The following is a 107,196-nucleotide window of genomic DNA, read 5'->3' on the forward strand; positions in this document are numbered from 1 at the left end:
CGCCTAGCAGTGGGCGTCGATCATCTGAAAAAAAGAAGATACATATCTTAGTGATCAGGAAACAGAAGATTTTCATTGTTAGCTTGAATTCAATTATCAAAATCTTAATTTAAGCAGTAAGATGTCCTGAACATATGTCTCTATCATAGATTTATATTTTTTAATCTATGTTCCATAGACAATTGCGTCCGAGCCTTTTTTTACGATCACATTTAACATTTCCTTTTTTCTTCTTGCTCTTGCGTGTCTCGGTGTTTACTTTTATTAGTGATAAGCTACTGAAGTCCTTCTTAATTTAATTTATAACCTTTTTTACCAAACTATAAATGTCTTTTGAGATTTTTTTAAAATCATTTAGAGATCTTGTTTTATTTTACAACGCCGCTGCAATATATAGTTTTTAACAATACAGTTAGTGTGACCGCCAGTGCCTATTACAGTACCTGCGTGGTAGTTAATAAGAGTTCCTAAGACTCCTGGATACTCCAGTACCTAAAGACGTTATCAAGGTCTTACCACCTTGTGTGTGGACTTTCTCCAGAACCCTAAAACCTACCCACTGGCTCTTCAACTTACCAACCCATCGAGTTTAGTTAAACGACTTGTGTTACGCTTGCAATGTAGTCTACTTTACAAAAACTTATAGCCATGTGTTCTGCGCGCTATGAGAACTGCTCAAAGGTCCTTCAATATGCCAATCCGCTGCTCTATTTCATTAACAATAATGAGAGAACCTAATCCTTTGAGACCGCGTTCCACCTGGTAGCAGAATGTCCCGCATTTGGAGGGCTCCGATATGAGACCGAATGCCGGCTAGGCAAAAAGATAGAGGAGGCAACACTTACCTCCATTATAATGGAAAAGGATGAAAGGGAGTGCGTCCTCAAATTCTTTAGAAAACTTTATAAATACGCAATAGACAGGAACAAAACATAGGTGGATAAAAGTTATTAAAATAGATTCATTGATATTAAAAAAAAACAATTGTAAAATAAATCCGTAATAAAATTTATGTACACGAGAAAATAATTAAACCAATTAAAACTGTTATACTGTAATAGAAATGGATAACTGAAGCGTTTGAGGATGTACGAAAGGAATGGAATGATTGAGAAAGGAAGATGGAATTGTAGAGTGATAGAAAGAAGAAAAAAGATATTGTGTGCTATGGAAGACGAGAACGAAAATAAAAATTCTAGTGAAAAAAATAATAAGACATACAAAACCCTGTTTCCAATTAAATAGGGGGTGGAAGGAGAGGTCCCCAATAGAGGGGGCCACATAAAAAAAACCTAATCCTTTGTTAAATCTTTATTAGTTAATGTTATTGGACCCAATTAATATTATTAAGTTTGCTGAATTTTTAACTTTAACTACAAGCAATATCGAAACTAGAAGACATTGTCATGATAATGTATCGATCGATTCTTGATTCAAGCACTGCCTTCTCCGTGGCTCATTGAGCGATTAAAAGCTTGTTAAAGAGACAGGAATAAGGTAATCTATTTAACGATAGTTTGTTTAAAATTATATATTCAGAATGCACCGGAAGTACGTTGCCGGAAGGAGGTTGTGACGTAATTACCAATTACCTATGATAATTACGGAGCATCCGCATGCAGTCTGCTGTGTGATTATGTAATTTATTTACGACGTCATGGTGCATTTACATTTAAGGAGACTGTACACGACAATACAGTGAAATAATACTTTTTACAAAAAATAACATAAATTCAACAAAGCGACCTTTCTTGCAAAAGGCAAAGATATATCTTGAAAATTTCGTTTTATTCATTGGTAGTATTCGAATAAATCTAAAAAGTTCTCAACTTCTTTACATTTGGCGGTGGCGGTTGTGTGATTCACATTTAATGGAATTAGGCGTTATTTAATGGAATCAGGCGTTACCTCGCATTGTTTGCCGCATACGCATTTATCAGCGGGCTGGCGGGCGGTGCACTTTGTTGCACGACTACCACTGCATGTGCGGAAGTGGCTAAATATTGGTCCTTTTCTTACTTAGGATGGACTTCCGCGAGGTAACGAATCTTACGTTCTAAGTTCTTGTGCTATACAGCGCTACAATGAAGGTCCTAGTACAGCTTCAGCAGCTTCTTTTTCTTTTCAGCGGACAGATTTTCAGTGCAAGAGATAGTTTTCCACGAAAGATCGCCGCAATACCTGCGTGCATCTTGCGACTTAACCTTAATTATGTCGTCCATCCATATAGCGTGGGGTGTAACCCCGCATAGTACACTTGCTACAAACGATTTCTAGACAAAACAGGACTATAAAAAATAGTAGATCTCTTATTAATCAACTTATTTTTTTAACCTATTTTATTTTTTACTTTACTCTGCTTTGCAAGGTTTAATAGCTATGGAGAAAAAGCAAAAAGAAACTACACAATAACACATATTTTAATAGTTTCACAACAAAAATGTATGCATATAAATATATGTATAAATCAGATATAACGTAAATGAAATCAAAATAATCAGGCGACATCACTGCCGAGAGATTCTTGTACTTTAAAAACTCGTTCATTTGCCACATTCGAAATTATCTAGTATATTACTCCCGTGCTATATAAACTGTATGTGAATAGATGGTGCAGGGCGAATTAGCCTAGAAACCAATTGAAAATTTAAAAAAAAACTTCGGTCAATAAAAAACTTTTTTCACATCTTTTTACATTCATTAATCCGTCGCGGAGATAAGTATTTCACTATGTGAGACTTGCTCCGTTTAAAACTTCTTTAATATTTCTCCATCAACGTTAGGTGTAGACCCAAGGACAGCTGATCGGGCATCGTCTTCTCACGGGAGAAAATTCTTCTCTCTCTCTACTAAGAAAGGTCGCATCGAAATCTAGCGTACCTTACTTCTCAGACTCTACATCAGTATTTCCCAACGTGGTACCCACGCCCACAGGTGGACTATTTGATTGTCAAGGGAAGCAATTCGTAAGTGGGGGGCGTAAGAATTTTATAAATGCTTATGTGGGGCATGTCAGATAAATGGTTGAAAAATACTGCTCTACATTAAGCTTGTATGTCACACGAACTTTAGATGAAACAGTGGTCTTAACACGAATAAACATCTATTATATTTATTTTAATTTAACCAAACCATTATATACAAAACTAATATTGCGACCAAATATACTTGATCCACAAAAGTGAATATATATCAAATATAGAGCATTCGGAAAACCTTTTAAAAATCGAACCAATCTAAAAGCGGAAGACTCCGAGAAGTGAAAAGTTCATTAAAAATTTAATAACCTCGAAGACGCCCGACGAGATCCGACAGCGCTTTCATTAAACGCACATCGGCTCAGCGCTCGCCTTTGATTGCTTTTGGTACTTGTGCAGCTAGTTATGATGCAGTTGTAATGTATTTAGACTTTATGTCTGTCTCAATAATACATACCGAAAATGCACATACACCTATCCCCCGATTTACACGGTAGATACGTTCCTGAGAAAAACATGTAAATCGAAAATCAAAAATTTTTGTCAAATATTTAATGGAATCAGACGTTACCTCGCGGAAGTCCATCCTAAGTAAGAAAAGGACCAATATTTAGCCACTTCCGCACATGCAGTAATAGTCGTGCAATGAAATGCACCGCCCGCCAGCCCGCTGATAAATGCGCATGCGGCAAACAATGCGAATCACACAACCGCCACCACCAAATTACTCAACACGTGTTTCACCCCTCCACGGGGCATCTTCAGGAGTTATGTTAAGTCAAAACCGTGTAAATCGAAAAATTCGCAAAAAACGCATAATTTTGCTATTTAACAGTTGTGATTTTTTTTCAATAATTTTAGGTGTACACATAAATAAAAATAGAATGCATTGACAAGTTAAAATATTTAATATATTACGGAAAAACTGTTCATTTTTAATTTAATATACATTAAACAGAAGAACAAAAAGTAAATTACTCTCATACTTTTTTTCGGAATCGAAGTTATTTGTGCCGATTCGATGTTTGAAGCAGAAATATTTACATTATGAGAGATGGTAATAAATTCGGTTATTAAAACAAAAAAATAACTTTTTTGGAAAACCGTGTAAAAGCGAAAACGTGTAAAACGAGTACCGTGTAAATCGGGGGATAGGTGTATATCCATCACGGTGTGTTACTGAACATTGCCACAATACTTTTTAGATTTATTCTCGCGCGTTCCAATTTGAATTCGGATGCCATCAGTGATGCCGTCGCTGTCATTGCTAAATTTATATATATATATATATATATATATATATATATATATATATATATATATCTGAAGTGATAGTAGACGAGGCACATTGCTCATATAACCGATGACTATCTTCCTCACCATCAAATAGGAGGTAAGGAGTAACTCATTTCCACCCGGTATATACAGGCGACCCCCGATGTGAGATTTGCGGATGGCAAGCCAAAATCATCCTTGCTGTTTCTTAATTTTATATTTATGTCCGGTGTTTATTTATCTAAATGAATGACATTTAATCCATATTTTCCGCAGTCACGTCGTTACTTGACAGAAGCTTAATTCATGCTTTTTTAAAGGTATATTATAGAAAGTTGTCATGGAAAAGATTGCACAATTTCTAATACAGTATGCATTTGTAATGACGAGAAATAGATCGTAATAAAAGACAATTTCGTTTTAAAAAAATCTGAAAATCAATACATAAAAATATTCTTGTCTATCTGTACAAGAAAAATGGCGACACACTTTTTTAAGCTGCATAAAATTAGTAACTCCTTTGTAGGCATATGTCTAAGATAGTCATGTTGGATGTAAAAAAATCTTATGACAGGAGGTGAAGGATTTTTAATAATAATACAGATAATAAATGTTGGAATTGAATATATACGCGATTAGCGTGAGGTAAGAGCACGTCGGCGAGGAACATGTGCCAAGAGTGATCAAAGATGTATACAGATGTCGCCGCGCCCACCGAATAAAAAGACAATCGCCTATATCGTTTTTAATAGATTATTAAATATTTACAATCTACGAGTTTCAATATACCTTGTCAATTTTTTTCGATAGTCGAAGTTATCTTTTTTATTTACTCTAAATAAACAATGTACATTACGAACAAGAATAAAAATATTATTAGATATAATTAAATACTTTATTCCTATTCTGCATGCTAAGAATAGATCCGATTGTGTTCTTATATACAGTAATACCCCGCTTTACGTGAGGGATACGTTCCAAAAAAATCGCGTTAACTGAAATTCGCGTATAACGAGCTTTATGATTAAACATAGTCAAAAATTATTACAAAAAAATACAAATCATTTTAATCAATCACTTTAATTCTAGGAACACTTTATGCAACACATACTCTTATTTTTTACGGAAAAATACATCTATTGTCTTTTGGGTAACGTTTTGTTTACATTCTTGTTAAATACGTTCATAACACCCAACACTGTTTTTAATTGTTTGACAGATGGTCAAGACACCATAGAGAAGTTGATGACTACATTATATTTATATGCACTCTTTCGCGTAATTCGAGGCATTTGAGCGCGAAATTTGCAATTCGCGTTATAGTGAAACCGCGTATAACGGGGTCGCGTAAAGCGGGGTATTACTGTATATATTTTCACTGCTTTATGTAAGTTTGCTCCATTTTTTTGCACCATTTCTTTAGGCTTATTTTATTCGTGTGGGTAGTGATATATACAAAGGATATTTACAAATTTACACGACTGAAGCGACCAAATCACTGATGGCTTCGAATTCAAATCGGCGTTCGAATCTGAATTCAGACACGCAAGAGTGATTTTTCACAAACCTGTTGTGGCCAGTTATATGGCGTGTGAACGCGACAAATTGTTCTATTAATAATATATTAAACGTGATCAAAAACAAAAGAAAATCCAAGGTTGAAGTATACTTCTCTCTGCGCTTTTGGAAACCTCACACCTCTAAAAGTTACCATTACAGGCTAGCACTATTTAATTATACATCTATCCCCCGATTTACACGGTAAATACGTTCCTGAGAAAAACGTGTAAATCGAAAAGCTTGAAGAAAATGGATAATTTTGCTATTTTTTGCAATATTTTTAGATGTACACAGAAATAAAAATAAAATGCATTGACAAGTTAAAATATTTAATATATTACGGAAACACTTTTTTTTACTTAATTACAATACATTAAACAGAACAACAAAAAATAAAAACAAAGGTGTTTTATTATCCTTTATCACTGTCAGATATTACTCTCATTCTTTCTTTCGGGTTCAAAGATTCGAATTCACTTTCATCACTCGAAGTTATTTGTGCCGATTCGATGTTTGAAGCAGAAATATTTACATTATGGTAATAAAATCGATTATTAATAATTGCTCCGAATTTTTGTAAGATATTTGTAAACTACTTCATTATGAGCCAAGTCAACACATAAGCACGGGATTCCCCGTGAAATGTGTACACGGCATACGTATAGATGTAAAAAAGCCGATTTAAAACGTTTAAAACCAAAAGTGGCGGTTTAAAACCCCAAATAAATCTTTTTAAACGGTTTAAAACTCGCCTACTAAAATATAAGAAAAGTGTTTTTACACATCATTATCGACAATACTTGGTCTTGTGTTAGTTACCTATGCAGTTTATACCTATGTAGGTAAGTATATTATATATAAAGTACTATAATTATAAAGAAACAATATTACATACAATAGATTAAAATATGTACCTAAATCATAAAGAAATTGTATGATCATCATGTTGTCGAGTGGACTGTGTAAGATTAGCCAGTTTTTTTATTACTTTCAATAAAAAGTCGGGTACCTAATAATCTAATTTTATAACAGCTCATTACGTTTTAGTTATTTAGTAATGTTTGGCATGTTTGGTACGAGTACCTTTATATTGAATCCAAATTTTAAATTTTTTTACAATACTGGCAACACTGACATGTCCGCACGCAACACGCTATGTATGTGTGTGTGTGGTGTGGAGTAGGCGAGCTGGCAACGTTGCATCTTGACGTCTCTCCGCGTGAAAAGTGCAAGTGTGTGAGTTTGGTTTTAAACCGAATGAAACTGATTGATAAATCTTTTCAAAATAACCAATATAGTTAACTAGGTAATAGTTTTTCAACTTAGCTAGGTAATGTTTACGCCTGGAATAGATAGTGTTTATATTTAAGAAAAACATAGTCGTCAACACTAAACGTTTAAAATCGAAAAAAATGGGTTTTTTTCGGTTTTAAACGGTTTTTTTCGTTTTAAACCGATTGGTTTAATTCGTTTTAAACCGGCCTTACATCTATAGGCATACGTGTTCAATCACAGTAGCATTTAGTAGAGTGCGATAAAAACAAAAAAAAAAACTTATTTGGAAAACCGTGTAAAAGCGAAAATGTGTAAAACAAGTACCGTGTAAATCGGGGGATAGGTGTATATTCAAAAGTTTCTTCAGCTATAATTATGAAATACACAAGTAGTTGCGGAGTGGTATTCACGAGTTTCTCGGAATACAATGTAATGTAATTCACACTTTGTGCATTAATTATATAAGAATACCATTGCTCACTAACAAGTCTCCAGAGAATGGGCAGCATCCTGAAAAGCGTGGCGATTATGTTATATCCCCCATATCTCTTTGGAGAAAGCCCATGACTTGCAATGAGCGTCGAGGCTGAAACACCGACATAAATGCTCACTATAAATGATCCAAAATGGAATTACCATAATAATTAAAACATTAAGTAAGAAAAGGACCAATATTTAGCCACTTCCGCACAGCAGTGGTAGTCGTGCAATGAAATGCACCGCCCGCCAGCCCGCTGATAAATGCGTATGCGGCAAACAATGCGAATCACACAACCGCCACCGCCAAATTACTAAACACGTGTTTCACCCCTCCACGAGACATCTTCAGGAGTTATGTTACACCGATTAGTGCCAAACACAGACTCTGTGTTTGCCGCATACGCATTTATCAGCGGGCTGGCGGGCGGTGCATTTCATTGCACGACTACCACTGCATGTGCGGAAGTGGCTTAATATTGATCCTTTTCTTACTTAGGGTGGACTTCCGCGAGGTAACGCCTGATTCCATTAAATATTAAAATATTATCAGTCGATAGACGTCCACTACGCTGGTAGACCTTCAAAAAACGCCACGATAACTGGTCTAGCGATATCCGTATTCAAGGCTATGCCGGTCCACCCAGGGCCCAATTATATGAATAAATTAATCGACAAAGTTCAAGTCACTTAAACAACATTAAAATATTGGCTGCGTAATTAACACTTGCAAATGTCACATTTGATGACGTTAATGAAAAACAATTTATCTCCAAACGACATTTTTTGCCGACAACAAATTCGAAGGTAATTTCGTTTTTTGTCAAATCACCAAAACGGCGATTATATTTTTTTTTCTTCATCCTGTCAACTTCGAAGTAATGCGTAATAAATAGCTCTTACATATTTATTGCGAAATAGTTTTGATTTTTTTGGTTACTTACAAATATTCGCATAATCTTAACAATTACTTTTTAACAAGGTGTTTGCAATGTCTCCTGTCGTCATCATGTCAGCCTATAGATGCCAACTGCAAGGCACAGCCGTGACTTCCCATGACCTTCACCATGTCTGCGGTCTATCTAATCAGACCCTCCAACGCCTTTTTGCCACACCGACCTTCGGTTGCATGATATATTCCGCCCACTGTCACATGAAACGAGCACTATTTCGTGCTACTTTGGTGTCTCAAACTCCGAGCAAAGCCATCTCCATAACTCTCTGGGTGACCTTAGACCTTCTTATAAGGATCAAACGACCGCATCTCCGATCCAGAGATCAGATTTGTTACCATCACTAAAAAGACACAATGGATTAAGGCCCTTGACTTCAGAAATTGTGTTATTTTGAACAAAATGTTCCGGAGCTTTTCAAATGCTGCCCATCTGAAAGATTCGCCGAGAGAACTCTTTCTGGAAACTTGGCTTATCTAGCTGGACGTTTTCTCCCAGGTAAATACAATCTAAAACTTCCTCGTCGCTTTTGATGATGCCGAGTCCGTTCTAATTCACGAGACATCTTACAGCGCAGAGAACAATTTTATAAAAATAACTTCTCTCTATGTAACTCCTCTCTGAATTTTATGTATACATATATGTATGTATTTGCTTTATAGTAATGTATTTGGCACTCTGTGTTTGGCACTAATCGGTGTAACATAACTCCTGAAGATGCCCCGTGGAGGGGTGCAACACGTGTTGAATAGTTTGGCGGTGGCGGTTGTGTGATTCGCATTGTTTGCCGCATACACATTTGTCAGCAGGCTGGCGGGCGGTGCACTTTGTTGCACGACTACCACTGCATGTGCGGAAGTGGCTAAATATTGGTCCTTTTCTTACTTAAGATGGACTTCCGCGAGGTAACGCCTGATTCCATTAAATATAGTAATGTATTTAAAACAATTACACTATTTTACGTGGTCAGGCCGACACATATATAAAACGTAGTGCGGTTGGAACAGGAAACACTCTGCGGTCAGATCGTGTTTCTGAAGCGGAGATCGTTCTAAACATTGATTACGTACAAACATAAATATAGTAACTATTTACCCATACATGCGTCTCTTCAACCAATCACAACGAGAAGTCACATCACAAAATATCCTCGCGTATGAAGATATAACCAAAACCGTGAAGTTCCACCACTTCTCCCACTACTCTTTCCGAGATGGTAGTAAAATAATAACCAGACAATAACAACCGCCCGGTCAAAGGTCGACTTAGTCTGTTGCTATTATCGCATATTTGACAGCTAAATCCAAGGTCCCCAATTGGGTCCACGACATAGAACCTGAGAGACCTTTAAATCCAAAAAAATAGCTTGGGGATCTCTTGAGCGTATTTACTACAGATGTTTAGACTTCCAACCTTCTAGCACGTGAAATTCAGTGAAATTGTCAACGGACAAACAGAGCTTGTGTATAAAAAAATGTCATACACATGTACAAAGAGTTTTTGACACTAATAAAGTTTGATAGACAAATAAAAGAAATATATAATATCGGAGATTCAAAAATATTTCTCATAATATTTTTAAACCATAGTGTATATTAATATGATACTTAATCGTCCTTTGCTTTACAGCACTTAAAATATCATTTGTATAATTTCAATTCGTTGTTGACTTTAAGCATATAACATTGTATTATAATTTTAATATAAAATAAAGTAAAATGTTTAGTGTAGTTAGCACTGAAATGTTTATAAATTATTTAAGAAATGAACCTACACATACGCAACCTCTATGGGAACTAATTAATGTTACGTATCTAAATTTTGGATATCCACTTTGTCTTGTATTTACGGTTTCTGTGGATTGGAAACAGCCAGAGCCGAGGATATAAGGCCATGACATTCAACTCCAAAAGGAGATTAAATTGAATTAAGGGAGCCCCCTTAGGAGTCTCGTCTCTACCTTTTAAATGGGTTTCTAACCGGGTTGGCACGATGCCGAGCTATACGGTCGCTTTGGCGACCACCCCATGGAGTCTCTGAAACCTTAATGACCTGTGGACCTCAATATGATCTGGTATAGTTATTTGCCTACATGCTACCTGTATTTTAAATATGCATTAACATTGTCTGTATTCGGAAATTATTGACTACGGCTTTTCTCGCATTTTTTCTTCTGAAAATTGCAAAACGTAAGCAAATTACGCTTGAACAGCGAAGTGCTATTTGTATGCTTCGAGAGGAAGGATACATTGAATGTCAAATTGCAGCAAGGCTTAGAATTTCTTGCAAATGTGTTCATTACACTCATGCAATAAAACAAGAAACGGGGACAAACGCAGACAGAAAAAGGAAAGGCAAGCCTAAGACCACAACTACTTAAGCGGATAACTTCATCAGAGTTCTGTCCAAACGGAATCGACGCTTAACAGCACCACAAATTACTGCAACAGTGCACGCGAGAAACGCCCAGCTCAATAACAACTGTTGAATGACGTCTTCTGTCTGTGGGTCTAAGAGGATGTGTTGCTGTTAAGAAGCCCAAATTAACAATTCGACACAAGAAAAATAGACTAGAATCGACAAGGACACATAAAAATTGGACTACAAATTAATGGGAAAATGTTCTATGGAGTGATGAATTGAAATTTGAGATTTTTGGATCCAATAGACGTGTTTGTACGCTGATCAAAAGAAAGAGCTTCCGAAGCATGTACAGTGCCAACAATGAAACTTTGTGGTGGTAGTGTGATGGTTTGGAGATGTTTCGGGAACAATAAACCCGGAAATCTTGTGAGAATAACTGGAAAACTAAACAAAGGTTATTTAAAAATTCTTCGGGATACTACAGTACCCTGTGGACTAAATCTTGTTAGTTCTGAGTTTACATTTCAGCAAGACAATGATCCTAAGCATTCATCCAAACTGTGACAAAAAAAAAAGATGAAAAGGTTTTAAAATTCATAAATAGGCTATCGCAGTCTGATCTGTCTCCAATAGAACTTGTCAGGAATGAACTAGATAGGAGTTATTAGAGAGTGAATGAAACAAGTTAGATGAGGACTATTTTATAAAGTTAATAGAATGCCTAAAATTTGTGCTGGAATAAAGCAAAAGGTGGTCACTTTGAAGAAGCTAAAATTTGATTGTTTTCTATTATTTGGTAATTTTCTCTTTGGTCTTAGTAACTTTTTCTTAAATTTTTAATTTTACATCAATATAAGTAAAGGAATATAGATAAATTTTATTTGATTTTACCTTCGCTGCTTCCAAACTTTTGGACGGTAGTGTATGTACCAGAGCTCCCTTTCGTTATGTATATTTTTCGTATTGACCACAAGCGCTTAGATGCAGCGTGATTAGGTCCCGTACTAGATGAGTCGCTGTCATAGAGGCGATTTTAGTGGGAGACCTATACCTTGCTGTAAGCGTTTATCGGATGACATATTTAAAAAATGATAATCCTTTCCTACATTTTTGGAAATACCTTTTAAACTGCTAGCAAATTATATAAAAGACTAAGTGCAAATTCGATACACTTATTTTGTACCTTTTTTTAAATTTAATCTGTAAACTTAATTTATGTAAAATAATCATACATTTTGTTTAACTTTAAGATACATATTTAAATGCAGCTTGCGATAAATTTAAAAATGAAAAATGATTATCTAGGAGCATAGCCAAGCCTCTTATAGAGGAAAGATTGTTTTTACTAAGTTTCTTCATGTTAGAGAAATGCATCTCAATTTACCAATTACACCAGTTATTTAAGGAAATAAAAGAATTAGTTTGTTTTTTTTTTGTTTTTATTGTAAGCTTAGTAGTAGAGTGAGGATCTTAGATTCTCGACGGGTACAACATCTGAAACAAGCAAGAAGATCACATTAATCAATTGAATTTTGATTGGTTTACGTATTGCATTCAATTAGTTGCAATCAGTATCATTTTGTCCACATACAATTCAGGTTTCAAATGTCTAAACATCATGTGAATATATACAAGTTAATATACATAAGTTAGTCTGCATAAAATTAGTAAGTTTAAGATAGACTAGAAAGCCTTTTGTATAAAGATCTAGCATCACATAATTTAAGACTGAAAAAAAACATTTAGAACTGTATGTATGACAGCCATGTAGTTATGGGATTTCTTGTAAATAAAACTAGATAAGAGATATTAAAACAGTATTGTGCAAGTCAATCTCCTGCATGAATTTAATTATCTATTGATACAAATTAATTCAAACACCTTTATAATTAGTTAAATGAACAAACTTTATAAAAAGAAATTGCTATACATGTAAAAATAAACCATTTTACTTCCTACTAAAGTTTCTAATTATTATAACAAGTTAATGTAACACAACATTAACATATGTGAAGTTTCAAATAACAACTTGAGACCTAGTTACATTGAGAACTACATACAATCTTTAAATAATCGTAATACACAATAGGAAGAGATAGAAGTGGACAGTTGGTAAGATGCACATGAGATATTTTAGATCAGAAAACTTCAATATTAATCTACCTCCCTTATCTTTCAACTAACATACTGCAAGTGAGGTTCTCACATATAAATGATCTTATTATAAAACATTGGATGCATGTAACTTCCTCCTAAGCAACCTTAAAGTTTGAAGGCATCACAATAACATAAATGAAAAGTGATCAACAATGTGAGTGAACCCCTAAGCTTCACTATTTTAAAGAGATCTACACCAACCTACATCATCACTATCATCTCAGCCACTGAACGTAGACCTCCCTCATAGAATTACTATAGAACCTGTTGAATGCAGCCTACATCCTGTGTCTTCCAACAACCGCAATAAGTTTATCTGTCCACCTTATAGCTGGATATCCTCAATCATTGTGAAACACAGTCACAAGACTAATAGAATCTAATGGTTAAAGCAGATGGTGGAAGTCATACATACCACGCGTATCCTGTGACCCATGGCGTGTGCAGGCAGGTTGGACTTGAAGCGCGCTCGCACGCCTCCAGAGTTGCCGTGTGGTCTTGTCACCTTGCCCCAGATGGCGCGCAACTTTGTCTTCTTACCGCGTGGTCCGCCTGCGATGGGGGTCCTCTTCTTAGCCCTGCGTAATTCAATAAAATCTATGTGTATAAAATAAACCCAAAGAGTTACTTTTTGAAGTGGCATCCAATCGCCTTCACAAGCCAGGCCCCACTATGATGTACCGTAGTACTATGTGACGTAGTCAAGACCTCAGGAATTCCCTGGATATAGGTAGCAAAAGACCAGTCATTATCACAATCTTTGGGGAAAGTATATACCTTTCAGGGGGCCTCTATTGGCTGACATGAATGAATGAATAATTTTAAAAAAATACTACACTTGTTTTAATAAAAATGCTGCAAATTATTATTGCTTGTCAGCCTGACCACTACAGTAAATTGGTTATGATATGTAATGGTAAACATTGTCTTTTTCAATTGGTAGCTGTGATATTGACTTTGTAATTAGGATCAATATGGAAATTTATTTTGTTCACTCATAAGCAAGGTTGATAAATATAACATATACATGAAACATTCTTTATATTGTTTTAAAAAGGGCAACTATTAAATTTCTATCCAGCTCTTCATAGCTGATGATCAGCATTTCGAACCAATGGCAACTCATTGACGGACACTTCTAGTGTCAAAATAATTAATAATACAAAAGTGCATGTAAACACCCTGATAAAAATAATTTGAATCTACATAAAATACCTTTATTGCTGTCAATTAGTAAAATATGTAATTGTGTGCATTTTGCAAATGACCAATTATTTTTTTATTTCTCCACTGTTGATGTTAATGATTACGATAAAAATTTTCTCTTTATCAAAAATAAAAACTAATAAAAATTTTGTCAAATTATTACCTGTATACATAGACACATTTTTTGCCAGCATAGAAGATGGCATCATCACGGTTACGTGCGCCCTCCACCTGAAATTAAGTGAATTTTTATTACGAAGTGTTTACACCACAATAAATTATCATAATCAAGATGGCAGATCAGTTAGAAGATTAACCACATTGTGTGTTCAGGTTTCAAATGTCTTAGGCATCATATAAAACAAAATGCATTTCATTCATTCAGAGTTGATTTATACAAAAGTTACACTACTTGTTGACGTAGAAAGATGTTTATAATGAATTTGAAGGCAAATGGCTCAAAGTATTGTAAATACATAAAATAGAGAAGTATATATTAAGTTTCGGACTATTTAATGAAAATTTAAAACTAAAGGTTAATACTAAACCTTAATGTAACTAAGTTTCAATTTTGATTCAATAAAGATTATGTATATATATATACCAAATGTTTATTGGCAAAATATCTTTCGCCATTCAATCCAGATGCAATAAACATATCTACACATACGTTGGCCCTAAGGTTTTGAGAACGTTAAACAAAACAACCATTATCGGATGGAACACATGCGGGTGACGAGCTTGCATTTCAGTCTACGTACCTTCAGAAGCGCTGTGTTTTCGTGTTGGTTGCGGAGTCCGCGTTTGTAACCAGTGAACACTGCTTTGGCATAGAGCCTGCCGTGACGGGGCTTGGGGTTAACTTTGCGAATCGCCTTCGGTGGCTCGGCGGGCGCCGCAGGTGCAGCCGCCTTTGCAGCCTTCTCCTTCGGAGCCTTAGTCTTAGGCGTTTTCGCCTTTGGCGCTGTCGACGGTGCGTCAGCCATTCCTATAAAATCCTTAAATTAACTAACAGAACTCCGAGAGGTTATGTTGACATCTGAAGACAAAGTTAATCTCTAAAAATCTCTATAAAAGTAACCAATCTCCCTTTATACAATATCAGGGTTTATTTAAATATAATCACTCTGCAGGTCTCTGACCTTATTTTAATCAATATAAAGATAAATAATTTAAAATATCCCAAATTCAAGGCACTAACCCGACACTTTTTTATTTGTTGAAGTGAAAGAAGGATGATGTTGCCAGTCGTAAACAACTATACAGCTGTAAAAAAACTTTATTAAACGAAATTAATTCAAAGCTATTTTACAAAGCTGGAAAAATTGATGAGATGATTAATGCTAATAATAAAATTTAAAATCCATTCTTTTTTAAAAAATTTAAACAATAAACCAAAAACTTATTATATGCTCATCATATTAAAATAAAAAACAAACACTTATTAAATGCCCGTTTTAACATCCATCAACTTTTAGCCACTTTTAATTAGTAATGATTATAAATAATAAAAACTATATAAAAATTGTTATACAACAAATCAACATATGATGCATTTGAACTATAAAACCAGATTAAATGTATTGTTCAGAAAGTTATGCAGAGTCGAGTACGCATTATACGATGAGCTCAACGACATTCCAACAATGTTTAATACATATAGTAATTCGATCAATCTTTTAAAAAATAACAGGACCTAGAAAGACTTTGTTTATGTATTATTCATAAATGAACAAATTATTATTATTGTGTCAATTGATCAAAATCGAATCGCAATTATAATTAAAAATAACTACAACAAACGTTACTTTTGAATGAAATTTTAAATGTTGAAAACAACTTTAAATACTATTCATATGATATATTAAAATATATGAGAATGCTTTATTTTATTAAGTTTGTTGCATCTTTAATTTACTTTAACTTTCAACTCGACTTCTTTAAGCGCTTTGATAGCTTGGTTAGCATCGTCATCATGTCTTCTTTTACCATAAAATCGTTTTATTGTAAAAATTGTTTTATTTAAATATTAATATTAATGTGGAATTTATATAGTTTTTGTTGTATCATGCAGAGACAATATATATTTAATTTCTTTAGATACATAATTTCATCTATTTATTTATTTACATGTATTTATGTGTAAGAACTATTTTTTTTTATTTTAGAAAAGTAGTTGTAACTCTACGTCTGTCATATATGGTTTCAAAACAAAGTAATTTCGGTCTGTAACATCATAGTTAATGTTCTGATTTGGACCAATCAGAACAGACCACGAAAATGGACGAAGAGGCGACAGACTGCGGTGCTGTCAAATAATTAGTTTGTATGGGGACTGAATCGCTTTAATTTGTGATAAAGAGTGCTGTAGTTAAATTAATAAATAATAATGGACTACTTGTCGAATATTAATTGGAACAAAATCACGCCATGCCTTGTACTATTAGTCCTGGACTTAGTGTTAGACTGTAAGTTTTGTTTCAATTTAACTGGATAAAATTATATTAAAATTTGAATTTATTTTGAACTGGTTTCGTGGTACAGTTTCAGAATGCGCCTCCCAAGCCGAGGTCAATAAACATCTGGAGCTGGGAAGAGATTTTTTAGCTAGGGGACAGCTCTCTGATGCTCTTACACATTACCATGCAGCTGTTGGTGAGTATTTATATTTACTTTAAATTCTAATTCTGATTAATATCTACGGAATGCAAAAGATCTGTTAACCCTGGAATGTTATCGATGTTATGAAGATATTGCCTTTCCATACTAGAATAATTTACAATTCATAAAACAGCACAGGTGTAAAAATAAAATAAAAAATCAATGTCACAGTCATAACAATTCGATGAATAATAAATATTCCAATTATTGCATCATTGTTTCAAAGTAGTATTTTACACATTATACTCTGATGACACATAGAAGCATTAAATATATAGAAGAATCTGTGTAAATGAAATTTGTCTGCCATTCATATGGTGACTGATATGGACCAGATATGATTAATGTAGATAAAAAATACTGAAATGAACTTTAATGTTGATCATTGCCAATAAATTTAATACCGACTGTATTAATTCTATCTAATTATAATATTATGACCGGATCATAAATAAAAATGTTTTTTCTGCAATAAATTTGCATATAACTATTAATTTACTTTCATTAAATTTTTTGTTATGATATCCTTATCTAATCAAAAGTTCAAATAAGCATGAAGCAACTCAACACTGGGAGATAATACATTGTATTGTTTCAATAGATGTTTGTGCTGTTAGCCCTAAGGCATTTACAGCTACATCAGTCAAAAGTTCACGGAGCAGAATTGTCGACTCTCAATATAAAGTTATATGATTGTTTCAGAGGGTGATCCAAAAAACTACCTCACATATTTCAAGCGTGGCACGGTCTATTATGCATTGGGTAAAGCCAAATTTGCACTTCAGGACTTTACTAAAGTGAGTATAATCGATAATCATTGTTTTATCCCTAAGACATCTACTCTTTGACATAGTCCTTCCCTGTATGCAGCATTTTCAGATAACCCTAACAAGATCATCTTTCAACCTTATGGGTAGTTGCTATGTGGTCTGTCTACTACTAATTCAATTCTAAATATCATTATTCAAGTAGGCATTTACATGCACTCTAGAATTGTTGATCATTTTAACAATATAAGTAGTAAGCTACAACCAACTCAGAATGCTGATCTGCTAATAAGAGCCAGCCAGAAACTCAACAGTTGTTCTTTTAAATGAAATTTGACTCTGTGTTTGGCACTAATCGGTGTAACATAACTCCTGAAGATGCCCCGTGGAGGGGTGAAACACGTGTTGAGTGATTTGGCAGTGGCGGTTGTGTGATTCACATTGTTTGCCGCATACGCATTTATCAGCGGGCTGGCAGGCGGTGCATTTTATTGCACAACTACCACTGCATGTGCAGAAGTGGCTAAATATTGGTCCTTTTCTTATTTAGGATGGACTTCCGCGAGGTAACGCCTGATTCCATTAAATAAATGAAATTTAACTAATTTTCATGTGTACATTGTAACATAAATGTAATAATCAATTAATAACTCTTGAATGCTATAATAAGGTTAATTTGATAATATACTTCTTAATTTTAGATTTAAAACTAAGAAATTGAAGGTCTAAGATATCTTGTAGAAATCTGTAATATGTGTGACCCATGTGATTTGTAAACTTTTTGAAGACATAATTCAAACATCATGCGTCTATTTCAATTTCTTGTATTTATCATGCATCTGCACATGTGTGGCACATTTCTAATTCAATCTCGTTGAGTAATCCCATGCATATCCCACGCCATGGCTTATAGAACAACTGTGGGCTTGTAAAAGTATCTATGACTTATTAATCAATTTAAATGGTTTATTTATAAAGTAACAATAAGCAACTGATGTATGCAATTATTATTTGTTATGTAAATTTATTATAATTTTTAAATAGACATTGTAATATCCCACACAACTTGACTATTTATGGTACATCCTGTATATTGTGAACCATTTTTACAAAAAATGTGAGCAGTTATAACTTTAGTAATGCTTGCAACATGTATGGTCAAGTCGGACTGACCATCTAATGCAGGTAAAAGGCTGGCCTTCCTTACATACCAATACTCAAATCTATCCCTTGAACAATAGAATTCCACATCTGTTAAGTTTCTTTAAACAAGGAGTTGCCAATAAATGTATCAAATTTTCCGCACATTATATCTAGATTAAAAATATTTGTATGTTGTAATAATATATATGTTAATTTCTTTTGTAGGTTTTAGATTTAAAGCCAGATTTTACTTCGGCGAGATTGCATAGAGCCAATGTATATTTGAAACTAGCTAAATACTATGATGCAAAGGAGGATTATCTACAAGTGGTGAGTGTTTAAAAATTTAATTTGTTCTATTAATAAAATCACAATTTATATATTTCATCACATCAGCCTATAGAAATTCACTGCAAGGAGTATGCCTCCCATAAATATAGCCATGATGCCTTTCCGCATCCAGTGGCTTCCTGCAACCTTAGTATTTTTAATTTAAAAATTATATAATAATAGAGTTGAAAATTTGAATTAGGTTACAAGTCAAAATTACCGATGGCTGCAGTGGCCCATGTATGAATGTTTTATATTAGGTACACTTCAAGTTTTTGATCCAATCATTACTGTGTAAAATATTTTAGGTCTGTTATTTGTTCTTAAACAATAATTTTTTAACAGCAGACAGCTTATTGCAGATTAAGAGACAATATATATATGTTACTAGATATATGTCCAGAATATGGCGTAAACTTATAATAGAATGAGTTCTAATTTAGCCTCTGGGGGACTTACTAACTAGAGTTCTGGGACAGAGTCCCAAAATGGACTTAAGTGGAATCACTTTCCATTACAAATAGAGTCCCGAAATGGGCTGATATGTGTGACACATGTAGTGTTCAATTTAGTTTTTAATGAAGAAGTTTCTGATTGATGAACTTTACTCGCTATGGTTAAATATTTTATTTTAGTCTGTGGGAAAAAGGAAATTTTGGTTTTTTTATATCCTCATAATTTTACTATATATCAAGCCTACAAATGTGTGAATAAAAAAAAAATATTGACAGACATACAGCGACCCTTACAATGAAGAGGCGTTGACACAGTATCATCACATGGATGAATACGCGGAGGAGTTGCGGTTAGCGGAAGCCTACTACCGAGGTTCGGACTACCGCGCGGCCGTTGATTTGGCCACCAGGCTCCTGGAAATCTCGCCATGGGCTGCACAACTACGGCAGCTGCGAGCGGAATGCTATATTGCATTGGTAACTATTTTTAATTACATTTTTATATTTATTGTCTATTAACATTCATGTCAACTGATGGTGCAACAGGTGTGGTGGTTTACAAAGGAGAAAAGAGATATGTATATTATTTGATTGTGAGTACTAACTGCCCGTGAGTTTAACCATGTAGAATTTAACAAAAAAAAAACAGCTTGTTTAGTTTTTCTTTATTTAAAGATTTGTCTAAAATAAAAGTAGTCTAAGTTACTCCTTATCACATCAGCTACCTGCCAGTATAAATCTCACCAAAATCGGTTCAACTATTTCAGAGGTTAGCCCATAACAGATAGAAAAATTAAAAAATCATGTAATCAGGGTTCTACAACTGCGCTACCGCTGTCGTAATTCCTTTAAATATTTGTATTGAATACTATATGTTAGCTATTTTTTTTTACTCTAGATGATGTAGTTCCATTTTATTTTCAAATTAGTTTAAATAACTTTAAAAATTGGTATATGTACACTAATATTAATAAAGTTTCAATTAATAATTATCATCATATGTTTTAGAATGATCTGTTCTCGGCGGTGTCGGATATCAGGTCCGTGAACCGGCTGCAGCAGGACTCCACCGATGGTTACTTCCGGCTGGCCTCGTTGCTGTATCAGCTCGGGCATGTCAGCGACTCTCTTAAGGTACGGTCACATATACAGAATAAACTCAATTACATTGGTACAGGCAAAACTCCTAGTTCACTGTTTTTTTTTTTTTGCTATTTCTTATATGCTTCTATAATAATGTACTATGCAGTTGTATTAATTACTTTTAAACCAATTTGGATTGACAAGCCGTGGTCTACTCGTACAGGCCGTTGAGCTTAGTCACTCCATTGAGAGTTATCCGAAGCAATCTATGAACTCGGCGGCCGCCCAGTCCGGTAAAATAGCAGCATGTAGCAGCCCAAATCAAGGCTCCTCCAGGAGCCATCCGGCTTCATTATTTTAAAAGATACCTAGTCTTGAATTCCCTCTGCGCCTTGTCACTTCGAACCCGCTGAATCTACAAATGGTATTTGGGCAGTAGTGATAGTCCAATCCAAAATAACACTGCCTCTTGACACGACTTAGGTAAGTTTAGCCAGACTAACCTACCTGGAAGCATTCTATTTTATTACCAGCATCATAAAAATAGAAAACTTTTTGCAACTACTTCATTTTAATTTTATTAGATAACTTCACAACAGAGTTAAGAACATATTGATCAATGAGATCGCTGTATATTTCAGTTTACCCTTCCCTTGGATTACTGATGGTAATATGATCTATGCTCTCATCAAATGGTCCATATCCAGCTATTTCTGACGACCTTAACCAGGTCATCTACCAACCTTTTAGGCATATGTCCTATGGTGCATTTGCTGGTCCATGGTCTATACTTAACCAACCTTAGGCCCCCGCTACCATCTGTAACTTAATGTTTTCCATTTTAGGAAATCCGCGAATGCCTAAAGTTGGATCCGGAGCACAAGAAATGTTTCCCGTTCTACAAGAAGGTGAAGAAAGTGGACAAGTTGCTTCTGGACTGCGAGCAGTACAGCGAGTCGCGAGAGTTTACGCGTTGCATCGACAGCGCCAACAAAGTGCTCAAGGTGGAGGACGAGGTGACGCTGGTGGTGTTCGAGGCCAAGCGCTGGCTTTGCAGCTGTTATTCCAAGGTTTTAATTTATTTACTTACCTACAGCTAGGTATAAGACTTCCCCCTATTGTCACAGCCGGTCTTGCACTACTTGCATCGAGCAATTCCTGTGACCTTGACTATACCGTCGGTCTGCCTAGTGGTGGGTTTACTCACACAAAATCTGCTGGCTTGTGGTAGCCACATTTTGCTCACTATTCTATTACCCCCGATACTCGATATGCATTGTTTTACATATTCTCTGAATTATATAGCGATTGGTTTCCAGGAGGAGATGTACACGGATGCAGTGGCGGCGTGCGGTGGAGCTCTATCTCTGCAGAAAGACGCGCGAGTGCTCTGTGACCGCGGAGACGCGCTGCTCGGCCTCGAGATGTACGATGATGGTTAGTACCAATTCCCACACTAACCATACTGTTTCTTCTCAACGTGTCATCATCATGTCTACACGCACACTGCAAGGCATGGACCTCAAGGCATCCTTAACTAAATCGTCGGTCCTCGTAGTGGACGAAGGACCTAGTTACCCTTCTTGTATGAAAGTGTATTGTATATCTGAAAACGGTTAAACTATTAAACTAATTAATAAACTAAAAGCCAAGGAGCTTGGCAAGTCGAAATGCTGACTGTGGATTATCAAGCAGCGTAGTACATACATAAGAGGGACTGATGATCTTGTTCAGGTCGTCGAAAGATTATGGATGCTGGCCACTTCCAACCAGTACAAGTGGAAATATGGGGCAGGTCTATGTCCAGTAGTGAATGTCCTATGGCTAAAATGATGATGAGAATCAAACAGAGCTAACGTTTAGTTAATCAGCTTAACCTTAGTTCATCGTTGGTTTATCAAGGATATATAACACTGCCAGTATAAAACTACATAATATTATGATTTCAGCAATCCACTCGTTCAAAGAAGCACTGGAGCTGGATGAGGGTATGCAGCGTGCGAAGGACGGTCTCAGCAGAGCTCAGAAGCTACAAAAGCAATCGGAACAGAGAGATTACTATAAAATATTAGGAGTTAAGAGGTAAGTTGCCTCTGAAAGCCCTAAGTACCGTTAAACGCTTGCAAGGGTACCTATAAGTGATCATTGTGAATCATCCAAATACATCACATTAACGGTGATATGATTTCTCTTAGGACGGCCAGTAAACAGGAGATTATAAAGGCGTACCGTAAGGCGGCGCAAAAATGGCACCCTGACAACTATCAAGGAGACGAGAAGAAAATAGCAGAGAAGAAGTTCATAGACGTAGCCGCCGCCAAGGAGGTAAGAATAGACAATACGCTCTGTACAACGACCGCCCGACTAATATAATACAGTAAAAATTATCACAGTCATAACGAGGTAAAGATGTGTTCATAATGACAAAAAATGAATCCCATTCAAATAACATCAAAAATATGTAGCTCACGTTATTGTGAGAACGTTATGTATTACTGGCCACTATCGTTAAAATACACCACAAAATCACGATCACAACTGGCATACATTTTTCTCATCATCGAAGTAGGCAATAGGAGCATGGGTAGTCTCTGCCACCCATGTATAGATAAAGCGATTAGGATGCATTTGCATGCATCTACAAATAAATATTTGAAAATCATACATGTTTATTTGAACTTGCTTTCTTGTTTGGCAAACACATACTTTTCATTAGATTAATTTATTATCACCTAGACTTATTTGAGCAAAATTTCCAATTTAACAAAACTGAGTGTACATATTTCACGATATATACAAATTTGCGCTTGCGCAGGTATTGACAGACGCGGAGAAGCGGGCGCAGTTCGACGCGGGCACCGACCCGCTGGACCCCGAATCGCAGCGACAGCCTTTCCACAGCCCCTTCCACCACTTCCAGCACGGCAGCCCCTTCCAGTTCAAGTTCCATTTCAACTAAGACCTCCGTTTCAAGTGGCTTAATCAAGCTGATGCAGCTTCTTTTGGTCCGGACCGATCAAGTAAATGTAACTATATATTAAAGTGCATTCGCGTTAAGAATAGTGACTCGTCGTTGTCTACTTTGGCCACGCCCACAAGTCAAGCGTATTAGAAAGCAGCGTTCACAAGACCAATTTATATAAAACAGGGATGTGCCAAATCAAAATTTTAAAATTAAATAATTGCAGTGTAAATGTAATGTTTCTTTTATAGTAGAAAATGACCAGTTTAGTCTAGACCATACCGGTTTGTCACAAATGCCAAATATATGTAGATCACTTTGATATGTGGGATCTTGTTCCTTCAGGCCAGACCGAATTTATTCCATTAGTAGATTACAATTTAGACAACAATAAATAAAACCAAAAAAAAAAAGGGAAATGTTAATTCATTAACCAAGTACATGGCAACACAAGACGAAAATATCATCTACATGTAAATAATGTTTTATTATAAAAAAAACTTCAACATGGGATGTAACTCAGCTTACTCATGGACTTCTTCTACGATTAGAAAGCCACGTTTACATTCACCAGTTTTATTAATTTATTAACCAAAGTGAATGTTTGTGTATTTTAAATCAAATGTAAATTATACCAAAATTATATCAATTTGATATAATTTACAATTAAAATGAACTTCCCCTATAACGGCATCGTTCATCTACGAGGGTTCCAAAATCATTCTGTTCTGCGAAGAGCCAAAAAACTCAAACGGGATAATAATATATTGTCTCAACGGACAATGATTGTCTGTTTACCTAGGTCACAAAGACGCGTCACTATTTTTTTCAACGCAAGTTCTCTATAGTCATTAATTTACTGAAGCAAAAATATCCTTGCTTATATTTAGTTCTCCGAATTCGTTGTTTTATTTCTGGAATATATGTTAAAAACTTCTTTCTGTCCGGAGAGCAGTTATAGGCACATCCGTCAAACCTCTACAATGTAAAATATGTAAAAAATAATGCATAGATATTAATCATATAGTACATAGATGTTCAAGTACTTTCTTAAAGAAATCTAGATTATAGTTCTTTGGCGTTAAGAATGACGTGGCTAGGCCAGCGGACAATGTTCTTAACGCGAGAGAACTGTATAGCCGTGTACTTAGTAAGTACCGGATAGTTTGCAGATTGTACAGTTGTTTATATAGATTATATATCGACCATTGTGCCTCTTTGCTTAAAGATAGAGCACAGATCATATGTCGGCAACAAAGTGTTTAATTGAAATGGTTTTTGTAAATATAAATTAAGAGTCTGCTTATGTTTTGTACTGTTAAGAGGAAAGATATGTCCATTTCTAAAAAATGCATTAATGAACAGATATATAGTTCTCATATTATGCTGAATTTCTTTTAGTTGTATGTTATGTCATTAATATATTTCAACAAATGTTAAAGACAGATAAAAACGTATATTGAATTCTGGCTGTTCATGCTAATAATAAAAATGATTGCTAGGGATGGAAAAGGCTTTCCTCTTCACATATCACTCTTGAAATGATGTAATATTGATAAAATTTCGCAATTATGAATTTTTGCGTAAAATCATTTTGAATCCACTATTCGCTTTACTAACGGATTGTTCTGTTCAAATTGTTTTTAAATGTGTTTATTTTCATATCTAATTGATTTCTATTTTTTTTTCTCTTATTTGAATCTTTCGTTTGGCTTTATTGTTTCGAAATGGGATTCCCCGTTTGATTCTACCTTTTTTTCTTTGGTAACGGATGTCGTCGATGGGATTTTTATGCTTTTTATAGTCTATTCGCATTAAACATAGTTGTCACTGAGTTTGGCCACGCCCCTTAAGTAATTAGAAAGCCGTGTTCACATTGACGACGTGAAGTTAGTTTATTAGAAAAACTCGAATTAAGGAAATGGCTAATCTAATATGTGTCATTATTTTATTAATGCTAATAGACTGCCAAAAATCTTCTCGACGTTATTCGTTGGTGTCACAGGCAACAATCGCTCTTAAGTTCATAAAGATAGAGCTGAAATTAATATCTTGGGTGCCATTCTTTATAGGATGAATTGTATCATCCTTATTTTCTTGGATTTAAGAGTGATATTTGCATGTGCGGTAGGCGGAGGACGCTAGAACCTGGTAGAGTCCTCTAGTCGCCTGCAACATTGGATTTGCAGTCAAACAGAAATTAACACAGAAAACTAAGCAGAATCGCCGAGAATGTTTCGGCAAATGAAATATTTATTTTAGATAAGTTGTTGTGATTCTTGTCTAACTTGTAAATATTAGGATTATAAGCTATTACAAAAGAGAATCTGTTTTATTTATTCCTATGATTAATGCATGTAATCACGTGGTAGTATAAAGCTGTTGATACACTGGTAACACTGGAAGGTTTTAAAATACGAAAAATAAAATTATGTATTAACATACCGACCGCTGTGATCAAAAAGTAAGTTAAAATTTTTAAACCAATTAGAACCGTCAGCCAATCACAAGGCGAGAAATGTTGTAGCGCGCTCTCTTTCGCACGACATGAATATAGAACGCGCTGGCGTGGGATTCCCCTGCCCCATGCGCCGTTGACGATGATTTAATGCAAATACGTCTCATGGCAATTTAGAAAATTCAGTATCCATACCAATAGCGAAACGTTTCGTGTATATTTTAAAGTTGGTATTCAATAAATAAAGGACTTTGGACACTGGTCAATGATAAAATAAAAGATTTATTTATAGGTAGAACATGTTTAATACGTTCTAATGAATGTAACTCGAACCAAAGAATTGCTTTTGACGTCGTTGATATTTTATAGCTAAAATATACATTACTAGATTTACCAATAAATTACTCTATTTTTAATAAAAAAAAGTACACCAATACCTCGCTTTGCGTCGTTTCGTTTAGCGTTTTTTTCGAAGTTGCGTCGTTGCTTAATTAGTACTAATTTTCACTGTGCGTCGTTAGATTTTCGAGGTTGCGTTGTTTTGGGTTCGAGTCTAATTTTTTTTTGAAATTTTCTTTTTTTCCAAAAGATGGCTACACTTTCGTTTCTAATTGCGCTATGCCATCAAAACTCGGAGACTCCCTTTCTAACTAAAAATCAACGCAATTTTAATAAAGTTTTATTTTCACTTTGTTTTGCCAATTTTGAAGTTCAGTTTCAATTACATAGTGTGTTGTTTTTTTTTAAAAAAAAAAGAATAATAAATTTATATAAATTTTAACGTGTTGTATCTGGTATTTTATAATATTGCAAAGTGAGGTATTGGTGTACATATAAATAAAATATTACATAATACCTATTTGGTCGATTACATTGTAATAAGATTCTAACTTTAGGAAACAAAAATTCTCCTTAAAAGATCTTTAGTGTATTCACTATTGTTTTACATAGAAACATAGTCGGTGAAAGAGAGAACGAGCATATAGCGAAATATTAACATATAGCGATAGCCTAAGAGCTTCTTCTTTACTTGTACACACCTTAAGAGATAGTACGATATATGTAGACTTGCTATTAGGTAAAGCGAGCAGCTTTTAATATATGAGCAGCTTAGCCTTGAAATGGACTGGTCAAAGGCCCTCATGCTGTCTGAGTCGGAGTCGAATAGGAAAAGATAGCCAGGAACGTGCCACCACTCTCGACCACAACTACTCTGCTAAAATAATAAGACTAAGTAAGATATGCGGCTTCATTTTCGACCTTATTGTCACAAAGCTGGTCAGCGAGCCCTGGAGGAGATATGCTCTTGATAAATGAGATCGAACCAGGAATAAAGAGATTCGTAGAGGAACAGGAGTAATCGATTCAGCCTAGCGAATTGGCATGTTGAAATCACAGAGCGCAGAACAGATGACCGTATCTCACAATAACGAGGACACATGACCTTGTTAATGTCGTCGAAGGCGATGAAGGCCGGATCCAAACGCTCTTAGAAGTCTCGAGGGCGGTTCGTGTCCAACACTGGATGTCGTCCTTGACTCGTATTAGAAAATTGCATGTAGATTTAGATAATTTAAATTTTAATCTTGAAAATCAGTCTTATCAACGTTGAATGATATCATAAAAAAATATAAAATTGCTAGTGTTTATAGACTACGCATTGTCCCATAATATCTTGGCTTTCCTCGTGCCTATGGAGTTGAGTTCGCGCGCCGCCCGCTGTATGTCGTTGGCGAGTTTTTCCTTATCCTCTTCCTTCTGGCAGACGTAGCGGAGACGTAGGGCGCAGTCCCGACCACGGTAGGAGTATGCCCCGGCAGCAGGATCGTGCGCTAGCGCCAGACAACGACCCTCCCCAATGATGCTGGTGCTGTTACTGCCGCTGGCTTCCACCGGGCGACCAGAGTGCGCCCAGATCCACAGCAGGCCCGGGTTCAAACCACCCGTCCAGAAGTCGTTGCCTAAAAACAGATATTTTTTATATTTTATCGCCCAATTACTAACTTGCTTGACTTTGAATAAAGCCTAAAGATCATGTCTCCGTTTCCACCGAATAAAATGACTATTACCCTTATAATTTCTATTAGTTTTTTTTATAAATAAATAAGGTAAAGTACTAACAAGGATATGTACGTATAAAACATAATTCTGGTTACCTCTGAGCTGCTTGTCAGCTAGGATGGCGGAGGTGAGCTGGCGAGCTCGGGCAGGGTCTTGCAGCTCGAGTAAAGCGCCTCGCAGTTTCCTGCAGGCCAGGTTGGCGCCCTTCCAGTCCAACGCCTGGGCGGACCAGTGGTAGCAGACGCCGCCGACACGGGTGAAGTTGGCCACGCATGGCTCTGCAACGAACATGCATGCATTTTGGACGGACTCTCCAATGAAAGACAATACTTGTGTTCACTCCGGTGTTTTTATTCGAATATAAAATCTCTTTTCAAAAATATTTATGTAATAGCAACCCCATTATGGATGTCAATGTACTAGTTCCACTAGATGGCGCATAATTAATAAGGCAAGCCATCAGTAGATGGCGCCTGTCGTTAGAAAATAAGCTACACACGGTTCTCACGTTTGTCCAAAAATACTGGGACTTTGTTGGATGTCGACACTGTTGGCCTCGTCTTGTTCGTCGGCCAAAAGACTGGTTTATTATATATATCTGCTTATGGAACTAATCACATCCAAAATCCGAAACTCCAGATCTAATGTGATGTAATAGGGTGTGTATCTATCGCGTATAGCATACAACTGTATCTATATATATTGTCAGATTAATCCTCTGGTTTATAAAAATAAAAATTACCCGGTACAGTATCGGTGCCGGCGACAAGGTAATGTACGTTCTCTTCCATCCTGCGCAGGCGCTTCTCCATGAGGTCTACGCGGTAGACCAGCTTCTCGATCGCTCCTAGGAGGTAGAGGTCTGTCTCGGAGACTTGCTTCCTGGGAGGATCGTCCACGCGATCGACTGCAGGTCGTTGCGGACGGTAGCCCGGCATGGGTGCTGGCTGGAACAACAGAACTCCGTAATTGACAAAAGCTGATAAGTGAGGAATTTGGTACAGCAGACCAATATTTAAATAATATTTTGGGAATATTTTCACTAAAGGTTCTCTAACCTGTATTATCACTTCAAGCATTTTATAAGGTAGAAGAATTCTTTACTAGTTATATCGTATGTTTAGTATCATGATAGGTTTGGTACTCACGTAGCTCGGCCTGAACGTGTCGTAATGACCTGGTCGGTTTACGATCTTGCTACCGGCAGGAGGGTCCCACTCATTGTAATTGTACGGCGCGATGGGGGTTCGTAACACGCTGGTAGACGCTGGAGAAGGTGGCCCCGGAGGCGAGGCACCACTGGGCCTCTGCGAACCAGGTGAGGGAGGCTTCGCGCCCGGGGCTACAGGGGGTGGTGTCGGGGATCCAGATGTCCCAGGCCGTGGTACGTGATTATCAGGAGGTCCCGGTGGTGGAGGCGGCGGAGGCATTAAAGGTCCGTCAATGCGATCGGTTACGTAATAGCCTTTTGTAGGCGGTAGCGCCATGATGCGACCTGGAAAAATTATTTTAATTTGTAAGATTCAACAACAAGCGACGAATTACTTCTCTTCTGTATTTCGACTGAAATGCCTCTACTAACTTTACCTCAGGAGAACAAGTAAAGGAACTCAACGGGTATTGGTATTGTTTTAAATAATATAAAATTAAATATTTAGTTAACATAGAAATAGCTTGACAGTGAACCTAAATTCCCAAGTTGTTCTATCTTCTATGAAATCAGTAGTAACTCATGGAATACAAAAGACCTTTGACAATTTTTATAAATCTAGGGCAATGGAACAGCTAAGAAGAAAATTGTACTTCGATTTCATATAAAAAAATTTCTCGAAAAAAAGGTTGGTTTTAGTTATTTCAAATGGACTGCTTACCGTGCCTATCGGAGTGCGGCTGCGGAGTAAGTGCCCACTGCTGGAGAAGCTCGCCCCACGGCCCCTCCTCCCACTCGTGCGCGCAAGTGTCGTCAGATGACGTCATGTTCTCACACCTTACCAGGCCGACTGTCAGGAGCGCCAACGTATACATCAGAACAGTCATCTGAAACCGCGTACATGTAATGCTATAGATCAGTGATTCCCAAAGTGGTCTATATCGACCCCTAGGGGTCTATGACAACCTGCAAGGGGTCTAGGTCAGCGAAACAAAATTTGGGAGTCCATGAAACGAAAATGGGGGTCCACGATAGTGCTATTTATTCCTTCGTCATTTATTATTAAAGCATCAAGTTCATCCTTCTCACTAAAAATATTGACTTATTGCTTATGTTATTTTATTTATAGTTTATTTTATGTTACGTATATTTTACATAACAGATACAAAATTTTATTTTGAGTAGTTTTATTTTAAATTCAATTTATAAATGTATAAATTAACATGTGTTTTTACTTTAAGTTTTTAACACTAAACTTCACTACAGTTAGAAATTTACAGGAAATCAATATCAAGTAAGTAGGGGGTCTACCCAACACGGAAAAACATGGCAAGGGGTCTACGACACAAAAAAGTTTGGGGAGCTCTGCTATACATTTTTGTAAAGCAATTACGAGTTGTATTTATATAGCGTTCACGTGAGAGCGCTCCGTATTGCTGCCCACTACGATTATAATAATTTTTAAAGCTAAATCATTCTCGCGAATCCGAATTAAAATTCGAAAGCCAGCCGCTGCTCTGTCACTATTAAATATAAAAAATTTATTAATAAATTAATAAATAAATACGTTACATTATTTTTTTTATGTTTTATAGTCGAGTATTTGACCTCTGTCTCGCCTGATGTTAAGCTATGACGAGGTCTACCACAGTACATGCTTGCCTAGAAGAAACCAATTCACTCTTGTCTTGAAGACTCCTAAGTTATAATTGTCTTGTACCTCTAAGTTATAATTTTCTAGAAACAATGACGTCAGCAGGTTAGTTAGGTAAAGTATTAATAAAACGCTTAGCGCGTGTTGAAGAAATTTCAACCGTGTACGGATGTCGTGAATGCGTGCGTCTTGTTGTCAGATAGAAGAAAGAAAAGGACCAATATTTAGCCACTTCCGCACATGCAGTGGTAGTCGTGCAACAAAGTGCACCGCCCGCCGGCCCGCTGATAAATGCGTATCACACAACTGCCACCGCCAAATTACTCAACACGTGTTTCACCCCTCCACGGAGCATCTTCAGGAGTTATGTTACACCGATTAGTGCCAAACACAGAGTCCTAACCGACTGACTGCACGGGCGGTGCACTTTGTTGCACGACTACCACTGCATGTGCGGAAGTGGCTAAATATTGGTCCTTTTCTTACTTAGGATGGACTTCCGCAAGGTAACGCCTGATTCCATTAAAGATAGAAGAAAGGAGATGGGGGAATTATTTGGTGTAATTCCGCTGAATACATTCCAAAATACAGATAATCTGGCAACTTTTAGCCGATGCCTTTGAAGTTCAGCGCTCGTCAAAGTATCATTACCAATCTGCCTTTTCGCTCGTTTCTTCTATTGAATAACTTCTGAAAGTACAATCTCTGTCAGGACAGCTTGTATAAAACTGATTAAATAAATAGTATTATCAAGAAATGTTGTGTCGTTGTCACGTACAAGAGTTGTGACGTCATAATATAATCCAACCAAAACAAAGAGACCCGCGCACAGTGAAGCTTGACATTGGGTCGCGCAACAAAAGCAAACGGTTATGTAATAATTACAATGCGAATTGCACAAGAGACCGATACCGTCCGGCTTAGTAATGTCCGGGACATTTGTGCGTTGGCTAATGCAACTACTCATGGGTTTATACAGAGCGCCTTAACTAGGCACAGATAAAGATAAAATATAAAGTATTTATTCAACATTGGAACTTTTTACACAACTCTTATTGATCGTCAACTATTTATTTTTTTAACCTATTTTATATTTGACTCTACTCTGCAAGGTGTTATAGTTGCGGAGAAAAAGCAGAAAGAAACTCCACAACGATCTTTTTAAAATTTTAAAAATAAATAAATGAAATCAAAATAATCAGGCGACATCATTACCAGGGATTCTATGCATTTAAATATTCGCTTATTGAATAATACGCTTTTTGCTTTAATTTACTTTTAATATGCGTTTTGAATTTTGTACATGGTAGTTCATTGTTATGTGGAATATTATTAAATCTTTGAAAAACTAGTTTTTCTCGGTGCCTTTTAAATACACTATGAAGGTCCGCAATTTTTATAGCATGTATATTATTTATTTTACTCGCCGATGGTTGTAGTTATAATTTAACCCTTAAATGCATCACTTTTATTTATACTTCTAAACATATATCTTAATCTTAAAATAAAACTAGATATATATCTTGCAGATTACAGTACTATGCAGGGAAAAATAGAAAAATATATATATACTAGCTGATCCCGCAAACGTTGTTTTGCAAAAAAAATTAAAGTTTTTAATTAACAAATGTAAAATAAGGGTTGATCGTAGAGGGGTGAAAATTTAGGTTTGTATGTATTTTTGTATGCTGTATCATAATAAAATAAAAACCAAAAAATTAAAAATAAAATTTAGGGGTGGACCACCCTTATCACAGGGGTATGGAAAATAGATAGTAGCCGATTCTCAGACATACTGAATACGCATGTAAAATTTGGTAAAAATCGGTCAAGCCGTTTCGGAGGAGTTCAAGTTCGAACACCGTGACACGAGAATTTTATATATTTGATAATACTTTTATAACATAATTATTAAAAAAAAACTTTATATTGCACATATACAACACTATGTATTTACTTTAAACTATTGTATGCAAAGTGGTATGTTGCAGTTTTTTATCATTATGCATTTAAGGGTTAAGTTCTTCTCTACACGACTACCACACTAAACACTACCACGAGTATAGTTCTTCATGCGTGTAAACGTTTCCAGTCACCGGCATGTAACCTGGAGGTATTTTTTTCAATAAGTTTGCGGTTCTCTTAGCTCCGCGAACTCGGTACCGATGGAACTGTTAGATCATAAAGCAGAGACAGCCCAGCGGTGGAGGACTGAGACTTGCGAACGTAGGTCGCGGGTTCGGTGCCCGGGATAGAACCTTGTTATTAAACGGTTTTTATTTAGTTCGACCCGTACGGAATTTCTTTATTTGGGTCAAAATTAGAAATTGAAATTTAAGCACCTTCACGTTGTCAGATTGATCTGAAATTTGGTACACACATTTAATTTAGATGACAATACAATATAATAAAATCAATAACATTATAAATCTAAGATGACCGCCGATACAAAATGGCGGATTACATATTTTTCCTTAACCCCCTCAATATGGGTATCAAATGAAAGGGCTACACTAGTAAAACACGATGAATATGTCAAAATTTAAAATTCAAGATGGACGCCGTTCCAATATGGCGGGCTAGGTACATATTTTTCCACAACCACCACAATATAGGTATCAAAAAACCGTTTAACTTAAAAGTTTTTTTAAAGTATTTATTTAGTTTACACTTTGTGCACTGTTTACATAGGATAGGCACAGCTCAGAAACAAGTTTTGAGATGCTGTTAAATAGCAACTTCTGGTATATATATATTTATAATACTACATATTGCGATCGGCAACCCGCCTGCCAAACGTGTTGATTATGGTATATCCTTGTAGACCGCCCCCAAAGATATCTATTCTTCGGGGACGGCCTACACTTTGCAGTCCTTTGACTCCTAAAGCTCTACCTGATTAAACCAGGGTGAGGCAACCTGCGGTTCGAGAGCCACATGCGGCACTTAAAATTTTGAATATGTACATGTTCATCTAATTATATATTAAAAAGAATATTATCATTGCAGTTTAGCAAAGAAGTTTATAAATTATGAAGACAATTTTTTTAAATTTTTATTCGATACACACATTTTATATTTTTATGAATATGTTCTAAAAAATATAATTTATGTAAATACATTTTAGTACGTTTTTGTATAATTATAAAAAGAACATTAAAAAAATTTGGAAATTGCTCGGATTATGAAGGAAACACCTGACCTATACCGACATTCCAGACGGGTTTACTGTCCAAGGCTGCTCTAGAGAATCGAACCTGGGTCTGTGCGATTGCCAGAATCGGTTGAGACAGCTGCGACGGCGGCGCCGTGACGCGCGCGTTACGTAAGGAGAAAGCGGCACACTTCGCCGTATCCGTTTACAAGTCGCGGCGTCAGAGGAGTTCCCGCGCAAGGTTTTTTATTTTTATTATGCAATAACCTCGATTAATCATTGGTAAGGAATATTGAATAATCTAGCTTTTGCTAACAAATACTATCTATTTATTTATTAACTCTTTAACACGTTGAACGCCATGGCGGATACCATGGATCCGACAGCATCCTGTCCCCTGGGGCCACGCCATTAAATCGAAAATCGTCAAAAAATCGCCAAGGTGTTATTTTGCAAATATTGTCAGTAAAACCCTTAAAAATAATGGGCGACTTACGGAAACAGCGATTTACCCATTATTTTTGTGCGAGGCCGCGCGGGTCACATGCCTTGGTAAAAACAGTCGAAACACTGTCCGTTGGCTCCCTAGAGGCTTCTGAAGTGATCGAGGGCATGCGGACACGTGGTGTCCGACGCGGCCTCTTGGACCCAACATGATGGCAGTCACATGGTGTCCGTCGCGGCCCACTGAACTAAACACGGTTTTTAGTCTGGCGTTCAACGTGTTAATAAACATGTAATAGGCCAAAACAATTTAGATTAAATTAGCGGTCGCAAAACACTATTTCTCCCAGACATCCAGTGGTTTGATTTGATTAAAAAGGAAAAATAAAGCAAACGATCAACAAGCGAAAGGAATGGAAAATTAATGAACATATATATATTATATATAATTCAAAATATTTATGTTTATAAGTTAATTATTGAGGCGATTTCAATGAGTTATGAATAAATACAATTAACAAAATAAAATATTTTTGTAATGTCACTTTCAGTAGAAACCTTTAATCCTATATCACCAAAGAACATGTCATCTAATGCAGCGTTTTCCAAATATTTAAGAATAGATAAAAAAGTACTAAAGACGGATGCACTATGGGTCCACACGTCTGCAATATCAAGGATATTCCGTGGAATGTCCGCACTTAACTTTACCAATATATTATTACATGTTTATTTCTCTATACGTACAATATTGTGTGGTATATTAATTTATTTATTTATACATTTATTTAGATAATTATTTACGATTATTTATAATAACCACACTACATAGCCATATAGAATCATGTGGATTAACACAGTTAAATATAAATACATTTAAAAAACTTTTAAGTTAAACGGTTTTTTGATACCCATATTGTGGTGGTTGTGGTATGTTATGTAAATATGTACCTAGTCCGCTATATTGGAACGGCGTCCATCTTGAATTTTAAATTTTGACATAATCATCGTGTTTTACTAGTGTAGCCCTTTCATTTGATACCCATATTGAAGGGGTTAAGGAAAAATATGTAATCCGCCATTTTATATCGGCGGCCATCTTAGGTTTATAATGTTATTGATTTTATTATATTGTATTGTCATCTAAATTAAATGTGTGTACCAAATTTCAGATCAATCTGATAACGGAAAGGTGCTTAAATTTCAATTTATAATTTTGACCCAAAAAAATTCCGTACGGGTCAAACTAAATAAAACCTTTTAAAAAATAAATACTTTGGTATTTTCGGTGAGCTCGCTTGTACCAAATAAAACAATCAGTGTTACCATGTCAATGTTATTTGAATGAAATGAAGAATGCAGAGTTCGTTAGGCCCGCATGTATATTTAAGTGTAATATGTTCTATTTTTGAAATTATTAGATAAGTTAAAACTGTTGTACTGTTGGGCAATATTTGCCAGTTAACGAGAAATTAAAGATTTTGAATATACACTAAATTAATAAATAAATAAAATTATCTATATATGTAAAATTAAAAGAATTAATATTTCTGTTCACGCTATAACTTGACACGAATGTTATCGATTCCATTCACCTTTTTTATGTTTCATTACACTCTGTAGAAAAAAATTATAAAAAAAACTTCACGTTTGACAGTTCACCCGTTACAGCATCGTTTACCATCTGCATCGGTAAGTATTAATTTATTATAAATGTAATTTATTTATTTGACATTTAACTTCAATAATTTCACTGAATATTCTAAAACATTTTACTACTGGCGGTATAAGGTCTGTTGGAACAGCTAGTTACTATAAGAAGTTTATAAAAAAAACTTTTTCGAATGAACCGCAAGGCGTGCTTTTTTGCATAATTTATAGATAATAATGAAAATCATATTTTATTGGTTTATATATTATATAACATGTCCGATAGAAAACCGTGTTAAAGTGACCACGATGAATCACTATTTTTTAACGTGACTGGGCTATAGTCGAAAAATTAGATGAATTAGATGTGTTTTTAGATGTCTTGCAAATAACCAGTTTAAAATAAGCACAAATAAGCATGTATTTGATTTCAATTGTATTTCACAATTGATTGGCCAAAGGCCACATCAGTTTTCGCATTATAGAACCTGTCATCTAAAACTTGAGAAGTTTTTTTGCTAATTTTTCACTTCATAAAATTTTTAAGCACACAAGAAAAAACAGCATATCGGCATAACAATTTTGCGATTAAAACAAAGTGTGTATATTTTAACATTGTGGTAGCCTGTCGGATTTCAATACCAGAAATATAAATCCGAAGTCAAAAGAAAAGTATTTTCATTATTTAGTAATAACGAGCTAAGGATGTGTTTACACGTGGGCGTACTTCCTATAAGGTTCGTGGTGTGAACAATGCGAAAGCCTCCAGACACTCACTACAGGACATGGGCCTCTTTTGAAGAATGCCACGATGACCCATCTTGCGTACCCACTTTTATATATCGTTGGTCTACTTAGTGGGGGGTTCTACCCACGCTGTTCTTATAGTCATGTTGATTATTATGTTATGTTGATTGTTTCCGTTTACACTACGACTTGTCGCAAAAGAAACTTTAGGCATCTAATTAAATGAAAAAAAAATTGTTGCTTGTTCAAAAAGTAGTCACGTGTAAACATACTGTTCAGTGAACATACGGTGCATCATAAAGCTGCAATTGATAGCGTTCTCTATCGTTAATTTAAATTCGCAGACAATAAATATAGAACCGAATTACAATAACAACGTTCATATTAAATATTGTACATAGATTATATTTATTTAAGATCGCTTGTTACTTCATAACTATTATAATTTATGAGTGTGGTCTTTGTAAAACAAAACGAATAATATGCTAACGTAGCATACAATCCCGTAGAAGAAATTTATAAGTCAATTGTACCAATTTTTTTTAAATACACCAAGTATATTAAAAAACTTACTTATTATGGTTGTAATACTGGATTATGTTATTAGACCCAAATTAAATATAATTATTTATATTCTACATTAAAAGATATTTAATGAATATAAGGTAAATATTTGAATTAAGTTACTTACTTTGAATTAATCGTAAGATACGGAGCACGAATTGCACAGAGAAACGGTCGCGGCGGGTCAGCTGAGCGACTAGCACGGCTGTTCGCTTCAAACTGACGGCAACCAACACCACCACCTCGGCTACAAACTCGTGGGATCACTGTTCAATAAGTAATCAATAAGTTGTATCTGCATGTAATAAATATACTAAATAATTTGACTTTTATTTCGTATCAGCTTCCCTGCCATGCTTCGTACTGTTATTGTTAATAAATAGTGATAAATATAACTTTTACACAGTGATTCACTTTATTTGTTGAAATTTTTTTTATTATAAATTAGTTTTATCATTTAATATATATATATATATTTTGCATATTATAACATTTGGTCGCAGATTTACTATGAATATCACTTTAAAGACTAGTCAAGTCGTAGAATAAATAGAGCCAGAAACAGAGCAACAGAAGTAAATGTATATATACACACATATGTACATATATGTTTTTATATAAATGCATATACTATGTACCTACATACATGTATATGTTATTAATATTTATTATTAGTTTATTGGCTTCTGTAAAATGTTAAAATATAATTAAATTGAATAAACGTGTCCGCGCTGTTGAAAAGCATGTAAACAAATCTTTGTCTTCTTATTAGAAAACAAAAACTTGTTATAATATCTTACAAGTGTAAATTATTGATATTGTAGTAATAAAGCTGGGAAATCAATTGCTATACTACTATGTTAAAGATACTCTGAAGGTTATCATAAAAAACCCCGTCAAAATGTTGTTACGTATCGATAACTTTGTAATTTTAAGTTGAAGGATATCGTTACAAGGGAACTCTTGCATTCTTCTCATAAGCGAAGAATAAAATGTTAATTATTAAATAAATGATATAAGTTGAAAATCTTTGGTATTAACTTTGTCCAACGAACAGTAGACGCGTCGGCGTGGATAGGACCCTTACTAGTTGGATAGACGACATAGACAAGGACGCAATGCCGGTCGTCGTTGCGATCTTTGTGGAAGCCCTATGCCCAACGGTGGGCATCCATCAACTAATATAAAGACGATAATGATGAGAGAATAATACAATACCAAATGCAACTTTCACTATTTTTATGTGCATTGCAAAAATTATCGCAGATTTTTAGTTTTATTTATATTAACAGCGTATTAAAACGACTTTCATCTGTTTTAATCATTATAAAACGCACCTGATTTTAAAAACTTCATAAGATTGTAAATTTTATAAGAGAAAGCACTTTTTACCTCCCAATACGTTTCGTTGCATTTAAAACAGACATTCTCGGATGCACACGCACAGTTTCAACTGTATATGCGTGCAACGAACTAATAAAATTACTTTTTTTATCATATTTTCCTCTTTAATTATATTGAAACTCGTTCAAATTTATTGTAAGTGCAGAATGATGGGTTTTATGATGTAATAATAGTTATCTGAATTTGTCTAAATGCTTTTTGTTTATATTATCATTACATTATTATTTCTGAAACTATTAGTTTTTGAATACAGTGTATATTACATAATTTTACAATAAACGAGCACTCATTCATCCTTTAAACATTTTTACACCTATAAACTATCACCTAATACAATTTTTATGAAAATTTCGACGCGTTTCTCAAAAATATTCGATTTAAATCAACTTCATCGTCTTGGTCGAGACTGCTTCGAGTTCTGTACGTAGTAACACATGAGTCGATGCATTTTATTTTATATAGACATACATATATATAAATATATATATGACGGGCCGGATTTAGGCTTGAACCACATGAGTCATGAGAGAAAATTCTGTATAAAATAGGTAGTTTTTACTAATTAAAACTATAAAAAAGCCTAAAGAAAAATTCTAATATTCACTTTAAAAACGCTAAAGAATTTTTTAGTTTGTTAAATAAGCGGTTTTAAATTTAATTAAAAATATTCATTTCTTAATGGTTCCGAATACGGGTGGCAAAAACTTTGACCCCATAGGTGGCAAAATAAACTCCCAGCTTTCTATGTGTGCTTTTAAACGGATTTCATAGCTGCTTTAGTGCAGGCTGCGCGTGACGTCACGTATTTTGGTGTCCGCGAGAGAGTGCATTGCGTAAGAACAACTTTCATGACAAGGTCGACGGAGAGAGCGTCTCTTTAAAGCTTCACATGTAAACACTAGGCTCGACATGGTTTTGGTGATGTCAGGACAATCCTGAAATATATTTAATTGCATGTGACATTAATTTTGATCATGAATACAGTAACCATGGCGAATAAGAATGCGAAGACATTTTTTTTGTTATACTTTAAGCATCAGTTCACCAGTTTAGGTGGTCAGGTATTTGGTCTGATTGTTTTATCTATTATACATATAAGAATATGATAAAAATGATTGTCAATATTGTACATTTTAATTTTAGAAGTTAAGTGTTCTTTCTTTAAATACTTGCAACGAATTTTCTTATTTTAATTCTTCTGGCAATGCGTCCCATAGTCTAGTAGCACCAGAGGTAAAGATTTTACCATGAATATAGTAGAATATACAAACATTTTATATGGTATATGGTCAGAAATAGGATATGCAGTAGCTCTCATCAACTACGTCTTTGTAAAAATACGTTTTGTTCCGCTGTTTTTCCTCCCCTTGTCAGTCATGAGAACTCATAAAAATACTCATAAAAAAGTACCTTCTCGCGACCCGTGTTGGTTCTTTAATTATCTTTTTACATTCTTGCTTTATCCTCCAAAGAACAGAGCGATTGGTTATAGGTGTAAAAGTTTTAGAGGCTTAAATGTATGTATATAATACAGTTAATTTGCTATTAACTAATATATGGTACATCCTAACCAAAAATCATAGTTAACGTAATGATATCGTAAAAACATGTAATTACTACGTATTAAAATTAATTACTGCCAGAAACCAATTACCTGTCACATTCCAATATTCTAAATATATTAATATAATAAAATTTCAGAGTGATCACTTTATATAGGTGATCGGAATTAGGTTAAAAAACTAGTGTTTTGCTACTGTGGCGATAAGTAAGGTAAAAAAACCTGTCCGTTTTAATTTTCAGTCGAAATATTTTTTTTTTACTTTTCTCTGCTTTTTTTCGTCTCTTTGTCTCTCATATATCTCTACACGCATTGACAACTATCCAGCCAGGATTAAGTATGTAGCCACGCAATAAACACGGTTTGCAATAAAACTTTTTGATAAATTTAGACAGAAATAAATTAAAAAAAAACATCTAATAACGTAGCAAAATATGGAGAAAGGTATATATGAAAATAAAACAAATTTACATAACAAAAACTTTAATAACAATTTTAAAAAATATTACTAGCTCTTAACAATTGCATACCTTCGCATTTACAATAGCAAATTGGAGTTGTTGCTACAATTTTAAATGTAAGGCACTCAACTTTTAAAATATTGTATGAATCTCTTTTACGAGATGTAGAAATTATACATGTATTTACAAATAAATGAGAGCTGAATAAAAAGAAGAGCACACAGTAGAAATATATTACACTTTGTTTATATACTTAAATATAAACAAGATTCAAATGTTACGAAACGTAATTTTAAAAACTGGACAGCTTTTGCTTACTCATTATAAAATTATCTATATAACAATAAAATAACTTATTTATATAATATAAAAACCATATAAAAAAGTTTCGTACCAAAATTTTTTAAGTTTGGTATAAGCTCATTTTGTAAAGCATTCTCACAAAAATGCTTACATTGTCAAAACACGCGAAAATCATTCCAGGATCCAATTCCTTACCATTGTTCTTGCCAGTTTAAAATATGAACCTAACATTCAATTTTTTGACCCTATCTCATCACAGTTCTTGCTATTACTTAAAAATAATATTTTTTAGGTATTATAAATTAATGCAAAACTAAAAAGAATTTAACTACTTTTTTCAATAGTATTACTATCAGAAATGACATTATTTACATCTGGTATATTACTTAATATATCACGTATAAACCTCTCGTATAAAACCTTAACACGCGACGCGTCGCATACATTTGGTAAAAGTTTCTGTCATATTTGGTTATATTAATAATTACAGTGCATTTGAGTTAAGACACGCCCCTGAGAAAACCGTGTTCCCATTGACCAGTTGAAGTCAAATGCACTGTTAGTTTGCAGTTATTTTTAATATTTTACTATAGTCATAGTCTATTTATATACAAATTTATTATAATATATAGACCAATGTAACACTATCGACACTAGAAAAATCCACTGAATATTTATCTTGTTACTTTAAATATAGAGTTGGCATGGTTGAATAAAAATGAACTTAAATCTATTTGCAGCGCATTTGAACACATTTTTATAGTCAATTCGATATATTTTTAAATATATTGTGCTGAATCTCAACCATCCGCATGTTGAATAATATTCGAGCAACCTTGGGCAACGACGATGTATCTCATCTGTTCAAATATGATGTTTAGTTTATGATATCTTCAGTTGAGTGTTGCCAGGTGTTGAATCAGAAGTACACAGTGAGGTTCATGTGCTCCGCTACGGTGGAGTTGGTGGCCTCATTCACTTCCGCCCGTTCCGCGTCGCCCTGTGAACAGTACTGACTGTAGTCAACGCACCAGCGTACGGGTATCAAATTCCAGAATGTTCTACTAATAAATCATTAGTTCGCCCATCATTCCTATCGTTTGCTTGCAGGGTGGTAAATGATGCTATCAAAAGGAGCAAAACCAAACAGAAAAACTGGAACCTAAATGAAATAAATGCAAATGTAAACGAACTTTTCAAATAATAATAGAATATAAGACAAGTCTAGCAATGTATTAAAAAATTCAAATCCAAACAAATCTGTGATATCAAAAAATAAAGATAAAGATTGGAAAATAAAAATGTACCTAGCCACCTAAGAGTAAAAAAGATGAGGAAAGGAAGGCGATGAAAGCAAGAAGGAATGAAAGAACATAAATTGCAAGATATTGTGAAGGATAAAAGGAAAGAATAAAAGAAATTGAGAAGTATGAAAGTGAGTGTCGAATAAAGATATCATGTCAATCTATGAAATCAATCAATCAATCTATGAAAAAATGATGTGTAAATAAAGTCCCTGTCCCAAACTAGATAGCGGGTACGAGAGGCTCCCAAAAGCGGGGGACATTAAAAAAATCATTAGTTAGTGGGACATGAAAAATTAATGTTATCGTGGTAATCGGGATCTCTTAGCCTTAAGAGCTGTTACAGGTTCGTATAGATGAGTTCCGGAAACAGATTTGTCGACGAACAATGAAAATAAAAAACCAGTTCGATGCACCAAGACAGAAGATGTGCATACGAAAGTAGGTCATACCAGGAAGGTAGAAACGTGGTGTAGTATGCGAAGCGAGGACTACTAGGCGGTCGGGCCGAGGTGCGGACCCCATCCTGGCTGCCTTCGCGAAGTCATGTACATAAATTTGGAGCAAAATGTTTTTTAGGAAAAATTGATATACCCCTAGGTAGTATATACGAACTTCTTTTTCTTCTTATACCCCAAAAAGATACGGCTCACAAATTGTATGCCTCTCTGTATTCTTAGCCAGCCAACTTAAGGTTTAAAGATACGTTATTGATGTCCTTATAATTTAAATGAGTGAATAAAAAAAACTTATTTATGTATAAGCTCAATAACCAGTAAATATAAGATAGTTGAAGAGAATTAGCAAGGTTTACAAGGGATAGATGTTCAGGGACAACTGTCTGCGAAGATCACATGACTATTAAAGCAACGATGAAGACTTACCTGTGCGTCGTCCCAGCTGAGTTTCTTCACCCGCGCGGGTATGGTGGAGCTGGGCCAGGCCACGCCGGAGCGTCCTGTACCACGCGCGCCGAGGTGGTCGCTCATCAGCGCAGGCGTCGGAACCGCCACCGGAGGCGCTGGCGCCACCTTACTCTTGGCCGGGAACCGGTGACCCTGCCTGCCTACTGTCGCACCTGTTCAAGAGCATGAAGACTATACTAATCTAAAATTAACTCGTAAAAATAATCAAACCCAGGTCTCTTCTAACCAGTATCTAATGATAATTTCTGAAGGAAGTCTATGTTCATCAGTGGAAATGACGGCGATGTAATTAATCAAAAGTGAATACACAATTTTCAAAGAATAATGAAATATAGTTAGTTCTGGATGCCGTCAAATCATCGACAAAGATTTTTTTTTCTTGCCTATACTTTTGTGGACCTCTTATTCCGCTATTATGTTTTGCGACAGGGACTTCGATTCTAAGTTTTCCAGTACAGTTTTATTTATTTTCTTTCGTCCGTCACAATATCTATCTTTTTCCTTCCTTCACATTTTACTTTATTCCTATTGCTTTTATTTACATAACTTCTACGCATCGCATTCAATCTTTCGCCACATTTCTTACAATATCACACTTTTAATACATTTTTTATTTATATTTATGCTTTCTTTTACAATTCTTTCTATATCACAGTTATGTTTATTTCTTTGCCTGTTCTTAATTTTTTTTATTTTCATTTCATCTTTTATTATAATATTTGCATATTGCAAAAAGCGTGGTGGTATCCTGAGATATGAGATCTGTTCTCATGCCATGAAAACTATCTTCGTAACTGAAGCCGTCCCACCTTCCACCTCCTGTTCCATTCGTCGAGTGTATTAGCTTATTAGAAAGTTGGGAGAAAATAGGAGTTAGCGTATGAGTTTATTGCATAGCGTGGGTTAGCAAGTTGGTGATGTTCTGGAGTCGACCACAGACCGGGAAGCGCCAGCGTATGTCCGCCCACGCGATAAATAAACGGGCTTGGTAACTTTGAAAAATTCTGGACACCGGCCGCTTCTGGTCTCATTGGAAATCTGTTAGAGAGGCCTATGTCCAGCAGTGGTTGATTGATCTTATGGTTGAATTGATGATGACAAATGAGTTTATCATGAAGAGTGTTGAAAACTAAATTTCTCATAACACTAATGAAGTACCGACCATTTTGGGGGTCGGTTCGCTCCAGGCTGGCCGTGGAGCCGGCGATGATGGTGCTGGCGCCTGCAGACACGCTAAGCAGCGACCCTGATCCACCTCCCGTCGCTGCACCTCCACCTGCAACAGCCCCGCTAGCAACGAGCGCGGGACTTCCCCCGACGTTACCGACGCCTGCAACCTTCTCCGGCGGCAGCACTACTGCCGAAGCTCCAGGTTTGCTTCGTCGTCTTCTGTATCAGCAACAATAGGAAGTTATTTAAGTCCGCCAATTCAAGAGACATTGTAATGTTACTTATGTACAGTATGAATTGTTTAAGTTTTAAAATGGCGAATATATAGCTCATTTTTACTCTTAATTGACGTAATTATAGGATAGTAAGAAGAAACGTTGTAAAAATTCGGATCGCTACGATTAAAATTTTGTTTACTATCTCCTCCTGAAGATCTGACATAGACACATTGGAAATAGATCAAAATTCCTTTAAAGTTGTTACACCAATTTTAACCCTTTCCACTCCAAGGCTGTTATGTAGCATCGATAAAATTTAATTGAATTATAGTATCTTGCGATTCTAGAATATGTTTCATTCATTCGTGATTCGAACATTTTAGTAACAAAAATCTTTCCTGTTTTAAAATTTTCCGCAAAAAGAAGTATTACACCAAGTCGAGTATCACTCGACAGTGGAGCTTGTGGAACAAAATCAGTGTCGAGTGACACTCGACATTGGAGTGGAAAGGGTTAAATCAACCTGTTTAAAGTGATCAATAGATTAAATTCATTTATATCGTATTCAAGAGATCAATAATTTGTAACAGCAGTAAGTTTACGAGGATAATTTATTTCGAATTTTGAATACGCATTTTTTATAGGATTATATGTTAATTACGTTATCTTCAGGGTGTAGTATACATTAATTGATGGCAAATGAGCTCATGAGGACCATGAGGATTATAGATATAGTGGGAAGACTCACGCGCGACAGATGTAACCGAGCAATGCCAGCACGAGCAGCACCAGCAGCGCAAGCGCAGCCGCGAACCCGCCCAGCACGCCGGCGCGCGCAGCACGACCTCCCCCCGCACCCACCACGTGCACGGTCACCGGTACTGACGTCTGCGCGTACAGCCGCCGTTACAGATATATATATATATATATATTTACTCTTCCATGTATTATTAGTTGATCTTTTACAACCTTTTTAAAATATTTAAGAGATACATTGATTCCCCTGATTTCTTATCTATACAAATAAATAAAAATTGACTGTCTGTTTGTAATGTTAAATTATGTCTGTCTGTTCCGGCTTATCTCTAATATAGCTGCACCGATTTTGGCGGAACTTATACTGGTTGGTAGCTGATGTAATAAGGAGTAACTTAGGCTACTTTTATTTTAGAAAAAAATCTTTAATTAAAAGATACTAGATAAACTAATTATAAGACATATAAAAATATTGAAGAAGAAACGTCGCAGGTTAAGCCTGTAGTAGTCTATCCTTGGAAGCTCTTGATCCGGTATACCGGAGTGCAGTGCACCGATTTTGACGGAACTTATACTGGCTGGTAGCTGATGTAATACGGAGTAACTTAGACTACTTTTATTTTAGAAAAAATATGTAATTAAAAAATATTAGGAAAACTAATTAATAAAATTATAAGACATAAAAATATTGAAAAGAAACATCGCAGGTTAAGTCAGTTGTAGTCTAGCGTTGAAAGCTCTTGATCCGGTATAACGGAGTGCAGGTCGACTTCTAATGTGTAATGAGAAGTTGGCGAGTAGCGAGTCTTTTAATTTTTTACAGGATTTATTTTGGGAATGAGCGGGGAAACAAAACAACCTTATCACACCATCCCCGTTTCAAATAAAGAGTAAGATGTCAGCCAACTAACACTCTTGATGGAGTTCCCTTTGAAATACTATGCGTTTTGTTTTGACGTGTTTGGTCCACATAGCCCATGTATAGAACGATCTGCCGGCGACTTTATTCCAGGTCTCTTCAAGGTCAGAGACCGACTGAACGAATTAAATTGTAGCTTTCCAATAAGCGAGTTGGTAGTCAAAGACCGAGAAGTAATTTATAAAAAAAATTACTTCTCATAGGGGTCAAAAATTGAGAAAGAGAACAACAGGAGTGTATATCGTAGCCTTCCCGACTCCTATCCTTGGGGTCAAGTTACAAGAATTAGCTGTAAAACCTAATGCTGCTAAATGAAAGGTGGAGGTGTTTCAAGAGGCACCTGTCGCGGGGGACTGCCGGAGTCTACAGCGGTAGCCACCACGTGAAGCGCCGACGCGTTCAGCGCCGCCAGAGCACCGCGACGCAGGAACAGCTCGCCCGTCTCACTGATGTACAGCAACCTCGACATAAACCAATCTCGTTACAACATGATCTCTTATTACAACTTCGTTTTTATTATTACACGAGAGAATAATGAAGAGATAGCGGTAGAAAACAAGAGAAGGAGATATAGTAGTGTGCTTACGGTGCGTCAGGACCCCGCAGCGTGAGCGTCACAGTGTCAGCTCGGTCGCCGTCGTGCACGTCCAGCCGGCCGACGAGCACGTCCTCTCTGCCCTCCGTGCCGCCCTCTCTGTCACCCTCCTCACCCGCACTGAAAATAAAGAAATACTTAACATATATTTTTTGGTATACCATGTGTAAAACAGCTCTATAGTAAATACGAATAAGTACTCTTTAAATTTTATTTATTTTTATGTCATATCACGCGACAATTGAAGAGATAATTTGATTTCTTTATTTTATCATAAACAATATTTTATCATTTATTGTTTGGGTAAGTTATTGACTTTTAAGGTGAATATTTAAAAAAAAAAAAACATACACGGCATTTGTGTTCGCGGCGGCCTGCGCGTCCACCCTGAACTCATAGTGGGGGTAACGGAAGCGCGGCTCCCACTCGTTCACGTTCAACACCGTGATGTTCACGGACGCTGTGTCGTTCTGTAACAAAATTATCGGTTCATAAACTAAAAATCTTTTTAATTTCATCTCCTTGTTTTATATATGGACATAGTTTTTCAGTCGCTTAACAATAAAAACCGCCATCGAGCAAGTTCGCTAGTTTAAACTTCGCGATCTTTAAGTTTGAAGGTCTATCAAATGCTTTGTTAAAAATCGTTTTAATTAAAAATTTACCTCCACCTTAGCAGTGGCGATGAATGAGTTTCAAGAGATGTCCCACAAAAAACCAAACTTGTGCCCTGACTTAGCTCTTGTCCGAAAATTGCCTTTTATTGAAAATTTCTAGACTTTCAAGACTCTTTGTTTGGCACTAATCGGTGTAACATAACTCCTGAAAATGCCCCGTGGAGGGGTGAAACACGTGTTGAGTAGTTTGACGGTGGCGGTTGTGTGATTCGCATTGTATGCCGCATACGCATTTATAAGGGGGCTGGCGAGCGGTGCACTTTGTTGCACGACTACCACTGCATGTGCGGAAGTGACTAAATATTTGTCCTTTTCTTACTTAGGATGGACTTCCGCGAGGTAACGCCTGATTCCATTAAATATTAAAAAATCTCTCTTTTCTTAGATACTTAATTAATCTCCACTTTACAGTTTGAGATAAACATTGCAGAATTCATTAACCTTTTATAACTGTTTCAAAGTTTTCATGGAAAAACAATAGGAAAACTGTTTAGTTTCGGAAACATTACATAAAATGTAATGGTTATTGAGTCTTCTTGCATTTATCAGTCGTGCGATTTTAAATTTTTATTTTCGTTAAACATATTAATTTAACGAATAAATTGTGATTATTACATTCATAGAATAACTTGTGGCAGTACTACTACAATAATTATCTCTACATGAGGTATAACATCTTCTCTGTGATGAGATTAAGTCGACTCACGCTGACTCCATCCGTCACCATGACCTGGTAGTGATAGGAGTCGGTCGTCTCGTAGTCAAGCGACTTCCTCAGCAGCACCTCCCCGGCGCTGTTGATGGCGAACTTATCCAGGAAGCTCTTGTCCGACACGTAGAACTGTAGCGGAGTCTGAAAACATTTTCACCAGGTAATATTTCCACTCACTCTTTATTTAATAATAATTATACCAGACAGATCGCCACCATGACAAGTCTGACGCTGCTCGCATTCTGGGACTTCCCCGCAATCTTAACTATACCAGCTCGCAGTCGCCTCTAGAGAACCTTAGTTAATTTTATTACCTCTTAACAATATCGCAAGAAGATGCGAGGAGTTCCATCATATTTCTTGAGGGAAGCAATGCTGCTAGTATAACTATAAATTTTATAGCCCAATACTATAAGAAGACGCAGTTTAATAGTACCATTATCTATATATGAGATTTTCACCTATGTACTGATTAATCATGATATATCTGGAGCTAGAAGGCTTAGAAACTAGAGATTTGATAAAAATATACTCTTCGCCATGTGGAAGGTGCATAAGTACGCATTTCACAAATTTTCACTCCCTCAGGTGATTATTTTATATTATTAAAGATGGTGGTGTTTATTAAATGCCTATGTGGCATCGCCGCACATAAACATATAACTCCCACACAGACATCTTAACATTTCTCGATCATACGTCATTCATACACACATTGACACTTCACCACCTTTTCTCTGTATGACAACGTTCGTTTACATTCTGCATTTAATATATTATTAACAAGACAATCCTTCTGCCTGATAACAATTAGTCAATAGTAATATTGTGACTATGTTATTTCATTAAACATTGGATTCAGAATAAACGAGAGGTTTCTATCAATATTACCTCACAAATCTATTTTTGAATTATAGAGGTAGGAGGTAGGAACCTGTGGGGTACCTGTGGCGGCGCGGTGTGCAGCGCGAGCAGCATGGCGCCGGGGGCCGTGTCCTCGCGCACGCGGGTGCTGAACGCGCGCCGGAGGAAGCGAACACGACGCGCGCTCGCACGGGACACCTCCAGCGCGGCCAGCGCGTATCGGTCAGGGTTGTCCACTTGCGTGGCCTGCCCAACCACATTGTACTTATAACGTCAATAACTGCAATGGTCATTTCTACTGCTAAGATATAAATACGTCGCTGCCAGAGCGACAGAGCGACGGTGAAACGAATGAGGATGGTACCATGAAGTAATTGTCAAGGCCATCGGAAGACGCAGGTGCAGGCCGCTGTCTATAGGTCCTGTTGGAAATCTTTGGTGCAGGCCAATAGCCAGTGAACATCTCACTGCTAAAATATGATCGGACTACAACTAAGTAGTTGATTTCGATTATATACATCTCTCAATCCTATTTTTATGGTATTTGTATAAGCCACATTCGTAGATGATTATCTAATACACAACTTTCACAAACTTTTTTGTGCCATGTCCTGCCTTTCTGAAACTCATACGTCCCCCTATTCAAAATATATATTACTAATATTATGCCAAAGGGTTAAACTCGTGTAGACTTCATTTTCGAATTTCCCCCTTGCGGGTTATGGGCCTCACGATGGGAAACAATGTTCTAATACATTTTAGCTTTACTAGTTAATTTCGAAAAAATCCTCATTAAGATTTTTTTAACAAAATAATAATACGCTGGGCAAAATCAAACATTTTACCTTTACTTCTCTAAAAAAAGATCACAGAATAATTTGCTAAAATATTAAGTTAAAAATTTCATTCTAAAGACTACTATAGTAGAACTTAATAAAGATTAAACCAAAACCTTCATCGAAGATAAGCTTGAACATAAAATTTGTAATTCTTTTATATACAACCACCTTATAAACAAGCTACTTTATAATGTCTTCTGTTATTGTAATTATTTATTACGCCTCAAATTTAAAAAGTTAATCAAACAAATTTAAAAAAACTAAAAAGACAAAAAGAAATACCGTGTTAACAAACAGAGTGCGTTGTGATCTTCAAATGTTTATAACCCTTGTGGCCTTATTATAAGCTGAACGATCCTATAAAGCAAAATTTAATCCTGGTGTCCATCAAATTGGCATCTGGGATTCTTCTCACGACTCATACAAGTGATTACTGTGAATTAACTTAAGTGGATATCATAAATAGATAAATACGACGCTTTGAATTTCTCTTGACCTTGATAACGACGGTGACAGGCAGGTCTACGTCAAGTAAGAGCGCTGTGGCGACCACGCGGCCCGTGTCGCGGTCGACGGTCACCAGCGGCCGAGCCCCGGCGCTCCCCGCACCACCAGCGCCCCCTAGCGAGTACTGCAGCGGCGCCCTGATGCCCACGTCTTGATCCGCGGCCGATATCGCACCCGGCATCGTCTCCAGCACAGTACCCTGAAAGTGGAACCATGTTACAGATTTCTAAACGGGTAAAACGATAAAAGAGGGGGAATTACAACCTAGTTCTGTTCTAACGTCTGCTTTCTCTAGGAGCTCAAAGACAAATATCGCGTCTCCTTAGTCAAGTTATGTGCAAGAAAGACGAAGCTAAGGAATATCTTGTTTTCCAGGTTTCTGACGGGCTCGAGGTTTAATGCTCGACCATGTTTGCTTGATGAATATTCCTTGATGAGGAAGTGATGAAGATTTAGGCAGAGCAATGACCCATTTGGCCACGCCCGCCCTGCCAAGAGCGCATAGGAATAAAGGTCAACTGATTAAGCTAAGAAGACTGCGTACCTCTTTGGCGTCCTCAGGTAACACGGCCGTGTAGTGGTCGTGAGTGAACTTGGGGTTTTGGTCGTCTGCGTCCAGCACCTGGATATGAAGCATTTTTAGTCCATTTTCATGGTCAGTTTCTCATTGATCACATATAAGTCATTGCTTTCAATATGATACAAGGAATATACATTTACAATACCATATACAATTACGTTTTTTATACATGTTTCTTATAACAAAAGTTTTCAGACGTAGTTTCAAGATGGCGCTACTATTCGCCATAATGAGGCTGCGATCGCCCATATTTGAATACAAGGTATATTAAGTTGGTTAACTAAGTTACTAAAGGGGGGTTTATGGCAAGTGCCATCTTTGCTCTACCGCCTTCAATCTGCGAAATCTAAAAAGCCACGAAGGTAAACATAGTTTCATGACAGTATATGAGTATGTAGTTGATCTTAATGTTGTGTGTGGTGAATAAAAGATGGCGTTACTAGTTGCTGTTCACAGGTATTTAAGCAATAATAATAAGGTATGAATTTCAACGGTGGCAATCATTGGATAATTATTATAGATACTTTTTGAATTTGTTTAGTTCTAGTTAAAAGATTATTTTTGACAATTTCAATTTTATACTTTTTTTAGGCTTGGACGAAGCCTTTGACCTGTGTGTCGCCATGACACATGCTTGCCTAGAAAATATCTATTCACACTTGTCACCTACCGTTCATTTATTTCAAATTTAATTTTATCACATAATACATAGTGTCCCTATTTAAGACATACATTGTTTTGTAAAATATTTCAAAGCTAGCATGTAATTATTTGTGTAATACTTTTTTAGAAAATTTAAAAATAAAATTGGTAAAACAGATAACAATGTAACAGTCTGTATCTAGGTCTTTGAGGAAGCCCATGAGATTTTTGCGTAAGAGTTTTGGCTAGGAGTTCGCTGCAGTAAATAAATAAAAATAATGTTCCTGGTCACCTCAATGTAGAGCTCGGTGTCGTTGTACCGCGGCGGCACTCCCTGGTCCTGTGCCCGCAAACGAACCGTGAAGTTCCTCACGCTTTCATAGTCCAGCGGTTTCTTCACCACCAGCATACTGTCTAGCTCATTCGCGAAACCGATGTACTCCTGTGGATTTTGAGAGATTTATTAACATACTAGCTGACCCGGCCACGCGTTGCTGTGAAAATTTAAAAAGTGGAAATAATTGAATTATACGGTATTTCGTTCACTACAAAATAAATTTAATTAATTTTATAGCGTCAACAACACTTGGTAATTATGCTGTTAAAATGTAGCTTATATGACACGTTCGTAGATTTACCATAGCAGCGCCATCTATTGATTACTTACTCAACCCAGTCGAAAGGTATCGACATCTGTTAGAATCATTTGGAGTTAACAGATAATTGTGACTGTCAAATAATAACAGACAATAATTAGCAATAAATTAAAATTGCGACTATAATTTGAGATTTAAACTATCCTATCTCTCAAGTTAGATCGAACTGCACATGGTGTGCGAATTTTATTATAATCGGTTAAGTGGTTTAGAAGTCCATTGAGTATAAACATTGTGACACGAGATTTATATATATTAAGATGTAATAAACGTAAGAATAGATAAACTGAATGGATATGGCAAAACAAAGTTATGATTCGGCAATGCCTGAGGACAAAGGTCTTCTATCAGCGTGTATTGCCGGTGATGACTTGACGGCTCCGAGACGTGGTCGCTTACGGTGGACCAGATAAGAAGGTTCGAGATCACCCAAACAGCAATGGAGGGAGCTATGCACGGATTTTCGCTTCAAGATCGAAGCAGAAATGAGATCAGCAGAAGAACGGTCACTGACGTCACTTTGAAGAACTGCTCGTATGAAATGGCAGTGGGCGTGGCATATCGTTCGTGTAACCGATACACGTTGGGGCCGTAAGGTTCGCGAGTGAAGGAAGTCGCTGGATGCGAGCAGAGGAAGACCGGTCATCTTTGTGATTTTTGGGGGAGGCCTATGGCTTGCAGGGGCGTCTATCGGCTGAAAAGAAGAATAACTTTTGGACCACAAGACCTACTCGGTTTCTATTCTCGATTTTATCTCTAGGAAGAACTGGACTTCTAATGATGTAGAGGGGGGAGGAGCGCGGGAGTGCCAACAGCTTACTATTAAATGCAGGTAAGATGGGGGGATGTTGTGGACTCACGCTGTTTGGGCCGGGCAGCACGGAGTAGTGGACGGTCGCGTGCGGCCCCGGCTGATCAGCGTCGACGGCAGGCGCGGGCAGCACGCGCGTGCCCGGGGCAGCCAGCTCCGACACCCTCGCGGAGTACGGAGCCCCGCGCCAAGCAGGCGCGTTGTCGTTGACGTCCCACACGCGCACCGACACCGGGATTATGAAGCTCTGTGAATTGTTACGTCACAGTATGTTAATTAATAAACCGTAATGTCTCTCTATAACCTCGAACAAAGAATTGTATATAGTTAAGGATTTTTATTAAACGATTTTATTTAGTACGACCCGTACGGAATTTATTTGGGTCAAAATTAGAAACTAAAATTTTAGCACTTTCCCGTTGTCAGATTGATCTGAAATTTGGTACACACATTTAATTTAGATGACAATACAATATAATAAAATCAATAACATTATAAATCTAAGATGGCCGCCGATACAAAATGGCGGATTATATATTTTTCCTTAACCCCCCCTAAAATTGGTATCAAATGAAAGGGCTACACTAGTAAAACACGATGATTATGTCAAAATTTAAAATTCAAGATGGACGCCGTTCCAAAATGGCGGACTAGGTACATATTTTTCCACAGCCACCACAATATGGGTATCAAAAAACCGTTTAACTTAAAAGTTTTTTAAATGTATTTATTTTAAGAAAAAGGTTAGGATACAACTGTTTTAAGAATGTTGTGTTGTGGGCTCTTCTTAGTGCAGGGCGCGTTTCGAACTTTTCAACCTTTAAGGTGAACGATATATGCACGTCAAAGTGAGCTATTCTGGCATTATTCCCACGACGTACAAGTGAATAAACTATCAGTACACATTTAACTGGTCACTGTGAAATTATTTTTACTAAATAGAAGTTACAGCCGGCGAACAATGATTATTGATTTGTAAGCAAAAATATAAGAAGTACAGACGCATCCTCTAGTGTTAGGACTTACCTAACTATGACGGTATGGATCCTTTTCTAGTGACAAAATGCAGCCTTGTTTATCAAAGAACAGAAAATGTAATATAGACGACAAAATATATACATATAGGCACTTTGGAAAAATAAATGGAAAATTTTTTTAGAAATTCAAGATGGCGACCAATGACAAAGGGTATCTAGTGCGGCCCGGAGGGCTGACAGGAGAATTATTATTAGTTAAATTTCAATTATTAAACCAATTGTAATAATAAAAGTGTATAAGTTCCTCGCCTGTTACCCACAGGTTATTTGCAATATCGCTAAGAATTGTAATTTGGATCGAAGGATCAATATACACAAATTTTTCAAATATTACACCAAGTCTGTTTTAATTTTGTTTGGTACAAAAGTAGTTGCTATATATGTATATATATATATATATATAACATTTTTAAAATGGTGAAGATGAAAAAGGAAAACTAACGGGGTCAGTGGTCCGTCGTCGCTCGCAGCGCACGTTGACATAGAGGCTGGCAGGGCCAAGGCGCTCCTCCCGGTCGAGAGCACGCGCCAGGGTCAGGTTCTTGGAGCCGGGCGCGATGGCCAGCCCCGCGTCACGCTCCTGCAGCGACAGCGCGATGTCGCCCAGTGCGCCGGGGTCGCCATTCACGCTCAGTGTACCTGAAAACATACACCTGGATGAACTAGTAGCAGAAACTTCTAGAACGCAGCAGTAGATTAACAAACTCTTTGAGTATCTGTATAATAATCAAAAGAAATTTCCAGATCGTGGGCAGCAGCGTCCTCTGTCTACCATAATACCACACTGCGATATCTTTAGCGCAGACCAGGCCTTGCAGTGTCCGCCTATATATACTTTCGAATAAGCTTCACTTAGCACCAACAAAAAGAAGACTGTGATATAACATACATTTATACATAATATTGGTTAATTTTTCTGACAAAATATTGACGACAACTGAGAAGGGTTTTAACGAAAACAAATCTCATAAAACCACGTCACCAATACTTCCAGATGATGTTTTAAATATTTCTCGCGCATGCCCAAAATAATAATGAGGTAATTAGAATCACAGTTTCGTGATTTAATGAAAAGAATGATTTTACAAGAAATGCAAACTCTAGTGCAAATGCGAAGGTTGTATAGGTAAAATAATTGACTTGTTAAAGGACACAGGATACTTAAAGAATAGGAACAAAGTAGAACTCACTAATGACGCTCCCAACAGGCGTGTCTTCGCTGATGAAGAAGCTCTCCACGGCGCCTCCGTTCATGAGATAGCAACGGCTGTCCTGCACCGCTGCAAGCAACGAAAGCTCTAGTAATGTTCATCACTACACGAAGTTTTTATGATTTATGCAAAACAATATCAAAGAATATCCCTCAAATACAATTGAGATGTCTGGGAATACGTTGATCAGTTGTTGTGTGAAATACTTTCTTGATGCAACCGACAAATAATTGACAAATAAGATCCATAATATATTCTCAATTCAATTTTTTTCTGTCTGTTTGTTCCGGCTATTCTCTGAAATGGCTAGACCGACTTACACAGGACTTATACTGGCAGGTAGCTGATTTAATAAGAAGTAACTTAAGCTACTTTTATTTAAGGAAAAGTTCTTAAACACAAAAAGTTATTAACTAAGTATATTTTGATTAAATTTTTTGCCGATGAAGTCGCTGGTACAGCTAGTTCTCCGTATAAGTGTCAATGGAAAACTTAAAAAAAATTTCATCGCTAAATCCTTTAGTGATGCAATATCGGGACGCATAGCTTACGTTATTGTTATCTTTGTAATTATACACAAGTTTGATTTTGGCAATTCAGTTAATTGAACGGCAGGTGTGTCGCGGGAACACTGGTCACCGCTAGGGGGAAGTCCCCTAATATGGAGGGGAGATTAAAAAGATAGAAAGTAAACTAATAATATAAATAAGACCACAGACAACATAAAATCTAAGTAATAATGATTTGGTTACGAAATTCTAGTCATTTGTTTTATAAAGAGGTCCCTAGAGGACGCCGGAGATTATTGGTCGGTCACATTTTTAAAGAAAAAAAAGTAATATAACGTATTTAGAGTGAACACTTTATTCTTTTAACCCTTAACTTGGCAGATTTTTTTTAATATTACATTAATTTTTTACAACTTGACTTTTAAGACCCAAGGATTCCAACATAAAAAACTAAACAAGCGTTCGAAAATATAATAAGAAATAATAAATTTCCTATAAGAAAATAAGAAATTTCCTAAACATTAACATACAAATGATTACTTTGCGTTCAAAATTGATGCCACTATTTTTTTTTGATTCTGATGTATATCTATGATACATTATCAAGAAAAGGATAAAAAATTTTTTCGAATTTTTGAATTGTCGATTATTTTAACACAATAAGCAATAAGCTACAACTAGCTCAGAACGCTTATTTAAGAGTCGGCCAGAAAGCCAACAGTTGCTCTTATAAATGAAATTTAATTTAAATTTTTCTCGTGTACATTATAATATAAACCATGTAAGTAAGCCAACAAACCAATTTCCACGATGTGTCGATCAACTTAAACCTCTTGAATATTATACTAAGGTTTATGAAGATTCTTTAACATTTTAAGACGAAATATAGATGTTACAATTTTTTTTATTTCTCCTATAAATTTAAAGATTTCATTTAACAAAATCTTTTGAAAATATCCTAGTATATGTAAAATATTTTTAATGATATTAAAGCTTGGGAATGAAATGTTCTACTAATAAACATTTGTCTTACATATTTTAATATTTCAAGTTAGAGAGGCCATTGCGCTTGATGCTTTCTGCACAGAGGTTTTATATTAGGTTGTTAATTCGATAGTTGATTTCTTTTTGTTACCAGTAAATCATTTACAGCACTAAATCCAAATTCAATTAAAAATTTAGATCAGTGATTCCCAAAGTGGTCTATATCGACCCCTACGCGTCTATGACAACCTGCAAGGGGTCTACGTTAGCAAAAAAAAATTTGTGGGTCCATGAAATGAAAATGAGGGTCCACGATAGTGGATCTCAACACATACACTGATAGTACCTATTTAATTATATCATACTATCTTATAATATCAAAACATTTACATTATTTGTAAAAGTACCTATGAAGAAAAAAAATATTATATATGTTTATAAAATTGTGCAAGTTGTAAGATGTTGGTATTCGCTTTGTGGTCGCAATACATTTTGAACATACACTAAAGTTCACTACAGTTAGAAATTTACAAGTAACCAAAATCAGGGGGCCTAACCAACACGGAAAAACATGGCAAGGGGTCTACGACACAAAAAAGTTTGGGGAACTCTGATCTAGATGGACACAGTAGCAATAGATTGATTGCAATTAGATTTCTTCCTCACAAAAGCATGCCGTCAAACAATATTATACCTATTAATTATTTATCGCAATTATTTTATAGAACTATATTTCAATGTTATATTTGGCACCGAAATCTTGCTCTTAACTCTTGTCGAGTCCTTTCAAACAGCTCCTGTGCGGGGCGTGGACCCCACTTTGGGAAATACTATCCAGGAGTTTTTAGCTTTCTTATTATAAATTGCAAGAACATTCTTACAAGTTTTTGTTGCAGATTTTTGTTGAAATTATTTTTAGGTAATAACCACAGAGGAGAAGTTTCAGGTATCATTTTCCATTAGTAAAACGGTGTGGAAGGCTTTATTTAAATGTAACCTTTGACCCAGTTGCCGGCGTCAATGACAGCGACGGGCTCCCAGCATCCCACGCGGAATGATCTGTGGCGTTAATTAGAGCGAACAGTCTGTCACTGATCACGTGATAGCATATGAAACAAAGCGCCTTGTTGTCTGCAGTTTGTTTTGTTGTATGCAAAAACCACTAATTATTTATTTAATAGTGAATTCCACGCGGTTTTACATTATACTCGCTGCGCGTGGTCCAAGATTCAGTTACTATTTTGTTTAAAACAGATGCCCTGTAGCTTTTATTGGTTTGTTATCATCGTATTTCTATTTTTAAAATCTATATTCCACAGGCATTGGCGTCAAAACGGTGAAAGATAAGAAGCAAGGTATGATAGGTAAAGAAATGGAAAGGAATAGAAAATAATCTGACGGATAAAGTAAGAATGAGTGAGAGATATTAATAAGGACATAAAAAGAGAGAGAAGATAAAAATAATGCGAATAAATGATTAAGCAAAACCGTCCTGTGAACCCAAGTTAAGGGTTGTAAGAGAGGCCATTGTGAAAAAAAGCAGCGAAATCCCTGTCTACATGCTAGAGAAGATAGATGGGCACTCCCCTAGAGTTTGGAGCTATTCCTAAAAAGAGTTTAGGTTAATAGCTGTATCCATTATGATGGGTAATGCGGAGACAAAGAGTTAATATAATAAAATGTCAGTTTCATCGCCATACAATGATGGTCAATGGAAACAGGATATGAACGATTTGAGCCGCAATACAACGCTATGAGCTGGTAAACGTTTTTGATGCTTTCCCGTGGCCTATGAGGTCGGCTTTCGCTCGGCTAATTTGCCTTTCGTGACTCCATGTCATTAATAGTCAATGTTGGATGACTCCACCTTCCCTTTCACTGGTAAATAGGAAGAGATTATATAAAACTATAAGGATGACCACGGCGGCTTATAATTAGCACTTTCTAGAACAATACAGGATGAATGCTCTAGAACAGTATGTTTCAACCTTTTTTTTTATGACCCCCGCTATTGGGGGTCTCTCGTACCCCTATCTTGTGGTGGGACAGGGTCTTTTTAGAGCAATTTTTTTTTTCACTTAGTTTTTTTTTTATTTCCGTTCTCTGCTTCCAATCTTCACATGATCTTTCATTCCATTCTTTTATACCACATTTCTTCTTTCTTACCCCTTTGCTCTGTTCGTCTATCATTCTTCCCTCTTTCTTTTTACATTTTTTGATTTACATTTTTATTTTACATGTTTTTTACACATTACTTATTCTACAATTATTTCTATCACAGTTTTGTTTCTATTTACGTTTTTAATCTATTTATCTTTTTATACTCTGTTTGTTTTATTTCTTTCTATCGCCCTTTTGGCGATCTCTTTACAAAGGGATATGAACGCCTGTTTCAACCTTTTAGGTGCCATGCCCCAGGTTAGCCTTTCTAAAATCCTTACGCCCCTCTATCAAACAGAATTATTTTTTATATTAAAGCGAAGGGGTTAAACTCGCGTTGAGTTTATTTTCGAATTGCCACCCTTAAAAATCTAACTGTCACCCCTATAAGGTGTGGGCCCCGCGTTAGGAAATTATGATTTATAGATGTGTACGTCGATTCGATATATATAAAAATAACGAGGATTCCAAACACATTAAACTCAAGAGACCACAACAAACTCAGTCAGGTTTGTGATAGCTTTTGTAAACATTCTCAATCTTAAAATAAAATAATGTACCAACTAATATATAATTGAGTAAAACTTCCAAATTGTATTGTTAATATGTATAAATCTTAGCTGTATTTACTCATAAGAGAAAATTGTGTAAGAAAAATGGTAATAAATTATAAACGCTGTCGTGCCTCGCAGCTGGGAGAATAAAGATCCGTATCAAATAGCGGCAACCCTCTCCCAACTGTCTGTGTTTAGTAAAAGCGAAAAAAAAATATTGTAAAAAAAAACACTAGCGATACAAATTAGAATTAATAATAAAAACATTCTCAATCTGCTATATTAAAATTAAATCGAATAAAATTGTTAAGAACCAAGCTGTAATATCACTTAGAAATGCATTTGATGTGACTGACGTTACTCTACTAGCCGGCTCAGGGTTTTTGCAGATTCTTTGATATCCTCGGAAATAGGAGGTCCGCGGGTCAAAAATTTACTCTGGGTGATCGTATCCAAGTTACAACGATGATGTTTTCATCAAGAGGGATTATACCCGTGTAGGTGTATATTGTTGTGAATGAAGTGCAGTGTAAGTTTGCGAAAAAGGAATACTCGGTTTTTTTTTATGACCCCCGCTATTGGGGGCCTCTCGTACGCCTATCTTGTGGTGGGACAGGGTCTTTTTGGGCAATTTATTTTTTTCACTTAGTTTTTTCTTTTATTTCTTCTTTCTTACCCTTTTGCTCTGTTCGTCTATCATTCTTCCCTTTTTCTTTTTACCTATTTTTTTATGTTTTTATTTTACATTTTTTTTACACATTATTACTTATTCTATAATTATTTCAATCACAGTTTTGTTTCTATTTACGTTTTTAAGAAATACTCGGTTGTCGAGAGTGACACGGGCCTCCGGTGTTATATTTGTGTGATGTGGGTTCAGTGCACCGTGCCCGACGGAGGGGCATGGAACAAAAAAGATTGAGACATATTTCTATAAATTATCTCAAGTAAACAATATAAATAAACGATTGTTAACACAATGAATGATGTTGGGGAAGGTTTAGCTATGATGATTTACCTAAGCACAAGCTGATAATCCTTTAAAAATCTTGATCCAGCTAATATGTTGGATCAGTTATTCCCAAAGTAGTCTATGTCGACCCCTAGGGGTCTATGACAAGGTTATCAAGGGCAATGGCAAGGGGTCTACGTCAGCGATAAAAAATTTGGGGGTCCATGAAATGAAAATGATGGTCCACGAAAGTGGATCTCAACACACACACTGATTATAACTATTTACTTACATCATACTATCTTATAATATCAAAAATTTATTTATAAAAGTACCTATGAAGTAAAAAAATTATTGCTTATGTTATTTTATTTACAGTTTATTTTATGTTTATTTAATGTTACGTATATTTTACATAACAGATACAAAATTTTATTTTGAGTAGTTTTAATTTAAATTCAATTAATAAATGTATAAATTAACATGTGTTTTTACTTTAAGTTTTTAACACTAAACTTCACTACAGTTAGAAATTTACAGGAAATCAATATCAGGTAAGTAAGGGGTCTACCCAACACGAAAAATGGCAAGGGGTCTACGACACAAAAAAAGTTTAGGGAACTCTGTGTTAGATGGTATAACGAGTGCATCGCAATGCGAGCGTGTTGGGCGCACATTTCACGCTCCATCGGTTTCGCGCCCGGGCCAAACCGACCCGGCACGTCAAAGCCATTACACGTGTTATATCAAAAGAGTAAGTGCTTATTGATGGATTTTATCGTATTAGCGACAGTATAAAAACATTTCTGTCTTTACTGCGCAACTGTGAATTGGGCATATAAATGCCTTTCGATTGATCACTCAAGTCTTTGCATCGAATCACTGAATTCAAAGAGCTCGGTGAATTTTCAATCCAATCTATACAAGGTGATTGGTTAAAAGTTTTAAAGGGGTGAATGTATAGCTCATTATTATTATGTTGTTTCTTCTTGTTTTTCAGCCGATAGAATCCCACTTTCAAGTATAGGTAGGCTTTTCGCAACCATTGCCATCGCACCCACGATTTTCGATTCTCCAACGGATCTTGTATCTGATTTGATCTCGAAGCAAAGCTCCCTGCATAGCCCTCTACATTCCTCTCTAGGGGATCTTTTGAGCCTTCTCATGGGGTCCATATTAAAAAAAAAACATAAGAAATTAGTGAATAGTAAACACACACATGCATGGATTCGTAGCTACACTAAACTACACTGTTGTGATAAAAAAATAGGTCTAGATTCTACCCCAAGAGCTTAGGATAACAAAATTTAACCCTGCATTTATGCTGGAGGCACATAGAAAATGACATCGCTTAAACTATGTAAGCCGAAAACTACGTGATTATGTGATTATGAAGCGTCAAGCGTGCAGAAAGTTGGTGTTGGTTAGTGATAAGGTGATGAAATTGGTGACGGTTATGGCACTCACCGCGCGAGCGGATGGAGAACGCGAATGCGATCGCCGGCCGCGCTGGGTCCTCCTCCCCATCTGACACCCAGCACCAGTTTAGTGGAAAATTATGATTAAAAAAAGAGGTTTTGCATGCGGAGAAGGGCGAAGTGAGCTCGTCAGCGAACGACGAATTATCAAATAGCCAAAAATCTACCCTTTACTTCTACTTTACCATCTTTGTTTCTAGCACCTGTCTTTATATTTTAATAAAACGTGTGTGTGAAAGAGAGAGATACTATCGATTTTTTGTTCTTAGAATTGCAGTCAAATATGACATCGTTCAAATGTCCGCGACGGCTTCTCTAGGTGGAGCGCATTCGACCCAAATCCTATATTCGGGGGGAAAATGTATTTATTCGCGGATGTAATAAGTACATACATACTAATAATAAAAGGATTCTAATAGCCTAGCAATCCAATATCCATTGTAAATGCCTTAAAACGTACTAATAAAAAAGTAAAATAGATCTTATTACAACTCAGTCTAGAGTATGTTGTTAAATGATGTCGTCACGACGTTTTTGAAAATGTAAACAAACAGAAAGAAAAGCAACTTTGTTACTGACAAAATAAAGTATTTTTTGAAGAAATTTGAAACAGCAAAATGCATCATAAACATAATTAGTCATTTGAAAAACTGAAGCGACACATTGAAATCATGCTGGAAAAATCTGGAGCCTGCTCTGACTGCCGAAAACGAAAAAGAATTTGTGCAAGTTCAAATGTTGGCTGCAAACATAGTCGAAATCGCTAAAGAAGTGACGCGCGAATGCTTGTCCTTGGATTGAAAGAATCAAGTGAAATTTAGAGAGTGCTTAAATCGCAACATGAAGATTTGACTGATACAGACTAGGAGGAAATGTTAAATACACAGCCTATTGAAGAATAAGCTTCAACAAGCACTGGAAACGTGACATTTAATTTGAAAAATCTTATGGATGGTTTAAGAAAGCTTCTTTATGAATATTGATCCGTCTACAGAACCAAGTCTAATTGTTAAAAAGATAATTAATCAAAATGTTCAAAAAATGTTTAACACCTTTCCCTGTAGACTTTATGCTAGAAGTTACTTACCTGTAGCATTTCAATGGAAAAAAAATTAAAACTTTTATAGAGTAACCACAATATACTGGTAAAAGCTTCAATAGTTTATGCTAAAAATGAGCTATCCTTCTACCCGTCTAAAGTTTTTATACCTAAAACCAATCACGCTGTTTTTCAATTAACAGACTCCTTTGTTGTTATTTTGCAATTAGCCATAGAAGTCGATAGTTATAAAGGTGTCTTTATATTGTACCTGTTATTGGATAAATAGACTCAGTTAAAACAGTTAAGCTAAGTAAATAATAGTTGTTGTTTATCTGTGACGCGTTTCCGCAGCTGTGCAGAGCGAGGGGGCCGCGCGCCGTGACGTCCCGCCATAAATCGAGCTTCCGGCTCGTTCTAAATTCAAAATGGCGCGGTCACTTTCCTTCGTTCTAACCGCAGTGATAGTATAATTAAATGCGTAGAAAGTTAATAACTTTTTTTTTAAATAATTTTATTAATTTACATCACACTATTGTTTTGTATATTCTTATTGCAAAACGGTGGAAAGTCGACCTGGTTCAGGTCGTCGAAAGACGCTGGTTTTTGTTCACCCTGTGTTTGGGGACCTCTCATTCCCTTTACATGTAGAATAGTTACTATTTATTTTATTTTATTCTTTCATACTTCTTACGCTCTTTTATTATTCTTCTGTCTTTCCTCGCGATATATTTTCTTCCTTATATTCTTAGCGTTCCGCCCAAACATCGACTTTGATTCCTCACCTCTATTACCGAAGTTTATTTTTCATTTAATTTTCACAGTACATTATCACTTCCACTTCCAACCGATTCTATTGTAAATCTATGAGGTAGGTCGTGGTGACCCAGCGGTACGACTGAGGCTTGCGATCATATGTCAAGAGTTCGATTCCTGGATTACAATTTTATATAATTCACATTTTGTGCATTCATTATATATAATCGTCACTATTTACAAACAGGTTTCCAGAAGATGAGCAGCAACGGCATCTGCGTACCATAATACCACACTTCAATCACAAACAACTTGCAAAGCGTGGCGATTATGGTATATTCCCCATAGATATCTTTGAAGGAGATCTTTTCTTTTTTTTATATGGCCCCCGGTATTGGGGACTTAATTATTCAATAATTTTTTCAGTCTTTTCTTTATTAATCACTCTCTTTTACGCGTCACAATATCTTCCATTCTTTACTTCCGTCCTTCACAATATATTTCGTTTTGCTCTTTTATACCTTCTTTCTTTCCTCGCCTTTCTTCTATCATCTTCTTACTGTAAAGTGGATAGGTATGTTTATTTAATTTTTTTATTTATTTATTTTGTTCTTACATTTTATTTTTATCATTATTAATACATAACATTTCTATGCATTATTTGTCATACATTTCTATTTATTTTGCTAAAATCGTTTACATGCTTTTTTATTTCATTTCTTGTTTCTGTTCCTACTCGGTTTTATTCTTATCAATTGCATTGCCTGCCACCCTGCGAGCAAAGGATGAAGGAGACCTTTGTCGTAAGACGGTCTATATAAAATAAATTTAAATTTCGAAAATCGAAAAATTATGAGTGGTCGGGCGTGGGATTCCCCTGCGCGATGCGCCGCTGCCGGTGACGTAATGCAGCTTCGTTCGCAGTCTGTTTGGTGATCCAACGATCGACTATTGAATAAGTCCGCCAACAAAAAGGCGCGATTAAATGTTGAATAATGACATAATGAGTGCACTTAGACGCATTTCGTCGGGAACTGGATCGGAAACCCGCGTCTAATTGAATCAGATAGCGTTCGCGCGGGCTTTCTCCGTCAAATTGTGCGTCAAATCGCTGGAGAGACGGGGCGGGTTTCACTTGCTTATCGCAATTTTGTTGCGCATTATTATAACTATTTCGTAATTTATTAATAGTCTCCAGACAAAGTTATATTTACGAATTAACAACACATGATGTTTTCGTTTAAAAAATCATGTGTTTTGAGTCGAATTCTAATGGAGGCTTGTTTTAATGTAAGCACATATAATACAATTCTGATTGATATATAAACTTAGTTATTTATATTAAGCTCATTTTTTCAGTCCATAGACGACCACTGTAATGCCTCCTGAGATATCTATGGGGGATATAGGGGTGGGTTGACGATCGCAGTGTGATATTATGTTGCGCAGAGTACGCTGATACCCATACTCTTGAAACTTATTTATAAGTAGTTGCAATTCTATAGAATTATTCTATGAATTATATAAGATTGTATCTCGGGAATGGAACCCGTGGCCTACGATCGGAAGTCTCATTCCTGTACCACTCGGTTACCACTGCTCGTTAGTTTTTATTTACTTAAAATTAGATATAGATTGATGATTAGATTTTACATTTACTTGAAATTAGATATAAGATATTTACAGTAATATGCATGAAAGCTTTAAAGATGTAAATATAGCTATATTTTACTAAATGTTTATAAAATTTATGACCCACGATCCGTGCTACAAAATTAAATAAAAAATATACAATTGTCGACGGCCGGACGCGACCCGTCATCAATACGTTAATAATTACACCAATATGTCCGCCCATAGGCTCCGAACGATTTCAAACATATAACGGTTAAGCTGTCTCATTCCTAAGGAGAGTGCTTTTCAAAGTAAAACACTTTGGATATGAAAAATAATATTCAGAGAAATGTTACGTTGAGAAAAATATTATCACAATACATAGTCTATCTATATGTATAGATATATACTTTGTGTAAAAATTATATAGGATTGCCACTGCTCACAGAGACTTTTAGAGGATGGGCGGCAGTGTCGTCTATGTACTATACCACACTGCGATCACCAACACGCCCGTGCTGATTATGTTGTATCCCCCCACATATATTTTTGGGAGAGACATATGAATGAAACAATGACTTTGAAACATACCTTAGTGAGAAACACGTAAAAGTATTGATTATTTAAATTACAATAATTATACGTATGCGTTAGTCATGGTTGCACAGACTTATTAAGACTAGGGGCCACTCGGGCAAATCATGAACTGATAGCGGGCCGGCCGCCAGAAGTATAAGTAATTAATTTTTTTGGGTTTTATTCTGGAATAGAATTCAATATTTTTCGAATGTACGAGAGTATTATTTTTGCTGTCGGCGGGCCACCAGTATTCGAACGGCGGTCTGTGCATCCATACGTTAGATTAATACACAAAACGCGTCCTAACCAACCCAAAGTCAATGGATCAAAACAAGTACAAACAACAAAAAGCCTGATATTCAGATAAGTAATATAAAATTAAAGAGCAATAACTTATAGCTAGCCATTTGACAAAACCAAGACAAAGAATTGTGGGTAGATGTAAGAAATATACCTTGTGCCGTTCCTTGTGGCGCAGTAAGGGGACAGCGTGCGCCTGCGCATCGCCCGGAAGTACGCTCCACGGCGCAACGACTCCCCCTCTCCTCCCCCTACCCGCTATACACTACTGCGGCAGGTGTCGTTTCGACTACCCATTTTTTATAAAAAAAATGTTTTTGAATTGATTTACATACCAATTTAAAGACATAGGATGAGAATGCATTGTGAAACCTAACACAGTTTCCGACTCAAAAAGTTCTAACTGGATCTCATTATATATTATATTTCTAGTGTTAATCTATATATATCACCTTTACTGCCTATATATGCCTATTGTAAGGCATAGGCCTCCCGTCATAGATATCTAGAGATAGGACATAGCATAATCGCCTCTTTTGGCAGGTAGGTTGAAAATCGCAATGTGGTATTATGGCCTCTGGAATCTTGTCTGCGAGCAGTGGCAATCTTATATTTAATGCACAGCGTGAATTATATAGCATTGTATCCCGGGAATCGAACCGACTACGATCACAAATCTTTCCTTACCTCTAATACTACCAATACCGACCAATTAATTTATTAATAAATTTAATTTTTCTATTTGTAATCTAATTAGTCCGATGGCTTTTAGTAGAACAAAGTCTGCAGTGAAAGCTAGTCTATATATATATATATAAAAATTAATTTGTGTCTGTCTGTACTCGATAGATTCAAAAACAATACATTCAATTAACGTGGTTATTTTGTTTGAGGCATCCAAACTGTCTTTTTGTTCAGGTTTTTAGTTAAAAGCATAATACGGCAACGCATTTTATGTAAAATATGTCGACAGAAACCACATCACTTTCCGATCACCCTAATATTTAAAAGGAAATTATATAACATGAAATAGGTTAACAATATAATGTGAGAATGATACTAATTAAAAACTGTAAATAAAGGTTGATATTTATTAAAAGCAGATAACATAATAAATGAAATAAATAGACCTAAGATTAAATTAAACAAAAATACAAAAAATCTGGAAAAATAATAACCCAATATACAAAGACTTTGCCGTTTGGCGTCAGAGGTTTAAGATGGCGATAAGAAAAAAGATTGAGCTATGTCCTGCACTTTTAAAATGATTTACGAATGTAAAGTAGCAATTTAAGCCTGAATTTTGTCGGCCTATAGCCTGACTATGGAGTCAAGAGTTCATCGGATGGGACAGCATCGCCGCAGACCGCTTCAAGCGTTCGCAATCAATTGAGTGACCGCATCGCACTCATTATGTACCAATTTAAATGAACACTTTCTATTCCGCGGCCAGTCTGTGACGAATTTGAGATATTTCTTCCTCAAGATAACTGCTAGTGATGTCTTTTATACCAGCAATAATTCAAACAATGTTCAATCTCCTTCCCTGGTTGCTCTATGGCTGACAAACATGGTTGTTCTCTGATAAAAAAAATACATTTAAAAAACTTTAAAGTTAAAGGGTTTTTTGATACCCATATTGTGGTGGTTGTGGAAAAATATGTACCTAGTCCGCCATATTGGAACGGCGTCCATCTTGAATTTTAAATTTTGACATAATCATCGTGTTTTACTAGTGTAGCCCTTTCATTTGATACCCATATTGAGGGGGTTAAGGAAAAATATGTAATCCGCCATTTTGTATCGGCGGCCATCTTAGATTTATAATGTTATTGATTTTATTATATTGTATTGTCATCTAAATTAAATGTGTTTACCAAATTTCAGATCAATCTGACAACGGGAATGTGCTTAAATTTCAATTTCTAATTTTGACCCAAATTAACAAATTCCATACGGGACGAACTAAATAAAACCGTTTAACAAAATCACACATTTTTCAATAAAACAATAGAAAGAAGTTAGAATACACAAAATAAGAAACCAAAACATCAAACACAAAACAAACATTCTTATGCTTAAATAGCAATGGGTCAGGCCACATTAGTCGAATAACGGACAAAAGATTGACATCGACCATAAACTGAAAAAGGCCTGGAGAAAGACCAAAGGAGAAGAATCGAAAGACCGATGACACGAAGAGTGGATGATATAGTCAAAATTGCAGGCACAACATCAATGTTCCTAAGGGACGGACAAACCTGAAGAGCCTTATCTCACATTACTAATATAGGTAATGTAAAATACGATATTCAACTAAAAAGGCTATTTATTTATTTATAACTAAACAATCAGAGCTCCATCAACCCCGTAATCTCTCTCAAAAACCTCATCTTTGGTCGACAGATTATTTCACAATCTCAAATTAGGAGAAAGGTTAGGCGGAAGCTCTATCACAGTAGTTTTTAACCTTTTATGTGCCATGCAGCCTTAACTATATCAAGTAACTGGACACAAGACCTCAAAGATGATACGTCAACTTGGATGATCACTTGTTAGTATTGTAATTACAGTTATCAACCTACCTCGATAACTTGAATCGGTACAGTACTGTTTGTGTCGATACCGTAGTCATTCATTGCGGGCTATAAAGATATTTCCCATCATTGTCGATCGTGTTATGGGAAAACACGCCGGAATGTATTGTCACGCGTGTGATGACATAAATGTAACGCTAAAAAATAAATAATGTTGTTAAGAGGCTAATGATCTTGTACGTATACACATGCGGACATGTGGAGACGGGTGAAATGTATCACATACATTAGTAAGTTTAAAGCCGTGGTAGCGCAGCGGTAGAGGGCTGAAAATTGCGATCGTCGAGGGTTCAATTCCCAGAATAACATGTTTTTTTCATTCGAATAAGCTGTTACAAGCACGATCCTCAATCAACATAATCAGGCATTGTTGTCCCTACAAGAACCTGCCTCCGGCTTGGAAGGAACTTCTGCTGAGAAGAGCCAGTGAGAATCTCAACAGTTGCTCTTTACAAATATAGTTTTATAAAGAGTGCGCTACAATAATTAGCTTCCTGAGCATCAACAACATTTAATTCCACGCATTAACATCAGTATAGTATTCTTGGATAGAACAATATACTTCCTTTAATAACATTTTTTATATCTTATGTAATTCACACTTTGTGCATTAATTATATAGGATTGCAACCTTACAAGTTTCAAGAGGATGATCAGCAGCATCCTCTTGACACTTCATCCCTGGCGTAGAGAACGAATGAGTTTTCACGAATCATCCTATGATTAATTTTGGTATTCAATAATGTAGTCCTAGAAGTTACTTGAAAATAACGGAGAAGTTAGTGGAGGTAAATAAAATTAAAAAAAAATCTGACCTACAAGAAGTAACTTAATATATGTGCGTAAACATGTATTCAATGCCAATAGTTGAATATTTGTGGTATTATTTTAGAAATCCATAATTGGAATGATTTCGTTTTATTATTTAAGTTTCAAATTGATTATTCAGAACTAAAACAGGAAAAGATTTGTGGAATTAGGTAATACAGGGATACGGTACACGCGATTTCTTAAACATGTTACTGCGGTCGACCAAGCATTTCTAAAATTGAATTTATTGTATCGACTTTCTCCCATCAATATATTATTATATAATTAATTAGTTCACGAAGACTTTTAATTGGAAGTCATTGACATGCAGAATTATATCGATTTAAACATGTATTTTTCTCAGTCAATGTTTTTAATGAAACTTATGCGAGCCCTGAGAAATTTCGGCCTTGGACGAAAAATAACTTCTCTGTTAGGAATAAGAATAGTTTCAAATAATTATTTTTCATCTTGAAATTAATCAAAAGTGACCTCCGATCCGAATGAACCTAATCAATTCCGGCTAATATTGATCAGCCGGTATCGAAATAGTAATGCCCAATTTCTGATTTTTTTTTAATTTATGTATTAAATCTTTAATAAATTTTATTTCATGTGCAGCACATTAAAAAAAATTAAGTTGACCCATTGATTAAAAATATTGCTTACCCCTGGACTAGTCTAGTAGTAGATAAAAATTCTTAATAGTTTGAATACATGAACCATAAGTAGCAGCCATCAGCCTCGGGCGCGGCGAGGGAACGGTGTCTGAGAACAATGGAGTCGGCAGCTAAAGATCTAATCTTAAACACGATCGTTGTGTTGCCAGACAAGGACGAATTTGAAACTCACTGTATACAAACATATACTGAATCATTAGGAAGTTTAGCGTTTGATTCTAAACATCAACACATTCACTCTTCAAGACAGGAGCGAATGGGTTTCTTGTGGGCAAGCATGCCATCATCGTCATCGCTTAAGATCAGGCGAGACAGAAGACCAATGTTTAATGGAATCAGGCGTTACCTAGCGGAAGTCCATCCTAAGTAAGAAAAGGACAAATATTAAGCCACTTCCGCACATGCAGTGGTAGTCATGCAATAAAATGCACCGCCCGCCAGCCCGCTGATAAATGCGTATGCGGCAAACAATGCGAATCACACAACCGCCACCGCCAAATCACTCAACACGTGTTTCACCCCTCCACGGGGCATCTTCAGGAGTTATGTTACACCGATAAGTGCCAAACATAGAGACTTGGAGAGATGGTCTCATAAAGGATACGCATACGCCTATAAAGGATAAAAAAACACTATCGCAAACAAACAGGATACGGAAACAAAGGAATGGAATATCCTATTGTTTTCTTTTTGACTGACCAATTACATTCCGTGATCAATTTGTGTTACCAGTGCTGACTTACGGCACACAAAAGTAACTTTTCACAGGGCCAAGAAGGGAGGCCATGCTTGGGATTCTTCTACGGATCTGAATAGAGTTGATCCGTACGAAGAGAAAGAAAGAAGCCGACAGCCCATAGTAGGTTTTATGAATGAAATGATAATAATTGTTTAGTTTTATTGTTAGTTATAGACATAATGTTTTCTTTATTTGTCGTTGACCGCTGCTGTTCTGTTAGCAATTAAAGTTTTGGATTCAAAGTGACAAACTCTTGAGTAGTATTTTCCAATATTTTAGTGCTATGTCCCACTTTAGTCTTCCTAAAATTCTTACGCCCACTTAAGTAATATATATAATTTTTAATTTAAAAGCGAAAGGGTTAAACTAGTGTTGAGTTCACTTTCGAATTGCTCCCCTGTGGAGTGCAGGCCTCACGTTGGGAAACACAGCTCTGTAGGTAAAGTCTAAATCACTCTATAGTAACTAAGCTGGAGGGATTCCTTCAGGAACCTCAATATTTATTTTAACTAATTCATCATCGTCAGTTCGTTTGAATGGCATCCATTGCCTGACATAGGTCTCCCTGGTAAATTTCCAATAGAACCTTTGGTAAGCGGCCGCATTCATCATCCTACGACATTCCCTGTTTACTTTGTGAGTAGAATATCACTCCAGAATCTTAAGGTTGCATCGGCCATCTGTTCTACGTGCTACGTGGACTGCAAACTCCCACTTCAAGTTGCCAATGCCTTTATTTCAGTCCATGTAATGGCAGCTGTCAGTGTTAATCTAATATATAAAATTCTCGTGTCACGGTGTTCGAACTTGAACTCCTCTGAAACGGCTCGACCGATTTTTACCAAATTTTATATGCGTATTCAGTAGGTATGAGAATCGGCTACTATCTATTTTCCATACTCCTAAGTGATAAGGGTGGTCCACCCATAATTTTTTTTTTAAACAAAGTTTTTGGTTTTTATTTTATTATGATACAGCATACCAAAATACATACAACCCTAAATTTTCACCCCTCTACGATTAACCCTTATTTTTTATTTGTTAATAAAAAACTTTAATTTTTTTTACAAAACAACGTTTGCGGGATCAGCTAGTTATAATATAATAAAGATAACGCTTGGCATTAATTCTGGCATAATAAAATATGAAATGAGTAGCATAATGAAGGTAAAATATCAGTTTCAGGTCGAACATTTGAATGTTCTACGTCGAATTTCGCGGTCCGCTATTGCTTCATAGCGGAAGGAAGTGGCCGAAGTGGGCGATAATCGATGACAATTATTGTGGAAGCCGCCACCTAGCGCAACGTCCTCTGGCGCCGCCTGCTGCTGTAATCATACGGAATGGGAACGAGAATTCTGAATGCCGTCACGCGAGTCGAGTCTTACGCCAGCTGCCCAATTTACAGGGTCGTGTTTCACAACGCTCTCGGAGGGTTGGTCAATTTGACGAAATATAAATTGTTAGCATAACTATTCTGTTTTTTAGACTAATGTATTGTTTGCTTTAGAACCGGAAAATCTTATCTAAATTGTTTACTTCACTTTACTTTATTGGAGATAAACAATAACAAAATGCAGTAAGAAAGTACTAAGTTAGAAACTTATAAATATAGAATTAGTTACAATTGTTACCTTATAACTATCTATTTTTATTTTTAATGGAATCAGGCGTTACCTTGCGGAAGTCCATCCTAAGTAAGAAAATGACCAATATTTAGCCACTTCCGCAGATGCAGCAGTTGTCGTGCAACAAAGTGCACCGCCTGCCAACCCGCTGATAAATACGTATGCGGCAAACAATGCGACTCACACAACTGCCACCACCAAATCACTCAACACATATTTCACCCCTCCACGGGGCATCTTCAGGAGTTACGTTACACCGATTAGTGCAAAACACAGTGGCTAAATATTGGTCCTTTTCTTAGTGATAACTATCTCACTAAGAACATTTAATCATTTAAAGTTCAACAATGACAAAACAAAGAAAAATATTAACAAACAGGGATCAAAGATCCAGCGCATCCTGCATATCACACCGCAATAATTACGAGTCACAGCAAGCCGTCACGTTCCAATGAGGTTTAAATTGTATTGTGTGTACTCAATAATATCGAACGAAATTGTCTTTTAAAAGATACACTATTAACACTATTTCATCTTTAAGACGTTCACTACCGGGCATGGCCGCCCTCTTAGTTTTCTAATGGGATCGGTTGCAAGCAGCAGGTATTTAGCGTACGCAGACTACCTCAAGATGCCCTTGTTGATCCATGGTCTTTACTCCATAATATTAGGACTTCCCAGTGATGACTCATTAAATTAAAACGTAATCTCTCACTCTGGACCTTATCACTAAGCGCACAGTCACCCAACGATCCATGGAGACGCAGAGGATTGTTTTACGAGATCGAATGAGAAGATCGGATCGAACCCAAGTAGTCCACATAGATCAGCGAATTGGTTGAAATGGCAGTAGACAGGACACATAGCGCGCAAGACAAAATGCTTACTGTTTCACAAAATTCGATAGGTTATTTGAGTAAATAGGACATCAATTCTGTAAATATTTCAGTATGTAATAAATTAAATTTTTATTAATGTACAAAAATATTAATAAATCGATTTACAAGTTAGTACAAGTCACATAGAGTATACAGTATCTAGGAAGTATCAACTAAGAACTAGTAGTTTATAGGAGTCATAATTAGCAGGGATAGATTTTAAGACCTCGTCGACCTTCAAAATCTGAGGATGCTTTAAATGAGTACGGTATGGTGCATCCTAAATACGTACAAACAACTCTTCTTTAGTGTCGTCGGTGTTTTGTTATAACCATCAACAAGTATATTTCTAATTGTATTAACTCTTCAATCCTCAATAGAACACCGTTTTCATCATCATTTCGGAATACGGGTTAACCGTATAGTACTGTGTTCGCTTTCGCAATGTCTACCAACAAAGCACAAGGACAGTATCGTTGAGTGTGTGTGGATGAAATTTAGAGAATCCATGCTTCTCACATTTAGCCTATGTTGCTTGTTCACGTGTCGGAAAACCTTTTGGTTCATGCACCAGATGGAAAAACATGAAATATTGTGTATCCCTCAGTACTTCAACAAATATCAAATTGAAACGAAACGCTACTATGTCACAACTCTTTTCAAAATGAACAAAATTAATAAATTGACTTAAAATTAATTGAATATTTGCGTAATATCTTACCTTCAAATTTATTTTAGTTGGTATCGCAGGAAAGCGCCCAATGTAGAGGTAGTAATATTAATGGGTTATAAAAAAATTAATAACATGTTCTTTGTTAAAATAAATCAAACACACTCCCAACGTCACACGCGAGGATTTTACAAAAAAGAAACACGATGTACGTGACCCATTTAAACTCAGGAAAGCGTCTTGCATGCGAACTGTAGGGTTGTTTCCTAACAGGTTGTCCATTTTATAAAACCGAATCTTAAACAGATAATTAATCAGGAATAATAAAATTATGATTAAAACAAAGAGAAACGAATACGATATGAATTCTAACTGAAGTAAAATTATTGGGGTAGTCCAACTCGCAGTTCCAGACGAAAAGATATATTACATATTCGATTGGGCGTTGTTACCTTTAGGCTTTTATGGCTTTCTAGGACTCAAGCCTAGCGGATCTGAATTCTGCTTGTCAATACATTTAAAAAAATCTACGTCAAACATAACGGATGACGTATTGTATTAAGTAATCTATATCTACTTTTTTACCCATGTTTTTGGTACCATTCCTTCTCCCATTATTTTTTACGACATTTTGATTTCACTTAGTTTTTCATTATTGTTATATCTATTTTTCTTCTTCCGTTCGTCACAATATCTGGCATTCTCATCTTCTTCCTTCGCATTTTCTTTCATTATCATTGCTTTTATTTTCTTACCTTCCATTCTTCGTCGCGTTATATTTTCTTTTACAATTCACTATATATTATTTTTATATACCTGTTCATTTCTTTGCCGGACCTTAATTTTAATTTATTTTTATTGCAAAAAAAATATCATAAACGAATTATTATAGTTTTTGCATATTGCTAGAAAGTGTAGCGGTATCCTAAATCCCTACCTCATTAGGGAAGCGATGCTGCCACTGCATATTTTGACTGTTCATTTTGCCGCATGCTTCATGCCGCTGAATAAGTAATAATAGACAGTAAGCTATTGATTTGTTAAGGTTGTAGCAGGAAGAAATAGACCTCTTTACCGAAGACCATCAGCTGAATCTATATCAGAATTGGAAGAGAACCGTTCAGGGTCAAGAGTATATTTGCAAAATGCAAATGCTGTTTATATCACAAAAAATCGCGCAGTCCGTTGTCGCGAAGTTTAAAAGTTACCACGCTACTATTAATGCGCAGGGCCTTTGGTAAGGTATGTAGCTTCTGAACTAGTGTAGTTATGTTTACGGAAGAACATTTAATAGACAATATTATAGTTCAACGCATTGTTATCAGACTTCAAATCGAATCCGTTGATTTGTGTAGAGATGCAAATAAAACTTGCTAATCCAGCAACTATATTCTACCACTTTTTTTGTATGGTTATTTTAGGAAACCGCTCGTTCACCCCTACCACGGTAAATATTTACACAATTAATAATTTCACTGAATATTATTAATGTCATGCTTCTCTCTCATCCTTCTTAACATCTTCCATTCATTTCTCTATTTTCCCTTCACAATACCTTGCGTTCCTTTTCTCACCTTTTCTTTCGTACATCGCTTCACTTCCATCGCCTTCTCTGCAGTATCCCACATTCAGATTTTTTTATTTTTACATTTTACATTTATTTGCCTTAGTTCAATATTAATAATGTTTGTTTTCTTATTATCTATATTACAATTTTTAGGCCGACTTTTAAAATTATCATAGTTTATTATCACTTGCCTTTCTTTATTGATTTTATTGAAATTATTACAGATATACCTGTTATTTATTGGCGCAAATCGTAGCTCCTATGAACTTCCTACAGAAGTCTAGGCAGCTCTGGCGACTTCCTTATTGCTCTCTATTGAGAGAATGGTTCTCTCCTTGGTTCTTTCTTGCAACTAAAACTGGCAATCCGCTTTTTCCACGCCAAACACGGGACCTGTTCTACTATTTTGTAAAGTATACAGGGTGATTGGTTTGGCATGCTTGGAGTATGCTTGTACATCTATTTTCAATCACTCGGTATAAAGTGATCACTCTGTAATTTGTTACATTATTTCGTATGTATGTAAAATATTACTTTTTCGACTTTTCATTGCGGAACATGATTTAGAGCAGAGTTCCCCAAACTTTTTTGTGTCGTAGACCCCTTGCCATGTTTTTCCGTGTTGGGTAGACCCCCTACTTACCTGATATTGATTTCCTGTAAATTTCTAACTGTAGTGAAGTTTAGTGTTAAAAACTTAAAGTGAAAACACATATTAATTTATACATTTATTAATTGATTTTAAATTAAAACTAGTCCAAATAAAATTTTGTATCTGTTATGTAAAATATACGTAACATTAAAAATTAAAAAAGTCGATCTAGACCACTTTGGGAATCACTGATTTTGAGGAATAAAATAAATGTACACAATTTTATATATGACCCTGCAGCGTTTCCAGCGCAATTTTCTCGTGTCCACTTGGCTAAAAGCTAGGATCATGACCTTCAGGAATGAGCATGACGATGTGAAGACGAGGACATAAACAACTCTCGTAGCATTCTCTGTCTACAGCGTAGCTCCAATGACAGCGACATCCTTGTTGCTACATGCATGCGTGCGTGCAAGGCGCTCGCATACAACGCGGGAACTAATTAACCAAACTGCACGAATTATCCCGGGTTCGACAACCCCAGTATACTCTACATAAATAACATCTACTATAAATTGTCATGTAATACATTTAAGAAGTTTATTAAACGAAAACTTTCTAAAAATCCTATTATAATAGGAATAGTGAAGGATTTTTCGACATTATTACTTATATAGTAAAAAGTAAGAATCAATGTGAGGTTTAAATTAATACCACCAGATAAGCCGCAGAGCTTCCAAACATAGATAATATTGTGTTTGTTGGCCCAAAGATCACATGGACATCTTATATATTTACTAGCTGAGCGAGCGACTTCCGCTTAGTATTTAACAAAACAAAATTATTGGTTTTCTTTTCGTACAAGAATTTTCTTAAAAAAAAATAAAAGAAGCCTAAGCCTAACCTCCTTATTATATAAAGAAAATATATAAAATTTGAGAAAAAAAAAAAAAAAAAAAAAAAAAAATATTCAAAGAATAAAAAGACCCTGACGCTCACAAGATAAGGGTAAACGAGAGCGAGTGCATGGGCGCCGGCGGCTAGGAAGCTGCTGGTCCGCAGGCAGTTGGGCGCGGTCCAGCGGGGCTTCGCGCAGAAGATCGCGAGGACCCACAGGACCGCGTCCCTGCACTCGGCCCTTATACTTGCCGGGTTGCTTCCCCTGGACCTTCGGGTCCAAGAAGCAGCCCGCTTATTTGAAATAAGAAAGGGTCATTCCCGGCAGGTGGTAAAGGACCGAGACCTGGAGGTACCGGTCAGCTACCTGAGACTACCACACCCGTCTGGTCAAGTTGGTGTGGAGTTCTCCTGTCTGGGGGAAAGTGCGGAGGAAGTCCGACTTGCCACCGCGGCTGCCGATCTGGTAATTTATACCGACGGCAGCCGCATAGAGGATAAGGTGGGTGCGGCGTTCTGCGTCAAGCGGGGCGCCGTAGAGTCATACACAAAGAAACTCAAGTTGGGCAACTTCTGCACCGTATACCAGGCAGAGCTGCTGGCTCTAGCTGAGGCAACAGGGTACGCGGCCGGCGAGTCGGCGCAAGTCTGTGCCGTACTGAGCGACTCGCGGTCCGCTCTCGAAACTGTCGCAAGATCGGACACCCTCCATCCCTTAGCGTTAAGAGTGAAGGAGAATGTAATGAAAGCGAGAGAGAAAGGGAAGGATGTAAGGTTGTTCTGGGTGAAAGCGCACGCGGGGATGGAGGGGAACGAGAGGGCGGACCAGCTGGCCAAGGAAGCGGCCCTGAAGAGTAAAAGACGACCAGAGTACGAGAGATGCCCTGTTTCATTCGTCAAGCGGCAACTGAGACTGGAGTCGCTCGACGAATGGAACAGGAGGTATGTGGAAGGAACGACGGCTTCGGTAACGAGGATGTTTTTCCCGGACGCCGTCTCAGCCTACCGCGTGCTCCGCAGCATCGAGGTGGACGCGGTCTCGGCCCAGCTCTTCACGGGGCACGGGGGGTTCTCTGAGTACCTTCATAGGTTCAAGCTCAAGGAGGACCCCTCGTGCTTCTGTGAACCGGGCGTGGACCAGACCGTGATCCACCTTGTGGCCCGGTGTCCCGCATTCGGGGGACTCCGGTTCGGCTTCGAGTGCCGGTCTGGGGTTCAAATCAGGGAGGAGTCAATAGCCTCCCTGATAGGCGGAGAATACCAGCAAGATTTCATAACCCTCTGCAAAGAAATAGTTAAAAGAACAATAGAAATAAATAAAAGACAAACATAAGTAAGTAACAAAGCGACAATAAAATGGGAAAAAATTAAGAAATAAGACTGTGATAAATAAAAAATAATTATAAAATAAGAAATCCAAATGTAAATAAAAAGATAAAAATGTAATTATTAATAAGAAAAGAGGGAAGAATGAAAGCTGAATAGGGCGAATGAGAAAGAAAGATGAATTGTGGAATGAAAGATAGAAAATAGAATGAAAGAAATGACATTATAAGGAAAGAAAGAAGAGAAAGAAAATAATAAGAAATGTGAAAAATTATATTGATACAAAAGACCCTGTCCCAAACTAGATAGGGGTACGAATAAAAAAAAAAAAAAAAAAAAAAAAAAAAAAAAAAAAAAAAAAAAAAAAAAAAAGGGTAAACGAGAGGTCCCCAATAAATGGGCTGTCCAACTCCTTATTACATCAGCTGCCCGCCAGTAAAAGTCTGGTCAAAATTGGTGCAGCCATTTCAGAGATTGGCCGATCCAAACAGACAAAACTAAATAAGAAAGGACCAATATCTAGCCACTTCCGCACATGCAGTGGTAGTCGTGCAACAAAGTGCACCACCCGCCAGCCCGCTGATAATGCAGCAAACAATGCGAATCACACAACCGCCACCGTCAAATTACTCAATACGTGTTTCACCCCTACACGGGGCATCTTCAGGAGTTATGTTACACCGATTAGTGCCAAACACAGAACACTGTGCTGCACGACTACCACCACAAGTGGCTAAATATTGGTCCTTTTCTTACTTAGTATAAGTCTGGTCAAGATCAGTGCAGCCATTTCAGAGATTGGCTGATACAATCAGACAAAAATAAAAAAGTGCATTTTTATTGTATGTACTGTATACTCACATGCGAGTAGTAGAAAGCGATAATTTTAATATTACAAACAGACACTCCGATTTTATTTATTTGTATAGATATTAATACATCCGATTGGGAGACAGCAGTAACAATTCACTTGATTGTGAAAACACCACTGTACTGTGTACAGGTTGATTAGTTATAGGTGTGAAAGTGATGTCATTTACATTCGATAATTGACAGTGCATTTTTACGAAAACACCCTATTCAAAAAAACAATGGTTTCTTTAGATTTTTTTTTCTATAATAAATAAAATAATTAAAATATAGTAAGAAAAAGCATTTTTAAACGTTACATTACTACAAATTAAAATTAATTATTGTTAACTATTTAGTCAAGTTTCAAAAATCCGAAACTTATATTTTTAAATAAGTAAGAAAAGGACCAATATTTAGCCACTTCCTCACATGCAGTGGTAGTCGTGCAATAAAGTGCACCGCCCGCCAGCCCGCTGATAAATGCGTATGCGGCAAACAATGCGACTCACACAACCGCCATCGCCAAATTACTCAACACGTGTTTCACCCCTCCACGGGGCATCCTCAGGAGTCATGTCACACCGATTAGTGCCTTAATATTACATTATTTTTTAAAAACGTATGCATGGATATATATGAGTTATTCTATTGTTTAAATTATATAAGAGTCGATTTGGGGACTCAAAGTCTGAGCTGGTGCTCTGGTGAGCAGCGTTTCCCCCGGAACCGAACCCAGAACTGACGCTACGACCTTCCGATGTTCTTCGCGTACTTTATTTGAGTTTCTTGGAAGGGGCGCCGGATATTTACATTGTTTTGCAAACAGATTATTTGGCAAAGTAAAGTCTAGGAAATAGATTATAACTTCTTGCTTAGTTTGCACATTATTCTGCAATAAGCCGTCTGCTGTTTTTATAACTATCTCTCTGTAATTTTTGTTACTGGCCTTTCGTATTACAATGTAAAAAAATTGGAATAAGATATTTCAGAGTCATCACTATACTTATAGTATGTTTGAAAATAGGTTTACAATCTTTTTCATAAATTAGCTTTATATTCAACTCTCAAGATTTTACGCCTATTACAAAACTCCCTATATTTTATGTAGCAGTAGGTTTTTTTTTAAATAGTAACAAACAGTTGTGGTAAAATCTTTTTGTATTGACTGTATTTAGTTGGTTTTGCAAATTTACTGTTAAAGGTAAATAAAAAACAAATTCCCGTCACTTTTTCTTTTGTTTCTCTATTGTTTTCCAAATCGTAGCGATAAATGAATCTAACAAAGAAATTCGAACATTTGTTTCTCAGTTGCAAACAATGTTTAGTGATATTTCACTGTATTATTTACTACACTGTACTTATATAATGCATTATTATACAATAAAATTAACAAAATACATGTTTCTTACGAAATAAAATTTTTTGAACATAAAATAATACACTTTTGTGTCAATTGAACAATGGTAGCGTACAAGTGGAATAATATCGCGATATAGTTGAGATAGAGATAGATACTGCAAGAGTCTGAGTTTGCTGTGGAATGTGGAAATATTTGAAACCTATGACGGAAGCCTGTGTCCAAACGTGTACATGGTAAGGTAAAAATGACGATGATAAGGATATTTAATATGGTGTGTGGGTGTGAAAGAATTTTTCGACTTAAAGAAATATAATAAAATTGGCCAGAGAGGCCAGAAGTGAGAGATCACGTTTCTATATCAAAAGTCTTCTCTTATAACACACTTTGCATTTTCCTCTTTAGCAATTATATTACATGAGATGTTTCAAAGTTTAGTAGTAGTAAATTTGGGGTAGTGAATGTACACCGATAATGTTACAGTATTTTTTTTTAAAATTAAGGTAGCTCCGATCCCCAACAAATTACAGGAAAAAAGATTACGATGGTATGGCCACATTCAACGGAAACCAGATGACCACGTGGTAAAAACTGCCTTAAGCCTCCCAGAATTCCCAAGAGGGAGAGGGCGTCCAAAAGCTACGTGGTGGTCTAATATCAGAAAGGAACTGGAAACCCTTCAACTTGATGCAGGGACAACCCAAGATAGGCCTGGCGCAAATTGATAAGGAGACCCAACCCCAAATAAAGGGAAAGGGGAAGGAAGAAGAAGAAGAATTTGTTTTAAATTCACTCGTTGAAAGTAAATAAAGTGTTGCTAACACTGGATGGAGGGTTGTTGTCGAAAGCGGTGCAAGACCCCGCACGCCACGAGTTTGTTTACACGATAAATCCGAAAATGGCACAGGTCGATACCAATACAACGTAATATGTTCTGATACACTTTTATAATCAAATTTTTAATAATTTACTTAAAAAATCAATAGAACTTTATCGTTTTAAATTCTTGTATTAAAAATGTTTTCTATAAATTCATTGATGTTCGTATTTATTAATGATTATTACATTGCACACAGAATAAAATGATAAAAAACAAATGCAACACAGAGTCTGTGTTTAGCACTAATCGGTGTAACATAACTGCTGAAGATGCCCCGTGGTGGGATAAAACACGTGTTGAGTGATTTGACGGTGGCGTTTGTGTGATTCGCATTGTTTGCCGCATACGCATTTATCAGCAGGCCGGTGGGCGGTGCATTTGTTGCACGACTACCACTGCATGTGCGGAAGTGGCTAAATATTGGTCCTTTTCTTACTTAATATCTACAAATTAAAGCAATGAACGCATGTTTACCGGTCAGCGATGTTTCTAACATCGGTTTATTGTCCGCGTCGCAGCGGATATGACCGATACGGTTAACTTTAACCGCTGCGTCACGGTACCCCTCCCCCCGCCCCGCACCGCAGTCCCCTCGATTTTGTAATTACGATATCAATTATGAACAGATTAATGTTAGCGGTTCAACGCACGCGAGCCTCTTCTGCCGCGCGGCCGTCTCGTGACGAAACCGTCGATGGATTTTACACAGTCTCGAAGGCGATTTATGCTAAGAATTCCATAGTACACGGATGACCCAGTTTCACACGAAAAGCGTTGACCGTTGACCGTCCGAGATATAGTTCGGTATCCTTCGAAGAACGGCGATATGCTAAAATTACCACACGGTTCAACAGTTTTATTAAACTAAACAAAACTAATTAAAAACCTTACCAGTATAAAGGATATCTTAAGTGACAATAGAGTTTTGTATTAATAATGCATTATTTGGATTAAATAAGAATTAGTCGTAGGCACTTTCATCAGAACATGTTTGAAATGATCGTAGCGACAAGTTTAAAAGTACTGTTCTTAGGAGAGCTCAGTTCCGCATCTTCGTCTTTGAATTTGGTGTGGGCATTCTTCTTTTGGGCAGTGCGGGTCCAGTGAGTGTTGTATAAATTGATCCTTTTTGGAATCCTTGCAGACAAGCGATTCAACGTGAAAAATTAATTAATGATTAAATAAAATAAACGAAGTACTTTTTTAGACAAAGATTCGACTCATGAGAAACCCGGTCTTTTTATACGGAGCCGAGACCTGGATCCTGAGGATATTGAATCATCCAAAAATTGACGCCCTGGAGTTGTAGCGTTGAAAAAAGAAGCCAGAATCCCACGGACAGCGCACCAAACCAATGTTTCGATTCTCAAAGACCCTGACATAAAAGAGAAGTTATCATCGACAAATGTGAATCTTCTAGTTTTTTGGACATGTCACCCGTACTGAGGACTTGGGAAGGCAAGTGATCTCGTGGACGATCACCAGCGAGATGGACAGACATCATCAAAACTGTCACTAATAACTCAGTAAATGAATGCTTACACTCCGGCAAACACCGAGCGCCGCGAGCAGCAGAATCAACCGGGTCATGATCAGGACGAAGAAGAATGTATGGTCTATGGAATAAAATTATGATGATGATATATTTTTCAGAAGGATACCATAGTAAACAATATTCATCGTCGTGTAACACAAGTGTAGGGTAGTTACACTTACCTTGTGCTCGGGTAGAGGATGCCAGGGTCGCGAACACGGCCATCCATAGCGGGAGCGCCATGCTGCTACCGGATCATACCGCCACCGCTACCGCTCCGCACTGGTCGCCACGCTCACCAACGAGCTGCACACATAAACATGCATTCAGACAAGAATCCAACTATTTGAATGATTTCCTCTTTCTCTCCATTCAAATCTAATACATTTCTCCTAGGCTAGTGTTTCCCAACGTCAGGTCCACGCTCCACAGTGGGGCAATTTGATTGTCAACGGAGGCAATTAGAAAGTGGACTCGACACGAGTTTAACCCTTTCGCTTTAATATAAAATATAGATATGCTACATAGGGGGGCCTAAGAAGTTTAGAAAGGCTGGTAATAAAGTAAAAAAAATTAAAAAAATAAAGCTGGTAGTAAAGTAAATGGTAATTAGAAAGTTGGTGCACGACACATATAAGGCTGAAAAATAATATCCTAGACCGTTTCTGAGAGACTTCAGCCGCTACAAAATAATGAATACAACTAACGAGTTTGTATTATGTGCACGAATTCTTTTGAATAATTTCTATTATATTTCTCTCCTTTTTGATTGAACATAGTAGGGTATGTTTTGACTAGACCTATTTTTTCATTCAAGCAACGTGAAAGAGTTTCTATTTCTCGGGACATTGTTTTCTTTTTCGAAGTTTGATTAATCTAACGTCAGGGTTTATTTTCCCATGCATTATGGATGGCGGTGTGAAGCCACCCGTCCACGAATTTGTTTTTTCTTTAGAGAAGAAAATAATAAGGAGCGATCGAAATTGTGTATATTACATATACACAGACACTATTTACGATTTCCTATGGCGTCGAATTCAAATTCAAACGCCAAGGAATAATTTAAAAAGTTTAAAAATTGCTTGTTTAAAACCTGCATTGTGGTCGTAGTGGCCAGTGTTAGTTTTTTTTTCTGTCTCGTTCTATCATGAATGTCTTTTTCACTGCAGTGAAAAATAATTAAAATAATTAAATGCAATAAATGAAGATGAATTTTAGGCTGGCAAGTTGAATTGGCAGTGAGAAGGTCTGATGGCGTATGGAACAGATGACCGCAGGGACTTTAAAGTTCTGAAGAGGAGACCAGAGACCGGCGAACGCTGGGGAGGAAGTCTACCCAAAAGGTGGACGGAAGACTATGTTAAACTTGTCGGGAGAATGGATGCATAACGCCGGCTCTATCGGAATTGCAGTTCGATATGCCGCTGGACTGTTTACCAGGCAAATCAGGGTCAAATATGATATAGTTGACGGAATTTTTAAAACCCTAATGGGTTTGCAGTATCAAAAATGTTTCAACCTAGTCATGATGAGGCACACTCGTGCGTTACTCGTACGGCTGGCCCATGCGCTCAGTGTTTAGAAAGCGGAAAAATACAACAAAATCTTGGCGCTAATTTCGCTTTCTTTGGGAGCCATTTACATGTCAGATGCGGCGCGCGACCGGTGCGTTTCCAAACAGATTCACTGCGACGTCATGGAGGGCAGAGCGCCTATTTTTTATCTGTTTTATTTAGTTCGACCCGTACGAAATTTGTTTATTTGGGTCAAAAGTAGAAATTGAAATTTGAGCACCTTCCCGTTGTCAGATTGATCTAAAATTCGGTACACACATTTAATTTAGATGACAATACAATATAATAAAATCAATAACATTATAAATCTAAGATGGCCGCCGATACAAAATGGCGGATTATATATTTTTCCTTAACCCCCTCAATATGGGTATCAAATGAAAGGGCAACACTAGTAAAACACGATGATGTCAAAATTTAAAATTCAAGATGGACCTCGTTCCAATATGGCGGACTAGGTACATATTTTTCCACAACCACCACAATATGGGTATAAAAAACCCTTTAACTTAAAAGTTTTTTATATGTATTTATTTATCTGTTTTATTATAATTTGTGTGAAATATGTAGGATTTTTTTAAAATGAATGTATATAGAGAAAAATATTTTAAAAAATTGCCTGCACAAATATCTTATGCGTTTTTTCGAAGTTGCGTCGCTTGGTTTGGTTTCGAATCTTTACATGGTTTGCTACAGAAAATATTAATTCAATTTGCGTTGTGTTGTTTTTGAAATGTAACCACGAGACAAAGTATTGGTGTACATTCACTTTCTTGAAAAGTTTTATATCTATTTCTAATCACACTATATATCAAGTGTTTCTTTTCCCGTTTTTTGGCTGTTATCTTCCGTATAATTACAAAGCCAGTATTATACGTGCCATTAAATATCTAAAGTTCTTTCTATTCTTTATTCAACGTATGAACTTAAGTTTTTTTTTTTTTTTTAATTTTCTTTAAAGTTACAGAGTCAATGCACCGCTATCACAAGAATTAACAGATGCATGGAGGCACCACGCGTCCGACATGCGAAGCGGTGTGCACGGCACGTGTCTGTGTGTGTGCTTGAGTGAGTAACAGTGGTTCCGAGCGGGCGCCTTCTTGCGAGATGTTCATTTAAAAAGTTATTGCTGGAGGCATAGGATACCGTGTAACGTAATAAGCGTTATTAGAAATGTTATAACAGATAAGTGTCGCTGTCCCACTCTTGCAAAGCGTTTTATTGGAGGGAAACGTCTTTGAAATTCGAAGTTCGATCATATTAGATTATTAAGAACGCACCCATATTTAAATATTATATGTATCGATAAGAATAAACCAGTAGCAACACTGTCACGTTGGCAACACTTTTCACTTTATTCATATTAATTATATCGCTTACGTTCTTTTTGTGTGGAAACGCAATATACGAACTTGCATTTTTCAAGTTCGTTTGATTTCAATATTTCAACCACCAAAATATTAACAGATCAACTTAATTTATTTTATTTATGATGGTTTAATTAAGCACTAAAATAATTGAATATTCTAATACACTTGTTTATTTAATGCATGGTAAGATTTATTACTAAAAAAATACTATTAGTTTTTAGTCTTAAAGTTTTAGGTGTAAATGTACAACAAGCCCTTCTTACGGGGTCAAGTTCCTCCATCATTGTCACAACATTGTTGTCTCCGCGCACTGCGTACAGTGCAGCTGGAAACGATTCTAGACCAGATCTTCGCTGAGATTCGCCGAGTACCTATTTATATAGGTCTCAGGGAGAGTCACAGAATTTTACAAGAGGTGATTAATAAAAATAAAAGATTATAATATGTTTAGTTAAGCGAATCGTTAAGAAATGTAATTAAAAAAAAGAAATGGGATCAAATTGTAACCAACTGTGAATATCAAAGAATATGGCGGAGTGAAGCGACGTGTGTAAGGACTGTGAAAAGAGAAAGATACATTCTCTTTCTCTTTTCGAAGAAGTTGCAAAGTGTATGTGCGAAATGAAGATATTGTAAAGGACCAGTGAAGAAGAAAGTAAATAAAAAAAACATTTGTAAAAATATTTCCCTGTCTCAACAACAAGATAGGGGGAACGACAGGCCCCCAAAAATGGGACCACTAAAATAAAAAAAAAACTTTACTGGACCCCGAATAAAATTTAAGGATGCATTTAACTACAGATTTATTACTAATAAAGTAAACGCACGCAATATTTACGATAACCACGCGCTTCAATTAACAAAACTCATCAATTATATTAAAAGTAGTGACTTGATAACTGGAGTATCATGAGCTAAGTAATTGTAAAAGAACGTTATATAACAGGAAGTGTGCCCCGTGTGGACGCAACGTCATCGGGGATGCCCCGCGGCGCGTGACGGTAACCCGAGCGCCCTCTCGTATCCCGGAGCATGCACTTGCTATACCAACTGCGCACGAGAGATCAAGAATCAATTCACGGTGTCAAAACCAAAATATATTTATCACATAGTAAGAAGACTAAATAGCGTGAAACGCAAAATAAGGGTGTAATTAGGTAAATTGAAATAGATCTTTTAAAATTGTAGATATTAGACGAAGAATTTCGTAGAACAGCGGGCAACAAATGCCATTTATATGTACAATAGATGACACGCACACAAACTAAGATAAAAAATATGTAGAGCTAATTTAGAATAACTTTAGAGATATAAAAAAAATGTGAGAATTAGGAATTAGAGATACATGGCAAAAAGCCACCTGTTTGTTGTAAACAGAATGCACAAATTGTACGTATAGATAATTGAATTAGTTGATCATTTAAGACACGTATGGGATAGGTAATGTATGTTATAAAAAGACAGTAAATAGAAAACTAACATAAGAAATTAGCGGTAAGGAAAAATGTAGATAATAATTGTAACCGATATAAAAGATCTCTGCCTTTTGACGGCAGAAGATTATAGGTGACGTGAGTTAAAAAGAAAAACAAAATATGCTGTGGGTTTCTTTTTTTAAATATTGAATATATAAAGAGATTGTAACATATGAAAGCAAAAAACCCTACTTGCTTTACAGAGAAACGTGCAGAGTGCACTGAAGAAGAATATTACGGATATCGTATTCTCTTAGCAACATCTCTTGGCTATAGTTTCTTCTCAATTTTATAAAAACTTTTGCTAAATTATGCGAAAATCGACGCTGGGGAAACTCGTACCTAGAGTAAAGCGAAAGGTTCAAGATTCTGTCGACACCTGGCTTTAACATGGACAAAGTATGGGGTCTCCAGGCATCGTTCACTCTTAGACTCCTATAGTCTATGTCAACAAATGTAAAGTATAAGTAAATACATTTAAAAAAACTTTTAAGTTAAACGGTTTTTTGATACCCATATTGTGGTGGTTGTGGAAAAATATGTACCTAGTCCGCCATATTGGAACGGCGTCCATCTTGAATTTTAAATTTTGACATAATCATTGTGTTTTACTAGTGTAGCCCTTTTATTTGATACCCATATTGAGTGGGTTAAGGAAAAATATGTAATCCGCTATTTTGTATCGGCGGCCATCTTAGACTTATAATGTTATTGATTTTATTATATTGTATTGTCATCTAAATCAAATGTGTGTACCAAATTTCAGATCAATCTGACAACGGGAAGGTGCTTAAATTTCAATTTCTAATCTTGATCCAAATAAATTCCGTACGAGTCGAACTAAATAAAACCGTTTAAAAATAGATTTTTTTATGTTATTACTAATTAATATCCCACCAACTTCAACGTAAAACTTAATATCGTCGACATCAAAAATTTCTTTCCTGCTTTATGATATGATGTAACACAAGTTCCCGCCATAACATGCCGCCTGCTATCCCTAGGGTTGCCACATATCTTTTCAGCAATTACCAAAATTTGAACGAAAAATAAATGTGTTCAACCAAAAAATATATATTACATGCATTTGTAAGTTACGTAAAATTTTCACAAAGATTGAACTTTACGACTTGAATTCGCATAATGTGTCATACATTATGACGTTAAGAGACTATTTCATTATTTTCTCTAGGTTTTACGTCTTATGTGAGATATGCTCTAGATGTTCAGTAGATTGCCTTCCCCGCGTCGATGTAGATAAACCTTCATTTGTACACAGTACCGACGCACAATCCACTTGCTGTATCCTGTTATTAAACGCGTGCTTTTTAAAAATATTAACTAAAGTAAATGCCAAAAAATTCTTAATTTTATATATTGTTTTACACTTTGTTCACTTTTGTACGCCAAGAGAAGAAAGAAGAGTCCAAATCGACAGATACTAAAATGAATACAAGTTACACTACACACGACATTTTTATGTTCATCATCCTGAAATTCTTTGTTTATTCTACCAAATCAATATCATCCCCTTCAAAGTAATCCTTGTCCTATAAAACGCACTTTTGACAACGCTTGTTTTAGTCCACAAACAACTCAGAAGAGTCCTTTTGCGGTATAGCCTTAAAGACCTTCTTCAATTCATTTTTTATCTCCTCAATCAATCATACCAAATTAGGCAAATACGGTGGTTGCGAAGCTTTGTCGTTTGAGTTTTTGGCCAAAAAGTTGCGCAGAACCAATGCAATGGCATCGATCAATTGAAACTTAAAACGTTTAAGACACATCCTATCCTATTCTAAACTTTGATAAACAGACGCTTGGCAAAAGCTAGACAGTGTGAACCCAGAAAGAAAAATTCCCTGCCTTCTTAATGCCCGAAAGTTTTAAATGACTATTTCACCTTACTTTTATTACAATATAAAAACATGGTAAATAATGTATTCTATTAAAATATCTAAGGTGACAAAACATGTTTCGTAATAGCTTTTTTAAAGTGATCTTTACGGTACAAGATATATTAACATTAGGAATATAGTTTTTGCTCGTAGCAAACAAAATACTTATAAATGGAAGCGGTCGGGAGCAGAGATGCGTTGCAAGGAACCATTTGATTGCAAATTAGCATTGGAAAGCATTAACCCGTGCTGTTCCTCAAAATTCGTTTTTAAGCGATGCCGCCGCGGAACATTAGACAACTGACGGACATCGCTACAGTCTGATTAGCTAATTTGAACAGCTGATGTGGTGTTGCCGTCTAAACGCTTTTAGCGAGAATTAAAATTTCAAATTTGGTTTTTTTTTTAATAATATTGATTAATGTTTTCGTGTTGTATAAAACTTATTTACACCCATGTCAGAACAATGGCAGCCCTGCGGTATAGGTTTGACACTTGCGACAGTATATTATCCACATTTTGTGCATTAATTATATAGGGTTGCCAATGCGTACGACAAGTCTCCAGAAGGTGGACAGCAGATTCCTCTGCGTACCATGATACCAAACAGCGATTGCCAACCCACCTATCAACCATGGCGATTATGGTATATCCCCCATACATATCTTGCAGTGCATTTGTATGCGCTGAAACTATGACACCTGTCGTACCCAGGACCATTGGTCCTCGAAACTGCGCAAAGCATTTTGAAACGTCGGGAAAAATAGAGAAGACACTGATATAATTTGTTATATTTAGTTTTCTATTTTTACAAATAACATTGCGTAAATCTGAATGTTATTAATATTTAGGTAATGAAAGAGTCACAACTTAGTAGTTGAGCTACCCCCTATATTTATATTATAATCCAAAAATATGAATATATCATCTTCATAATTATATTATATTTTGGATTTGAATTGTAAATAAAAAATAAATTGACGAAAGATTATGTTCAATAGACGAATATTTAAATAATAAGAATCCTTGGCAGTGATGTCGCCTGATTATTTTTATTTCGTTTAGGCTATAACTTTATTAAAAGATATGTCATTGTGGTTTCATCCTGCTTCTTCTTCACAATTTAAACACATTGCAAAGCAGAGTAGAGTCAAAAATAAAAAAAAAAGATTAAAAAAATAATAATACGCTGACGATCAATAAGGGCAGTTCCAATGTTGAATAAACAAATCATAAAGATATGATTCGTTTATCATTTAGAACGAGAATAATAATAGAAGTGTTCAGTATAGAAATTAGAATTAGATTGAGCTATAGAAATTAGAATTTGTTTAAAAACGAGGGTTCCCAACGCACTCTGATCTGTTAAGACACCAAAACAAACCCTGGCGGGGCTTTTTTGTGGTCACCTTAGCAATAACCTACACACACCTACAATAGCAGAACAATACATCGCGATAAAAATTTTACAAGTGTTTTTGTTTTATAAACTTAACTTTATTACTTGGTCATTCAAATAAATCATACGGAACGGGATTGTATTCTAACACCGTACACGTTTTCCAGCAAAATAGTTACTAATTTTAAGAAAAGTAAGTAGATTTATAACTGACATATTTATTTCTAGAGGTAATTTTGTGTAAATCATTATTTTTTTATTTCTAATTACCGTTATGGCTTTAAATATATATAGATTATGTAGCATCATTTTTTTTTTCACGAAATTTTTTTCTACCGAATAAATTTATCGATATCGTCGACATTACCCCGTAAAAATTACCCATGAATGATTGTACTCACACGTGTCAATTGATGAAAATTTTTTTAACCCTTGATCTAGGTGACAGTTTTGATTATCGACAGGCTAAATCTGTGATTCCCAAAGTGGTCTACATCGACCCTTAGGGGTCTATGACAACCTGCAAGGGGTCTACGTCAACGAAAAAAAATTTGGGGACCATGAAATGATAATGGGGGTCCACGATAGTGGATCTCAACACATACACTGATAGTACCTATTTACTTACATCATACTATCTTATAATATCAAAACATTTACATAATTTATAAAAGTACCTATGAAGTAAAAAAATATTAATATGTTACGTATATTTTACATAATAGATACAAAATTTTATTTTGAGTAGTTTTAATTTAAATTCAATTAATAAATGAACAAATTAACATGTGTTTTTACTTTAAGTTTTTAGCACTAAACTTCATTACTGTTAGAAGTTTATAGGAAATCACTATCAGGTAAGTAGGGGGTCTACCCAACACGGAAAAACGTGGCAAGGGGTCTACGGCACAAAAAAGTTTGGGGAACTCTGGGCTAAATGATTGTTTGAATCAAAAAAATCCATTGTAAGGATACCATTTTTTTTTTTATTTGACCACACTCTCATTGCTGCTCAAATGGCATTTGCGGATTCCGCAGATTTGAGGTGGCAGGGCGTAGTGCGCCTAGCCTAGCACTTCTTTTAAAGTAGCGAATATTGGGGGCACCCGGGGCGAGCCACTACACACTGGTTATATAACAGGATTATTGGCAGTTCCTTGTCAACATGCAGGTCTTCATTGCGTACGTATTACAGTGCACCTGTTGCCCAGCACATGAATCTGTTCCGTAAGACCTGGAGTAAGTGAATGAATACGAAATACGGGAGGCACACCGTCGTATTCCTAAGGTTTGAAACAAATGCTTGTCATAATAAAGCTAAAATTAAACTGAAAAGAGTTTCTATATCAGTAAATTAATCTGTAGAGACGTTTTTACATACGTGTAGCAATAGTTGCAAAATAAATTCTAAACATCGCGTGTTGAATAAGCTTAATTTTCATTTTATTATGATCTATTATCTAGAAAGTTCGGCGGCCGTGAGAAGGATTTATTGTCTGTTAATTAATTTCAATGTAAATGTTTTTTATCTGTATTTTTCTCAATGATATATTTATCTTATAAACTTCCTTTTTTATCATTTTGATTTTGTTTCACTTCATTACTTAAGTTCCTTCAACGAAGGATACACGATGTATGAGTACAAAATATTTTTTGATAATTTATATTTGAAATTAAATTGGTTTGAAATTCCATTTGAGAACTTAAGTTTTATTTTAATGTACAATATTTTTACAATTAAAATTTAATTGATAATACTGAGTACGAGTCGCTTGGGTTATTAATGGCAAGACGTGGACCGTATCGAAGTGCGTAATAAAATGGAATACTTGTTGAATGCAGAGCGCTTTACAAAAATACTTTAACATTAGTCATTTGAAACATACAATTAATATACAAAGAAAACAGTTTCCACAGTTATTCTAAAATTACTTAATTTATTTTTAATCTTCACTGTTAATCAAAACTAGAGGAATAAGCTTCGTTACTTGCTTTAAGCAGGACATTTTTCAATTTAATTTAAATATAATTTTAATTGTTAATATTTCAATATAATTTCAGCCAACTAACATAGAATGTGAGGTTTCAACACTATATTATGTTTAGGCAGATGTCATAATTAAACTGATTAATAACTGTTTTGGAAATAAATAACAGAAACAAGAGTAAGGTACAGAGAGAATGAGATCGTAACAAATTGTACACCGTTTTGCATCTGCTTAACCGTTAAGCAGTAATTTACTGCTGAGATAGTACAAATTCAGTAAACGGTACACATTTTTACTGGTCCTTACTGAACTGTAATGTTTGAATTTCATGTCTGATGATCATGCAGTGTTTACTGTTCACTTCTCATTCAAACTAGATATAATACTCGATGTAATAAGGTATAAGACTCACCTATAATTATATAGATTCAAAAACTAATTGGACACACAACATCCGAATATTAACAGAACAAAGTAATAACTTATAACTTGAGTAAACTTTACGAAACAGGTGAACGTGCGGTGTATGCGGTCACGCTAAAGTGTTCCACCGGCAACGACGCGATCGTGACTGGCAGCGTCCGCTCGGCTGGGCGCCGGCAGAGGGTGACCGGGGGTGGACGGTGCAGGTCAGTTACCGACAGAATAGGGGCAAATGGATATCGAAGTGATTTTCACTGGCTTGACCGTAAATTTAGTCCCAAGTGTTTGCTATGTAGTCCTGCACAAAACGATTTTTTTTTAACAGATTTACAAATTTCAAATTGAAACCAATCTTTAATGTTAGTCACAATATTTTGAGAACTGCGTATCATACTTTTAATTTGACGTTGTAATATCAGTAATATTGTCGCAGGTGTACGAAACGAAAGAAAAATACTTATAAATTAAGAAATTATAACAGAGTGCTTGATTATAGGCATAAAAGTAAGGTTTTTACGCTTTAATCATCATGTATAAAGCGATCACTGATATATGTTACCTTAATTTAATTTTCTATTGCATTGCAACAGGCTAATTCTAGTACTATAGTCGGCAAGGACAGATAGTAAGCAAACAATGAATTTCAATATGTAGTAATACGAATTTTAACAGCGCATTTTCTTTCTATATTATCAATACGTCATTTATTAATTCTAAAGCCATTACTTTAAAGTATTAGTACCGCATATTAATTGACAGCAGAGGAGCTATACTTTAACGCCATAAGTTTTAGCACCTATAATCACGTATATAGTAGCGGTTTTGCCTTGACCGAAACAAAACAGTTTCCTTACAATATTATTTTTTCTTCTTGTTGACAGTAAAACTTCTTTCATTTATAATGACTATCCGGCAATCTATTTCTATGTATAAATTCATTTAAAAACTATATGAACTTTGTAAATGAAATTTATTAGATTTATATATGCGCTAACTACGACTCGTGTACCGTTCACGTAGGTTTATATAACGATGCATGATTTTCGTAAAAATGCAAAGCAAACATTATTACAAAGGACTTTCTTTAATTAATACTAGTCTCGGATTTAATATTCATACTCCTTTTTTTTACTATTATTAAACATTGATGTAAGCTTTTGCTACATTGGATGCAATTGTATTAATTTATTTGTATAAATATATGAAATATGAAATAAAAAATGAACTTTCAATTTTAAAGGACTAACTTTTAATTAAAATGAAAAGTAAAAAAATTTTGAAAATTAATAATATGCCTTAATTATAAATATAAACTAACATTGAGGTTGTCTGTGCTGTCATACTAAGAAACGTCAATTGTTGAATGTGTCACTCGAGGTATCGCATCTTTTTTGTTATTCTTTCATTGATGAAGATAACAATTAAAATTTAGAACAATTTACTTAGGCATGACTGCAAAACATTCCATGCTGTATTCATTATTGGATATGTGCACGTAGCAAGAGGAAGTGTCTCTAATAAACATGGCCGAACTAAGTGCAATGAACTCCAGCAGCGGAGTGAATGAAGAGGATAGCTCAAAGAAAAATGATCCAATTAAGGAAGAGATAGAAGTGGCGGTTAAGCGAGAGCCTGTGGAGTGCTTGGTGTGTGCGGACCGCGGCGCCGACGGCTATGAGATCCACAGTACCAAAACGTTGGCTTCGCGAACAACCCTTTACGATTTTCTTTGCAAGCTATCCCATGCGAACCTGACAAACTGCGAAAACTATTCCAAATACGTGTGTAAACAGTGTTACGACCTCGTGAATGAGCTCGAACGCGCCGAAATAGAATATAAAAAGTTAAAAGACACTTTCGAGGCTATCATAAGTAAAAACCCGTTGTTCGATAGTCGGACGTCGTCTTCCAACCTCAGTGCAGTGAAAAACGAAGTGTTCGAGAACGCGTTCGATGAGTTGTATAAAAGTGATAATGACTCTGAAGACGAGCCTTTGGCTCTCACTAAGAACAAGCGCCAGCGCAAGGTCGACAAGCGGAAAAAGAAATCCACCGTTGACAGCAAACGGAAACAGCGGCATAAGAGTAACAAGGACAGGTAACAACAACGCCATGTCAACACAAACTGCTGGTGGTATAGTTTAATTTCTTGCTACAATGTATCTTTAAGACGATCAACAAATTTGATACACATCACTAAGGTTACCACTAAGTAATTGCCTATTGAAGTATTCCTAACAGCAACTGGGCTGATTAAAGTGGTCAGGTGTTTTGCAATGAACTTAAATAGATATAGAAAATTTATGACAATGTTAAATGTGTTTATTGTTTAATGTTAATATTTCTGGCAGTCACTTTATGGTATTAAATATGACAGCAATTATTATACATTTATTATATTTAAAATGGTCTGTAAAAGTCATTATGTCCAGGTTTATTGACTTAGGCTGCAGTTTTAAATCATTCCTAATAAATTAAAGATAGCCTATTAATTTTCTTAAGGAATATTATTTTAAAAATTCCAATGCTTTTAACCTTGAATACTATATAAAGGTAAAAATTCATGAACACTAAATCCAATATTTAGAAAAGAGCAACGAAAAAGTCATATATTGTTTTAAAAAGTTTGTTGATTTGCAAATGACTGTGTTCATTAAGTATTATTATTATTTAAAGTTATTTCCTGGCTAAGAAATTCTACAGAGTGGTCGATTATATGTGTAATAGCTTTTTCACATATTTTCAATCATCCATACAACATGATCACTCTAATATTAATTTATTTTCTCTTGTGGAATGCAACACGACAATAAGTTCTGGCAGTACAGTCTCCAGGGATAGAAAGTAAACAATAATTTATTAAATGAGTAGTAATCTGAATTTTAAAAAGACTTTTCACTTTGATGAGAATTATGTTATTTATTATTTCTGAAACCTTTGATTTCTGGATAGGTTGTACCATATAATTCACAGAAAATTAGTCACATCTACACCTTAAAAGCCTTTACACCTATAACCAATCACCCTGTAGAGTCGGCAACAATGTGAAAAATTGACAAATGAAATTACAGGACTAGACAAGAATAGGTTTTTGCCATACTCACCCATGTAAATCTAAGGATTTTTTAATACAAAAGCATTTTTTTTGTAATTCAACACAAATTTAAGGTAAACATGCAGCTAAATATATCACCTCTGGTTATTAATGAAAGAAATTTTGAACTACAATAATTGTAAACAGTCAATATAATGTTATGACACTTTTAAAATTCCTGACATTTTAATCTGAAGGTGTAATTTGTGTATTTGAGATTTTATTATACATAGATCATTTGTAGTTTTATATAGCTTGCCCATTGTTTTCTAGAAAAAAAAAATAGGTTGGTAAACTTACTGTTCAGACAGACTGTACTGCCAGGATCTATTGGACTGTTGCATTCCAATAGAAAAAATATATTATGTAACATGTTATTTTTCCTTGACCTTAATAAAATATCTGTAAAACACTGAATGAAGGCCACTTCTAACTGGTTTAATTGGAAATCAATGAAGAGGGCTATGTCCTATAGCTGATGAGTATGGTGATGATTACAGTATCATGGCTTGGTTTCTGCAACCAAGTGGTACTGCACTCAACTTGCTTTGGTGTTAGCCTTATTCAAGACAACCCAATTCTACAATAAATCTCAATAGACCTTTAATGTTGCTAGCGATGTTGGAAAGGCATATTGGTCATCCGAGATAGGTGACTGTAGCATCCCTGAACACCAAAGTAGTATGTGGGGCAGCACCTAAAGTAAACCAATGTTTGTTAAAAAGACCAAGACTGGTTAAGATTACCACCATCAGATGCAGTTGGTATAGTGATCACCAGAACAGGATGTTGAAGAGTCAATAGCTTATTGTAGGCATTGCCTATTTTGCTTGTGGACACTCCTGATGGCTTGTCCTTTGCTCAATGTTGACTCTTAGTATGCTCTGATGTGAGAGATCTGGCATTACCAATTGGTAGGATGATGAGGGGCTCCGAGCTATAAACAACCATGCCGGAGCCTCTCTGGGCCAGCTCTTCTGCAGCACATTTGTCTTAGGAATGTAATTGGCTGGTCATTCTGAACTTATTGCATGACCATTAGAAATAAACTCATTTTTACTTGTAGGTTAATTAATTAGGTTGAGTGCATGTTTACCTTATATGGAAGTATCATGTACAGCTTCCATGGCATTGTGGCAATTTGAATATGTAAGTGTAACATCCATCACTAGTGTAATTTTATGATTGTTAATAAGGAAATGAAAGCAAAGTATGTATTTATACTGTAGTGCATGTAGATATATGCATTAAAATGTACTGTAAAGGATAACTTTTAACTGTAAAGGTGATTTAATGAAAAAATGAGCCTTCCTTCTCTGATTACTATCAAACTACAGGTTCAACATATATATATATATATATATATATATATATATATATATATGTTGTACATGTTGTTGTAAATTATCACTTGTTGTAGGTTATCACTCCAGTGCTCATCTTCAGTACTATGTGTATTTGCTGAAAGAGTTATTATAATACTGTATAAGGTATATTGATTGTAAATATACAATTGTATTGAAATGTAATGATGCGTTTACACATGGTTACTTATTAAAAATTACAGTAACAGTTTAATTTTTTGCTATAAAAATTTTTAAAAATTCCTCAACTTCTAGTTTCATAATATTAATAATAAAATTTTATAAATTTTATGTGTGTAGTGAAATAAAATTAGATGTTTTTCTTTCTTTTTTGACCAATGTAAATGCCTTATTACATTTTTATGAGTAACTACATTGTTAACAATGTAGGAGTTTAATATGTTCTTGAAAAATCATTAGACAAACACAGAATGTCCACTGCTGGAAGTAAACTTTGCTTTAGATTTCCAGAAGGACGATCTGGAAGAGGCTTGCATTCAGCATCTTCCAACAACCTAATACACCCACAAGGTCCTTTGTTCACCTTGTTGGTTATTATATAAGCTTTATTTACATTTAATTTAAAATATGGTTGCAACATGTCTACATCTATAATTAGAGATGTGGTAAAAATGTTATAATTGTGGTGTTATGTGTGTGTTTTATTGTATTTTCTGTTGATGGTTGATGGAATGGTTTACTCTGAATGATTGATTATAAGTGTAAAAAGTTTATTTTTTACACATTTAAGCAATCAGCCTGTACATGTCATATATGATTTTCCAGTTGGGAGTGTAAAATATGCGGACTCATCGATGACACCGGAGGACTGGATGCATATGAGGCGCACGTGCTGGCTGCTCACGGCTCCAAAGACGATTCCGAGATTAAAGATGTCAAAAAGGAAGATTTGGTTGATGAGTAATAAGGCTTTTCTGTTCAAATATTTTGTAAGACTTAAATAGCTATAGATTTCCCTAGGGAAAATTATGACAGTAAATAATTGATATTCATGTACAAGAACAAATCTAAGAAAAATGCAATGTACAGATAATTCTAGATATTTACCTTTTTATCTCTGAATTATTTATACAAATAAATAAAATTGATGTGTGTCTGTTTGTAATATTAAATTAAATGAATTTTAATACATGTATATGAATGGTAATATGGTGCATAAACCAAAATAACATTTTTTTAAATTTTTGTTTATATGTCTATGTTTGTTTTGGCTAATCTCTGAAATGGCTGAACCGATTTTTAAGGGACTTATACTGGCATTTAGTTGATATAATAAGGAGTAACTTAGGTTAATTTTATTTTAGAAAAGTTTTTAAACGAAATAAAACTAAATTATGGGGACATATTAGTCATTCAATAAATTTTAAAAGTGTGTTAAATAAAATATTAAAAAATCCATTACAGGGTTAATGTAGCTTAGTAATGAACTGTTGTAACTGCTTGAGTTAGGATATTTAAGATTTTAATAACATTCTTAAATCAAGGCCTGTTTGGACTTTTCATAGAATTTGTTAAATACCTTGTAGATTGATAGTTGAAGTTTCTAGCAAAGGGTTTTTTTGACGAACATTTCATTACACACACAAGTGATCATAAGTGAATATATTGAATAAATGATCCGGTGTGTTGTGTGCCTTTCTCTAGTTAAGGAACAGGAACTCCCTAAGCTTGAGTTTTAGGTTGAAGAGTGCCATATAGGGTCCTCAATTTGATTCTAGTTTTCATCAAATGGGAGTCCATTTGACATTCTTCATATTATATTAATATTGCAAGTTGTAAGCTGCCAGAAACTTAAGTTAGATAAAAATATGAATAAATGAATAGAGGAAAATTTAGTAATGACTCCAGGTTCCAGGGCTCCAACGATACGTTGGAGGCGGTGCTGAAGATCAAGATAAACGAGTTCGAGGACGACGACGACGACAGCCCCAACTTCGAGCCGGAGGAGCTGAGCAACGGCAAGCGCGGCAAGCTGCCCCCCGGCCCCAAGCGGCGCAAGAGGAGGGAGGACAAGGTACTGCACCCGTGCGACCAGTGCGACGCCAAGTATACGTCCCTATGTGAGTATGCTGCTTACACTCCGCAACATCCACAGCTCCGACCTGATCTAATTTGAATCCAGAAGTTTCTAGAATATGCAGTCTCTCTTAGGTTCTATTACGCACAAAAGATAAATCCAACACCATTTTTCGTTAATATTTTAGCAGATACAATTGACTTGTTATAATTTACTGAAAAGAATCAATCAGTGGGCAAAACAAATGAACACGTACATATGTCTTTATCTACAGCAAAGGTTCTTCTCTCTCACGCACCTTTATTTTAAATGGCCCATATCAGGCGGTGCGTGTTTCCTCTGCCACTTCTTCAAGAGCTAACAGATTGCGAAGTGATAGGCATATCAGCGTATAAGACTCCACGGTGATCAATAGAGTGTCTGTCGAGCTGATACAAGAGCTTGGGGGCCTCACAATCCACACGAATATTTATTTTAATAACTCAAGCTCAAGCCTAGAGCTTTTCGTCAGCCTGATATCAGTGAAGCAATTAATAACAGACAGACGGAATTAATTCTTGTCTAAAGAATAATAAAACTGAACTAAGTGAAACATCTCTGTAATGTTACGAATAGGAAACTTTTGTTTTTAAACGGTTTTATTTAGTTCGACCCGTATGGAATTTATTTGGGTCAAAATTAGAAATTGAAATTTAAGCACTTTCCCGTTGTCAGATTGATCTGAAATTTGGTTCACACATTTAATTTAGATGGCAATACAATATAATAAAATCAATAACATTATAAATATAAGATGGCCGCCGATACAAAATGGCGGATTACATATTTTTTTTTAACCTCCTCAATATGGATATCAAATGAAAGGGCTACACTAGTAAAACATGATGATTATGTCAAAATTCAAAATTCAAGATGGACGCCGTTTCAATATGGCGGACTAGGTACATATTTTTCCACAACCACCACAATATGGGTATCAAAAAACCGTTTAGCTTAAAAGTTTTTTAAATGTATTTATTGTATATATAGCTCATCTAAACGTAGTGAGGATAGCAGTATATGTACACGAGTAAGGGCGTGCCTGTGTGCGCGTAAGAGATGGAGGAGGGAGATTGACTTCCATGTAAAGAAAGCTGAGGTGCGTGTTCTGTTGTCGCGCAGTGCGGCTGGAGCAGCACAAGCTGAAGCACGAGGACTCGAAGCCGCCGTACATCTGCGAGGTGTGCGGCGCTCACTACAAGCACAAGCGCGCCTGCGACATACACGTCGCGCTGCACAAAGGTACGCACCACACGCACCACGAGACACGAGGTACATGCACACCCCACACGCACCACGAGACACGAGGTACATGCACACCCCACACGCACCACGATACACGAGGTACACGCACGTGTCACGTGATCATAACACGCAAGTGACACGCACACATGACACGTAGACAGAGACAGGTGTCACGAAAGAGACATAAGACACGCAATTCTTCTTTTCTTGTCGTCCCATTCGTTCTGCTTTGGAATATAATTAATAATATAGCAAATGTATATATATCAATGTTGTTATATATATATAAGATTACAATATACACCTATCCCCCGATTTACACGGTAGATACGTTCCTGAGAAAAACGTGTTAATCGAAAATTAAAAATTTTCAAGTCAAAACCGTGTAAATCGAAAAACTCGCAAAAAATGCATGATTTTGTCTTTTTAACAGTTGTTATTTTTTCAATAATTTTAGGTGTACACAGAAATAAAAAATGCATTGACAAGTTAAAATATTTAGTATGTTACGGAAAAACTGTTTTTTTTTTATATTTGATTACAATATACATTAAACAGAAGAATAAAAAATGAATTACTCTCATTCTTTTTTTTCGGAATCGAAGGTTCGAATTCACTTTCATCATTCTAAGTTATTTGTGCCGATTCGATGTTTGAAGTAGAAATATTTACATTGTGAGAGATGGTAATAAAATCGATTATTAAAATAAAAAAAAACTTATTTGGAAAACCGTGTAAAAGCGAAAACGTGTAAAACGAGTACCGTGTAAATCGGGGGATAGGTGTACTAATGTTCGTTTAACTAATAAACTTTTAAACATTTGGATACTTGTCGAAAGATTATCTCTGCTCCATCTTGGGTTGACTGGTAGATAATGTCTAAAGGCAATTAAGTCCGCCATTTCACAAATTGTAAAAAGGGTAAATAAATGAGTGTGTGTGTGCGATAGGCATCAGCGACTGGAAGTGCGAGGAGTGCAACAAGCTGTTCCCGTCCAAAGGCGCCCTGCAGCGGCACAACAACATCCACACGGGCAAACTCAACTACCAGGTAAGTGCCCATAGCTCACAGCGTGTACAAATTAATGTAATGATAGATTTAATTATATGAAAGCCCCACGTACTTATTAAATACTTTAGCATTACATAGCTTTGGATTTGGAACGCGAAGTAGCGGAAAGATACAATACGTGATATAATCAAGGAAGGAAGGAGTATGGAAATAAAAATTTAGAAACCTAAAAAATTCATTTACCTAAAATGTAACGTCCTTGCGCCACACATGGCAGAGAGAACAAGATGTTCCTAAAAATCGTCCTACCATAAAGTGGACAGGTGACCTTATGAAGGTCCTCAGAAGTCTGGATGTAGCCAGCTTCAACAGATCCTATTGGAAATCTATGGGAAAGGTCTAAGTCCAGTTGTGGACATGAAAAGATATTGATGATGACAGCTTGGGAATTTGTTGTACTGTATTGAGGGTCCCTGTGAATTAGATCAGATAAAAAAAATTACTGCAGTTTTTCGTGGGCTCTTCGAACGTCTAAAACCTCCGTTGATTTAAGTTCCGATGTGTCACCAGCTCGCACCAAATTCCTAATGCAATCTTAAAGTTGTCTCACGCCGGGGTACAGCCAGAGTGATAATGTTTACATCACATTAATATTAAAACAAATTTGAAATATGTTTTTTAAACTAGATGTTTATTTAATTTACTTTGTTATTCTATTATTTCGTTATATATTCTCACAATTACTCGTGTTCTGTGTATATATTATATATTTTAGAATAAAATCATTCTCGCGCGGTAAAATTAAAGTTAGAACGACGATTCGAATTCAGATAGCGAGATGAACGGTGCCATGGTGTTCAGATGGAAGTCATAAATAGAGACTATTTACAATTATTACAGTATATAAGTAATGTAAACCACATCGATCACACCGGGCTTCCATTTTCCTCGCCATCGAAGAGGACCACGCCTTTAGGATACTGTCTATTGGAGTTAAAACTAAGACTTAGTGTAGAGAATAGATTCAATTTTATTTTCTGATACCCTGCATTTACACCTAACTATAAAGCTACGTAAATAATTCTAGAATTTACTTTATTTACACAACCAATCACAATCCCTGCTTTACAACCAATCACATGTGTCGTTTGTGTGAGAGCAACGGAAGATGTGTGAGATAGAGACAGGTATATATAAATACGAAATCCATATAAATGAATGAATGAACTGTTACGAAGGGACACGTAGATCTGTGGTGAATTTTGTTGTGGCACCAAGCCCTGGTGGTGACGTCACTAAGGAGCGTGGTGGGTTTGGTGGGTTTGTTGCAGTGCGACCTGTGCGGCAAGTCGTTCATCCACACGTCGTCGTTCAAGATGCACAAGCTGTCTCACTCGGGCGTGAAGTCTCACGCGTGCGACGTGTGCGGCCTGGCGCTGATGACGCGCTCGCACCTCAAGCGGCACAAGCGCATCCACAGCGGCGAGAAGCGGCACGAGTGCACCGTCTGCGGGAAGCGCTTCTCTGAACGGTGAACACCGACAACTACCAGTACACCGGGAGAGGTCACCCCTCCTCCCCCAGGACGTCCACTCCCCTCATAGGCTTAGCATATAGGGTACAATAGACATATATGGTAGATCCACCAGTGTGCTCCGTAAGTTCTGTGCTTCTTCAAAATACTAAAGACGAGGTTTAGTAGCTAAGAATTATATTATCTGTGTCACCCGTTCGTTTGTACTTGATATAAAAACCATCTGAACATGACATGGCGCTATCGGAAGGATTTGAACCTACGCTCCCGCAGGGATTCTGATTTCGAATCAATTCGAACCGGGTAACACAGACAATGTCATCGTTTAGTCCACAGATAATACAAGAATTTGTCTCACTTGCACTGTAGAAATATCATTTAAAGGCACCGGTGTGGTCAAGTTTTGGGCTTTAGAATGACTACCATGATGGTTTTAATGGTGGTGAATTTCCCCTGTGGGTTTGGTATCTTGTATACAGAAGATTTCCGCCAAAATGAAAGCAGTCAAGTGATGACAGATGAAATCTTGTTAGTGATGACATCAAAAGTCTGAATGCTTACATGATATCCAGTGCTGATCATCGGAAGGGTTTTAGTGAATAAAAATAAAATATAACTTTGTTCTCCTCCCAGAGTGCATGGTACCTCGTGTACAAAATATATCTCCACTTGAAAATCAAGTCATTCGGTTGTTTTAATAGTAAAATAAATTTAATACTAACGTCTAATAATCTTAAAACAACACTGTGGAATGCTTAAAGATTAGCCGAACATTAATAAATAAAATATAGTTTGTTTGTTTGTAGGAATGTATGCGACAGGTTCATAAATCCTGTACAAAGTCTGCATGGACCAGTGTTTCCCAACGTAGGGCCCACGCCCCACGTGGAGCTATTTCGTTGTTGTGGGGGGCAATTCCAAAATGGACTCGACTCGCTTTTAACCCTTTCGCTTTAATATAAAAATTTTGTATATTACATAGGGGGGCGTAAAAAGGATTAAGTGGGGTATAACACAAAAAGGTATGGAAATACTGGCATGGAAGGACAGTAAAAGATAATTAGTTTTAATATGCTTTTTCTTACTATATTAAGTTTGCGTTATTATTGTGAAATCATTGGTTTTTTATACGGTGTACCAACAGAGCTATACAAAGAAGGTATGTTACCCCATGTACCCAATCTGGTGAAATAGTAGTACGTGGCGTCCCTAGTTGAAGCTCTTCCGGGAGCCCCCGAGTTTCGCTTCTTTAAAAAAAGTCTTAGTCCAGGCGCACTCTGCGTTCTGCCACCTTAAACTCATGTGCAATTTGGTCAGCAGTGGCAGTTCGATCCAACAAGAAACCTGATGCACCAACACCACGAGCAAATAGGTGTGGTATGAAAAACTGACATGTGATTGGTTCGTATAGGTACAACCTGGTGGCCCACAGCAAGTCACACGAGGCGGCTGCAGGCGGGCCCCTGCTGGCAGCGCCGCGCCGCCGACTCTTCCGCTGCAACTTCTGCCACGAGCGCTTCGATAGAAAGTATGCTAGCTTACCATCTAATTATAAGCTTTTGTTAACTAGGTGAGGAGTGGGAGATCAAAAAATGATAGTTCCATTTGTGTAAAAACTATAAAATTATGTCGCGCATTACTCTGGTACGGATCAAATAGTGCTTATTTCTATAGTAAATAACTTAGGTAGTTGAAAGTTTGATGCAATTTATGATATTCCTTTGTTTACAATATTAATAAACAAAACCAGAATAAAACATGATACATTTTATTTATATGTTATATAAATATACGTTTATCTGGTACGCCGTCCTTTTTAAGACAGGTTATTTTCAATTTGGTACAAATCAAATCATGTTCTTTTTAAGAATAGATACACAATTTGAAATAAAAAAAATACAATAAACATACCTATGTACGTACTGTAACGAAAGTATAAATTCATAGCTATAAATAATTTACCCTAAAATAAATCGTTCGTGTCTTATTTTGTTATAATCAGGTTATAAAGCCGGGTAATATTGTTTTCTGTATTTTTAATAACGTTTAGAGTCATTCTGTAAAATTATATTATGTATAGCTGTTAGCGGTGACTATTAGAAATAAATAAATAAATTTCCGTATGGTTTGATGAAGTGGTGGCGAGTGATGTTGCACATGCCCACAGGTACATGCTGGAGCGGCACAGTACCTTGGCTCACGGACGCGCCCTGGAGCGACCGCCGCCCACGCCGCGCAACACCATGAGCAAGCTGCTTAAAGCCCAGGCCGCAGCTCGACGCACCCACGGTATGTACGCACGCAGACAACTCATTGATTTTGACCTCTGGGAGGAAGACAGCTCTTCAGTCAAATTCGTTTTCGTATCGATGCAGTGCATGATGCGCTTCGACGTTGTCTGCTTTTCTTAAGGCAGCTCATGTTCATCAGCTCGTTTCATGTTATAGAGCCGGAGTCCAAGGAGCAGAGCCCGGAGGCGCGAGCTTCCCCCCCTGCTGCACAGAAGTTACTCGCACAGCTCAGTGAGTACGACCCCCTCTCACTACCCCCTTCCTCATGTTATACAACACGAGTCTACATTACATTATACCCACGTTAATAAAATACTGACTTGCATTTGTCACTCACCTAAACACATCCCAAATCAATTACGTTTTATATGATTAGAAAGCCGTGTTCACATTGACCAGTTAACGTAAGGTTTAGGAGTACGGATGCGTATTTTGTTTAATGGCTTAAATGAATGACAACTATGAGTTATTTTAAACTAATGAATGGTAATAAATATGCACTAATGTGAAATAAATGTAAAACAAAAAGAATGTAAATAAAAGAAATAAAATGCTATGGAAGGATATAGAGCGAAAGAGAATGAAAGAAGAAATGTGGAAAGAACACCGAATGAAAGATCATAAAATGCATAAATGAAGAGAGCAAAATTAATTAAATGTAAACAAAAAGTCCTTGTCCCACACGAAATAGGGAGTACGAGAGGCTCCCAATACCAGGGACCATAAAAAAAACTTGACGTGGCATCATTATATGTAGTCCTGTGCAGTGATTGGTTATTATTATATGATGAAAATGTGATTGGTTCGTCTGGTCATCATATTCCAAGTTACACATTATC

At 36.1% G+C, this 107,196-nt stretch overlaps 5 protein-coding genes across 5 annotated transcripts in view; 2 read left to right on the forward strand and 3 right to left on the reverse strand.

Annotated features, from left to right (window-relative positions):
• Window positions 1–12,303: 12,303 nt before the first annotated feature.
• On the reverse strand, window positions 12,304–15,505 carry RpL35A (ribosomal protein L35A). The gene is made up of 5 exons (XM_068772319.1): window positions 15,447–15,505; window positions 15,007–15,233; window positions 14,409–14,476; window positions 13,455–13,617; window positions 12,304–12,376 (listed from the first exon to the last, which is right to left on the reverse strand). The coding sequence occupies exons 2-5, from the start codon at window positions 15,229–15,231 to the stop codon at window positions 12,353–12,355; spliced, it is 480 nt and encodes a 159-aa protein (XP_068628420.1). The 5' UTR covers window positions 15,232–15,233; window positions 15,447–15,505; the 3' UTR covers window positions 12,304–12,352.
• Window positions 15,506–16,512: 1,007 nt separating this feature from the next.
• On the forward strand, window positions 16,513–24,047 carry P58IPK (dnaJ homolog subfamily C member P58IPK). Its single transcript, XM_068772516.1, has 11 exons — window positions 16,513–16,713; window positions 16,790–16,900; window positions 17,609–17,703; window positions 19,042–19,146; window positions 19,878–20,078; window positions 20,610–20,735; window positions 21,530–21,754; window positions 22,004–22,121; window positions 22,634–22,766; window positions 22,880–23,009; window positions 23,500–24,047. Exons 1-11 carry the CDS (start codon window positions 16,635–16,637, stop codon window positions 23,641–23,643), a joined length of 1,467 nt encoding a protein of 488 aa, XP_068628617.1. The 5' UTR covers window positions 16,513–16,634; the 3' UTR covers window positions 23,644–24,047.
• Window positions 24,048–27,757: 3,710 nt separating this feature from the next.
• On the reverse strand, window positions 27,758–30,142 carry LOC137929942 (uncharacterized). The gene is made up of 5 exons (XM_068773087.1): window positions 30,037–30,142; window positions 29,314–29,660; window positions 28,908–29,112; window positions 28,261–28,443; window positions 27,758–28,065 (listed from the first exon to the last, which is right to left on the reverse strand). The coding sequence occupies exons 1-5, from the start codon at window positions 30,140–30,142 to the stop codon at window positions 27,758–27,760; spliced, it is 1,149 nt and encodes a 382-aa protein (XP_068629188.1).
• Window positions 30,143–44,335: 14,193 nt separating this feature from the next.
• Cad96Cb (protocadherin Fat 4-like Cad96Ca) lies at window positions 44,336–83,856 on the reverse strand. Its single transcript, XM_068773088.1, has 14 exons — window positions 83,796–83,856; window positions 55,661–55,750; window positions 54,913–55,109; window positions 53,483–53,680; window positions 52,259–52,408; window positions 51,289–51,366; window positions 50,734–50,943; window positions 49,480–49,644; window positions 48,529–48,675; window positions 47,497–47,615; window positions 47,137–47,265; window positions 46,891–47,011; window positions 45,624–45,763; window positions 44,336–44,876 (listed from the first exon to the last, which is right to left on the reverse strand). Exons 1-14 carry the CDS (start codon window positions 83,854–83,856, stop codon window positions 44,336–44,338), a joined length of 2,346 nt encoding a protein of 781 aa, XP_068629189.1.
• Window positions 83,857–95,112: 11,256 nt separating this feature from the next.
• Window positions 95,113–107,196, forward strand: part of LOC137929547 (zinc finger protein 726-like) — a 13,732-nt gene continuing 1,648 nt past the window's right edge. Inside the window, exons 1-9 of the mRNA XM_068772552.1 lie at window positions 95,113–95,838; window positions 98,985–99,119; window positions 100,068–100,279; window positions 101,398–101,517; window positions 102,471–102,571; window positions 103,864–104,063; window positions 105,478–105,594; window positions 106,234–106,355; window positions 106,514–106,588. Of these exons, the coding sequence (XP_068628653.1) occupies window positions 95,264–95,838; window positions 98,985–99,119; window positions 100,068–100,279; window positions 101,398–101,517; window positions 102,471–102,571; window positions 103,864–104,063; window positions 105,478–105,594; window positions 106,234–106,355; window positions 106,514–106,588 (1,657 nt within the window). The 5' untranslated portion in view covers window positions 95,113–95,263. The remainder of the gene's footprint in view (window positions 95,839–98,984; window positions 99,120–100,067; window positions 100,280–101,397; window positions 101,518–102,470; window positions 102,572–103,863; window positions 104,064–105,477; window positions 105,595–106,233; window positions 106,356–106,513; window positions 106,589–107,196) is intronic.

The sequence above is a fragment of the Battus philenor genome, unplaced genomic scaffold (assembly GCF_028537555.1).
Source record: "Battus philenor isolate CCGP_79_NKW_IND1 unplaced genomic scaffold, ilBatPhil1.0.hap1 SCAF_5, whole genome shotgun sequence".
Taxonomy (NCBI): domain Eukaryota; kingdom Metazoa; phylum Arthropoda; class Insecta; order Lepidoptera; family Papilionidae; genus Battus; species Battus philenor.

Coding starts and splice junctions, on each gene's coding strand:
- RpL35A (XM_068772319.1), bottom strand. CDS start 15,231: ATGGCTGACGCACCGTCGACAGCGCCAAAGGCGAAAACGCCTAAGACT. Junction 14,477..15,006: donor AAAACACAGCGCTTCTGAAG/GTACGTAGACTG, acceptor ACTTAATTTCAG/GTGGAGGGCGCACGTAACCG. Junction 12,377..13,454: donor TGGGTCACAGGATACGCGTG/GTATGTATGACT, acceptor TGCTTGTTTCAG/ATGTTGTACCCGTCGAGAAT.
- P58IPK (XM_068772516.1), top strand. CDS start 16,635: ATGGACTACTTGTCGAATATTAATTGGAACAAAATCACGCCATGCCTT. Junction 20,079..20,609: donor CGGAATGCTATATTGCATTG/GTAACTATTTTT, acceptor CATATGTTTTAG/AATGATCTGTTCTCGGCGGT. Junction 21,755..22,003: donor TTTGCAGCTGTTATTCCAAG/GTTTTAATTTAT, acceptor ATTGGTTTCCAG/GAGGAGATGTACACGGATGC.
- LOC137929942 (XM_068773087.1), bottom strand. CDS start 30,142: ATGACGTCATCTGACGACACTTGCGCGCACGAGTGGGAGGAGGGGCCG. Junction 28,444..28,907: donor CGGCACCGATACTGTACCGG/GTAATTTTTATT, acceptor TGTTCGTTGCAG/AGCCATGCGTGGCCAACTTC. Junction 28,066..28,260: donor AGCTGACAAGCAGCTCAGAG/GTAACCAGAATT, acceptor ATCTGTTTTTAG/GCAACGACTTCTGGACGGGT.
- Cad96Cb (XM_068773088.1), bottom strand. CDS start 83,856: ATGGCGCTCCCGCTATGGATGGCCGTGTTCGCGACCCTGGCATCCTCT. Junction 53,681..54,912: donor GACGACGGACCACTGACCCC/GTTAGTTTTCCT, acceptor AACAATTCACAG/AGCTTCATAATCCCGGTGTC. Junction 44,877..45,623: donor CTCGGTTACATCTGTCGCGC/GTGAGTCTTCCC, acceptor TTGCTGATACAG/AAGACGACGAAGCAAACCTG.